Raw genomic sequence first — 104,655 nt, forward strand, 5'->3', positions numbered from 1 at the left:
TCCCCGACATCCACCTCCTCCCCAGGACCCCTCCCATCCCCGGCGCGATTTTCCGACACAACCTCCTCTCTCCTTGGCCGACAATGCGGGGAATCCCCTGAAAGAGCTATCATCCTCTTCTGAGGATTCAAAACCAGCCTCCCATCCACTGGGATCTCTTCCCGCTGGTTGAACTTCCCAGTCTGATTCTTCTCCCTCGGACACCTCCTCTCCCTCCTCTCCAGAGGCAGGAAAACCCACAAAGTCCCCTTCGTCGTCTGTGGGTCCAAATTCTTCCTCCCAAAATCTAGCTAATGGTTTGGGCTTATCCGGGAACAAACTGTGGAATTCTTCCACCAGATACTCTGCAGTGATTTATTCAGCAGGGACCCATGTGTTTTCCGACCTGGGTTTCCCCTCCCAGGCTACCAAGTACTCTACCTGGCGACCTCGCCACCTTGAATCGAGTATTTCCGTGGCTTCGTTACAGTGTTCCCTCTCCTCGACTCGGGGGTGGGTGGTAACCCCTCCCTCCCGTCCCGGGAATTCCCGCCCCTCCCTGTATGGTGAAAGTAGGGACCTGTGGAACACTGGATGTATCTTCATGCTGTCAGGCAACTTGAGTTTAAACGCCACTGGGTTCACCTGCTGCATGACCTCAAAAGGCCCTAGCCGCCTAGGCTGCAACTTCTTGCACCCTCCCTTTATGGGCAACCCTTGGGATGACAACCACACCCGGTCTCCCACCCGTATGGCCTCCCTCTCCCGATGGTGCCTGTCCACCTGCCTCTTGTAAACTTCCTTGGCCCGCTCTAAGTTCAGCCTGAGTTGCTGGTGTAAAGCCTCCATTTCCTCCACAAATTGCTCAGCCGCCGGTACGCTCCATCCTTCCTCCCCCCGCCCCGGGAATGCCCTGGGGTGACACCCGTAATTGGCCATGAAAGGGCTCATGCCCGTGGACACGTGTTCAGCGTTATTGTACGCAAATTCAGCCAAAGCTAATTTCTCTACCCAATCGTTCTGTCTCTCGCCGACATAGCAGTGCAGGTATTGCTGGAGTATGCCGTTCGCTCTTTCGGCTTGTCCGTTCGTTTCCGGGTGCCTCGCCGTCGAGAAGCTCACCTCGACCTGTAGCAAGCTCATGAGTTTCCGCCAGAACCGGAAAGTAAATTGTTTCCCGCGATCCTTGTCAGTTCCCTGACAAGGGTATTTTTAGTTATTCTCCCCCCCTCTCTTTTCTATACAATTGTGTTTTGTGAGGGTTGTTTAATAATTTTTGCTATATTATTTTTCTTTTTTGGTTTTCCTTCTGTATGAATTCTTTGATGGGAAGTGAGACTATCTTTCCGACTGAAGCTCTTCCCACATTTGAAGCACAGATAGGGTTTCTCCCCTGTATGAATTCTTTGATGGGAAGTGAGACTATGACTATGTTTGAATCTCTTTCCACATTCCAAGCAATGATATGGTTTCTCCCCTGTATGAATTCTTTGATGGGAAGTGAGATCACTACCCTGACGAAAGCTCTTCCCACATTCAAAGCACTGATAGGGTTTCTCCCCTGTATGAATTCTTTGATGGGAAGTGAGATCACTACCCTGACGAAAGCTCTTCCCACATTCAAAGCACTGATAGGGTTTCTCCCCTGTATGAATTTTTTGATGGAAAGTGAGACTCTGCCTGTGACTAAAGCACTTTCCACATTCCAAGCACTGAAAGGATTTCCCCCCTGTATGAATTCTTTGATGGGAAGTGAGATGGGCGCTTTGACTGAAGCTCTTTCCACATTCCACGCATTGATATGGTTTCCCCCCTGTATGAACTCTTTGATGGGAAGTGAGACCATCTTTCTGACTGAAGCTCTTCCCACATTCCAAGCACTGATAGGGTTTCTCCCCTGTATGAATTCTTTGATGGGCAGTGAGATGGGCGCCTTGACTGAAGCTCTTCCCACATTCCAAGCACAGATAGGGTTTTTCCCCTGTATGAATTCTTTGATGGAAAGTGAGATGGGCGCCTTGACTGAAGCTCTTCCCACATTCAAAGCACTGATAGGGTTTTTCCCCTGTATGAATTCTTTGATGGAAAGTGAGATGGGCGCCTTGACTGAAGCTCTTCCCACATTCAAAGCACTGATAGGGTTTTTCCCCTGTATGAATTCTTTGATGGAAAGTGAGACTCTGCCTGTGACTAAAGCGCTTTCCACATTCCAAGCACTGAAAGGATTTCTCCCCTGCATGAATTCTTTGATGGGAAGTGAGACTATCTTTCCGACTGAAGCTCTTCCCACATTGGAAGCACAGATAGGGTTTCTCCCCTGTATGAATTCTTTGATGGGAAGTGAGATGGGTGCTTTGACTGAAGCTCTTTCCACATTCCAAGCACTGAAAGTGTTTCTCACCTGTATGAACTCTTTGATGGCAAGTGAGACCACCTTTCCGACTGAAGCTCTTCCCACATTTGAAGCACAGATAGGGTTTCTCCCCTGTATGAATTCTTTGATGGGAAGTGAGATGGGTGCTTTGACTGAAGCTCTTTCCACATTCCACGCATTGATATGGTTTCCCCCCTGTATGAATTCTTTGATGGCAAGTGAGACTATATTTCCGACTGAAGCTCTTCCCACATTTGAAGCACAGATAGGGTTTCTCCCCTGTATGAATTCTTTGATGGGAAGTGAGATTCTGACTGTGTTTGAAGCTCTTTCCACATTCTCTGCACTGATACAATTTCTCTCCACTGTGAGTTCTTTCATGTGAAGTGAGGCTATTACTCTGAATGAAGCTGTTTCCTTGATGGGAGGTGGACTGGGAGCTCTGACAGACGTTCTTTCCACACTCTGAATATTTATTTGACTTCACCACTATGTGGATTCTGGTGTGGTCCCCCTTGTTCTTCCCTTCCAATTCATCAACATCTGCAATGAAGAGAGAAGCTAATTAGAGCCTCAGGAAGAAATGGAGCTCCACATTATTGAACAAAGTTAATGAATGTTTGTGATAGAGGAAAAACTGAAAAGAGTTTGATGTGAGGCCTTACTATAATTTTCACTGCCTTTGTTGGCTGGTATTTACTGACATATTGCTGGCTTTTATCTGGGATAAATTTTGAAGAGTCGGTGGAAGAAGATTGGAAGAAATTTAAAGACTATTTACAGAAATACTACAAAATGAATGAATGTTAGCATGATGTTGGATTGAAGTTAAGTGGTTTTCAGCAGTAATGTTATAAAGATGTGTAAAAATGGATTGTTAACAGGTGATAATCTCAAGTTATAATATATTAAGATTAAATATTAGGATAAAAACAAAGAGGGGAAGGATTTGCTGAACCAACTAATTGAACTGGATACAAAAAAGGGAGGTGTGAGGAGGTCTGGGGAACAAGCGAATGAAAGATAAGACGCGGAAAGATTGAACTGTTTTTAACTGTTTTTTACTTTGTATTTTTTCTTTTTCTTTTTTCTTTTTGTAATATTTTGAAAACTTTAATAAAAATCTTTTAAAAAAATAATATCTGGGATAAATTTTGTTTCGCTCAATCCTGGAATCCATTCCGTCTCCAAGGTCAGTCATCTCTTTGGTTAATCAAAGGCAAACAGAAGGAAAAACCACAAACCTGACAGAATTTAATTCAACTTCCCTTAAAGCTCTGAGACCGACATTTAAAAAGACCAGGGAGGTTCAGACAAGCCTGGTCATTGCTTTAAAAGGAATGACTAGACAAAGAAAATTCAGAGAAGAAAGAGTTGATATCCCTCCATTCAGGGCTCACGGCGGGGATGTTAGCATCTCAGATGCTGTTGGTCTCCATCCAAACAGTGGAGGCTCATCACAGAGGTATGTATGGAGTTTCAAAACTGATCTTATGATCCAATAGGGAGTTTTACCGAGAGAGTCCATGATCCCACAATTCTTCTCCTTGACTTCCTTATGCAGAACTCTTTGGTCAGGATCCAGCAACGTCCACACCTTGTCTGTAAAACAAACAGCAACATCTTCACCTGCACATGCCCCATCAGCAGTGTCCTCAATCTGGTTGGTCCAAATTTAAATTTATATGTAAATTACCTTCTTCACTTTGAACCCCCCCCCCGCATGTTCATGAGGAGACCAGGGAAAATGACTATTACTCACACTTAATCAAAGCACAACAGCCACAAGAGCTCCTGTCTAGGCATTCGGCTATGTGGTGTTCAATGTTCTCTGTTCTCTCCTGTTTCCCCTTTTTTGTTTCCGTTTAAACCATTTCATGAACCCAAAACTCATACACTGACTACTAATGATGAACCACATATTATAGATCAGGCATGTCCAACTTGAAGTAGGCTGTGATCTACGATCCAATATAAAAACTGGCAGTGATCTACCACCCAGGGATGGGTGTAAGGTAGGTGGGCACGCACCGGCTTCTTCTCCTGAGGGGGCGGGGGCACTCAGACTGCTTCCCCTGACATGCCAGGCATGCGCAGCGGCAAAACATCCCCTCCTGTGAGAGGAGCTTGGCGGTTGCTTCCCGGACTGGGCCCACACGTGGTGTTGCAACAGCCCCTCAGGCACCGCAATCTATGAACATTCATCCCATGACCAACGGATCGATCGCTATCGACGTGTTGGACATGCCTCTTATAGATATTCCTGCAAATTTATTCTGCTATTTTTGAGATATACAAATGACATGAGAAGACTCAGTCTACATATTTGTATCATTTATTATTGCTAGGATCCTTGCTTTTAAAAGCAATAAAAAGTTATTCCAAATATCCATAGAAACAACATGAAAGACAATTGGCTAACATATAGTGACTCAAGGAGGAGATAAATTATTGCCAGAAAGTGAAAAAATTTGAAGCACTTAAACAGTGGAGTGAATTGGCTAGAATATTACCAGCTAACAGCAACGTTCGAGAAGGATAAAAAGTCAAAGGGTTTTGATTAAAAAAAATTGGTATGGGAAATGGAAATATTATACAATAATCAAAAGACTATATCAAAAATCTACAAATTGTTACAGAATGGACAACCAGAAAAAGAAGAAAAGGGAAATGCCATCAAAAAGTCGGAACAAGATCTAGGCCATACAATAGAATGCAAAGAATGGGAAAAATTATGGACAAAAAACAAACTTCACAGCATGTTATTTAATAAGAGAAAATTATATGAAAATGTATCATAGGTGGTACTTGGCACCAGAAAGGCTGGCCAAAATGAACAAAACGCACAACAATAAGTGCTGGAGGTGTATGAAACAAAACGGAACCTTCTACCATATGTGTTGGACATGCCCGGAGATTAGGAAATTTGGGGGCATGATCCATGAAGAGATAAAGAAAATACTAAGAATAACTTATAGTAAAAGTCCAGAGGCATTCCTATTAGGAATATTAAATGATGACATTCCAAAAGATAAAGTTAAATTATTCTTATATGCGACGTCAGCGGCAAGAATTGTGATAGCTAAGTACTGGAAAGGGAAACAAATACCTACCAGGGAATACTTGGAGTTAGCCAAACTGACGGACATCATAAGACAAAAACCAAAAAGTTTAGTGAAGAAGGAATGGGATTGTTTGAATGAATACTTCAAAACTTGTTTGAATGAATACTTCAAAAGACCAGGTTCAAGGGTAAAAATCTGGTTGAGTTTAGAATGACATCGTGAATAGAAAGGAAAAGGAATATTGACACATATATACATGAATAAGTTAGGTTTGAGATAATAAGGAAATACAGAAAGATATAACAGGACTGAAATGAAGTGTTGTGAGGTCGGTGGAGATCTTTGTTTTAACAATTTTGGTTATGGAACAATTTTGGTTATGAATACGGTATTGGGAATATGTCTGTCTTTTTTCTTATCTTTTATCTACTTTTTATTTTTTATTTTTCTTTTATTTTCTTTCATTCTTTGTTTTGTGTTTTAATCTGTAAGACTTGATTTTTTTTGTTTTTGTTTTGGTGTATTGTTATATTTTGTTAATAAAATTTAGGTGTTTTTTTTTTTAAAAAGTTATTCCAAAAAAAGAAAAAGAAAAAGGCAACACATGGAGGCCCCATCTGCAATCAATCTTGAAATAAGGATCGGGTTACTTTAAAGAGTCGTGGCTTCTAGTGCGCAATGGATTTGTAAGTAGTCAGACATTGGTAGGGCATTCAGATCAAGGTACTGGTTTTATTTTTTAAAATAATAATAATTTCAATTTACCGTATTTTTCGTCCCATAGGATGCACCGGCCCATAGGACGCACCTAGTTTTTTTGGGGGGAAATAAAGGGAATTTCCCCCCCTTTATTTTCCCCCCAAAACCAGGTCGGGGAATCCAAAACAGGTCGGGGAACAGCGGGATGGCGGCGCTGCGCCTCCCCGCTGCCCCCCGAGCTTGTGGGGCTGCCCGAAGCGCTCCGTGCAGCAGGCTGCGGATGTTTTCCCGAAGCGCCGGGCGCTCTGCTTCCAGCACGCCCCGCACTCCAGGAAGCAGGCTGCTATCCGCAGCCTAGGGAGCCCTGCAGGAACTCCCGCAGGCTCCCCAGGCTTGCGGATAGCTTCCTGAAGCCTGGAGAGCGAGAGGTGTCGGTGCGCACTGACCCCTCTCGCTCCCCAAGCTTCAGCGAAAGCCTGCATTCACCCCAATGGATGCACACAGATTTCCCCTTCATTTTTGGATGGGAAGAAGTGCGTCCTATAGGGCGAAAAATACAGTATATACTCCCCTATATCCGGTGGTCTCAGAGCGGTTCACAAACAAGATCACAGCATACAAAATCAAAGAAAAAGCAATACCCCCCCCCCAAAGCCACATTTTAAAAGACTGTTGGTTTTGGATGTTTTAACCAAAGGCCTGGTTAAAGGGGAACGTTTTCCCCTGGTGCCTAAAGGTGTATAATGAAGGCGTCAGGCGATTTTCCCTCGGGAAAGCATTCCATAGACGGGGAGCCACTGCAGAGAAGGCCTGTTCTCATGTTGCCACCCTCTGGACCTCTTGAGGAGGAGGCACACAAAGAAGGGCCTCAGAAGATGATCTCAGGGTCCAGGTGGGTTCATATGGGAAGAGGCGGTTCTTGAGGTATCGCAGTCCTGAGCCATTTAAGGCTCTATAGGTCAAAACCAGCACTTTAAATTGGGTCTGGAGACTAATTGGTAGCCAGTGCAGTCGGACCAGGATCGGTGTAACATGCTCAAACCGTCTTGCAACCTGGCTGCTGAATTCTGCACCAGCTGAAGTTTCTGAACAGTCTTCAGAGGCAGTTCTATGTATAATGCATAGGTTTCCAGAGCATAGACAACAGTAGGTAGCCTATCCCTGTCCAGATAGGGGCACAGCTGGGCCACCAGCCGAAGCTGATGGAAGGCACTCCGGGCCACTGAGGCCACCCGAGCCTCAAGCGACAGCAAAGGATCCAGAAGGACCCCCAGGCTACAAACCTGCTCTTTCAGAGGAAGTGTAACCCCATCAGGAGCAGGTGACCTCCCAGCCATCTGGTCTTGTTGTTGTTTAGTCATGTCCGACTCTTCGTGGCCCCCTTGACCAGAGCATGCCAGGCACTCCTGTCTTCCACTGCCTCCCGCAGTTTGGTCAGACTCATGCTGGTAGCTTTGAGAACACTGTCCCACCATTTTGTCCTCTGTCATCCCTTTCTCCTTGTGCCCTCCATCTTTCCCAACATCAGGGTCTAGGGAACCCCTAACTAACAATGCCCCAGTCTTATCTGGACTGAGCTTCAGTTTGTTGGCTCTCATCCAGTCCATTACCAAGGCAGGACACTGGTCCAGCACTTCCACTGCCTCACCTGCAGGTGTCAAGGAGAACTAGAGCTGAGTGAAATCAGCATACTGCTGACAACCGCTGCCAATACATTCAGATCACGGTACTGGTTTTAGACATTTTGAGCTGCCAATACATTGTGGTGGCTGGAGAGCTGTGATGTATTCCTAGCCCAAATTGCCTGCAGATGACAAAGGCGCAGGCAGGTGGAGGAACCCAAAAAGGTGCTCCCCTTCTCCATCTCCATCCGGCTGCCTAGCTCCCCCCACCCCCAATCCGAGCAAGCCCCAATCCCTCTCTGGCTCCATCCATTCAGGTCCCCATCTCCCCTCCCCTGGGACTCACCAGATCTCTTGGAGGTCCCTGGGAGGGAGCGCTGAGAGGTTGTGGGGAGGGATGCAGGAGACAGCCGGACCAGGTCAACCGTCCATCTTCCCCCTTCCATCCTTGCTAGCTTTGCAGGATCCGTCTCTTTCATTCTTCCTGAGGAGTCAAGGAGCCAAAGCAAGCTGCAGGGTCCTGGAAGAGAGGAAGAAGCAAAGGCAGCCTCAGAGGCCCTGCAGGGATTTTCTGGCTGGAGGGGAAGCCTCCCAATATGTTGGGGGCCCCATCCACAGCTTCCACAGCAAAATCCCTGCTTTATCTCATTTCTGGCCAGAGAGCTTCCCCTCTTCCACTCTCCACCCATCCAGGTCCCCATCTCCCCTCCCCTGGGACTCACCAGATCTCTCGGAGTTCCCTGGGAGGGAACGCTCAGAGGTTGTGGGGAGGGATGCGGGAGACAACCTGACCAGGTCAACCGTCCATCTTCCCCCTTCCATCCTCACTAGCTTTGCAGGATCCGTCTCTTTCATCCTTCCTGAGGAGTCGAGGAGCGAAAACAAGCTGCAGGGTCCTGGGAGAGAGGAAGAAGCAAAGGGAGCCTCAGAGGCCCTGCAGGGGTTCTCCTGCCCTAGATATTCTCCTGCCCCTGGAGAAGCACAAATGGGGCGCCCCCTTCCCAACAGAAGCCCCATTTCTAAACCTCTCCAGTGGTTCTAATTACCTCCGGTTGCTCCTCACCCCACTTCCTAAGGCTGGCATGGCCTGCACAGTAGTGACCAGAGAGTAGATCCCCTTGAACTCAGTGGGGCTTTTGGACAGAACTTGGTGCCAAAACCACTCACCGTCCCAAGCCTGAAAGCTGCAACCCCAGAGCATGGGCAGAAAACAGACAAGTAGCTATTACATGTGGGTTCCCCCATGCTAGGTGCTTTGTATGGAGAGCCCTGTTGATGCTCTTTGAGCTCTCTCATTGCAAGCCAGGCACATGTGGCCATATTTGCCTCTTGCATGGGGACCAAATCTTCGGGGAAGCTTTTCATCTCCAAAAGGTAGGAAAGAGTAACCTGGGGGGGGGGGGAGCGTAGCTTTTGAGCCCATAAATTCAGCTCACAGTGGTCTATCTGGTGGGCTTGCATGAGCCTTTCTGTTCCTTCTTCCAACTTATCAGGCAGGAACGTCAGAGGTCCAATCTGGAGAGTATTTCATTCTGGGCTTCTTGTGGCAGAGCACAGGACTCTAATCAATTCTTTTCAGTTCTGTCAATAAGGTCATTCCCCAGATTCCTCAAGTGCAAGGACCCAGGGGTGTCTGAGTTAGGGGGTTCCTTGGGGTCCAGGTCAGCTGGCTAGTCAGGCGTGTCACCTGCAGAATCTTTGTCAACTAAAGCAGGATGGTCTGCCTTGGACTGAGGACTTTCTGGAGGTGTTGCTGTATATAGAAGCAGAGGAGCTGGTGATGCCACATTTCTGAATAATCTTGAGACTAATACACCACTCCTTCTTAGATATTGTCTGTGTTTATACACCATCTTCACAAGTCTCCAGTCTCAAAATGTGGTCCCCACCCTGGCATGGAAGCCATCAAAGTACAGATCTTCCACATGTCCTAAATCTGTTGGGTTCTTAAGAACACCAGGCATGTATACCCTTTAACAACTACAGAGATGAGCTTTACGCTCCTCCTGTGACAAGGTTTCCTTTTTTTTTATAAGATATTTATTAGAGTTTTCCATTTTATACAAACAAAGAAAAAAAACATAAAAGAAAGAAAAAATATTAAAAACACAGAAATTTCAAAACCTGTTTTCAATAACATACTTCCTTGACTTCCTCATACCTCCCCTTCTTGTTTTCTAGTTCAAATTATTTATCCAGCAAATCCTGATCTCTTAGCATTACAATTAACTAACACCTTGTTTTCTATTCAACTTCTTAAATTATTGTGACTTAAACATTACTTATACAAAACCATTTCGTCCATTTTCTTTTACCATAACAGCTAGAGACCACTTAATTTCAACCCAACCCCCTTCAACATTCATTAATATTACAATGTTTCTGTAAATAGTCCTTAAATTTCTTCCAATCTTCTTCTGCCGACTCTTCTCCCTGGTCGCGGATTCTGCCAGTCATTTCTGCCAATCCCATACAGTCAATCAACTTCATCTGCCATTCTTCCAGAGTGGGTAAATCTTGCGTCTTCCAGTGCTTTGCTATAAGTATTCTTGCTGCTGTTGTAGCATACATAAAGAAAGGTCTATCCTTCTTTGGCACCAATTGGCCGACTATGCCCAAGAAAAAGGCCTCTGGTTTCTTCAGGAAGGTATATTTAAATACCTTTTTCATTTCATTATAAATCATCTCCCAGAAAGCCTTAATCTTTGGGCACGTCCACCAAAGGTGAAAGAATGTACCTTCAGTCTCCTTACATTTCCAACATTTATTATCGGGCAAGTGGTAGATTTTAGCAAGCTTGACTGGTGTCATGTACCACCTATATATCATTTTCATAATATTCTCTCTTAAGGCATTACATGCCGTAAATTTCATACCGGTGGTCCACAACTGTTCCCAGTCAGCAAACATAATGTTATGACCAATATCTTGTGCCCATTTAATCATTGCAGATTTAACCGTTTCATCCTGCGTATTCCACTGCAACAGCAAGTTATACATTTTTGACAAAATCTTGGTTTTGGGTTCTAACACTTCTGTTTCTAATTTAGATTTTTCCACCTGGAAGCCAATTTTCTTGCCCAAATTGTAAGCCTCCATTATCTGATAATAATGAAGCCAGTCCTGCACTTTGTTTTTTAGTTTCTCAAAACTCTGTAATTTCAATCTGTCTCCTTCTTGTTCCAAAATTTCCCAATATTTTGGCCAATTGGCCTCCATATTGAGCTTTTTCTGAGCATTCGCTTCCATTGGCGACAACCACCTTGGAGTTTTATTTTCCAGTAAATCCTTATATCTAATCCAGACATTAAACAAAGATCTCCTAACAATATGATTTTTAAATGCTTTATGTGCTTTAACCTTGTCATACCACAAATATGCATGCCACCCAAAAAGATTGTTAAAACCTTCTAAGTCCAAAATGTCTGTGTTCTCAAGAAGCAGCCAGTCTTTCAGCCAGCAAAACGCTGCTGACTCATAATAGAGTTTAAGGTCTGGCAGGGCAAATCCACCCCTTTCTTTTGCATCAGTTAAAATCTTAAATTTTATCCTGGGCTTCTTGCCCTGCCAGACAAATTTAGAAATGTCTTTCTGCCACTTCTTGAAACAGTCCATCTTGTCCACAATTTGCAATGTTTGAAACAAAAACAACATTCTAGGCAATACATTCATCTTTATGGCTGCAATTCGACCCATCAAGGAAAGCTTCAAGTTAGACCAAATTTCTAAATCCTTTTTCACTTCCATCCAGCATTTTTCATAGTTATCCTTAAACAAATTCCCATTTTTAGCTGTCATATTAATCCCCAGGTATTTCACTTTCTTCACAACAGTTAAACCTGTTTCATTCTGAAACTTCTCTCTTTCAAACAATGTTAAGTTTTTCTCTAAAACCTTAGTTTTTGACTTATTCAGTTTAAATCCTGCCACCTGACCAAATTCTTGAATTAGTTCTAAAACTCTTTTGGTACTAGATTCTGGCTCCTGTAACGTCAAAACTAGGTCATCTGCAAATGCTCTCAATTTATACTGTTTGGCTCCGACCTGAATACCTTTAACCAGCCGGTCCCTTCTAATCATGTTCAGCAAAACCTCCAGGACCGATATAAAAAGTAAAGGGGAAATTGGGCACCCTTGTCGTGTCCCTTTTTCTATCTTAAATTGTTCCGTAACCACATTATTTACAATTAATTTAGCCTTTTGTTCAGAATATATTGCACCTATACCATTTTCAAAACCTTGGCCTACCCCCATACCCTGTAGATTCTTTTTCATAAAACTCCAAGAAATGTTGTCAAAGGCTTTCTCCGCGTCCACAAATATCAGGACAGCTTTAGTGTTTATGTTCACTTCTAGCTTTTCCAGAATGTCAATTACATTCCTCAAATTATCAGATAAGTGTCTTCCCGGTAAAAAGCCCGCTTGGTCCTTATGGATCTCTTCAATCAATACTCTTTTCAGTCTCTTAGCCAAAATATCAGCAAAAATTTTGTAATCCACATTTAATAAGTATATGGGACGGTAGTTCTTAAGTTGAGTCTTTTCAGTCTCTGTTTTCGGTATAAGTGTAATATAAGCCTCTTTCCACGTTTCTGGTGCCCTTTTCCCTTCCAAAATTTCATTGCAGACCTCCTTCAGAGGTTGAATTAGCCAGTCCTTCAAAGATCTATAATATCTGGAAGTCAGCCCATCCGGTCCCGGAGACTTGCCCAATTGCATGTTTAGGATGGCACCTTCTATCTCCTGGTCAGAAATTTTACCGTTCAACAATAATTTACTTTCTTGTGAAATTTTTTGTAATCCATTTGTTTTCAGAAATTCTTCAATATCCCTTTCATTCTGTGGCCCTTGTGCATATAGTTGTTTAAAATACTTCTGGAAGCAATTTCTAATCTCATTTGGATTATGTATGTCTTTTCCTTCTACTTCCAGGTTTGTAATGGTATTTAATTTTTGTCTTTTTGGCAATTGATTCAATTGGCAACTGTGACAAGGTTTCCAAAGGCTTAGGGTAGCTTGATAGAGATAGCACCAATTTCTAATTCTTGTTTATCAAATCCCACAGACTCTCTGCCAGATTTTCCCCAGAAGGTTTTACAAGTACCTTTCAGGATGGTAAGACTTTTATTACTGTCTGCCAAAAAGGATTTAATGCATTCCATGTCCTCTGTTAGTAGTACAAGGCACCCCATGACTGATAAGCCCTCCTCATTTGTCCCAGAAGGTTGGGAGAAGGAGTCTTTTATCCTTGTTTAGCATTTGCTTTCACATTAGTTCGTCTATTGTTTAGTCTGAATAGGGGAGAGACAGGAAGTGGTCCGGTTCTGCTGCCGCCGATGCAGAAGGGCTTTTCTTCTCCCTGTGCTCCCCCCCCATGTGCAAATGTCCCCGTCTGGCTGCAGCCTCTCTTCAGAAATGTGACTTATCCCTCCACCTGAAGGGGGTTTCTTTGCCTGCCCAGTTTTCCTTGACCCCAAGCCCCCTCCCCAAAATGAAGAGGACAAGGAAGGACCCTCTGCTCCCCGACTTGGGGTGGGGGTCTCCCCCCCAGGCATGCTCTGAAGAGGGACCCCACGCCCCCTCCCTGCCCCCCGGGACCCCCTTCTCCCCATGGCACCCTCAGGGGGAGGAGAGAGGAGACTCACCCGAGTCCAGGAGAGAGAAGCAAGCAGGAAGGGAGGGGGAGGGGGGAATTTAGCCAGGAGGACCTTCACTTCCCCTTCACTTCCTGTCCTCTCTAGGAATCCAGCTCTGCTCCTTTTAACCTTTGCAAAGCCGAGAGCCCCGAGCCCGCCCCTCCTTCTTCCTTCCTGCTTCTGCGCCTGCGCTCGAGGGGCTGCCCCCCTCTCTCCTCCCTCTGCCCCAAGGAGCCCCCACCTCATCCAGACTAACCGCAAGGAAGGCGGCGGTTCCCCACTAGTATTCTGCCACAGACCTTTGGAAACAGCTCCATCTTGTGAAACTTTAGACATTCCTAAGAAGTCGCCTTGTTGTATCACAATGGCATGGAGGACCCGGGGAAGTGGGGCTTCAGCGGAGGGGTCAGTGAGCCCCCCGGAATCCCCAGCTGTCTCTTGGACTTGACTCCGGGACCCGGGAGCTCGAGTTGATGGCCGGGGCCAAGCCTGGAGCTCAGGTTCTACCTGAGACCCCCCCTTTCTGGGACAGATCTCTGGTGCCTTGAGGATGCTTCTGGAAATGTCTTGTGGGAAACAGCAGGGAAGTCTTGGAGCCAGAGCGGGGTGAAGGGGAGAGGCTCCATGGGCGAGAGAGCGGAGGCGGCATCTCCCGTCTTGCAGGAGAGTCAGCAAGAGAGCAGAAGGGGGGGTCAGGCTGGGAGAGAACAAGGGCCATCTAGTCCCACCCCTGCAATGCAGGAAGGGGTGATGGCGCTGAGTCTGGTCTGCTCTGTCTGGCAGAAGCTTCTTTCCAGAGGGATTCTGGCAGCAGGGGACTTTCCCTGCCAGCCGAGAGACGCCCCCAGGGATGGGGTCCTGTCTTTGGAGAGCAAAGTGGGGGAGCAGACCCCGAGCTAGGAAGTACCCCCATGGCTCTGCTTGCCTGCGCAGCACCCACCCGCACTTGCTCCTTGGTCCCTGGAGACAGGGCACCCCTCCCGCTGCGTTGCCCTGGCCCTGAGCTGGAGAGGCTGGTCGGAGGGACTCCTTTTGGGTCTGGGCTGCGGGCAAATTTGCTCTGGAAGGAGGACAGCCCTGGGAGGAGCGTGGGGCTCTCCGAGAGGCCACTCTGATGCTCCGGCCTTCTCGGGTGGCGACATGGAAGCCATCCAAGTATAGCTCTTCCACATGTCCTAAATCTGTTGTGTTCTTAAGAACACCAGGCATGTATACCCTTTAACAACTCCAGCGGTGAGCTTTATGCTCCTCTTGTGACAAGATTTCCAAAGGCACTCCGGGTCAACACCATGTTGTTGTTGTTGTTTAGTCGTTTAGTCGTGTCCGACTCTTCGTGACCCCCTGGACCAGAGCACACCAGGCCCTCCTGTCTTCCGCTGCCTCCCACAGTTTGGTCAAACTCATGCTGGTAGCTTCCAGAACACTATCCAACCATCTCTTCCTCTGTCGTCCCCTTCTCCTTGTGCCCTCCATCTTTCCCAACATCAGGGTCTTTTCCAGGGAGTCTTCTCTTCTCAGGAGGTGGCCAAAGTCTTGGAGCCTCAGCTTCGCAATCTATCCTTCCAGTGAGCATTCAGGGCTGATTTCCTTCAGAATGGAGAGGTTTGATCTTCTTGCAGTCCATGGGACTCTCCAGAGTCTCCTCCAGCACCAGAATTCAAAAGCATCAATTATTCGGCGATCAGCCTTCTTTATGGTCCAGCTCTCACTTCCATACATCACTACTGGGAAAACCATGGCTTTAACTATACAGACCTTTGTTGGCAAAACCATGTACTCAACACCATGTACTCCCTTAATTCCTTATCAAGTTTCCTTATACCATTTGTAGCAATTAAAGCTTCTTCTAACTTTAGTCTACAGCAACTTCTGTGTTATTCATTTAGTTTTCTGCAGAATGCAGAGGCCAGACTGGTGACTGGGAGTGGCTGCTGGGACCATATAAAACCCCTCCTAAAGGATCTACATTGGTGCTCAGTATGTTTCTGAGCACAATTCAATGTGTTGGTGCTGACCTTGAAAGCCCTAAACAGTTTGGCCCTGTATTGCTGAAGGAGCGTCTCCACCCCCTTCATTCATCCCGGACAATGAGGTCCAGATCCGAGGGCCTTCTGGCGGTTCCCTCCCTGTGAAAAGCAAAGTTACAGGGAAGCAGACAGAGGGCCTTCTTGGTGGTGGCACACTCCCTGTGGAACGCCCTCCCATCAGGTGTCAAGAAAGAGCACCACAACTTTTCGGAGATATCTGAAGGGAGCCCTGTATCAGGAAGTTTTTAATGTTTGATGTTTCAGTGTGGTTTTATATGTGCTGGAAGCTGCCCTGAGTGGCAGGGGAACCCAGTCAGATGAGTGGCACATTATTATGATTATGATTATGATTTTTCACACTGGCTGCTGATGGCTTCACCCTGGTGCCTTGCCAGGGCAGGGAGGCAGGGGTCTTCCTAAAAATACTTAGCTGAGCAAGGCTGGATGCAGCGCCTGCTCCCGAGAGTGGCACATGCTGGAGCAGTATGTGGGCTTGCTCAGTTGGGAGGCGGCAGGGGATGTTTAGCTGCTGATCCATTACAAAGTTGGAAACCAGATCTCACCCAGCCCTAGTGGCTCCTCCAAAGGATCCCGGGAACCGGAATGAGAGGGGCTAGGAGACACGTCCAGTCCTGCCGCCCTGCATCCCCAAGGCTGCCATTCCCAGAGGGGTCAGCAATCCACACTTCTTGCCAGGGAACTCTGGGAATTGTCGTTTGGCAGATGGGGGGGTGGGAGAGGGTCTCCCATCCAGTCTCCCCACATAGGGGGCTGCCTCTCCCCACTCCGCAGGGCTCCTCCTGCCTCCAGCTCCTTGGATGCTTATCTCTGTTATTCAATGCGACTTTCCCCTCAATCCGAAGGGGCCTCATTTGCATGCCCTGTTCCTCTTGCCCCAAAGCCCCCTCCCCAAAAAGGAAGGCAGCATCTGGATCCCAAGGAAGAGCAGAGCTGCAGACCTCCTGCGAACTGGCCCCCACCCTGGCTTGGCAGAGAGGACAAGGGAGGACCCTCTGCTCCTTGACTTGGGGGTCTCCCCCCAGCATGCATGAACAGGGACCCCCATGCAGTATCCCTGCACCCCTGGGACCCCCTTCTCCCTATGGCACCCTCAGGGGGAAGAGAGAGGAGACTTGGCAGAGAGGAATTGGGGGCAGGACCCTCTGCTCCTTGCCTTGGGGGTCTCTCTCCAATGCAGAACTGAACTGAGGGTTCAGTCAGCCTGCTTATATAGAGCTGCTTATATAAAGTTGTTATGTAACTGTAACAACTTTCTGTAACTATCCAATCACTGAACATCACTTTCGATCCCTTATTTGCATATGTGGACCTGAGTAAAAACTATCTACAGTATCCCCCTGCTGGCCCAGGGTGAGAACTTCAGTACATAGCACAACCTTTTCAAAGTTTTGATAAATGCTAGTTACAGGTAGCTGTGTTGATCTGCCGTAGTCAAAACAAAATACTGTAAAAACTTCCTTCCAGTAGCACCTTAGAGACCAACTAAGTTTGTTATTGGTATGAGCTTTTGTGTGCATGCACTCTAAGGTGCTACTGGAAGGAATTCATTTATTTATTTATTTTGAGAAATGCTGTTCTGCTTGTCCCAAGGATCGCTGCTCAGGGGCCCCTTCTCACCCCACCTCCCTCCTTGAGGCAGTCCTGGTAGCACCTCACCTGCTTCCAGATGTCAGGGGCCTCCTGTTCCTTCTGCCAACTGGGCCCTGGCCTTTTGCCCCAAAGTCTTGCCCTGGCGGCACTCCTGTGCTGCCCCTCTGCCAAACTCTGCCTTCTGTCTTGCTGCCTCAATTGAGCTCCTCCCAGTTTGGATCTCACTTGTCTGCTGGCCAAGCTGTTGCCCCAGTTTCCTGCTTGCAGGGAGGTAATTTTGCTTCTCCTTCACATTGGAGAGAGGGCAGTAAAAAGATGCTGCTGCAGCTACAGTGAAACAGTCCTTTCTCCCCTTCTCTCATGTCGACATGGGAGCGGTTGTGGAATATAGATCTGAAGTCTACAGGAAGCTATGGTTTAAGGGAAAACTATATGAAAATGATGTGTAGATGTTATTTGATGACATTCATGTTGATAATACTTCATAAGCAAATACTTTTGATAATAACACAATACACAAATAAAATTTAATGGGGCAAATCATTTAAAGAGATGAGCCCATAATCACGATGCATCTGAACCTGGATTTCCCTAGGCTGTGATTGTACCTTTAACTCTAGGCCAGGGGTCTGCAACCTTTAAGACAAAAAGAGCCACTTGGACCCGTTTCCGAAGGAAAAAAAACTGGGAGCCGCAAAACTCGTCATTATAAAAATAACTTTTGTCACTTTTTTTTATTATCTCTTTGTTTGACCCCTCAGAATTACTCCTCCTCATAGAAATAAACATTAAATTAACAAGTTACCTTTGTGTGTGTGTGTATTCTTCACTCCCCTTCAAAAGAGTGACCAGCGTACATGCCCCCTTTCAATGCAGTGACCAGCGTACATGCCCCTTACAATGTAGCGGGCGGGCGGGAAGGTGACCTCGGGATGGTGCATGACTAACGCACGCACTGCCCCCATGCGACGTCACAGCCAGTACAGCGCCCGCCACAGTGGGGAGTGTCGGGGTGCACAATGCGCCTCCTCCCCTCGCTAGTATCCACCCCGGAGCCACAGCAAAGGTGTAAAAGAGCCACATGCGGCTCCGGAGCCGCGGGTTACAGACCCCTGCTCTAGGCCTTCACATTTTGGGGGAAAATGAAGGCTTTCTGGATTATGCCCAATATCAGGGATGTGTAGATGAATTTCCTCCAGTTCTGGGGAGGTGCAGCTTGGACCTACTGAGCTAAGTGCCACCTCCTGCTAATTACTCTTCAAAAGAAATAATAAGATTTGTAGGATTCCAAGTCGGGAGGATGACTCCTCACAGGTTGACCAGGCATGATGCAACTTCCAAAGCAAGGAACACCCCGGGGAACAGATAATCCAGAATTGCTGGTTTCCATCCTGAAAAACACAAAGTGCTTCCAGAGCTCTTCAGCTACATCAACAATCAACACCTGAAGTTATAAAGATCTCACATTATTTAGAACTAGATTTGGGTCTAGGCAGGACTCTATCATTCCTGTTATGATCATTTCCCCTCTGTCTGTTAGGGGTCTGTTGAGGTCAATCCTGATGAACGTGGTATGTGATGCTGCAGAGGCAAAGATGGGAGGCTGCGTTTCATGGCTCTGTTCTTCCAACAGAATCATGCTGGTTGCAATGCTTCTGCTTGTTCTGCTGTGTCATGTTGTGGGCCAGAAACATTCCATTAATTGTAGCATACAAGATGATCCCCTCCCGATCCCTCATGAATTTTACCATCCTGGAGACCTGGTCATTGGAGAGATTGTTTCTCAGGTCTTCTTCCTCCATAATCTCCTCTCGTTCCTGAAACAGCCAACACAGATTGTGATTAATGAGTCAATGTAAGACACCATCTCTCCACCTCACTCATGCCGCTTATGTATTAAGTTCCAAGTATAGTTACTGAGAATTTATATTTAAGGAGCAATTGTGTTTGATCATTTCTGGTGTGAGAAAAGAGGCATCTACAGCACATTGGTGGTATAAAGCATTCCTAGTTTTCTCTCAAAAGTGTTCTTGAAATGTATGGAAGTTGTGGTCTGTATTGGAATTAGGTTGGTGATGTTAGGATATTTCCGTTCCACCTTAAAAGGGAGCAGGATGTTTGTGTCACAGCCTGCGTATTTCCTGTCTCACAGGATGTTTATGTTTTCAGTTGCTTTCGCTTCTTGTTGCCTGAGCAGCCGAAGCAGACGGTCATGGATTTTTTGTTCTGACCAACGCTGAATAAACTGTAAATATGCTCTCCTGCTGTGCATCTTTTGCTGTGTGAATTCTGCTGATAGAGTGTGCACCAGTCCAAGAATGTGGCAATGTTTTCTTGAGGCTTCGTGTCGCTGATTGCTGATATTGCCTGTCTACGGGAGATCGATGGATCGTCCGGCAGGAGCTTGGGGGCTCAGATGGACTTTATCTCCCTGGCAGTATCCCAACAGGTGATTGTGTTGGGAACTTGAGGCACTCTGCTCAAGAGAAATGAGCAAAAGCTGAAATAATAGTGGGAACAAAGGGGCAGTGGAAATCCCCCCCAAAATGCATAATGAAGGCTCCTTATCAAAGGTTATGGTTAGCTACTACTCCATGTGGAGGCAATGAAAGGAAAAGAAAATCAAATGATTCCACATCATGTACAATTCAAGAGTAGAGTCCGATGGATGAAGCCCCCACCTGTGCCAGGTGTGGAGAACGCCCAGCTCTCCATGTGTTGCTGAATTGCAACTCAATCAATTGCGGCTTATAGAAGTTGTAGTTCAGCAACATCTGAGGGCCCAGAGGTTTCTGCACCTCTGACACCTGCTGTTTAAAAAACTCCTGCCTTTGTGCCTTTGTGAAATGGTTGTCCTTTTTTCTTGTTATCCTTCAATCCAGGTCCATCGTTTTCTACGGAGCATCGTTTTCAACAACATTGCTGGAGATCGTGTGCACTTCAATGAAAATGCAGAATTAGTTGTAGGTTTTGATGTTACAAACTGGAGGATTTACCCCAATGGTTCAGTGATTAGAGCCAAAGTTGGAAAACTGAACCCTCAGGCTCCTTTCGGCAAAGAGTTAACCATTCATGATGATCAGATTGAGTGGCATCAAAGCTTTAATCAGGTGAGACATAGCTGTGTGAGAGACCAGATATTGCCATGAAAATCAGCCTTGGGTCCCAAAGGTTGTTGGACTACAACTCCCATCATCACCAGGCAGGTTAGCCAATAATCAAGGAGGACGGGAGGTGTAATAAAATGCACCAGTATCTGGGAGCTGAAGCCTGAATGACAAGTTTTGAGACCAGCTTCAAAATTTTTGAAAATTCCTTATTGTGTTCCAGATTTAATTTTGGTAAAATCCCACATAATCTTTTTTTTTAATTGCTTGATTTCTGGTGTGGGGTATCCAGAGAGAATGTCCATTTGCTGGATATTTCCATATTCTGGGCATGATGCTAGTAATCCATTTTCCATATTCACTCATGGCCATGCTGAAGTCTATCTCCTTATTAATAAAGCCAATTAAACCAGGAGCTCAGAATCTTTTTCAGTCCTTTGCCCACATTCTCTTAGGGGACACCATCCAGGGATCATATGCCAGTGGTGGGTGGGAAAGAGGGAAGTGACTGCGCCCAAAGAGGGTGAAGTAGCAGGCATGACTCTGGCCTGTGTTGAATAGGCTACATTCCAGCCATTCCAAACACAGAGGCTTCTGGATACACCCCAATATTTCTCTCTATTCTCCACAGAGGCAAGCAAGATGGATGATCGCTGTTCAGGGCCACATTCTGGCCAAGCAGAAGAGCTCGAGGAGGTGGAGAGCAGGGCTGGTGGGAGGGGGTCATGGAAAGCATGACTTGGGATGAAACCTGAGGCATGAAGAGAAGCCCCCGCCCCCCATCCTGGCATTTCTCCCCAGGAATGATTATTACTATTTGTTACATTTCTATACTGCCCTTCATTGGTAATACCAAAGTAACAAGCAAAAACAATACCCTCCTGGCCCAACCCAACCAAAGTGAGTAAGATACAGAGGAAGTACCACCTTAATCTGCCCATCTTTAATTCTCATTAGGTGTCAATAAAATAACTTTGCTAAGCTTTGGGCCTTATCAATTCAGTTGAATTTGTTCTGTTTAAACCCTCTCTGGACAGAAGCAACAAAAAACAAAAAACCCACCCCTTTCCTCAGTTTCCCCTAGTATAGATGCAAAACGTGGACTGCTTTGGCAGGTAGAATTGCTCCTCTGCACCATCTCCATCAGATCAAGGGGCCTCTGGGTGCCAAAGTACCTGAGCCCCACAGAGCCACCAAGGGATTCTGTTCAGGGATACTGAGGGGTGGTGGGAAAGGCTATATCTGTCCAAAGCCCAGATGATGTGAGGGCCCATGACTTCCTGGTTGTCTCTCATGGTTCTGGGCTCACAGCTGCCAGGCTCCATGAGCATCTGCTATCTATAGGCCATTGACTCCTTAACCTGCTATGAAGACAAGGGCAGGAATACTGGAGAATAATGTGATGGAGAGAGGATGGCAGTCCTTTACATTTCACTCTGGGGTGGCATTTGTTCAGTGCACAGGTGGCAGCTGAGCTATGACATTGGAAAGAGGCAGAGAATATGATTCGCCTCCATAAACCTTTCTGCAATGCTTTATTCAGATCAGCCCAGGCTTCCTTCTGAAGCCAGCTAGGATTCCACCTCCTTGGGATTCAGCATGCCACTACCTTTCATTCTTAGGGCAGGCCAGCCCTCTTCAGGCGTTCGTTCCTGACACAAGTGGAGTGATCTGACAGGGGGAGCTGTTGACTGTCGCCTCTCCATCAGGACCATCCCTGTCTCCCTCCGGGTGTTGAGCTCTGAATGCAGGGTCCTAAAACTGTTCTGAAAATGGATTATTGTAGGGGACACTCCCTGCTACAGATATCCAGCCCTCAACATGTGGAGGAAAGCTGGAACAGCTGACTGCTCCATGCTCACTTTCCTCAGCACATAATCCTAATCATGTGACAGTCGAATGACAGATAATATGTTCTTGCTAATCTTCCTTTCTTGTTTTGGTGCAGATGCTGCCTCTTTCTGTGTGCAATGACAACTGCTATCCTGGCTACAGCAGGAAAAAGAAGGAGGGAGAGAAATTCTGCTGCTATGATTGTGTTCCATGTCCAGAAGGGACCATCTCTAACAAGAAGGGTAGGAGCAGTGCTTTTTTCTAGAAAAATAGGTGACAGCACTAAACATGAAGTTGTTGCAATAAATGCCACACTTTTTAACAATAGCTGAAAGAGGTGCTGACATTGCGTACCCTTCAGTACCCCCTGAAAAAAAAGTACTGGGTAGGAGGCAATATGTGCAGAGAAATAATGATGTGTATTTAATATGACTTGTTTGCTATTTCCTCCTTTGAAAATAGTGTATTCCTTTAAATATATTTTGCAATACAGTCATACCTCAGGTTGAATATGCTTCATGTTGAGCGCGTTCGAGTTGTGCTCCATGGCAACCTGGAAGTAACGGAGCGCATTACTTCCAGGTTTCACCGCTTGTGCATGCGCAAACGCTCAAAATGACGTCACACGCATGCGCAGAAGCGGCGAAAAGTGACATGCGTATGCACAGACGTGCCATCGCTAGTTACATTTGCTTCTGGATGCGAACCGGGCTCCAGAACGGATCCCGTTCGTATCCAGAGGTACCACTGTACATATTTTAAACAAGTAACATTCTTTTCTCCAATAGTTTCAAAAAGAGAGCACTGTAACCTTATGTCAGTTACTGTCTCTCAGTCTAAACACTTTAAATGGGTTTTGAGGATCAAATGAGGGAAATAATATATGCAGAATAAAATGTAACACTATATATATTTTACTTTAAAAAAATAAAACAATGGTATCTTTAGAAGCACACACATCAGCAATGTCATTTGTCAAATGACTGAGCATGTCCAAAAGGCCAACAGACTTCCAAGGCCAAGGAGCATTGGAGTCCTCAAGGCACAAACAGATTTGTGTGGCTAGAGGAGCCTATTCCTACTCTTGGTATTTCTAGATCTAGATGGGTGTGTTGCATCCAGACTAAGTTGGTTGTGCTTGGTTCCCAATGAGAACAATGGGAATAACTTTAATTCATCTGTAGATTTTCACATTAATTTCAACTCCACCTATCTTTATTGCACAATTTGTCCTGTCTTCTTTCTTTAATAAAATTCAAGAAAATGGACATGGGGCTGTTGTGTGGTCCATGCCTTAGGAATAAAATGTACCAGAACTGCAAAGAACACATTTAACAAATTATACTTGGCAATCGAAAATAATTTGTGAATGTTTACCCCAATTAATCATAGGAAAATCCTGGAAGAGAGTTTATGATGCTAGTTCCCACCTTCCATGGCCATTTGGTCTGGGGTGTGTAGGTTTTCTTTGAAGTCCATTAAATATTTCTACCGTTTCCTTCAGTCTCCCTGGTTGCTTTCAATTCCTTGTTTTGTCACAACATCTCCTCCTGGCTTTAACTGAAGTTTGAATACTAAGTGTGAAGCCTTAGTTTACAGGGGATTCATTTGCCCGCTTGCCCCAGGACTGAGGAGAGAACAAAAGCACCAGGGAAGCAACTTCTTCTTCGGAGAAAAGAGTTTTATTGAGATCTGCGCAGAGGCAGCCAGTGGAATACTTTCCAAAGACTGGTGGCGCCAATACACGTAAACAAGCATTCTTATACCTGAGAGCATACACTCACCTCCCCAATCCCCCCAATCAGCTGGCAAGGTTATAACTTATTACCTTATATGGCATATGGCTATATGGCTAGCTAAGCCCCCCTCCCTTTCTTCTCTTGCGTTACTGAAGCAAGAAGCATGAAACAAGAAGCAGCTTCTAGCTTGCAGAACTGAAGCAATTGCGGTTTTTGCTAGCTGCTTTACCACAACTGCAGAAGTTAGTTTGGGTGCAGATAATATTGAGTTTAACCCTTCCTTCTCCCTTCAAGTGCTTGAAAATGTTGAAAATGTTAACAGGCTGTATGCTAAAAACAAGTTCTTCCTTTTACCTTAAGAAATGTATTTCAGCTCTGGTTTCTTTGGAAGTAAAAATATTTGAGTCAAAATGAACAGCTGTCAGGTGAATGATAGGGTATCTGAAATAAAGCTCAGCTGAGGGTATAATAGGTATTCAGGAAGCATGGGTGTGTGGGAAGGGTTGTAGAATAAAGGAAAGTACATCTAAAAACCCCAGCAACCAGAAAAATAAATAAGTGCAACAAAAGCTCTGCACCACACCTACAGAAATTTCACCAAACTTTTCTTTTCCCCTTTGGAATACAGTTTAATTTATGGATACTTTCAACAACAGGAACAGCCACAAAATAATAATAATAATAATAATTGTCAGCGCTGCCCAAGGTCCCAGCTCACACAAGACCAACGCTGCTTCTTGCTCAAGTTTAAAAGTCTTTATTGAAGTTCAGTCTCATTTCCAGACGTGCAGCGCGCAACGCTACATCTATCCGTCAGACCGTAGAAGTCCCATCTGAATCTCCTCCCCCCTGACACCAGCTTAAGATTCTAGCTTTACTCCACCTCTTCCTCTGTTCCTTCTTTCTCTGGGTCCTTCTGCTAGTCGGAGTCTCTGCCCTCCGAGACTCTTCTGACGCTGATTCTCCCGACTCCTCCCCCCCCCCTCTTTCGGGCTTTAGGACCTGGCTCCCAATCCGGGTTTTCTGCTGTCCCGCGCTCCTCCACATTTGAACTTGGCGCGCGCGCGCAGCCTCCCACTTTCCTTCTGACCGTTACACTTGTGTCACTGCTCCCCCTTTCGGGGAGGCTAGCTGGACCTGGCCTTCCCTCCGTCTCCCCACTCCCCGATGGAGGAGAAGCTGGTCCTGACTCACGTGACTCTTCCCCCCCACTGTGCTCTGGTGGGGAAACTGGCCCTACTCCTCCGCTGCTCCTTTGGGACTCCCCTCTGGTTCCTTGTTTATGGATCGTCCCCTCTGGGATTCGCCTCGCCCTTACCATAGGCGCCCTCTCCTGGGAATCTTCTGATTCGCTGGAGAAGCTCATGGAATCTCTCGGTCCACTGTCATATTCCCCTACGCTCCCCTCTGATTCCTCTCCTCCGCTCTCTATCTGCTCTCTCCCCTGCTCTTCTGCTCCTGAGCCTCTGACAATGATAATAATAATAATAATAATAATAATAATAATAATAATAATAATAATAAAGTATTGGACTAGGACAACAGCCTAGCGTATTCATGGTTTTCAATTAGAGCAGAATTTACTATCTCACGGAAAAACAATCTAATAGACCAGTTCAGCATCATCCAAACTTTCTCACTGAAATCATGAGTGTCCTATGTGGTTCAGTTGGTCAAAGAAGGCTGCTCCTCTTCCCAGAGGCAGGCCTTGTGTACTCCCCGTGAACAGCGGGGGGCATGGCAAAGCTGCCCGCATCACTGGGAGTCCCAGCTGTGTCACACACCCCGGCCGACCAATCCAGTCGACCGGGGAGCATGGCTTACGCTATTTGAACTGCCATGCAGCCGGGGGACTCCCTCTCCTTACCTCCTCCTTTGTAGGATCTCCCGCCCTCCCGCCCTATTTTCATGCGTTCGCCATTTGGCCCTGCTTTGGACCACGGTTGGTCGCCTGTTGAGGGAGCCAGGTAGGAATTTTTCCACTTGGCGAATTGGCACCTGCCATGTGGTTTTTGCCTGCCTCATAGCAATTGTCACAACTTTGTAAGGTTTGGCAGTTAGGCATTGGTAAAACCTGCCTCTCCCATTTAAGGGTATTCTGTTAAAGGGATCTGGGGGTGTGGATCTTATCCGAAGCCCAGGTAAATGCTAGGGCCTTCCCTTGTCCCCAAACTGGAACCCTGGGGGAGCTCGTAGCGGATGTACATCAACAGGGCTCCCCCTACTGGTGGTTGACCCTTACAAGACTTCCTGCATGGCGGCCAGGAGTCAGGTATAGTCAGTTCCGTTCCAATGCCTACCAATACTGCTCACATCTGTAACCAATAAAGTTGTGGCCTTAATTATCCCATCAACCCAAAATATTGGTGTCCGTGTGTTTTATTCTACAAGAAATGGGGGAGGGCTTGGGGCCGTGACATGCAACTGCATGGACACAAAGAGCACTTTCATTTCTTTTTAAAATAAGATTTTATCAAAGCTTTTTCACAATACAATAATACAAAAGAAGCCGCTCTACATGAAAATGGAGAGCTAGAGATAGAATGCCGAGTCCTCCCTCCAAAGCTGCTCTTGACTCTGGTCTCACTCAGGAAGTGAGGGCCCTTCTAGCTCTCACCTGGGAGCTTTCGTTTTCCCAGTCCCTCATCCTGGGAGGTTTTCCCTTCCCTGCCTCTCACTCAGGGTCCTCCCACCATCCATCTGCCCCCCATGTGTGCACAATCCCCCAACAACAGCCCAGAGCAAAGGAAACCGAAAGGAAAGGAAAGGGGGAAAGGAGAGGAAGGAGAGGAATTTCACTGCCTGCCGTAACTGCTTCTTTCAGGAGATGTACATAGGTCATCATCTTGACATTTTTCATTGTTCCTCCACCCTCCAGATATGGATGCCTGTGTCAAGTGTGCAGAAGAAAACTACCCAAACCAGGACCAAACAGGGTGTGTTCCAAGGGGGCTGAGCTACCTCTCCTACCAAGAAAAGTTAGGGCTCAGCTTAGCTGTCTCTGCTCTGGCTTTCTCCCTGGTCACCACCTTTGTGCTGGCGACTTTTGTTAAGCACAAGGACACTCCCATCGTCAAAGCCAACAACCGGAGCCTCACCTACCTCCTCCTCCTCTCCCTCCTTCTCTGCTTCCTCTGCTCCTTGCTCTTCATTGGTCAGCCTGGAAAAGGGACCTGCCTCTTCCGACAAATGACTTTCAGCATCGTCTTCTTGGTGGCCCTTTCCAGTATTCTGGCCAAAACCATCACCGTGGTTCTAGCATTCATGGCAACCAAGCCAGGATCCAGAATGAGGAGATGGGTGGGGAAGGGGCTGGCCAATTGTGTGGTCTTTTCCTGCTCTTTCCTTCAAGCTGGCATTTGCACCCTTTGGCTAAGTGCTTCCCCTCCATTCCCAGATGCAGACATGCAGTCACGGAAGAGTGAGATCATCCTGGAATGCAATGAGGGTTCAGCTGCCGTGTTCTATTGTGCTTTGGGCTATATGGGTTTTCTGGCCGTTGTGAGTTTCCTTGTGGCTTTCCTGGCCAGAAAGTTACCTGACAGTTTTAATGAGGCCAAATTTATCACGTTTAGCATGTTGGTTTTCTGCAGTGTTTGGCTGACCTTTGTTCCAACCTACCTGAGCACCAAAGGGAAATACATGGTAGCCGTGGAGGTCTTCTCCATCTTGTCCTCCAGTGCTGGGTTACTGGGTTGCATCTTTTTCCCTAAATGCTACATCATTGCGCTGAGGTCTGACTTGAACAACAAGGAAAGCCTAATAAGGGGAAGAAAATAATGTTTGTTTTTTGTTTCTCTCTCTGTGTGTGTCCATATCTTAGAGCTTGAGTAGTCCTGGGCTATCATTCACTCTGACCTCTGATCTTGATCTTTGAATAAATTTGTGTCTCATCAGTTTCCTCTGTGTTGGTTTCTTATTCTTGACCACCTCCAGACTCGGGAACTATTTTCTGGATCATGATCATGATCTGGATGTGGATGCAGTGCAGGGCAAATCAGATTTGGGTCAGTTTGGACCCTATAGAGTCTGATCCAGATTTATAAATCAGGGCCAGAAACTATACATAACTGCCAAAAATATAGATTGATCAAAAAATATTTGAGGGATCCAGGCTCCCTCAGGTCAATGGGCATTGCCATTCAAATGGTGTTAGTGCACCACATCTTGTGATCAGTTATGTGGGGTGGGGCTTACCTGCCCCCCCCCCCATATTTTATTCAAGTTGGCACCTCTGGAATTTAGAGTGTGATGCAGGCAACAAATTTAGTAGTAACTGCAACCTCTCTCTAGGACAAAAGTGGCCTTCAACTTCCTCATCAAGTGCCACTGAGTACATATATCTCAAAGAAGAAAATTGTTGTAGGGTTCATAGAATCATAGAATAGAATCATAGAATCATAGAGTTGGAATAGACCACAAGGGCCATCGAATCCAACCCCCTGCCAAGCAGGAAACACCATCAGAGCACTCCTGACATATGGTTGTCAAGCCTCTGCTTAAAGACCTCCAAAGAAGGAGACTCCACCACACTTCTTTTATTGTTGTTAGCCGCCCTGAGCCCAGCTTCGGCTGGGGAGGGCGGGATATAAATAAAATTTATTATTTATTATTATTATTACTCCTTGGCAGCAAATTCCACTGTCGAACAGCTCTTACTGTCAGGAAGTTCTTCCTAACGTTTAGGTGGAATCTTCTTTCTTGTAGTTTCTTGTAGTTTGGATCCATTGCTCCGTGTCCGCTTCTCTGGAGCAGCAGAAAACAACCTTTCTCCCTCCTCTATATGACATCCTTTTATATATTTGAACATGGCTATCATATCACCCCTTAACCGCCTCTTCTCCAGGCTAAACATGCCCAGCTCCCTTAGCCGTTCCTCATAAGGCATCGTTTCCAGGCCTTTGACCATTTTGGTTGCCCTCCTCTGGACATGTTCCAGTTTGTCAGTGTCCTTCTTGAACTGTGGTGCCCAGAACTGGACACAGTACTCCAGGTGACGTCTGACCAGAGCAGAATACAGTGGCACTATTACTTCCCTTGATCTAGATGCTATACTCCTATTGATGCAGCCCATAATTGCATTGGCTTTTTTAGCTGCTGCCTCACACTGTTGGCTCATGTCAAGTTTGTGGTCAACCAAGACTCCTAGATCCTTTTCACATGTACTGCTCTCAAGCCAGGGTTCAAAAAGGAAAAGAAAAACTCTAGCCATTCATTATGCAACTTCAAATGACATCAGCACACAAGGGAAATTATAATAACACCTATCCATGCCAAAATGGCTAGTTTATATATTCTTGTGCATTTTGCAAACAAATGTCATAAACCATCAGAATTGGAAAAACAATATCCCTTATGGGCTCCATGGGAGGCACTGATGACACCCTGGGTGTCAACAGCCACCACTTGGGTGCCCATTGCTTTAAGCCCAGACTTTTGACAGTGTGTGTGTACAACTCACTTGGGAACTTTATGGAGAAGTCTGGGTAAAGATGATGATGAGGTAGGTGTATGCCAAGTGTGTGTGAGCCACGTGTGATAATTTATCTCTAATCAGGGACAAAGCAGCCTTCCTAACTAAGTGCAACCAAATGCATGTCATTCAAGGAAGAAAAAATAGTTGTAGAGTTCAGGTAGAAAAACCCCCTACTACTTCAATTGCTCATGATGCAGTTTCAAGGAACATCAACACTCAGGAGAAATTATCATCACTCCTCTCACTGTCAAAATTACTGGTTTCCATCCTCGTACACAATGTGTGTCATTGGCAAGACCATCAGTCAGAATCTGAACAAGAAAGAAAGATATAAAACCCTTGTGTTGTTGACCAGTGGATCTGGACACAGGTAGGGCTCTGTCATTCACCTGCATCATCATTTTCCCTGTGCAGGTTAGGGTCTGCTTCCCACCAGATGATTCTGCTGTGATTTTAACCCCCAAAGTATACGCTGTTCTTCTTCATTTTTTACATACCTGGCACTCAGCAGGTTTTTTGGGGGGGAGGGGGAGTGAAGGGAGAAATAGAACACCCTCTTCAGGAACACTGATGATCACAGAGCCATTACTAAATGCAAAGACCAGGCTATAGTTCATGCAGTCCCTAAAATGCCAGGCTCTGGTGTAAATCAGTGTAGCACCACCATTTGGCACCATTCAAGGGAGTTTGTAGCAAAACAGATAAGAAGATTGAGGCAAAACATGACAGTCTATGTTGGGAGGGAAAGTGTTTTCCATAGGATTGTGTTGGTTATGGTGTTTCTGCTGTTACTGCTTTGTCATACGGTGTGCAAGACACATTCTATTGACTGCAGCATCTTTGATGATCCTCTTCCTATTCCTCATAATTTTTACCAGCCAGGCGACCTGGTCATTGGGGGAATTGTTTCTCAGGTCTTTTTCCTCTACAGTAACCTCTCTTTCACAGAACAGCCTACACAGATAATGATTGATGAACATTAGGCATTATTTCATTTACCGGTAATCAGGAATTTCCTGGTGTACAGAGAATCAATCAGTCAGTCCAGTCTACCAGCTCAAGTTAAAAACATCAAGAAGTTTTTAAAGAGTATTTTTTTAAGACACTCTTTCATTAGCTGCTACAACAGATTCCATTTGATGGATGTTTGTCAATATCCTGAAGTATTAAAATTGTTTTTTCTCTTTTTCAGATGTGGATGTTTGTGCCAATTGTCCTGATGACAAGTATGCAAACAAGGGCCAAACTCAGTGCATTCCCAGGGTTCCAAGTTTCCTCTCTTACAAAGAAACTTTAGGATTCCTTTTAGCTATTTTTGCCATTTCTTTCTCTTTAATCACTCTTTTAGTACTTGGAATTTTTGTGAAGCACAAGGACACTCCCATCGTCAAAGCCAACAACCGGAGCCTCACCTACGTCCCCCTCCTCTCCCTCCTTCTCTGCTTCCTCTGCTCCGTGCTCTTCATTGGTCAGCCCAGAAAGGTGGTGTCAGGGGCTCAGGAGCAGAAGCACAGGGGAGAGAGGAAATGGAGAGCGAAGGGGAAGAATCCGAGGGCAGCGTAGGGGAGTATGGCAGTGACCCGAGAGATTCCATGAGCTTCTCCAGCGAATCAGAAGATTCCCAGAAGGGGGCGCCGATGGTCAGGGCAAGGGGGGTCCCAGGGGGGACGCACCAGAAACAAGGGGCCAGCGGAGACTCCCAAAGCAGCAGCGGGAGATCAGGACCAGCTTCCCCACCAGAGCATAGTGGGGGGGAAGAGTCCCATGTGTCAGGACCAGCGTCTCCTCCAGCGGGGAGAGAAGATGAGTCAGGGCTGACCACGCCTCCATCGGAGAGTGGGGGAACGGAGGGGAGGTCAGTTCCAGCTAGCCTCCCCGAAGGGGGAAGCAGTGACAGCAGCAGTGGAACGGTCAGGAGGAAGGTTGCCGGCTGGGCACGCGCGCCAAGTTCAAATGTACAGGCGCGCGGGACAGCAGAAAACCCGGATTGGGAACCAGGTCCTAAAGCCCGCCGGAGGCAGGGGGAAGACTCAGGGGACTCAGTGTCAGAAGAGTCTAGGAAGGGGGAGACCCCGACGGACAGGCGGAACCAGAGGAGGAAAGAGCAAAGGAAGAGGTGGAGCAAGGCTAGAGTCTTAAACTGGTGTCTGGGGGGAGGAGATTCAGACGGAGCTTTGGCGGTCTAGAGTTTGAGACGTAGAGCTGCACGCTGCGGCTGTGAAAGCGAAACTGAACTTCAATAAAGACTTTCGTACTTAACAACGAACCGGCGTTGGTCCTTTGTGAGCTGGGACCTCGGGCAGCTCTGACAGTAAGCTCCGTCTCCTTTATAGAATTGAACCCTCGCAGCGTGAGTTGGCGCAGTGAGGGGCAAAACTTGGTGTTTTGCGAGCTCACGAAGATAGGCAAAGATGACTACAGAGGAGAAGGTGACAGAACTGCAAGCAGCAGTCACGACGCTTTATGCAGAAGTAGAAGCATCCAGGAAGAGAGAAGAAGAAGCAGTAGTGCTCTGCCGGGATCTGCAGACCAGGTGGGAACGTTTGGGCAAGGAGGGGCTGCCAGGACCCAAGCCGGAGGGAGTTGGCCTCGGGAAGAGGGGGGGCGGCATAGTAGCCCACTTCGACGGAAACCTGCAGCAGTATCCTAACTTCAGAGCCGACATAGTTTTCGCGCTCAATTTGCTTCGGAAAGACTTTAGAGATGAGGAGGAGAAAGTAGGCTTCATAATAACTCATCTGCATGGGGAAGCTAAATCGTGGCTGCGCAATTTATTGTGTGAAAATGATCCCGCCTTCCAAGATTCAAACGCATTTATCAAGGCTATGGACGATTGTTTTATATCAACGGTAGATGTGGATGTGGCCAGGAGGGAAATGCATGGGCTGAAGCAGGGCAAAGCCACAGTGAGACAATATCACTCCCGCTTTTTTGCGTTAGTAAATGTGCTGGGCTGGGAGAAGGACTCCGCTGCCGTAAGAGATCTTTTCTGGGAGGGGCTAAATGGGGCCGTGAAAGATGAGCTGGCGAGGGGAGAGAGACCTAAAAGCACCACAGAAGTCGTCCAGAGAGCGCTGGCAATAGGGGTGCGCCTGGAAGACCGCCCTTGGAGCAGGGACGAGGGACGTATGGCACGCACACCAGCCAGAACAACTCCCTTCCTACCCAGAGAGACAGAGCGCGCGCAATCCACGCCTCCAGTGGGGGGAGAAGAAGAGCCGATGGAACTAGGTGGTGCCAGGGCTCAGACAGCGAGCAGAGCCCAAACACCGGGAGCAGTCAAGGCGAAGGCTCCTAGAGGGAGCAGGAAGTGTTATATCTGCGACAGTGCACAGCACATGGCCAAAGAGTGTCCCCAGAGGATCCAGAAGCTGCCCAATGGACTCACCCTGGAAGTACCTATTACCATTGACTCTGGTAGTAATGCAGACTTTGTAGGAGTGGACTTCATCAGGCAACATCGCATAGCACTCCTACCAGCCACGATGCCCCTAAACGTCGTCACGGTTGATGGCAGGAAGATACTGGGAGGAGAGGTGGTACAGCAAACACCGCCTATGGTAATGCAAATTGGAAATCACCGCGAGGTCATCAGCTTCAACGTCACCCACCTGTCGGACACGCCCATAGTGTTGGGCATGAGTTGGCTGGATAGGCACAGCCCGGCATTAGCATGGTACCAGCGGCAATTGACCTTCTGCTCTTCCTACTGCGCAGAACACTGCGTCTGGACCAGCCGGGAAGAAGAGGGGCAAGGGGATGAACCGCAGCTACACCTGGGCATGGTGCAAGCGGTACCCAACAAGTACAAGGTGTTTTTGGAGGTCTTCTGCGAAAAGGAAGCGGACAAGCTGCCTCCCCACAGGCCCTACGACTGCAAGATTGACTTCCTGCCGGGGGCGACGCTGCCGACTGGAAAACTGTATTCCATGTCTGAAGACGAACTGCAAGAACTCAGGGAGTTCATAGATCACAACTTGAAGTGGGGATTCATCCAAGAATCCAAAGCAGTGGGGGGCAGTCCCGTGTTTTTCGTGAAGAAGAAAGACACGCCCCAACGGAGGCTCGTAGTTGATTATAGAATCATCAACTCCAGGACAAAGCCCACAGCATTCCCCATGCCCAAGATCGACGACCTGCTCGCGATGGTGAGGAAGGGACGGATCTTCACCAAGTTGGATCTACGAGGGGCGTACAACCTTATACGCATGCGGAAGGGCGATGAGTGGAAGACGGCCATGTTTACGCCTTTAGGCACCTATGAATGTCGAGTTATGCCGTTTGGTCTGCAAAATGGCTCCCATTGTTTCCAAGCCTTCATGCACCACGTGTTAGCGGGACTCCTCTACAAGAAGTGCGTCTGCTTCCTGGACGACATCCTGATCTTCTCGGAATCGCAGGAGGCTCACGAGGGGGACGTCAAGGAGGTCCTGCAGAGACTACGGGAGCACAGACTTTACGCCAAACTGGAGAAGTGCCAGTTCGACATGACGGAGGTGGATTTCCTGGGCTACAAGCTGTCCGACAAGGGACTCGCCATGGACAGCGCCAAGGTCTGCTCGGTGTTGGACTGGAAGAGCCCGCGCAATCGGAAGGAGGTCCAGAAGTTCGTAGGCTTCGCCAACTTTTATCGCAAGTTCATCAAGGGGTTCGCGAAGGAGACGGCGGCCATCACGGACACCCTCAGCTCCAAGAAGAAGAAGTTCACCTGGACGGACCAGGCGGAGCAGTCCTTTCGGAGGCTCAAGCGTCTCTTCGCGTCCGAAGAACAGCTGCTACACGTAAACCCCAGCAAACCAATGAGGGTTGAAACGGACGCCTCGGACAGAGCGGTGGGGGCCGTCCTGTTGCAGCAAGATCCGCAAGGGGACTGGAGGCCACGCGCATTCTACTCCAGGAAACTCAGCAAGTCGGAACAGAACTACACCATCTGGGACAGGGAGTTGCTGGCCATTCATGCAGCCTTCAAGGCGTGGCGGCACTTCCTCATCGGAGCCAGACACACAGTGCAGGTCCGCACGGACCATAAGAACCTGGAGTACTGGCACACGGCGAGGTTCCTGAACCAGAGACACATCCGCTGGGTGGGGTTCTTTGCGGATTTTGATTTCCGGATAGAATACATCCCGGGAGACAACAACGTCATGGCGGATGCACTATCCAGGAAGCTGCAGTATCTCGAGGAAGCGGCACCGGTGGCGGCAAAACACATTTTCGCACCAAAAGCGTGGGCGTGCGCTTCAGCCACCCTGGACCTGGACGCGGTGCGTCGCGCGCTGCAGACGGATTCGTTCGCACAATCCAAGATGGAGGAGGTGCGAAGAGGCACAGCGAAGGACGACGAGTTCCAGATACGCGACGGACTGCTCATCCGCAAAGGGACTCTCTACGTACCGGGAGACGACCTCCGCGCGAAAGTCCTGCAGCAGTTACACGACGCGCCCAGCGCTGGGCACTTCGGCAAGGACAAGACGGCGGAATTAGTAACCAGAGACTTTTGGTGGCCCAAGGTGAGGGGAGAAGTCGTGGATTACGTCTCTAGGTGTGACACATGCCAAAGGGCCAAACCAGTACACAGGAAGCCGGCGGGACTGCTGGAACCGCTACAGACGCCGCTCGAACCGTGGGAGAAGGTGGCCCTGGAGTTTGTCACAGATCTGCCCAGCTCGCGAGGCAAAACAGCGGTACTCGTGGTCGTAGACCTGTTCACCAAGATGGCGCACTTCATTCCTTGCGCGAAGGTGGCCACAGCGGAACAGACCGCCAAGCTGTTCATAGACCACGTGTTCAAAGCTCACGGCTTTCCGCGGTCCATCCTGTCCGACCAGGGCCGCCAATTCATCTCGAGCTTCTGGCAGAAGCTGCTGGGCATCCTGAACGTCAAGATCAACTTAGCGTCGGCACGACATCCGCAGACCAACGGACAAGCGGAGAGGGTCAACGCCATCATGCAGCAGTACCTGCGATGCTACGCGAATCAACAGCCCTCGACCTGGGTGGACTACCTACCGCTGGCCGAGTTTGCCTACAACAATACGAAGCACGGGTCTAGAGGGGTGACACCGTTCTTCGCCAACAATGGGCGGCATCCCAGAACCTTCCCGGGGTTAGAGACGAAGGGGGAGGGGGAGCCATGGGGAGCAGAGCACTTAGCAGCAGAGTTACATGAGGTCCACGAGCAACTCCGAAGGCACTTGGAACTAGCAAAACACGCCTACAAAATGCAGGCAGACAGGCACAGGAGAGTCGGGGAAGACATCCAGGTGGGGGACTGGGTCTGGTTAGTAGCCCAGGCAGTGCCGGCCAGAACGTTAGCTAAGAAGAAGCTCAAACACAAGCAGCTGGGGCCTTACCAGGTCGCGGCACAAATCAATCCAGTGGCCTTCTGGTTGACACTCCTGGAGGGCTCCAGAATGCACCCAGTCTTTCATAGGTCAGTGCTCACACCCTACAAGGCACCCCACAGGTTTCAGGCACCCGGGAACGCACCAGACCCACTCAGCAAATCGCCAACAGGGGAGGGGTCACCGAGGGCGGCGCCACTCAACGAGGTCACGGAGATTTTGGACTCGAGATGGGGGGAAGAGGGAGTTGAATATCTCCTCGCCAGGGAAGGTACCCCGGCCAGCGCCAACAGGTGGGTACCGTGCTATGCCGTGGAGGAGCACTACCTCAAAGACGAGTTCCATGCACTCTTCCCACACAGACCTATGCCGGCAGAGTATTTCGACGACTGGCTTTTCACACCCACACTTTCAGCCAGTTCGTTCCAGGGGTTCTCATCAGCTGAGGAGACGACGCCACAAACAAGCTCCCCGGAGGGGTCACTCTCGGGGTTTGTCACAGACTGCTCTTATTGGTGGGACAATCAACCGGAGGTGGGGTGGAGCAGGGAACTGCTGAGGGGGCCCTTACACGCAGCATCACCCGAGGTAACAGGGGGAGGGAAGGACATGGACGTGTTGGGGGAGGATCCTGGATTCGAGCACAACAGCAGAGAGATGGAAGCAGAGGAAATCGACGTCAACGAGCCCATTGCGGGCTGGCCGGATCCCGCTGGCCGGCTGCACACCAGGGGGAAAGAACGGTATCCCGCACTCACACCCACAGCACTGGAGCACCCGGAACCCACACCCGAAGAGGGGGAGGGGGGAAGGGGGGCTTCGAGGGGGGATGGATGTCAGGGGCTCAGGAGCAGAAGCACAGGGGAGAGAGGAAATGGAGAGCGAAGGGGAAGAATCCGAGGGCAGCGTAGGGGAGTATGGCAGTGACCCGAGAGATTCCATGAGCTTCTCCAGCGAATCAGAAGATTCCCAGAAGGGGGCGCCGATGGTCAGGGCAAGAGGGGTCCCAGGAGGGACGCACCAGAAACAAGGGGCCAGCGGGGACTCCCAAAGCAGCAGCGGGAGATCAGGACCAGCTTCCCCACCAGAGCGTAGTGGGGGGGAAGAGTCCCATGTGTCAGGACCAGCGTCTCCTCCAGCAGGGAGAGAAGATGAGTCAGGGCTGACCACGCCTCCATCGGAGAGTGGGGGAATGGAGGGGAGGTCAGTTCCAGCTAGCCTCCCCGAAGGGGGAAGCAGTGACAGCAGCAGTGTAACGGTCAGGAGGAAAGTTGCCGGCTGGGCGCGCGCGCCAAGTTCAAATGTACAGGCGCGCGGGACAGCAGAAAACCCGGATTGGGAACCAGGTCCTAAAGCCCGCCGGAGGCAGGGGGAAGACTCAGGGGACTCAGCGTCAGAAGAGTCTAGGAAGGGGGAGACCCCGACGGACAGGCGGAACCAGAGGAGGAAAGAGCAAAGGAAGAGGTGGAGCAAGGCTAGAATCTTAAATTGGTGTCTGGGGGGAGGAGATTCAGACGGAGCTTCAGCGGTCTAGAGTTTGAGACGTAGAGCTGCACGCTGCGGCTGTGAAAGCGAAACTGAACTTCAATAAAGACTTTTGTACTTAACAACGAACCGGCGTTGGTCCTTTGTGAGCTGGGACCTCGGGCAGCTCTGACAGGTGGTCTGCCTTCTCCGACAAGCAGCCTTTGGCATCATTTTCTCGGTGGCCCTTTCCAGCATTTTGGCCAAAACCATCACTGTGGTTCTAGCATTCATGGCAACGGAAGCAGGATCCAGGGTGAGAAGATGGGTGGGGAAAGGGCCGGCCAATGCTCTGGTCCTTTCCTGCACCTCCATTCAAACCAGAATCTGTGCTCTGTGGTTAAGCACTTCCCCTCCATTCCCAGATAGGGACACACACTCACTGAAAGGGAAAACCATCCTGCAATGCAATGAGGGTTCAGTTACCATGTTTTACTGTGTCTTGGGCTCTATGAGCTGGCTAGCCTTTGTCAGCTTCTTTGTGGCTTTCCTAGCCAGGAGGTTGCCAGATAGTTTCAATGAAGCCAAGTTCATCACCTTCAGCATGTTGGCATTTTGCAGTGTTTGGTTATCATTCCTCCCAACTTACCTAAGCACCAAATGGAAATACATGGTGGCTGTGGAGATCTTCTCTATCTTATCATCCGGTGCTGGATTACTGAGTTGCATCTTTTCTCCGAAACGCTACATCGTTCTGCTGAGGCCTGAGCTGAACGACAGGGAGCAGCTCATAAGAAAAGCAAAATGAAAGAGTATGGCCATCTCTTCATTGTGCATCTAGACAAATGCTGATGATGGAGATCTCGAGAGGATTTGGCTATGCGTATTTGCTTAGGGAAACTCCTTTCAGCGTGGTTCTTGACTCAGTCAATGTGCCACAAATACCCCCATCCCTACTTCTATGTTGGCGGTTTCCAGAGAGATTGGAATAGGACCCAAAGCTGATTTTTTATTCAGGGTTTTCCTCAATTCATGTTGGGAATAAATTAGGAGTGAAAGGCATCTCAAATCCTGATGGCAGCGCCAGAGTCCAGGCCTGCATTCTGTTACTCTGGCTTTCTCATCTCAAACCAACCATGCATCCTGCCATAAAACTATAAAATCTTAAGACATAAAGACATAAAATCTCGGTTTCGTGAACATCAATTACATGCAGTAAAACCACAGTCACAGTGAAGTCATTAACTACACATATTCTGAATTGCCAGTTGAAGACAATTAGGTATTTTTGCCAGTTCAGCGGAAATCAGCCCGGATGCCATTTCGTTGCCCAATTCCTGGATGAGTTTGGGAAAACCCAGATATATGGCAGCCCTGAGTAGTAGCCATTGCTTCAGTTCACAGTGCAGGGTTCTAAATAAGTCAAATTGAGGTTGTAGCTGTGGTTGGCTAAATTGGGCAGTGGATCATGAGGTCAGAGAGACATTTCCAGGATCTGGAGTTCTTACAATTTTTATATATGGAGCAAGAGTCCCTTTGATTGATCAATGTAAAATGAAGTCAGCTGGTATAGAATACAACTTCCCTGGTCTCCAGATTTATCACTTTCTATGCTTTCCTGGACAAAATGGAGATTCAGAATCAAGGTATTTGGGCACCCTCAAAAAAAAAACACACACCCAAAAATAAATGTTAGAAAGGGACAAGATTAGATGCAGATGAATAAAGCATTTTCGTTATTAAAAAAATCAAGATTCCTTGTGCTCCCTTCTGCTCCCCTTCCCCTTTCTCCCCACCCAGGGGAGCCCTGCTCTCCGCCTGCCCCTCAAAGTCAGCGCGCCTTGCAGGGTTGGCCTGGGCAGAGACAGCCTCTCCTCCCCACCTGCTCCCCAGCAGCTGCTATGAGCTGCCCAAGGGAGGATGCCAGCAGCGGCAGCCATGGAGAGGCAAGAGGAGGCTTCCTGGCCACCTCCACTGTTGCCACCACTCAGGACAAGCCCTGGCTCATCCTCCTTCCGAGTTGGTGCTGACAGAACTGGCTTGGGAAATAGGGACAATGCAGGATCAAATCAGAAGCCATGATGGCTCTTTTGGAATTATGAAACTGTCCATGGAAAATCAGAAGACTTGGAGGGTATACTATTCCTCTTTTAACCTTCTTGCCAGATACTGCCCATTCTTTGCTTTCAAGGGTGATGGGAACTGATGCGCTAATGGAGCTTGGATTCACGTCATGTGAACCCCAGAAACAATTCCAGTGCTCAGGTGAAACGAGACTGTTTGAAGATATAACAAAAATCCAAGAAGCAGGAAATACGTGGGGGGGAAGTTTGGGTGTGCAGTCACTAAACAGGGTTTGGGCTGGGTGTTCATCAGTATGCAGATGACACCCAGCTCTACCTCTCCTTTAAATCAGAACCAGTGAAGGCGGTGAAGGTCCTGTGTGAGTGTCTGGAGGCGGTTGGAGGATGGATGGTGGCTAACAGATCAAGGTTGAATCCTGACAAGACAGAAGCACTGTTTTTGGCGGACAGGGGGTGGGTGGGTGTGGGGGATTCCCTGGTCCTGAATGGGGTAACTGTGCCTCTGAAGGACCAGGTGCGCAGCCTGAGAGTCATTTTGGACTCACAGCTGTCCATGGAGGTGCAGGTTAATTCTGTGTCCAGGGCGGCTGTCTACCAGCTCCATCTGGTACGCAGGCTAAGATCCTATCTGCCTGCGGACTGCCTTGCCAGAGTGGTGCATGCTCTAGTTATCTCCCGCTTGAACTACTGCAATGCGCTCTACGTGGGGCTACCTTTGAAGGTGACCCGGAAACTACAACTAATCCAGAATGTGGCAGCTAGACTGGTGACTGGGAGTGGCCACCGAGACCACATAACACCGGTCCTGAGAGATCTGCATTGGCTCCCAGTACATTTCCGAGCACAATTCAAAGTGTTGGTGCTGACCTTTAAAGCCCTAAATGGCCTCGGTCCTGTATACCTGAAGGAGCGTCTCCAGCCCCATCGTTCTGCCCGGACACTGAGGTCCAGCGCTGAGGGCCTTCTGGCGGTTCCCTTATTGCGGTTACAGGGAACCAAGCAGAGGGCCTTCTCGGTAGTGGCGCTTGCCCTGTGGAACGCCCTCCCATCAGATGTCAAGGAAATAAGCAGCTATCCTATCTTTAAAAGACACTTGAAGGCAGCCCTGTTTAGGGAAGTTTTTAATATTTAATGCTGTACTGTTTTTAACACTTGACTGGAAGCCGCCCAGAGTGGCAGGGGAAACTCAGCCAGATGGGCGAGGTAGAAATAATAAATTATATTATTATTATTATTATTATTATTATTATTATTATTATTATTAAATATACTGCAGGTTCAACTGCTTAATTTAGTGCATATTGGGCAATGAGGCCTTTCTCTTCATCATCGTCTTCTAAACACCTTTCCTAGCCAGGAAGTTATCAATGAAGTCAAATTTATTACAATAGCAGCACAGGGTTTTGCTTTTGTTTCCTTTTTGGAAACAGTTATTCTTTGCTCCAACCTACTTGAGCACCACTGGATAAAGTTGCTCATTATAAAATGTGTAGGATAAATCTAGTACTGTTAACTGGCCCTGCATTTGAAGCCTACAATCCCCAGAGCTACCCATAAAGAGAGTTTGATTGCTAAACCATCCTGGGAACTGAAGCTCTGGCAGAGGAATAGGGATCTCCTAACAATTCTGTTATGATTTGTGGGTGAACATAATTTCACTTCTTGGCAGAGCTAACCTGGACTTACTGGAATATACCCTCTAGCTATTTTATTATCCCTCAGAATTGTAGGAATTACATGTGTGTCTTGACTCTTAACAGTTTATTTCACGTGTGAGGCAAATTCAGAAGTCAAAAACACACTAGGAAAATTACAACCCCTATCATTATGAAAATTACTGGTTTTCATTCTCTTATACAGTGTACACCCAGAGCCTGTTAGTGCCATGAATTATCAGCATACGATTAAAAATATATAAAATCTTCATGATGTTGAGAACCCTATTTAGACATATACACTGCAGGCATTCTTTTGTGTGAATTTTTCTTTATAGAGTTAATTTTGCCACAATCTTTATCTAAAGAATGACTATCTCTCATTCTCAGTCTTTCTACTCGTGCAGTTAATCTTCTGCACCAAATATTCTTAATGTGAAAACTTAGAGCTGGCTGACCAGTGATTATTAACACACACCTGGACCCTGCCCTTTTGTGCCTGGTGTGCTTTTGGATAGGTGTTAGAGATCTCACAAGGTTGTGTCCCCCTCCCCTTTTCAGACAGAGAAAAAGTTAATACCCGTAGCTGAACAGCTTTGTGTGAAGATGTTAAGAATAATACATATATATTATTCTCCCTCGCTCTTTGAGATAAATCAAGAACAAGGAAATGGGCTGGTCAGAGCCACTTAGCAACACCATTAAATCAGTGTAGTAACTCCAATCAACAGAGGCAATAGAAAAACTGATAGCCAGAAATAATACTGTAGTTTGAAAGATGGGAAAGCAAAGTTTTGTCAACCGGGCCATCCATCTGCTGATGTTGCATCTCATACTGCTAGATCATGCTGCATGCAAGACACAATCCATTAATTGCAGCATATATGATGATCCCCTCCCGATCCCTCATCAATATTACCAGCCAGGAGACCTGGTCATTGGCGAGATTGTTTCTCAAGTTGTCTTCATGCACGATACACTCGATTTGAGGAAACAGCCGACACAGAACTTGATTGATGAGCCTGTGTAAGTAATTATTCTTTATACTCCTCTCATTCTAAATGATGTACAGTCCATAATTACTAAGGACACATCACTAAGAAATGCCATTCTTTATTTACTTTTTGGGAATGAAGAAACAAGCATTTTGGATTGATAATACATATAGTGTCTTCTCCATTACAATGTGGGCACAAACAACTACAAATTTCCCTTCACCAAAGCCCATTAAAATCCATGGATCCTGTGTATTTTTAGAACCTCCGCAGAATAACTGTAGAAGACTGCTTAGGGGGTTACTGCAACCATGGTGTGGGGGTGGGGAGCAGGTAAATAAATAAGTAAAGAAATAAATAGGTACTGCTGTGGTGGGAAGCTAAGCAGTGTTTCTGTGCGCTCTGGTTTCCGTCATGGTGTCCCATTGTGACAGAAGCAGTTGAGTTTTGCTGCCCACATGACCCGGAAAGCTGTCTGTGGACAAACGCTGATTCCCTTGGCCTGAAAAGCAAGATGAGCGCCACAACCCATAGTTGCCTTGACTGAACGTAACCTCCCAGGGGTCCTTTACTTTTACCCTTTTTTAAGGAGGGTATATGACAACATGGTGGATTTTGTCCTTTTTAACACCCCTCCCAATTGTTCTGTTCTTTCCACATTTTGGAATCCTTGTCCTCCTTCTCCCTCCTCCAAATTTTCTAGTTTTATTGTCTTTTCAATATTCCATTCCAAGTTATCACATACAGAGGATACTACCAATCTTTATAAGAAGAATGAATCAGAATAATTTGGATTTGAATAACCCTTGGCTTTTTTCCCCTACCAGAATTTTGGAGATCAGACAAAAGTTTAGGAAAAGTTGTGACAGATGCAATAATATATATTCCATTTTATATTTGGATTTTTTAAAAAAATTAAGTATTGTATATGTGATGGATTCCCGCATTCACTTTGAATATTGTGACTCACACAGGTACAATTTATGGTGATGAGTGGGAGATAAATGCTGCACACACATTTGCCAATACTAATCAAGTCCACACTCAACGCCCCCCCCCCCCCGCAAGAAAAATATATCACAGTTTGATCTTCTTCTTTTAAAAATGTATATAGGTCCTTGAGCACCAGGCACATCTCAGGAGAATGGCTTTCAAAGCAGGCAAGTTTGTGGGAACTTCTGAGCATCCCCTTTGCACTTCCTTAAATCTTCTCTAATTTCATGAACTTATGGAAGTTGTCTTTATATCTGTATTATGGTATCTCAGATTTCGGATATAAAAATGACTTTTTACCTGTAAAAGGTTTTAAATAAGAATGTACTGAGTAAAATGACAAGAATTTCCATCTGTTCATTTGGGTTCATTCGGCAAAGGTTAGGCAGATTTTGCCAGGGCCAACCAAGGGTGTTTGGCCAATTGAGGAAAACAAAATGCCACCCTCCTGCCACCCCCCACCCCCCAGTTGTGAAGGTTGTGGGGTAGGAAAAGGAGGCTGCGGCAGGTGGGCCTGGGCGAGACTGCAGCTGCCGCCTGATGCCACTGCCTCCTCCTACCACATGGGTGGGCCAGCCCATAGTTTTCTACTTGTTGTTGTTGTTTAATCGTTTAGCCGTGTCCGACTCTTCATGACCCCATGGACCAGAGCACGCCAGGCACTCCTGTCTTCAGTTTTCTACTTACCCTCATTTAATTCCATTGTTTAAGCCAAAGGTGGTAATTCCATTAACTGCTTGGAATAGTTTATGAAGCAACTGGAATGATCCAAAAAATGTTTCTTTCATGTATTACATTTATTGTAGTTCAGTCTATCATCTTACATAGTTTTAAGTTACTCCTCCAATTTGGAAGCTTCCAGGTAACTAAGGATGAAATCTACAAATATGTTTTTATTCATAATGATGATGATGATGATGTTGTTGCTGCTGCTCCTGCTGTTTCAGTAAAACAGGCTGTACCTTTTTCAGTTCAGTGCCAAAGAACTACCAGCATGTTCTGGCCTTAGCATTTGCTGTCAAAGAGATCAATGAGAATCCCAACATCTTATCAAATATCTCTCTTGGCTTCAAAATCCTCAACAGCTACTACACTGCCAGGATGACCTATAAGGCCACCCTCAGCCTCTTTTCTGCACAACGTCACTTTGTCCCCAACTTCAAGTGTCACAACCACAACAATCTGATAGCTCTCATTGGAGGATGCATCTCTGAAATCTCTGCCAATGTGGCCATCATTTCAGACATCTACAAGACTCCACAGGTAAGCTGTGTGCATGAGTGTGGAGATTTCACAATTGTGACACACAATCTAGATGCCTGCCCACAAAGCTTTGAAAATGTTCCCTGATATATTTTCTTTAATGAACAGTTTAAATGTGGACTAAGTGTTAGCTTATCTAGCGAATACATAGCTCTTTAGAAAACAGTACTCACTGAGTGTTCAGCGATGGCTTAACATCAAATGGAGGGAGGTTAAATGGAGTCCCCCTAAAAACTATATTCTGGGACTGAACTGAAATTTTGAATCAATGACTCAGATGAAAGATTGGAAAGAATCTATATCAATGTGCAGCTGGTAAAAAAAGTGGAAGGGTTATTAATATTTCTAATGAATTGGACACAGTATTTCAAGTATGGCCTGGCCAAGGCAGAATAGTGATTACTAAGGCCAAGCATGGGTTTCTCAAAAATAAGTCATGCCAGACGAATCTCTCTTTTTTTATGGAATTACAAGCTTAGTAGATCAGGAGAACACTGTAGACATAGTGTATCGTGATTTTGAAGCCTTAGTTTACAGGGGATTCATTTGCCCGCTTGCCCCAGGACCGAGGAGAGAACAAAAGCACCAGGGAAGCAACTTCTTCTTCGGAGAAAAGAGTTTTATTGAGATCTGCGCAGAGGCAGCCAGTGGAATACTTTCCAAAGACTGGCGGCGCCAATACACGTAAACAAGCATTCTTATACCTGAGAGCATACACTCACCTCCCCAATCCCCCCAATCAGCTGGCAAGGTTATAACTTATTACCTTATATGGCATATGGCTATATGGCTAGCTAAGCCCCCCTCCCTTTCTTCTCTTGCGTTACTGAAGCAAGAAGCATGAAACAAGAAGCAGCTTCTGGCTTGCAGAACTGAAGCAATAGCGGTTTTTGCTAGCTGCTTTACCACAACTGCAGAAGTTAGTTTGGGTGCAGATAATATTGAGTTTAACCCTTCCTTCTCCCTTCACTTTTAGCTAGACTTTTGACAAAGTCCCCAATGATATTCTTGCAAGGAAGCTTGTTAAAATGTGTGTGGAGCAAGATAACTGTTAAATAGATTTGTAGCTGGTTGACTGACCAAACCCAAAGAGGACTCATTAATGATTCCTTGTCATTCTGAAAGAAAGTGACAAGTGGGGTGTCACAGGGTTCTGCCCTGGGCCCGTTGTTGTTCAACATCTTCATAAATGATTTGGATGAAGGAATTGAGGGGATGCTCATCAAATTTGCAGGTGAACACCAAAATGGGAGGGGTAGCTAATGTTGCAGAAGACTGAACTGTGATTCAAAATGACTGTAACAGGTTGGAGACCTGGGACCAAGCTTAAAAATGAATTTCAATTGGGACAAATGTAAGGTTCTGCACTTAGGCAGGAAGAACCAGCTGCAGCGGTATAAGATGTGGGACACCAAGCTTACTAGCAGTACATGTGAAAAGGATCCAGGGGTCCCATCTCAAGGACTGTCACATGGAAGATGGAGCAAGCTTGTTTTCTGCTGCTCCAGAGCGTAGGACCTGAACGCTGCAATTCTATGAGTCTAAGCAGGATGTTAAACATGACAACCTGCTGGATTCTCTGGAACATTATAATTAAAATTATCTTGTAATGCTTCTCAAAAATGGCCCTGCAACTGTGATTCACAGGTGTAGCATGATCTTCTCCATCTGAAAAAATATTCATGCATTTTATTTCAGCTTACTTATGGATCATTTCTGCCAGTACAAGGTGCCAAAAGGCTGTTCCCGTTTTTGTACCAGATGGTCCCAAATGAAGCCCACCAGCACAAGGGAGTGGTGCTGTTACTTCAGCATTTCAAATGGACATGGATTGGGCTCTTGGCTGTGGATGATGACAAAGGGGACAAGTTTTTACAGACAATTGTACCAATGCTTTCGCAGAATCATATTTGTTATGACTTCATAGTCAGAATCCCAAAATGGAATTATGTGGATGAAATGCTAGAATTAGGCATTGAAAGTCTGAGAAACTATGTAAGTGCCTTTCAGAGAAAAGCCAATGTAGTATTTATTTATGGAGAACCTCCTTCCTTTATGATTTTGAGAATTATGCTGTTGGGAATACCATTATATTATTCATCACCACCTCTGGGTAAAGTCTGGCTTGTTACATCCCACTGGGATTTTGCATCACAATCTCTTCACAAACAGTTTGATATACAAACCTTTCATGGCTCCCTAACCTTCACTGTTCACTCAAACCAGCTGGTAGGATTCCAAGAGTTCCTTCAGATGATAAGACCTTCCTGGGCCCAAAGAGATGGTTTTATCCAGGACTTCTGGGAACAATCCTTCAGCTGTTCATTAAAACTGCCTAAAGGACAGGAGGAAGAGGAGAAGACAAGCTGCACTGGGGAGGAGAAATTGGAAAGCATTCCTGGAATTTTATTTGAAATGAAAATGACAGGCCACAGCTACAATGTCTACAATGCTGTCTATGCTCTGACACATGCTTTGAATGCTATATACAAATCCATCACCAAACACAGAAGACTGGGAGGAGACAGACTGGCATTTCAGAATGTGCAGTCTTGGCAGGTAATTACAACTCTTTTTAAAAGTTTTTATTAATATTTTTCAAATTGATGCATTTCATTAATTTTACAGTCATTTAAACATTACAAAACTTGAATTCCTTCCCCCACTTTCTGTGCTTCCTTAAATTTATTTTTTAATATCTTCTGCATATCCAAATTCATTTAATTATCTACTTTAAATATATACTCTTATGAAACTGCAGGTTATTACAATAATCCTGCCAATGTTTTATCTGTTTGCAATTTATCTGTAAATATTCAATAAACCATTTCCATTCTTTTATAAGAAGTTAGCTTGATTTATTCTTCTTCTGGTAAGTTTCACTATATCTGCATAGTCCATAAGTTTTTGTATCCATTCTTCCTTTGCTGGGACTTCTGCTTCTTTGAATTTTGGGGCGAGTAGCATTCTGGCAGCTGTAGTAACATACATAAATAAATTTCTATACAATTTAGGTAGTTCTATCCTATAATTCCCACAAGAAAAGCTTCTGGTTTCATGAACTTTCACCTTTTTGTATCATAAATAAGCGTGCCAGCCAAAAAATATTATCATGACCTTCTAAGTGTAAAATATGTGAATTCTCTAACCTCATCCTTTCCATCAACCAACAGAGACAGGTTGCCTCATAATATAATCTCATATCTGGTAGGGGGACACCTCCTCTTTCTTTTGCATCTATCAATATTTTATATTTTATTCTTGGGATTTTCTCTTGCCAAATATATTTAGAAATATCTTTTTGCCATGCATTGAAGCAATCTGTCCTGCCAATCTCCGGAATAATTTGAAACAGAAATAACATTCTTGGCAACACATTTGTCAGCGCTGCCCAAGGTCCCAGCTCACACAAGACCAACGCTGCTTCTTGCTCAAGTTAAAAAGTCTTTATTGAAGTTCAGTCTCATTTCCAGACGCGCAGCGCGCAACGCTACATCTATCCATCAGACCGTAGAAGTCCCATCTGAATCTCCTCCCCCCTGACACCAGCTTAAGATTCTAGCCTTACTCCACCTCTTCCTCTGTTCCTTCTTTCTCTGGGTCCTTCTGCTAGTCGGAGTCTCAGCCCTCCGAGATTCTTCTGACGCTGATTCTCCCGACTCTTCCCCCCCCCTCTTTCGGGCTTTAGGACCTGGCTCCCAATCCGGGTTTTCTGCTGTCCCGCGCTCCTCCACATTTGAACTTGGGGCGCGCGCGCAGCCTCCCACTTTCCTTCTGACCGTTACACTTGTGTCACTGCTCCCCCTTTCGGGGAGGCTAGCTGGACCTGGCCTTCCCTCCGTCTCCCCACTCCCCGATGGAGGAGAAGCTGGTCCTGACTCACGTGACTCTTCCCCCCCACTGTGCTCTGGTGGGGGAACTGGCCCTACTCCTCCGCTACTCCTTTGGGACTCCCCTCTGGTTCCTTGTTTATGGATCGTCCCCCCTGGGATTCGCCTCGCCCTTACCATAGGCGCCCCCTCCTGGGAATCTTCTGATTCGCTGGAGAAACTCATGGAATCTCTCGGTCCACTGTCATATTCCCCTATGCTCCCCTCTGATTCCTCTCCTCCGCTCTCTATTTGCTCTCTCCCCTGCTCTTCTGCTCCTGAGCCTCTGACATCCATCCCCCCCTCGAAGCCCCCCTTCCCCCCTCCCCCTCTTCGGGTGTGGGTTCCAGGTGCTCCAGCGCTGGGGGTGTGAGTGCTGGCTTCCGTTCTCTCCCCCTGGTGTGCAACCGGCCAGCGGGATCAGGCCCCCCCACGATGGGTTCGTCGACGTCGACTTCCTCTGCTTCCATTTCTCTGCTGTCGTGCTCAAAACCAAGATCCTCCCCCCACACGTCCATGTCCACTTCTCCACCCGGTCCCTCGGGTGAGGCTGTGTGCAAGGGCCCCCTCAGCAGTTCCCTGCTCCACCCCACTTCTGGTTGAGTGTCCCACCAATAGGAACGGTCCGTGGCAAACCCCGAGAGCGACCCCTCCGGGGAGCTCATCCCCCGCGTCGGCTCCTCATCTGAGGAGAAACCTTGGAACGTGCTGGCTGACAGTGTGGGTGTGAAAAGCCAGTCGTCGAAATACTCCGCCGGCATGGGTCTGTGTGGGAAGATCGAATGGAACTCGTCTTTGAGATAGTGCTCCTCCACGGCGTAGCACGGCACCCACTCGTTGGCGCTGGCCGGAGTACCCTCCCTGGCGAGGAGATATTCAACTCCCTCTTCCCCCCATCTGGAGTCCAAAATCTCTGTGACCTCGTTGAGTGGCGTCACCCTCTGTGGTCCCTCCCCTGTTGGCGATGGGCTACATGGAGCTGGTGCGGTCCCTGGTGCCTGAAACCTGTGGGGTGCCTTGTAAGGCGTGAGCACTGACCTGTGAAAGACTGGGTGCATTCTGGAGCCCTCCGGGAGTGTCAACCGGTAGGCCACTGGATTGATTTGTGCCGCGACCTGGTAAGGTCCCAGCTGCTTGTGTCCTAGCTTCCTCTTAGCTAGCGTTCTGGCCGGCACTGCCTGAGCTGCTAACCAGACCCAGTCCCCTACCTGTATGTCTTCCCCAACCCTCCTGTGCCTGTCTGCCTGCATCTTGTAGGCGTGTTTTGCGAGTTCCAAGTGCCTTCGGAGTTGCTCATGGACCTCCTGTAACTCTGCGGCTAAGTGCTCTGCCCCCCGTGGCTCCCCCTCTGCCTCGGTCTCCAACCCCGGGAAGGTTCTGGGGTGGCGCCCATTGTTGGCGAAGAACGGTGTCACCCCTGTAGACCCGTGCTTCGTGTTGTTGTAGGCAAACTCGGCTAGCGGTAGGTAGTCCACCCAGGTCGAGGGCTGTTGATTGGCGTAGCATCGCAGGTACTGCTGCATGATGGCGTTGACCCTCTCCGCTTGTCCGTTGGTCTGCGGGTGTCGTGCCGACGCTAAGTTGATCTTGACGTTCAGGATGCCCAGCAGCTTCTGCCAGAAGTTCGAGATGAATTGGCGGCCCCGGTCGGACAGGATGGACCGCGGCAGGCCGTGAGCTTTGAAAACGTGGTCTATGAACAGCTTGGCGGTCTGTTCCGCTGTGGCCACCTTCGCGCACGGAATGAAATGCGCCATCTTGGTGAAGAGGTCTACGACCACGAGTACCGCTGTTTTGCCGCGCGAACTGGGCAGATCTGTAACAAAGTCCAGGGCCACTTTCTCCCATGGTACGAGCGGCGTCTGCAGCGGTTCCAGCAGTCCCGCCGGCTTCCTGTGTACTGGCTTGGCCCTTTGGCAGGTGTCACACCTGGAAACGTAATCTGCAACTTCTCCCCGCACCTTGGGCCACCAAAAGTCCCTGGTGACTAATTCCGCCGTCTTGTCCTTGCCGAAGTGCCCAGCGCTGGGCGCGTCGTGTAACTGCTGCAGGACTTTCGCGCGGAGGTCGTCTCCCGGTACGTAGAGAGTCCCTTTGCGGATGAGCAGTCCGTCGCGTATCTGGAACTCGTCGTCCTTCGCTGTGCCTCTTCGCACCTCCTCCATCTTGGATTGTGCGAACGAATCCGTCTGCAGCGCGCGACGCACCGTGTCCAGGTCCAGGGTGGCTGAAGCGCACGCCCACGCTTTTGGTGCGAAAATGTGTTTTGCCGCCACCGGTGCCGCTTCCTCGAGATACTGCAGCTTCCTGGATAGTGCATCCGCCATGACGTTGTTGTCTCCCGGGATGTATTCTATCCGGAAATCAAAATCCGCAAAGAACTCCGCCCAGCGGATGTGTCTCTGGTTCAGGAACCTCGCCGTGTGCCAGTACTCCAGGTTCTTATGGTCCGTGCGGACCTGCACTGTGTGTCTGGCTCCAATGAGGAAGTGCCGCCACGCCTTGAAGGCTGCATGAATGGCCAGCAACTCCCTGTCCCAGATGGTGTAGTTCTGTTCCGCCTTGCTGAGTTTCCTGGAGTAGAATGCGCATGGCCTCCATTCCCCTTGCGGATCTTGCTGCAACAGGACGGCCCCCACCGCTCTGTCCGAGGCGTCCGTTTCAACCCTCATTGGTTTGCTGGGGTTTACGTGTAGCAGCTGTTCTTCGGACGCGAAGAGACGCTTGAGCCTCCGAAAGGACTGCTCCGCCTGGTCCGTCCAGGTGAACTTCTTCTTCTTGGAGCTGAGGGTGTCCGTGATGGCCGCCGTCTCCTTCGCGAACCCCTTGATGAACTTGCGATAAAAGTTGGCGAAACCGACGAACTTCTGGACCTCCTTCCGGTTGCGCGGGCTCTTCCAGTCCAACACTGAGCGGACCTTGGCGCTGTCCATGGCAAGTCCCTTGTCGGACAGCTTGTAGCCCAGGAAATCCACCTCTGTCGTGTCGAACTGGCACTTCTCCAGTTTGGCGTAAAGTCTGTGCTCCCGTAGTCTCTGCAGGACCTCCTTGACGTCCTCCTCGTGCGCCTCCTGCGAGTCCGAAAAGATCAGGATATCATCTAAGAAGCAGACGCACTTCTTGTAGAGGAGTCCCGCTAGCACGTGGTGCATGAAAGCTTGGAAACAATGGGAGCCATTTTGGAGACCAAACGGCATGACTCTGTATTCATAGGTTCCTAAAGGCGTAAACATGGCTGTCTTCCACTCGTCGCCCTCCCGCATGCGTATAAGGTTGTAGGCCCCTCGTAGATCCAACTTGGTGAAGATCCGTCCCTTCCTCACCGTCGCGAGCAGGTCTGACAACATTCATCTTTATAGTCAACATTTTACCTAATAATGAAAGATTCATTCTGTCCCAAATTTGCAAATTTCTTTTAATATCTTCCCAGGTTTTAAGATAATTGTCTTTATATAAATTTTCTATTATTTGCTGTTACCCATATACCTAAATATTTAACCTTTCTTTCAATTTTTAAACCAGATACATCTTGTAATTTGTTTTTACTCTCCTCCTTCATATTTTTAACCAAAAATTGATTTTTTCTTTATTAAGATTTATTATATTTATTATATTTATCTTAAGACCTGCTACCTCACCAAATGTTGTTATCTCTGGTAATACTTTGGGGGTTGACTCTATTGGTTCATCTACAGATATCACCACGTCGTCTGCAAATGCTTTTAATTTATATTGTCTCTGTTCCACTCTTACACCTTTAATATCTTGATTACAACTTATTATTTGTGCTAATACTTCTAAAACTATTATAAACAACAAAGGTTGTTTGTTTGTTTGTTTGTTTGTTGTTTATAATAGGTAATTACAACTCAAAACTTTTTTTTTAAAAACCATGCTAAATTTTGTTCCAAAGTCACTCTAGTTTTGCAGAATCCAATTCCATTTAAAATAAACAAATGTGTGGGGCTTTCTTTTATTTTCCGTTTTCGACTAAAGGAACCAAAATGATATCAAGGCATATCAAGTCACCATGTTTTTAAAATAAAAAATGAGTATGAGAGGCATTTGTGAACCTCACTTAAATCATTGCAATACCTTGATCCCCTTGTTCATATTTTCGTTCAATCTAGGTGCATCAGTTTCTAAAGAGTATGGTAATCAATAATAGTGCTGGAGACACAGTGCGCTTTGATGAAAATGGTGAACAAGTTACTGGATTTGATGTTACAAACTGGGTGATGTTCCCCAATGGCTCTGTGGTTCGAGTCAAAGTTGGAGGACTGGAACCTCAGGCTCCTCTGGGCAAAGAATTAACCATTCATGATGACCTGATTGTTTGGCATCCAAGATTTAATCAGGTGTGACACAGCTACAAATACTTGTGTATATAAAAGGGGGGAAACCCATTTTTTAAATCAGTTTATCATTTGACATGCTGTTCAGCTTCTGAATGATTCTAGTTAGCATTATATATATATAGCAGCTCCTTCCCTTCTAAGTAAAAGAATATAAATTGTTTGGCAGCTAAACAGGTGAGCCATAACTGCAAACACTTCCATATATGAAATGAAAAGGACCGCGTGCTGTTCTCTGAGCTGGGGACGAACCTCTGGCCTCAAGCGACTCTTGGGGGATGATTCTCTCTCCTCCTCCAGCCTCACGGGTTGCTGGGGGCTTAGTGCAAACATCTTGTAAGGTATTTCCAAATTCTGGACATGATGACAATAATGCATTTTTAATGCTCAGTCTCACCAAACCAATGAAACAAATTTGTGGAAGCTGATTCAGATCTGATCCTTGCTTACTCTTCATTTAACCTGCCCCTCTTGGGGCCGCCTGGTTCCTGTTGCTCCATTGGTGAAGCCAGCTCAGTTCTAAGTGAATGAGAGAGACTCAAGAAGTGCTCTTTTCAACCTCCCATTTTTTAAAAAAATGTGGTTAGGTTTCAAGAGGGCATAACTCTAACCATTGATTTTGAATGTTGTTACAGTTTTCCAATCATTTTTGGAAAAAAGAAAGTTGGTTCCATCAGAGAAAAATTAGCCACCGCCTCCATTTGTTTTCCCCTCCCAAAGCCCTTCTGGTTGAATAATATATGACATTAAAAACCAAGAGAAAATTAGGTAAACTTCATGCACAGGATTAAAAATAATTCAGTATCAAGCATAAAATAGCAGAGAATCAACTGAAAAAAATGTGATACATGATATGTAAAATAATATATTCGTTCTGAAGCAAGGTAGTCTATCTAATGTCTACTGAATGCAGTTTCAGCCCTGGTGAGGCTCATCCTCAAGCCTACCGAGTGGCAGAGAAGGCAGCCAAGAAGGCATCCTTGCTCCCAGGAGGTGGAGGTGGAGTAAACAGAACTGAGCCCTTGGCTTCTTCTTTAGTCTCCCTTTCATGTGATACAGAATAAGGCATCTCTCTTATTCCTAATCTCCCTGTTTCTGCACAGGTGCTGCCTGTTTCTCTGTGCAATGACTACTGCTATCCTGGCTACAGCAAGAAAAAGAAGGAGGGAGAGAAATTCTGCTGCTATAATTGTGTTCAGTGTCCAGAAGGGACGATCTCCAACCAGGAGGGTAGGAAGCTATATGTACATAGATACTAATAATTTTCGATAATGTAGCATAGTAATTATTTATTTGAAGAATATATCTTACACTGAATTGCTGTCCATTGTGCCTTACCATCACACAGAGAAACATTTAGCTATTACAAAGCATGAACTCAAACATGAACACGTGAACACAGAAAGATTCATTCTCATTACTGGGAATGCTTTTCTTGAAATAGTTAAAAGAATTTCAGGAAGGTAGAAAATGAATCTGACTCTTCTAATGTACTGTTCAGGTAATAATTGGTAAATGTCTAGAAATAACCAGCTTTTCATTCCTCCCCTCAGATATGGAAGCTTGTATCAATTGTCCAGAAGACCAGTATCCCAGCAAGGACCACAGTCAATGTATTCCCAAAGTTCTAAGCTACCTCTCTTACAAAGAAAATTTAGGGATTATCTTGGCTATCTTGGCCATTTCTTTCTCTTTCATCACAATTTTAGTGCTGGGAAGTTTTGTGAAACTCAGGAACACGCCCATCGTCAAGGCCAACAACCGGACCCTCACTTACACTCTCCTCATCTCCCTTCTTCTTTGCTTCCTCTGTGCTTTGCTCTTCATTGGGCAGCCAGGAAAAGGGATCTGCCTTCTGCGCCAAATGGTCTTTGGCATTGTCTTCTCTGTGGCTCTTTCCTGCGTATTGGCAAAAACCATCACCGTGGTTCTGGCATTCATGGCAACCAAGCCAGGATCTGGGATGAGGAAATGGGTGGGGAAAAGACTGACCATTTCAATTGTCCTCTCCTCCACCTTCATTCAAGCTGCCATTTGTGCTCTGTGGTTAAGTACTTCCCCTCCATTCCCAGATAGGGACATGCAATCCTTGAATGGGAAGATCATATTGGAATGCAATGAGGGTTCATCTACCATGTTTTACTGTGTCTTGGGCTATATGGGTTCCCTGGCCATAATCAGCTTCATTGTGGCTTTTCTGGCCAGGAAATTACCTGATAGTTTCAATGAAGCCAAATTTATCACTTTCAGCATGTTGGTGTTTTGTAGTGTTTGGTTGTCCTTTGTTCCAACCTACCTGAGCACCAAAGGGAAATACTTGGTGGCCGTGGAGATTTTCTCCATCTTATGCTCTAGCGCTGGCTTACTGGGCTGCATCTTTTCCCCCAAATGTTACATACTTTTGTTGAGGCCTGATCTGAACAACAGAGAGCAAATAATGGCCAGAAAAAGCGAGAAAATGTAAGTTCATCTCCATGTTATGCTCACTTAGAAAATTCACTGGAAGTCCATATCATGATATTTTAAAATATTAGTGCTTTAATAAAAAGAAGTCCTTTCTCAAATGTATCCTTCTGAGTATAGTTGTACTAGACACACATTAGGTCAATGCCCTATTTTGAATTGACTTACATATGCCAACATGCAGACAATTCCAACAAGAAAGAAAAGTGGGACTCGTCTAAAGAAACCAGTGGGGTTGCATAAGGAACTTACAGAAGAGCTGAGAGTTAAAGAAGGGCATGCATAAGAAATGGAAGAAAGGGGGAATTGCAAAGGAGGAGTATACATGAGTAGCCAATGGTTGCAGAGTGAAGGTCAGGCTGGCTAAAGCTCAGAATGAGCTCAGGCTTACAAGAGAGGTTAAAAATAATTTTAAAAATGTTTTTTTGTCCATGTCCGAAGTAAGAGGAAGAACAAGCAAGTGGTAGGAAGACAGAGAAATGCTGTTGGGTGACAAACACCTACTTTGTCTTTGCCCAAAAGGAAAGTGATGCCCGACCTGGTGATGACACAATAAGTGATGCAAGGAGGGAGCTGCAACCCAAGATAGGAAAAGGGGTGGTAAGGGAACACCTAGATACCTTAAATGAATTCAAATCTTCTAACCAATTGGTCCCTTCTAATCATATTCAGCAGGACCTCCAGATGCCCTCCTTCTTATCTATATGAAACCACTGGGAGACCTCAGCAGCGGGTTGGGGCTGAGTGTTCATCAATATTCAGATGATACTCAGCTCTACCTCTTGTTTAAATTGGAACCAGTAATGGCAGTGAAGGTCCTGCATGAATGTCTGGAAGCAGTTGGAGGGTGGGGGTGGTTAATGGATTGAAACTGAATCCCAACAAGACAGAAGTACTGTTTCTGAGAGACAGGGGACGAGCAGGTGTGGGGAACTGTGCCCCTAAAAGACCAGGCACACAGTGTGGGGGTCATTTTGGATTTACAGCTGTCCATGGAGGCGCAGGTCAACTCTGCGTCCAGGGTGACTGTCCACCAACTCCATCTGGTATGCCAGCTGAAACTCTACCTTCCTGGCCACTGTCTCGTCAGAGTATTACATGTTCTGGTTTTCTCACATTTGGGCTAAAAGATCTACAATGACTCCCAGTACATTTCCCAGGACAATTCAAAGTGTTGGGGTTGATATTTAAAGTCCCTCACAGCTTCGGCCCTGTGTACCTGAAGGAGTGTCCCCACCCCTTGGTCAGCCCATACACTGAGGCCCAGCTCTGAGAGCCTTCTGGTGCTTCCCTCACAGTGAGATTACAGGGAACCAGGCAGAAGGTTTGTGGAACTGTATAAATTTTCATCTGAAGGCAGCCGTATCCTGGGAAGCTTTTAATGTGTGAACACAGTCATAGTATTGTAAAGCTGGATGGGACACCAAGGAGCATCCAGTCTTACCCCCTACAATGCAGGAAACCTTCCCACAGCCATCCCTGGGTAGGGTTGAAGTAACAAATTTCTAGTTAACAGCCAGATGCACTGACGCATTTCATGTTGTTGTTGTTCCTGTTACGATATAGAAACAATGCTGCTGCGAGCTGCTTGCTTGAAAACATCACATGATGTTGGGACTGTCCGTGGAAAACAGAGGGCACCGGAATTAGCTCAGAGTGTAATATGAGCTGTACAGGAAGTGTTTGCTCTCTCGACTGCTGGAGTTTGAAGAGAGCAGTCATGTTTTTTTGTAACGCTGCAAAGACAGAAATAAAGGCATGTAAATACGTTTCTGTCTATCTCTTTCCCCTGCTGGGGGGGCAACAAAGAGGGGGGGTGTTCTTCTCACGCTGAGAAGCATCGCCTATTGCGACCTCTGCCTGGATCCTGCCGCGAAAGCAGACAGGGAGGTCAACAGGAGACCAAGCCGAGTGCCTGGGAGAGTTGCCAGTTTCTCCTGATAAAGGCTTGAATCTCGACAGTTCCCTGTATTTTTGCTGGAAGCCACCCAGAGTGGTTGGGTAGGGTATAAGAAACACACATGATGGACTTCCGGGTTGGCGCCATCGTCTAATGGCGGATTCCCTCCGAGCTCCGGAGGGAATCTGCTCAACAGGGGTCGGGTCCTGCCGCGGCGGCGATGCGGGGACCCTTAGAAACCACAGGCGCTGAAGCCTGTGGACCTGGTGACTCGGTGGGCACCATTTGCGCGCGCCCCCTGACCCGCAAAGAAGCCTTTTTAAAGGCTTCGGAACGGGGGACGGAGGGAGGCGTGGTGCTGAGAGTTCGACTGCTTCCCCTGCTGAGTGAAGCCGCATGCCATGGATGGAGAGCGCTAACTTCTTTCTTTGAACATTTGGATCAAAAGTAACGACCCGTGAGTAACACGGTAATTGGACTTAAAAGGGAAATTTATTTCTGGGAATTCGGCAAGATCGGGTAAGGTGCTAAAAAGGAAGTCAACCTACCCGCCTTGTAAAAATCGTAAAGCAAGGATTTTATTACTAAGGTTGTGTGAATGTCTTTCTTTTTGTGGAAAAGAGCAATTAACTTTATATTGGGCCAATTTAAGTGACTGTGCTGGAGGATAAGAGAATGGAATTCACCCCTCCCCCAAAACCCGGGAGCGATCTGGGAGAGAGCCTGTGGAAGAGGTTTATAGATTTTGACAGCTGTCAAACTAGCTGTCAAAGTTGGAAAAAAAAGGAGAACTGTGTCTTTGCTGTCTTTGCTGGTTACATCTGATACAATTTGGTAACAAATTGTCAAAAATAAAGAAGAAAAGGATAATTTGTTATTAAGTAACTAGAATCCCTCTAGAGGGGATTCAGGACATTACAAAAATGGCTGTAAGTGGAAAAATACTGGCTGAACTGGAAAAGACTTTTCGTCTCTTGGGAAATCTACAGGAGCAGACAAATGTTTTGACTATGAATGTAATAACAATGAAGGGAACAGTAAACAAAATTGCTGAACCTGGAAAGGATATGATTCAAGCTCCTGCAGATGAACAGGGAAGTGTTGTTGCTGATCCAAAAATCCTTATAGCCAAACAGGAGAAAGAGTCTGAGTCATTTGAGGTGCCGTTTAAAGAACATGAGAAAGAAGGAGGCTCTGGGATGTTGCAGATGACTAAAGAGAGCCAGAGGCCTGTTAAGTTGGTAATAATGAAAAATAAGAACATCACGATGAAAGTTTGGTTGGAAGTGAAGAATGGAAATTGGAGAGATCTCCTCTTATGGGGATCTGAAGACATACGGGATATAAATATGGCCAATGCAGAATTTGGAGCCTTTGGGACATTTGGACTTATGAGAAGTAAGAAACAAGATTTTGGCTCCATTGTTAAATATGGAGGTCTGGCTGGAAGAAATATGGACCTTACCGGAACAGAGCCTCTTCGAGATTCGGAATTTAAAATAAAGGACTATCAAGAAAACCGGCAGAGAGGAATTGAGAGAGGATTAAGTGCTTCGGATGTGAGATCGCCAGGCTGATTTTGGATGGACTGATGGACTTTGGTTGGGGATCGAAACCGGGAAGGGGGGTGGTAGGGCTTCGGGAATCCAAAGGGTGTAAAAATATAATTCTGTTTTAATTAAGTTGGTTTTTGCCACTAACATAAAAATGGGGAATTTGGGGAGAGATTTAGGGCCGACCTTAGCAAAAGATTGTCAAGAATAAGTGTTGGTGTATAAAGACTGAGATTTTTAAGTTTGAATAGGTTAATTAAATTGATGGAGGAATTTTGGAAAAGTATGTTAAGAATAAGTTTTGAAATATAAAGATAGAGGTTTAGAAGTTAAAATTTGATTAAGCTAATTGAATTCGAGGAAATAAGGTAAAGTGGGGGGGATAAAAATTGCTGAGCTAAAAATTGGAATTGGAATACAAGAAGGGTAGGTGTGGGGAAGTCAAGGAAATTGGGTATGGAATGTAATTAAGGTAAAATTTTTTAACTGTTGTTTTTTCTTCTTTTCTTTTCTCTTTCTTTTTTCTTTTCTTTTCTGTTTTTCCTTTGTATTCTCTTTTGAAAATTTTAATAAATATAATTCTTTTTTAAAAAAGAAACACACATGATGATGATGATTCTGTATTATTTTTGGTATTGACATTTCTATCCCCTGAAAGGTGTCCATGGCACCAAAACATAATGCAATTATGAAATAAAACAGTGAGAATATAGGAAGAGCATGGCTGTTGGATTAGGCCAATGACCCACATCCTGGACTCACAAGAACCAACCAAATGCCTCAGCTGAAAGCCCTGGCTGGACCGAAGCGCAGCAGCATTTCCCCCTGTGGAGGCAGAGCATGGGCCTCATGGCTAGCAGCATGTTGAAGATTTAAGCCCTCCCAGTCTCTTGAAAAAGCGGGATCAGCCCCATTGGGACCCTCCTGCCCTAACTGTGTGTTTTGCTGCTATGAGGTACAGGCTGTTAGACTAGTTGGGTCTTTGGTCTGATCCAGCTGCAGGGCTCTCATTAGCTCTGTGTGAGAAAAGTTCAGGCCAAACTCCCCCCCCCATAACACACACACACATTGAGTTATGCCACATATATGAGAAACATGTTTTTATCCAGCTCTGCACCTGCGTCTTCAGCCATTCAAAACTCCAGAAAGTTATTGAGGTGAAACTTCTTCCACTTGTAATTATCAAAATCACAGTGATTTCTTCTTTTAAAAGCTCCAGAGATATTTCTGGAGATTGCATAAGCATCAGAAACAACAACATTATATTAATGACACCGTGGCAGTGAAAGAAAACATTGCTGAAGAGGATATTTCCTGTGTCGGAGACAGTCTGAGCCATGATTTAGTGCAAGCAAAAGGCTGGGGAAAGAAGAATATATGTGTAAGATGCAGAGCCAGAATGAGATCCCTGCTGCTTCTGTTGCTGCTTCTGCTGCTAATGATGCACCATGTAGTCTGCAGGAACCAGAAGGCAAAATGCCCCTTGAATCTGGTCAGGGATCAAACTGGTGCTTGCAACTATTACCGGGCTGGCGACTTTCTCATTAGTGGCATTGTATCTTCAAAACATTTTGTTAATCAAGATGCATATATCTTTTCCAAGACACCCTTTACCAGCACTGAGAAGTATGTCATCCTGTACAGAGGGATGTCACGCTTACCGTACTTCTGCCGTGGTTCCTATTTATCAAGGAAATAGCCCTTATTTCAGAGTTGGGGGGGCTGGGGGCCCTACTGATGTCACTGGACTAGAACCCCCATCATCCCTGACCAGTAGCCTACTGGCTGGGCTTCATGGGATTTGGAAGCTGGGAAAAGAGTCTCCTCAAAACCTCTCCTATTTCCTTGTCCCCTGGGTCTTCCCTAGTAAAATATTCTACTCATGCTGCTGTGTTGCATTTTGAAGGTGGTAAAACAATAATGTAAATGAATCTGGTCTGGAATCAAAAGAATGCACTGAATTATCCCACCTGCGGGGTGGCACAAAACTCAGGCAGTCACCAAGCTTCAATGATTTTATTTATTATTATTCTATTTGGACAATTTAGAAACTATTTAATCAGAGTTGTCTTTTAGGAATGTAACGGTTTAAAACATTTTAAAACCCTCTGTGTGACATTTCATGCTGAAAAGCAGAAAAAATATGCTTTGAATTAAACAAATGAAATAATGCAGGTAATATGACTTAATTGTTAGTGGAGTCAGATCTCTAAAATGTGAACAAGAAATATTCATTTTTTTCACACACACATTTTCAACACCACAGGCTTCATCTGTAATTAAAGATGCATTTTCTGCTTCCTCTCTAGGACACAAATTGTTCCTAACCAACTGTCTTCTAACATTGTGGTCATTTTTGGCAAAACCCTCCTCCTCCTTGACCCCCATTTTTCCTTCTGAAGAACAACTGAGGAATTTACACAGCTCCTCCGGGAAGCAGCCAAGACCACTGAAGCAAAAGCAACCTTTGCGGCTTCACAGTATTTCACAAACTTCATTTTTTAATCAGTTTTATTACATGGAGACTCTGCGTCTGTTCTCCTGTAATGGAGCATGAATTGCCCAATCTTTATTGTATAATGGACAGGAAAAAATATTGGATATAAATGCAATAAGATAATTAAATAAATACTAATCTCTGTTGGTCAGATAATGTTTGTTTTCATTCAGCTGTGAATTGTAGCTTTATACTTCTTTATTCCTTTATTGTAGAGAGTCACCTTGGTTCTACTGGCGCATATCGTCCTTCTTGTTCACCATCCAGGAGATCAACCAGGATCTCAGGCTCTTACCCAACATCACCCTGGGCTACAGCCTCTATGAGAACTACGCAGATGCAAGGATGACTTCAGATGCCATGCTAGAGCTGCTTACAGGCAGTGGAAGCAATATTCCCAATTATCACTGTGGCGATCCAAATGACCTGCTAGTTGTTCTTGAAAGGGGAAATTCTGCCATCTCAAAAGAGATATCAGCCATGTCAAGCATCTACAAAATCCCACAGGTATGAAGGGGTAATGGAAGGTCAGAGAATTTGAAATGCATGCAGTAATCTTTTCATTTCCTCACTAGATCAGTTATGGCTTCACTGCCCAGGGTCTTGAAGATAAAACTCAGTTCCCTTTTGTCTACCGGATGCTCCCCAAAGAGAAAACTCAGCACCAAGGAATTGTCGAGTTGCTCCTGCATTTTGGATGGACGTGGATTGGCCTCTTGGCTCCGGACAATAACAGTGGAGAAATGTTTGTGAGCGCCTTGACACCTCTGCTGATCAGCAGGGGGATTTGCACTGCCTTATCAAAAATAATAAAGGAAAATGATCTAGCACTTAGGATCAGCCCAGGTGAACCTTTTTTCATCTGGAGACAAGTCAGTGTATTTGTTTGCTATGTATCTGACACAGTGGGAATCTTCAAAATTGTGTCGATACACGGAATGTATGAAAAGGAAATAGGGGCGAAAGTCTGGATCACAACATCTTTTCAGGAAATCAGTATTAGCTTGTCTATTCCCCCTATGTACTTCCAGTACATTCATGGGTCTCTCTCCTTCGTAATGAAGACCAGAATAAAGAGCACAAAACGTGATTACTATGCAGTACTTTCCAATCTTCTTCAGCATTTTCTGGGGAAAATGTTTCAATGTTCATATTCAAAGCCTGTGTTGTCTGTGAAAGGCCAGACAAGATGCAGAGAGGAGGAGAACCTGGAGGCTCTGCCGCAAGAGGAGCTGGAAAGAGCCCTGTCTCAAGACAGCTACAGCACTTACATCAACGCTCAGGCTGTGGCTCAGGCTGTCAATGCTGCATTTTCATCTAGATCAAAGCGGCTGCTGATGGTGGGGGAAGGAAACAAGGGGAAACATCAAAGGCTACAACCATGGCAGGTATTTTCTTCCCCGTTTTGCAAATTGAATTACACCGTCCTAACTACAATACAATTTAGAGGTCAGGCAAAAAATAACAACCCTCTTTTGGGATTCCAGTGCATATAAAAACCTGTACATATCATACCCTCCAACATTTCTCTGATGAAAATAGGGACGTCCCATTCCATAATAATAATTTTACTATTTATATCCCACACCTCTTACTGGGTTGCCCCAGCCACTCTGGGCAGCTTCCAACACATATAAAAACGTAATAAAACATTAAACATTAAAAAACAAAAACACTTTCCTATACAGGATTGTCTTCAGATGGCTCAGGAGTTGGATAACTCCATACCCTCCCAACATTTCTCCAATGAAAATAGGGACAGCCTAAGGAAAAGTGGGACATTTGGGGATCAAATCAGAAACTAGGATGGCTTCTCTAAATCAGGGACGTCCCTGAGAAATTAGGGACACTGGGAGTGTCTCTATTCCATGGTTTTATATACTAATTTTGTGTCAAGGCTCAGATCAGTAAGTCAGCAATAAAACATCAAATCACCAGAAACCAGTAAACTTAACTCTTTATTCAAAGTGAAACAGAAGCAGCTCTGCCCTCATTGTCCCAGTAACACTTCCCTGAAGGTCTGGCTGGATTGAGGCAGTTGCAAGAACTGAAGGCCCCCACTTTCCCTGCCCCCCCATGCTACTCCTGCCCAAGTCACTAACCAGACAAAAGGAAGGTAATGTAGACACCGAGAGAAATAAAAAGAGTCGCTCTGGCCACAGGTCTCAGCAGGGGAGGCTATCAGGGTAAACTGAGTCTGATGCCACAAAAGAAATCTGTGCTTTGGAATTCTAGGGGTTGTGGAAGTGGGAGAAAGGGGAGAAGTTTCTGCAAAGGCCAGTGGCGGGTTCAGGAGGGCTCTCTCTGCAATGCAAGGCCACTGTGTGGGGCTCTTTGCCACTGAGATGACCATGCTGTAAGATCTGGACTCACTCCAGCTCAACTTAAAGCTATGGCAGTCTCTACTTCTCTTGCTTCTCAAAGGAACCCTGACCCTGGGGGAGCACCTGGAAACGCCTTGGAATCTCACTACTGCTCTGAAGGGACTGGGAGTAGTGCATGGCTTGTGGCACCCTTCTAGTTGCTGTTGCTGTTGCTGTTAACTGTCCAAAGATCACAGGGCAGATCATAGCATAAAAATATAGAATGAGGGGGAAAACCTGTAACAATAAAATAAGAAAAGCAAATCAATAACCCTCCTCTCACAAACTCATTTAAAAGGCCATGGATTGTGATTTAAGATCTGGATACAGAGGAATGCTTTTGTCAGCACTTAAAAATATGTCATGAAGGCAAGCCTCCCTTCCGCAGAAAAGTGCCGCTCTCGTGTTGCCACCCTCTGAACCTCTTGCGAAGGAGGCACAGCACAGATGACAAGGGCAGGGTCTGTGCAGGCCTTCTCTGCAGTTACCCTCGTAATGTGCAATAATCTTCACTCGAGATAAAAGAGACTCCTGTGGAAATGCTGCTCTCTCAGCTCGTTCCAATGCACTTATTCCCAAGCACTGTTTTTTAGGATTGTGCCTGTTAGACATTTTGGATGTCTACGTTCTTTGTGGGTTTTACAATAGTATTGTCATTTGTATTAATCTCATTCTTCAAAGCTCCTTGTTATTTTATATGTAAATTATATAAATACTTTAATCCAGAGGTTTTCAGCCTTTTTTGAGTCCACAGCTCCCTTGACCAGCCACATTCTTTCTGTGGCTCACCAGCGGAGAAACAAGCTCCAGACCTCAGAAGCCCAGTTATTTCAACCTTTGCCTGCAGATCAGGCAGCCCCTCGCCCCTTTTCAAATACCATCCCTTGTGGAGTGTTCCCTCAGTCTCCTCTCCTCTTCTGTCCCTTCTCCTTGGGAGTCCTGCAGGCAGCCACCACAGCCGTCCCTGATCCCTGAGCCACCCCCCGCCTCAAAGAAAGATGACTCCTCATGCGGCCCCATGGGGGCCTGGAAAGAGGATGCCTCCAGCCTTAGTGGTCCCACAAGCACAAGAAAGGCCAGTGTGGTGCCTGCCTGCCTGGCCTCCCACTTGTTTGTCCCTTCCACAAAGCAAGGGCTGGTGGACTGGCTGGCTGGGCTGCCTCACCCACCTGCTTGCTTACTCCAAGGCACCTCAGCTCCTGGCACCCAACACCCCCTGGCCAGCCCCAGAGGCACCATTCGTCTGGGGAGCTTGTAGACAAGCTTGTAGCCGCTGCAACAAACAGCTGTGCAAGCCTTTGGGAGGCAGAGATGCAAGAGGGCATCAAAGGAGGGAGGGAAGGAAAGAGGGATGGAGACCAGTGTTGCCCACGGCACCCCTGACTATCATCTGACACCCCAGGGTGCCATGGCACACTGGCTGAAAACTCCTGCTTTAATCAATCAAATGAAATGCCTGAATAGGGCTTCTAGTCTAGATGAGTCTAGCCCCAGTTCATGTGAGTAGAACTAAGATATTCAACATGGTTTCTTAATACTGCCTTCCCTGTCGTTCCAGCTTCATCCTTTCTTAAATGAAATTCAGTGTTTCAATACTTCCAGGGGCAGACTTTGTTTGGATGAGAATTGGGAGCTGCCTTCTGACTTTGATATCATGAATTTGGTGATGTTTCCCAATGAGTCTCGTGCAATGGTGAACATTGGGGGCATCAGGAGAGAGGAATCGGGTGTAATAAAATTCACCATTAATCCAGAAGCTATCGAGTGGCCTAATAAATTTAACAAGGTAGGGGGTGTAAGAGACGGAGATGCTTAGGCTCTTCCTTGAGCAACTGCTGTAAAATGACATTTTGTGGCCAGCCAATGGTGCCTTAACTACCCAGTCACAGCTGCAACTCCTCATGTCATGAACCCCTGGAAAGTGTGGGTTCACTGCAGGCCATGGGAAAATCATGGGCCACTGGACCCAAACTTTCAGAAGGGTCCTCAGCAGCCTGGGCCAGTTCTCTTGCCATGAACATCCTCTGCCTTGCGACCCCTGCAGGGCTGTTCAGATATTAAATTAGATGGGAGAAAGCTGCAGAAATCACCTTGCGATCATTGGAGGAAAGGTCAGAGGATGATGATAGCAGTGATGATGATTATGATCGCCAGAGGGGGAACCTCTCTGTTATGTAGGAGCTTCCCACAAGAGGTTCATTTCTCCCCTTCTTTCCCAGGACTCAAAATTTATTTTAATAATGATCCAAGAGTCAGTTTTTCATTACTGTATTCAGGTGTCTGTATTTTCAATTGGTAATCTTCATCAGTTTGTTCTGTAGCTGCCCTTTTCTTAATGCTGTGGTTCTAGGATTGCTATTTGCTTTATGTATATTTTGTCCTCTGCCTTGAGCAGACCTTTGTATAGAAAAGTGTGATATAAATGTTAAAACAAGCAAGCAAACACACCCAAGTGGTCTCCCTGCCATGCAGTTCTGCATCAAAAACGATTCTCCGCCAGAGTAGATGGGGTGAGTGGGATGAGAGATCCTGTTTGGTGGGTCATTTCCAAATTCTATGAGGGAATTTTATCTGCACAAATACTCTGGACACTTTCCCCTCAATACATCTTCTTCTCTCTATGGTTAGACTGCACCTCGTTCCAGGTGTACTGAAAGATGTCGACCTGGATATGCCAAGGTGGTTCAAGAAGGAAAGCCTGTTTGCTGCTATGCTTGCGTTCCATGTGCAGGAGGGGCGTTCTCCACTCAGGCAGGTTGGTTGCTCTAAGGGAAAGGCTCCTTGGGAGAATAAATTCAGGGCGGAGATTCATTCAGGTGCATTTTTTGTGGGAATTCTGAAGACATTGCTGAATGTACATCCTTTCTCTTCTCTTCTTAATCACCTTCATTCCAGGAAGTGATTTGAAAGAAATGCCACAAGTCAGCAATCACTGGGGTTCAAAACGGGAATCATTGCTTTTTGCTATTTTATACTGAGCTTCCAATGATAAAGGAACTAAAACAGCACTAAAAAAGAAATGAATTTAGAAAGTGATTAAGTAGAACTAACAAATGATGAGAAGTGGCAGATTTTTAACACAGTAAAAGCGTAATACAAAATAAATGATACAGTATATGAAAATGATTACAATGCAATAGATGGACTATTCTGATCTCACTAGTATGAGAATTGCATGGAAGCAATAGAAAACTGTCTGCATTAACAAGGATAAGTTAAACAAATGTGTCTTCAGGATTATGCAGGAACCATATAATGCAGTAAACCAATGTGGAGGCCATTGCCTCTCAGTTAATCCGAGATCACAATGTTGCTTTGGTGATTAAAATGAGAATAAGATTGTGCACCCCCTCTATTTCCCTGGAGGAAAGGCAAAATAAAAAGGGTAAACATTTTTCTAAAACCAACAAACTATTTCCCCCTCTCTTTACCTATTTACACATTCTTATCTCCTGACCTATGCCACATCAGCATAGACTTTCAAAAAGCCACTCTGGGTGCCCATATGGAACAACTGCATATCCCTGCATGAGAGGATTCCTTTCCAACTCTACAGTTCTGTGATTCTATTATTCTCTTTCTCAGATACAGAACATTGCACCAAATGCCCAGAAGATCAGCATCCAAACAAGGACAGAGATCAATGTGTCCCCAAGACTGTGACCTTCCTGGCTTCTGAAGAACATTTGGGGATTATATTAGCTTGCATTGCATTCTTCTTGTCTTTAGCAACAGGCATCGTATTAGCAATCTTCATTAAATACAAAGAAACTCCACTAGTCAAAGCCAACAACCGGAACCTCTCCTACATCCTGCTTGTCTCCCTTCTGCTTTCCTGTTTGTCCTCCTTCCTCTTCATTGGGCAACCAAGAATAGCGACCTGCCTTCTCCGACAAACGGCCTTCAGCATCATCTTCTCCGTTGCAGTTTCTTCTGTCTTGGCCAAGACCATCACGGTGGTGCTGGCCTTCCTGGCCACAAGGCCAGGGAACAGGGTGAGGAGATGGCTAGGGAAGAGTCTGGCCAACTCCATTGTCATCTGCTGTTCTGGTGTGCAAGTTCTCATCTGCACCATCTGGCTGGTCTCTTCTCCCCCATTCCCAGAGCCCGACATGCACTCCCAGGCGGAAGAGATCATCTTGCAATGCAACGAAGGGTCTGTGGCCATGTTTTATGTTGCCCTCGGCTACCTGGGCTTCCTGGCTGCCATCTGCTTCATGGTGGCATTCCTAGCCAGGAAGCTGCCTGGCTCCTTCAATGAAGCCAAGCTGATCACATTCAGCATGTTGGTCTTCTGCAGTGTTTGGGTGTCTTTTGTGCCCACCTACCTGAGCACCAAGGGGAAGTACATGGTGGCTGTGCAGATCTTCTCTATGTTGGCCTCCAGTGCTGGGCTCCTGGGCTGCATCTTCCTTCCCAAGTGCTACATTATTCTGCTGAGGCCTGATCTGAATACAAAGGAGCACCTGACAACAAGAACTTAAGATGGCATCTGAGGCTTAAAACATTCAATGCTGTCGATGGCCAGCACAGTAGAAAGGAAGCACATGTAGTTGTCTTGGGATTGTAGCTTCACATAGTCCTCTTCATTTCACATGAATCCTGCAGATGAAAATGAATGTATATGTCATGCAATGCCCCCCAAGTAAACTGGGTTCAATGTTTAATGTCCTTTATTACTACCTGATTTCTCACTACATAACTGATCAGGCATGTTGGTCCAGCTTCTCCAGAGGATTGGGAGGACCCAACACAACATCACATGTGCAACATTACACAAGGCCCTGATGTTATTGTTATGAAAAAAGAGCAATGCAGAAGCGAGCTCCAGGTGGCTGGAATGGTAAACAGGAAGCTGATGTTTTGGGACTGGACCGTGGGAACCAGGGACGGTCTATTCAGTGCACTGAGCACCGGATGTTAGCTCCGAGTGGCGCATGACCCTGTACTGGAAGTACATGGGTGGAGTTATTCTCTCTCTGGTGTTGATGATGAGAGGGTACAGACATGATTTCTCTGTACTGCTGGAAAGACAGGAATAAAGACATGTAAATATATTTCTGTCTGTCTCTATCCCCTCCCTGGGAATGGAGGAGAGGGAGGAGTGGTGTGTTCTTTTCACGTTGGGAAGAATCGCCGATTGGAGACCTCCCTTGATCTTGCCGGGAGTCGCAGACAGGAGGTCAACAAGGATTCAAGCCAGGCACCTGGAGGGTGGCCAAATTCCTCTGAACTTCGCTGGCTCTGCTGGCTTGAATCAACATCTGGTAGCATTGTGCCGATGGTTTATCTGATCCATGAGAATCAGCCTGAGTGGTGAGAGGTCGATGAATCGTTGCCATCCTCTGCACCTAAGGAGATAAAGTAAGCGTCTGCCTGCAGCCAGAAGCTGAACAGACAGCTGGACACCGAGAGGCAACGGAGCCAAAAAGGTATGCTGCATTTCGGGCTAAAGAGAGTGAACGCAGAAAGTTTAATTCTCTGGTTCACAAAAAAGAGCTGCTGTCAGAGGCTCAGGAGCAGAAAAGCAGGGGAGAGAGCAAATAGAGAGCGGAGGAGAGGAATCAGAGGGGAGCGTAGGGGAATATGACAGTGACCCGAGAGATTCCATGAGCTTCTCCAGCGAATCAGAAGATTCCCAGAAGCGGGCGCCTATGGTAAGGGCAAGGGGGGTCCCAGGGGGGACGCTCCATAAACAAGGGGCAGAGGGGACTCCCAAGGGAGCAGCGGAGGATCAGGACCAGTTCCCCCACCAGAGCACAGTGGGGGGGAAGAGTCACATGAGTCAGGACCAGCTTCTCCTCCAGCGGGGAGAGAAGATGAGTCAGGGGTAACCACGCTCCCATCGGGAAGTGGGGAAACGGAGGGAAGGCCAGGTCCAGCTAGCCTCCCCGAAAGAGGGAGCAGTGACACAAGTGTAACGGTCAGAAGGAAAGTGGGAGGCTGCGCGTGCGCGCCAAGTTCAAATGTGGAGGAGCGCGGGACAGCAGAAAACCCGGATTGGGAGCCAGGTCCTAAAGCCCGAAGGAGGGAGGGGGAAGAGTCAGGGGACTCAGCGTCAGAGGAGTCTAGGAGGGCTGAGACTCCGACTAGCAGGAGGGCGCAGAGAAGGAAGGAACAGAGGAAGAGGTGGAGTAAGGCTAGAATCTTAAACTGGTGTCAGGGGGGAGGAGATTCAGATGGAACTTCGACGGTCTAAGGCATAGACGTAGCGTTGCGCGCTGCGCGTCTGGAAATGAAACTGAACTTCAATAAAGACTTTTTTACTTGAGGAAGAAGCAGTGTTGGTCTTGTGTGAGCTGGGACCTTGGGCAGCGCTGACAGCTGCGTTTAAGAAAAACAGCTCTGAAAGAAAGGCTTGCATACCAGGAATTCTTGTGGCTGATAAGGATTCCCGTCCCGAGCAGGTTGCTAGGCAACGACAGCCAGAAGGCTTGGAAAGTTACAAGCTCAGTGAGAGCGGGTGAAGTCAATGTTTGTTTTGACTACGTGGCTGTGAAACAGCGTAAAGTTTGCCTGCCTGTAAAAAGCAGTAAACAGCCCAGAAGAGAACTTTTGGATTTTACTGGCTTGAGAAAGTGAAAGCTAACACTTGGGTTCACAATGAATGCCAAGAAGGGGGAAGGCTTTCCCTATCCACCTCCCCTGAGTGCCGTGGTTCTGGATGAACACAACCAGCTTGCTGCACTGGAAGTAAAGGACAGGGGGAGGGAGGAACGGAGTTCTAATTCCCCCGCAGATGAGGCTACTGGAGAGAAAGCTCTAACCTTGAACGTTGTCCGATGTTACAATTGTGGACAGGCTGGGCATCTTCAGCGGAACTGTAAGAAGCCACGTCAGCCAAAAGGAGCGAAGGGCCGCTCAGCACAGCCTGAGGCGTCAGGCAAAGGTCATACCAAGCCTATGGTGAAACCTGCAAAGGCTTTGATGGCGAAAGGAACCACGCCAGATGTTGGCAACTCGTTTGTAATCGACACTGGAGCCACCGTTCATATGTCCCCACACAGAGGACTCTTTTCAACGTTTAAGAAGCAAAGCTTCGCTGTGAAACAGGCCAACGGTCAGGAGCTGGAAGCGACCGGGATAGGGACTGTCTATCTTAAGAGTCTGAACTTGACTATAAACAATGTTTATTTGGTTCCTGAATTGAAGTTCAATCTGCTGAGTGTTTCACAGATTGCAAAGAAAGGACTGAGACTGTCCTATGATGCTGAGAGCTGCAAGATCTACAAAGATGGAGAGTTATTTCTTTCTGCCAGAGAGAAAGATGGACTATATTTGTTGCGTTATGCACAAAGTGATTACATGGAATGTAATTCATCTGTATCTAACCTAGTTTCTCTTGCAGGTGTTACCAAGAAGGTGACCGGGGTCAACAGAGCATTTCAGCGGGTGTATGCTGATGTGATTGGTCCTCTAGAACCGTCTAGAGGCAATGCAAGATTTTATCTTGTGTGTGTGGATCATTTCTCTAACTTTGTCTGGATTTACGTGTTGAGAAAGCCACACGAAGCCTTGGAGAGGTTTCAGGAGTTTTGTGACAAGGTTAAGAATATGCATGATGCTAACATTGATTGTCTATTCACAGATGAGAAGCAGATTTTTCTTTTACAGGATTTCCAGAGGTTCCTGCAGAAGAAAGGGATAAGACACAAGATTGCTGTTTCAGAGGAAGCGTGGAACAGGGGTGTCTGTGTACGGGTGAACAAAGAATTGCTAAAGGGGATGAATGCGCAATTGCTTAGTTCACATCTGCCACATGAGTTCTGGGCTGAGTCGCTAATGTCGTTCTGTTATACGAAGATGAGAAAGGTTTCAAAAGAGTTGGGAAGTTCTCCTTTTGAGAAACTGTTCCATAGGAAACCTTCTGTTGCCCATTTCAAGGTTTTTGGGTCTCATGTGAGGACAGAAGCTCCAGGTGGAGTAAAGAATGCCAGAGGCATTTTTGTGGGGTATGAAAAGGGTCTCTACAGAGTAATTTTGTCTGAATCTGGTCAGGTGATTCTCACAAAATTTCTAGAGAGTGCTCCTGAACAGGAGAGAGTGATAGTACACACATTTCCCACAGAGGACGATTCAGATGATGATGTTGATTTTACTGATTACAGTGGTACTGAGAGTGACAGTGATAGCTCGGAGAGCTCAGTTGTCACAGTCATTGAGAGGAAATCTCACACAATGGATAGGCCTTCACAGGTGAAGGATGAACCACTGTTTACTATTGGAACTGGTTCGCCAAAGAGTCCAGTGAGTCCAGTGAGCAGAGAGGATCAGCACCTCATACGTAGGTCTGAGAGAGTTACAAAGGGTGAACCACCCAAGAGGTACTCAAAAGAGTTTGCTAACTTAGCTGTTGCATGTGTTGCTGTTGTACACAACCGAGGACAGGTTGGAGCTGTGTCTAAGTCAGAGACAAAGACACAACAGGGAGTTGCTAGCCAAGGTAATGCAGATGCACTCATTCCTTGGAAGCCAGACAACCAGAGAGGTTCACTGGGGAAACCAGTGGCGGGGAGTTCCAAGGGTGGAACTGAAACAACAGGGGAGTGTTATGTGTATAACAACTGTTTGTTTTCTTCTCTGGATCATGCTTTGCTTGCCGCAACATGCATTGATTCTTTTGGGGGAGGATGTTACGAAAAAAGAGCAATGCAGAAGCGAGCTCCAGGTGGCTGGAATGGTAAACAGAAAGCTGATGTTTTGGGACTGGACCGTGGGAACCAGGGACGGTCTATTCAGTGCACTGAGCACCGGATGTTAGCTCCGAGTGGCACATGACCCTGTACTGGAAGTACATGGGTGGAGTTATTCTCTCTCTGGTGTTGATGATGAGAGGGTACAGACATGATTTCTCTGTACTGCTGGAAAGACAGGAATAAAGACATGTAAATATATTTCTGTCTGTCTCTATCCCCTCCCTGGGAATGGAGGAGAGGGAGGAGTGGTGTGTTCTTTTCACGTTGGGAAGAATCGCCGATTGGAGACCTCCCTTGATCTTGCCGGGAGTCGCAGACAGGAGGTCAACAAGGATTCAAGCCGGGCACCTGGAGGGTGGCCAAATTCCTCTGAACTTCGCTGGCTCTGCTGGCTTGAATCAACAGTTATGAGGAGCTGGGAGTGGAGCCAAATGCCCTCTGAAAATTGGTGTGAGTTGGCCCTTTTAGGCCAAGTGAACCAGGAACAGGCTGCATGTCTCTATTTCTGCTGACTTTGCTCCAACATGTTTGGTTTTTGGTGCTGATGTGTTTCCATGTATTCCTCAGCTCTGCTCCCTGGCTATGTCTAGAGTCCTCCTTAGCAGTGGCAGGGCAAAAGGAAGCTCAGTGAGTGGCTACTGTTTGCCAGTGAACATAAATACAAAGAGATGGTGGTCCTACCTCACAGAGCTGTGCTCTCTGTATGCATATGCTAATTCTGTATGCATACGCTACAGAAGGGACACACTGGGCTCAACCTGGCTTAACTCTGCCCCTTGATAAAAGCAGGGTGATGACAGGAAGAATGCATTCCACTGCCTGCATTTCAGAAGAAAGGGCTGCACTTTCCTTCTCCTAAATGACATGTAGACCAATCAGCTTTATGAAGTGTGTGGGTTTTTCAAATATGGAAAGGGCAGTTGCTTACTTTTAAATACAACTTCCAAGCATGGCCGGTCTATAATAATAATAATAATAATAATAATAATAATAATAATAATAATAATGAAGGTACCCCTGCCTGTACGGGCCAGTCGTGTCCAACTCTAGGGTTGCGCGCTCATTTCGCTTAAGAGGCCGTGAGCCGGCGCCGTCCGAAGACACTTCCGGGTCACGTGGCCAGCGTGACGAAGCTGCAGCTGGCGAGCCAGCACCAGCGCAGCACACGGAAACGCCTTTTACCTTCCCGCTATAAAGCGGTACCTATTTATCTACTTGCACTTAAGGGTGCTTTCGAACTGCTAGGTGGGCAGGAGCTGGGACCGAACGACGGGAGCTCACCCTGCTGCGGAGATTCGAACCACCGACCATACGATCAGCAAGTCCTAGGCACTGAGGTTTTACCCACAGCGCCACCCGCGTCCATAATAATAATAATAATAATAATTGTCAGAGCTGCCCGAGGTCCCAGCTCACAAAGGACCAACGCCGTTTCATTGTTAAGTACAAAAGTCTTTATTGAAGTTCAGTTGCACTTTCACAGCCGCAGCGTGCAGCTCTACGTCTCAAACTCTAGACCGTTGAAGCTCCGTCTGAATCTCCTCCCCCCAGACACCAGTTTAAGACTCTAGCCTTGCTCCACCTCTTCCTTTGCTCTCTCCTCCTCTGGTTCCGCCTGTCCGTCGGGGTCTCGCCCTTCCTAGACTCTTCTGATGCTGAGTCCCCTGACAATAATAATAATTTTATTATTTATACCCCACCCATCTGACTGGGTTTCCCCAGCCACCCTGGGCAGCTCCCAGCAGAAGAGTGAAAACACCATAAAATATCAGACATTTAAAACTTCCCCATACAGGGCTGCCTTCAGATGCCTTTTAAAGTCATATAGTTGTTTATTTCCTTGACATCTGAAGGGAGGGCCTTCCACAGGGCGGGTGCCACTACCGAGAAAGCCCTCTGCCTGGTTCCCTGTAACCTCACTTCTCGCAGGGAGGGAACCGCCAGGAGGCCCTCGGAGCGGGACCTCTGTCCAGGCTGAATGAGATGCTCCTTCGGGTATCCTAGGCTGAGGCCATTTAGGGTGCCGCAAGCATCTATCTCTTTGACTGCACAGTTGCCTCTTGGAGGAAATGACTGTAAGGTCACAGTGACTTTCCGCAGATTTGCTTCCAGAACTCATTTTTACAGGTTTGCTGGTGTCTGTTCCCCTCTCCTTGAGCCCACCACCACCACCCTGCAAGTTCAACAGCAGATTTTGTGGGGTTTTGATCAAAAGATTAACAAAAGATCTTGCCATTTGTGTGGCCAACCCTCTTTCTCTTCCCTTCTCCTCTTACCAACAGGCTGCACAGACTCTAGGAGCTTGGTGAGCTGCTAGAAATGCCAGGAGCAGGAAGTAGGGTTCTTCCTCTTGCAAGCAATGATGTGATCTAGTTCCTTGGTGTAGTTCATCCGAAGTTCGTCAAAAGAACTTAAAGGCATATTTTGTTCTTAAGCAGTCTATACTGTAATAAGTTGGCTGGGCTGTAGTGCCCTTCAGTAATACTGAACTATTTAAAGGGGAACTTCAGGCTTGTGGTTCCTAATTAGTGCCTGGCAGGCGTGACCAGCATGCTCTAACTCAGTTGGGGACTAGATTTAATTTCTGTTGAGTAGTGGGATGGTTTCTAAGGGAAACCAGCAGGCTCTTTCTTCCAATTTAAGTGGGTCTGGCGCCCAAGACGGGTCGGGGAGGCCAGCTATGCCCTGCAACCCTCAGGCCTTATCACAGTTTTTCTCTGCCTTTGAAACCTTTTATCAGCAGTTTAGGCTCATGGTCACTGGGTCCTCTTCACAAATAGTTGCTTCTCAGGATTGCATACCTGAAACTTATCCCAGCAGTGAGGAGCACCCTGGCACTTCACCCTCCTTTTCCGGTACTTCACAGTCAGGCAGCATCGCATCTAACCGCCCCCACACGCAATCTCAGACTTCGCGTCCCCTCACGTCCAAGCCCAGTTCCTCAGGTGGCAGGGCTCCTTCTGGCAAGTCTAATCATTCTGCTTCTGTAGAGATGTTCCCAGTATTCTAAAGGAACCACGGAGAGGGTAGAGGCAAGTCAAACGATTGGAGAAATCCCACATTTTGGTATTGTATGGAATGTACACAGTGGCGTAGCGTGGGTTGTCAGCACCCGGGGCAAGGCAAGTAATTTGCGCCCCCTAACCCGTGGAGAGAGTGAGTGAGCCAGGTAGGGGCAGACAGCTGCGAGTGCGAGTGCCCCCCCAGAAGTTGCGCCCGGTGCGGCCAGCCCCCCCTGCATCCCCCACGCTACGCCACCGAATGTACAACAATATGTAAAATGATACAGTTGTTTAAAGAATTTTTATTTCTTAATGTTTATTGTTATTGTTATAAGATGTTTGTTGTATATTCAACACAAAACAACGACAATTTGTTGTTGACAAAGGACAGCTGGACATATAAAGGGCCCCATTGCCTTCGAAGGGCTAAGGGCCTACCATGATCTCAGGGCGATTCACAACATAAAACTATCAGGTCTTTGCTGGTTTTCTAACAGGATCTCAGGTGGCCTCGCCTCAAAGAGGATATTGTAGAGCTGGAAAAGGTTCAGGAGAGGGCAACCCAAATGATCAAGAGGGTGGAATGGCTCCCCTGTGAGGAAAGTTGCAGTGTTTGGACCTTTTGAGTTTAGGGAAAGGCAAGTAAGAGGAAGCATGATAGATGTTTATAAAATGATGCATAACATGGAGAAAGTGTCTGGGGGAAAGTTCTTCTCGTTCCCTCATAGCACTTACTCATTGAAGACCAAGTCTGGAGCGAAGTAGAGCACCTGAGAGTTCACGATGGTGAATGATCTCCATCCCATTGCAAAAATCATCAGGCCCATCCTGGAGTAATGAATGGTCGCCATTTGGTCATCCACATGTGTCAGGGAATCAGGAGCAGGAGCACTGGGGAGAGAGGATTGGGAGAGCGAAGGGGAAGAATCCGAGGGCAGCGTAGGGGAGTATGACAGTGGCCCGAGAGATTCCATGAGCTTCTCCAGCGAATCAGAAGATTCCCAGAAGGGGGCGCCGATGGTCAGGGCAAGGGGGGTCCCAGGGGGGACGCACCAGAAACAAGGAGCCAGAGGGGAACCCCAAAGCAGCAGTGGAGGATCAGGACCAGTTTCCCCACCAGAGCGTAGTGGGGGGGAGGAGTCACATGTGTCAGGAGCAGTGTCTCCTCCAGAGAGGGAGTCAGGGCTGACCACGCCTCCAACGGAGGGGAGGTCAGTTGCAGCTAGCCCCCCCGATGGGGGAAGCAGTGACAGCAGCAGTGGAACGGTCAGGAGGAAAGCTGCTGGCTGGGCGCGCGCGCCAAGTTCAAATGTGCAGGCGCGCGGAACAGCAGGAGACCCGGATGGGGAACCAGTTCCTAAAGCCCGCCGGAGGGAGGGAGAAGGCTCAGGGGAATCAGCGGGAGAAGAGGCTAGAAAGGGCGGAACCCCGGCGGGCAGGCGGACCCAGAGGAGGAAGGAGCAGCGGAGAAGGTGGAGCAAGGCTAGACTCTTAAATTGGTGTCAAGGGGGAGGAGACTCAGACGGAGCATCAGTGGTCTGAGACTTTGGACGTGGGGCTGCGCGCTGCGGCTCTGGAAGTGAAACTGAACTTCAATAAAGACTTTTATACTTAACAACGAAGCAGCGTTGGTCCTTTGTGAGCTGGGACCTAGGGTAGCTCTGACAGTATGCTCCGTCCCCTTTAAAAACCTCGCAGCGTGAGTTGGTGCAGCGAGGGGCAAGACTTGGTGTTTTGCAAGCTCACGAAGATAGGCAAAGATGGCTACAGAGAGCCAGGTGAAAGAACTGCAAGAAGCAGTGACGACGCTTTACGCAGAAGTAGCAGCATCCAGGAAAAGAGAAGAAGAAGCAGTAGCGCTCTGCCGGGATCTGCAGGCAAGGTGGGACCGTTGGGGGAAAGAGGGGCTGCCAGGACCCAAACCGGAGGGAGTTGGCCTCGGGAAGAGGGGGGGCAGCCTAGTAGCCCACTTCGATGGGAACCTGCAGCAATACCCTAACTTCAGAGCTGACGTGGTTTACGCGCTCAATTTGCTTCGGAAGGACTTTAGAGATGAGGAAGAGAAAGTGGGCTTCATAATCACTCATTTGCATGGGGAAGCAAAAGCGTGGCTGCGGAATTTGTGGCGCGAAGAAGACCCCGCCCTCAAAGATTCCGATGCATTTATCAAAGCTATGGACGCTTGCTTTAAATCTACGGTAGATGTAGATGTTGCTCGGAGGGAAATGCATGGGCTACAGCAAGGGAAAGCGACGGTGAGACAATATCACTCACGCTTTTTTGCCTTATTGAACGTGCTGGGCTGGGAGAAGGACTCTATTGCTGTCAGAGACCTGTTCTGGGAGGGGCTAAGTGGAGAGGTGAAAGATGAGCTGGCAAGAGGGGAACGACCGCAAAGTACCCAAGAAGTTGCCCAAAGAGCGTTGGCGATTGGTGTGCGCCTGGAAGGACGCCCTTGGAGCAGGGAGGAAGGACGTAAGGCAAGCAGCCCAGCCAGGACAACCCCTTTCTTTCCCAGAGAGGCGGGGCGGGCGCTGTCCATGCCTCCTTTGGGAAGGGGAGAAGAGCCGATGGAGATTGGTGGTGCCAGGGCTCAGACTGCCAGCAGAGCCCAAACACCGGGAGCAGTCAAGGCGAAGGCTCCTAGAGGGACCAGGAAGTGCTACATCTGCGACAGTGCTCAGCACATGGCCAAAGAGTGTCCCCAGAGGCTCCAGAAGCACACTGCAGCCTCAGCAACAGTAAAGGGAACAAGTCAGCAGCCGAAGCAGCCGCAGGGGGAAGAAGACGCCTGGTTGGAAACAGAGCCACTGGGGCCCAACCAGGCAAGTCAGTGAAGCAGTCCCCAGAGATTTTACAGCCCACAGACCCCCTCCCACCCAAACCAGTGGTGCAACTCACCGCATCGCTCCAGTTGCCCACTGGGCACACCATGCAAGTACCAATAACCATTGACTCTGGGAGCAACGCAGACTTTATAGGAGTGGACTTTATCAAGCAACATCGCATAGCACTCATGCCAGCCACGATGCCCCTAAACGTCGTCACGGTCGATGGCAGGAAGCTACTTGGAGGAGAGGTGGTACAGCAAACACCACCGATGGTGATGCATATTGGAAACCACCGCGAAGTCATCAGCTTCAACGTCACCCACCTGTCAGACACGCCCATAGTGTTGGGTATGAGTTGGCTGGATAGGCACAGCCCGGCATTAGCATGGTACCAGCGGCAATTGACCTTCTGCTCCTCCTACTGCGCAGAACACTGCATCCAGACCCGCCAGGAGGAGGAGGGGCAAGAGGATGAACCGCAGTTACACCTAGGCATGGTGCAAGCGGTACCCAACAAGTACAAGGAGTTTTTGGAGGTCTTCTGCGAGAGGGAAGCGGATAACCTGCCTCCCCACAGGCCTTACGACTGCAAGATTGACCTCCTGCCGGGAGCGACGCTGCCGACTGGGAAACTGTATTCCATGTCTGAAGACGAACTGCAAGAACTCAGGGAGTTCATAGATCACAACTTGAAGCGGGGGTTCATCCAAGAATCTAAAGCAGTGGGGGGCAGTCCCGTGTTTTTCGTGAAGAAGAAGGACACGCCCCAACGCAGGCTCATAGTTGATTATAGGCTCATAAATTCCAAAACAAAGCCCGCAGCATTCCCCATGCCCAAGATCGACGACCTGCTCGCGACGGTGAGGAAGGGACGGATCTTCACCAAGTTGGATCTACGAGGGGCGTACAACCTTATACGCATGCGGGAGGGCGATGAGTGGAAGACAGCCATGTTTACACCTTTAGGCACCTATGAATATCGCGTAATGCCTTTTGGTCTGCAAAATGGCTCCCATACCTTCCAAGCTTTCATGCATCACGTGTTAGCGGGACTCCTCTACAAGAAGTGCGTTTGCTTCCTGGACGACATCCTGGTCTTCTCGGAATCGCAGGAGGCTCACGAGAGGGACGTCAAGGAGGTCCTGCAGAGGCTACGGGAGCACAGACTTTACGCCAAATTAGAGAAGTGCCAGTTCGACATGACGGAGGTGGATTTCCTGGGCTACAAGCTGTCCGACAAGGGACTCGCCATGGACAGCACCAAGGTCCGCGCGGTGTTGGACTGGAAGAGCCCGCGCAATCGGAAGGAGGTCCAGAAGTTCGTCGGCTTCGCCAACTTTTATCGCAAGTTCATCAAAGGGTTCGCGAAGGAGACGGCGGCCATCACGGACACCCTCAGCTCCAAGAAGAAGAAGTTCACCTGGACGGACCAGGCGGAGCAGTCCTTTCGGAGACTCAAGCGTCTCTTCGCATCCGAAGAACAGCTGCTACATGTAAACCCCAGCAGACCAATGAGGGTTGAGACGGACGCCTCGGACAGAGCGGTGGGGGCCGTCCTGTTGCAGCAAGATCCGCAAGGGGAATGGAGGCCGTGCGCATTCTACTCCAGGAAACTCAGCAAGGCGGAACAGAACTACACCATCTGGGACAGGGAGTTGCTGGCCATTCATGCAGCTTTCAAGGCGTGGCGGCACTTGCTCGTCGGAGCCAGACACACAGTGCAAGTCTGCACGGACCATAAGAACCTGGAGTACTGGCGCACGGCGCGGTTCCTGAACCAGAGACACATTCGCTGGGCGGAGTTCTTTGCGGATTTCGATTTCCGGATAGAATACATCCCGGGAGACAACAACGTCATGGCGGATGCACTATCCAGGAAGCCGCAGTATCTCGAGGAAGCGGCGCCGGTGGCGGCCAAGCACATTTTCGCACCGAAAGCGTGGGCGTGCGCTTCAGCTGCCGTGGACCTGGACGCGGTGCGTCGAGCGCTGCAGACGGATTCGTTCGCACAATCCAAGATGGAGGAGGTGCGAAAAGGCACAGCGAAGGACGACGAGTTCCAGATACGAGACGGACTGCTCATCCGCAGAGGGGCTCTCTACGTGCCCGGAGACGACCTCCGCGCGAAAGTCTTGCAGCAGCTACACGACGTGCCCAGCGCTGGGCACTTCGGCAAGGACAAGACGGCGGAATTAGTAACCAGAGACTTTTGGTGGCCCAAGGTGAGGGGAGAAGTCGCGGATTACGTCTCCAGGTGTGACACCTGCCAAAGGGCCAAGCCAGTACACAGGAAGCCGGCGGGTCTACTAGAACCCCTGCGGACGCCGCTCGAACCGTGGGAGAAAGTGGCCCTGGACTTTGTCACAGATCTGCCCAGCTCGCGAGGCAAAACAGCGGTGCTCGTGGTCGTAGACATGTTCACCAAGATGGCGCACTTTATTCCGTGCGCGAAGGTGGCCACAGCGGAACAGACCGCCAAGCTGTTCATAGACCACGTGTTCAAAGCTCACGGCCTGCCGCGGTCCATCCTGTCCGACCGGGGTCGCCAATTCATCTCGAGCTTCTGGCAGAAGCTGCTGGGCATCCTGAACGTCAAAATCAACTTAGCGTCGGCACGACACCCGCAGACCAACGGACAAGCGGAGAGGGTCAACGCCATCATGCAGCAGTACCTGCGATGCTACGCCAATCAACAACCCTCGACCTGGGTGGACTACCTACCGCTGGCCGAGTTTGCCTACAACAACACGAAGCACGGGTCTACAGGAGTGACACCGTTCTTCGCCAATAATGGGCGGCATCCCAGAACTTTCCCGGGGTTAGAGACGAAGGGGGAGGGGGAGCCAAGGGGAGCAGAGCACTTAGCAGCAGAGTTACAGGAGGTCCACGAGCAACTCCGAAGGCAATTGGAACTGGCGAAACACGCCTACAAAATGCAGGCAGACAAGCACAGGAGGGTCGGGGAGGACATCCGGGTGGGGGACTGGGTCTGGTTAGCAGCCCAGGCAGTGCCGGCCAGGACGCTAGCTAAGAGGAAGCTCAAGCACAAGCAGCTGGGACCTTACCAGGTCGCGGCGCAAATCAATCCAGTGGCCTTCCGGTTGACACTCCCGGAGGGCTCCAGAATGCACCCAGTCTTTCATAGGTCAGTGCTCACACCCTACAGGGAACCCCACAGGTTTCAGGCGACAGGGAACGCGCCAGACCCACTTAACGAATCTCCGAAGAGGGAGGGGTCACGGAGGGCGACGCCACTCAACGAGGTCACGGAGATTTTGGACTCGAGGTGGGGGGAAGAGGGGGTGGAATACCTCCTCGCCAGGGAAGGTACCCCAGCCAGCGCTAACAGGTGGGTACCGTGCTATGCCGTGGAGGAGCACTATCTTAAAGACGAGTTCCATGCACTCTTCCCACACAGACCTATGCCGGCAGAGTATTTCGACGACTGGCTCTTCACACCCACTCTGTCAGCCAGTACGTTCCAGGGTTTTTCATCAGCTGAAGAGACGACGCCGGACACTAGCTCCTCGGAGGGGTCTCTCTCGGGGTTTGCCACAGACCGCTCCTATTGGTGGGACACTCAACCGGAGGTGGGGTGGCGCAGGGAGTTACTGCGGGGACCTTTGCAAGCAGTCTCACCAGAGGTACCCGGGGGAGGGGAGGACATGGACGTGTTGGGGGAGGATCCTGGATTCGAGCACATCAGCAGAGAGATGGAAGCAGAGGAAATCGACGTCGACGAGCCCGTTGCGGTTGGGCCGGATCCAGTGGACCGGCTACACACCAGGGGGGAAGAATGGTATCCCGCACTCACACCCACTGGACTGGAGCACCCGGAACCCACACCCGAAGAGGGGAAGGGGGGAAGGGGGGCTTCGAGGGGGGGATGGATGTCAGGGAATCAGGAGCAGGAGCACTGGGGAGAGAGGATTGGGAGAGCGAAGGGGAAGAATCCGAGGGCAGCGTAGGGGAGTATGACAGTGGCCCGAGAGATTCCATGAGCTTCTCCAGCGAATCAGAAGATTCCCAGAAGGGGGCGCCGATGGTCAGGGCAAGGGGGGTCCCAGGGGGGACGCACCAGAAACAAGGAGCCAGAGGGGAACCCCAAAGCAGCAGTGGAGGATCAGGACCAGTTTCCCCACCAGAGCGTAGTGGGGGGGAGGAGTCACATGTGTCAGGAGCAGTGTCTCCTCCAGAGAGGGAGTCAGGGCTGACCACGCCTCCAACGGAGGGGAGGTCAGTTGCAGCTAGCCCCCCCGATGGGGGAAGCAGTGACAGCAGCAGTGGAACGGTCAGGAGGAAAGCTGCTGGCTGGGCGCGCGCGCCAAGTTCAAATGTGCAGGCGCGCGGAACAGCAGGAGACCCGGATGGGGAACCAGTTCCTAAAGCCCGCCGGAGGGAGGGAGAAGGCTCAGGGGAATCAGCGGGAGAAGAGGCTAGAAAGGGCGGAACCCCGGCGGGCAGGCGGACCCAGAGGAGGAAGGAGCAGCGGAGAAGGTGGAGCAAGGCTAGACTCTTAAATTGGTGTCAAGGGGGAGGAGACTCAGACGGAGCATCAGTGGTCTGAGACTTTGGACGTGGGGCTGCGCGCTGCGGCTCTGGAAGTGAAACTGAACTTCAATAAAGACTTTTATACTTAACAACGAAGCAGCGTTGGTCCTTTGTGAGCTGGGACCTAGGGTAGCCCTGACAACATGCAAGTTGCAGAATCCTGTGGAAGAAAAGAGGCAGAGAAACGCAAAGTCAGGTTGATGCAAAGCTTGCTGCTCTTCTTTCCTAAGAAAGCACCAGATGAGAGTAACTTGTCAATGCTGCTAATAATTTAAACACCAGCAGCCCATGGGCAGGGTACACATAATAAATTATTATTATTATTATTATTATTTGTAAGATTATATTCCGATACATGCATACTGTCATGAAGTAGTGATCCTGTGAGCAGGTCTTGCTGGGTGGGGCCCCTCAGGCAGGTAGTATCAATGCGTCCCGCAAGTGGGAGCAGGTGATGGGGCTGGCTGGTTGCCAGCATTCCCCAGCTCCTAGAAATCTTCGAGTTAACCTGCCGGAGGAGGGAGAGAACATGCCATGTTGAGACTTGCTTCTGTAGCTGGTGCCAAAGAAGAAGCCAAGAAAGCCAGGTAACCCGTTCGGTGGCTGCGTGTGATTGATTAGTAGCTTGGAGGGAGGACTCAGGAAATTATTGGTTATGATTAAGAGAGTCTGTGTACTGGTCCAGTAAACGCTTCCGCTGCGCCACCAGCAACAGTTCTCTTTGCAGAGCTTTAATTAAGTCCAGCGCAGAGATTCTTGTTGCAGTACAAGCTTCAAAGTCTCAGCAGCAAATAAATAACGACACAGGGAAGCCTGCCTTTCCAAAGACAGGTTTATTGCAGAAAGATAACAGAAACACCTCCGGAGCTTTCAGACATTTTTGCTTCACGCCCCACAGGCAGAGAAAACAAACACTCTTTATATACTGAGCAACTTAACAACTTCAATTCAAAATCCTTTATTAGGCATATCACACCTCACATTAACAAACAAACATCATATACAGACTGTATAAAATACGGGCTCAGCGAACACAATTTATCCCAGTCCTATTCTTAACTCCAAAAAATAAATCAATGTACATAAATAATATAATACAACACAGCAACATCACCTACCATTAAAACCACTAAGTCTCTTTATCATGGCCCATTCTTTCTTCATGGACAGCACTTAAAAATTCAGCCACTATTAAAGTAATTTGATCATCGCTGTCCGCCAGCAGGTCCTGAACAGTTGGTTGTGTAAATAACTGTCTATTAAATTTTAGGGCCTCAAATAATTGTCTTCTGGCATAGCTGCCAAAATCACAGGAAAAGAATATATGCTCTAGAGTATCGGGTTCCTGTTTTCTGCATTTACAGAGACGCTCTGATTCTGGGATAGCTAAGTATCTTCCTCTCACTACCGCCGAGGGAAACATGTTAAATCTGGCCAACATAAACAGCCTACACGATTCATGTTTCTTCAGATTTGTCATGTATCCCTTTTGGAAATCTCTACACAAAGGGAGATTTAGGTGGATAGGAGAGCAGGTGCTGCGCTTTGCAACCTCAAGCTTGGCGAGAACACTTTTTTCTGTGAGGGTCTTCCTGATAATTTCCCATATATCTTTGGGATCAGAGGTTTCAAAATCAGTTAGAGTGAGCCCTATCGAATCCAGTTTTCTCCTACAAATCACTGATAGATTGTAGATTGCCCTATCACTTAAAAGATCGTAAAGTATAGTATTAGGGGATAGGGCTCTATAATGGAGGAAGATCCAATATTTCAAGGTCCTCAGCCATGCCCTTACTGATAAAGGCAGTATTCCCAGCTCACAACATATTGTTTCATATTTTACAGAGTTTGCAAGTCCTAATAATGACCTCAAAAGGGATGCGTGAAATTTATCCAACCTCTTGAGGTCACCTGAAATCCACACTGGTGTGCCGTATAGAAGTTGGGCACAGAGTTTCATGTCAATCACTTGCAATACAGCTGGAATAAATCTGTTTCCTACTGGAGAAAAAAAATAGGATTTAATATCGTGGGCTGTCACTTTGGCCTTAGCTATTGCAGCACATATATGTGTATTCCAATTCATATTATTTTTGAATGTGATTCCCAGATAATTGAAGTGCTTAACTTACTGTATTAGATGTCCATTAATTATACAGCCTTTTGGGTTCCCTCTCTTTCTGAATTGCATAATCTTTGTCTTATCATAATTAATTTTGAGATTATTGAGAGAGCAGTTGTCAGAGGCTCAGGAGCAGAAGAGCAGGGGAGAGAGCAAATAGAGAGCGGAGGAGAGGAATCAGAGGGGAGCGTAGGGGAATATGACAGTGGACCGAGAGATTCCATGAGCTTCTCCAGCGAATCAGAAGATTCCCAGGAGGGGGCGCCTATGGTAAGGGCGAGGCGAGTCCCAGAGGGGACGATCCATAAACAAGGAACCAGAGGGGAGTCCCAAGGGAGTAGCGGAGCTGTAGGGCCAGTTCCCCCACCAGAGCACAGTGGGGGGGAAGAGTCACGTGAGTCAGGACCAGCTTCTCCTCCATCGGGGAGTGGGGAGACGGAGGGAAGGCCAGGTCCAGCTAGCCTCCCCGAAAGGGGGAGCAGTGACACAAGTGTAACGGTCAGAAGGAAAGTGGGAGGCTGTGCGCGCGCGCCAAGTTCAAATGTGGAGGAGCGCGGGACAGCAGAAAACCCGGATTGGGAGCCAGGTCCTAAGGCCCGAAGGAGGGGGGGAGAAGAGTCGGCGGACTCAGCGTCAGAAGAATCGAGGAGGGCTGAGACTCCGACTAGCAGGAGGACCCAGAGAAAGAAGGAACAGAGGAAGAGGTGGAGTAAGGCTAGAATCTTAAGCTGGTGTCAGGGGGGAGGAGATTCAGATGGGACTTCTACGGTCTGAGGCATAGACGTAGCGTTGCGCGCTGCGCGTCTGGAAATGAAACTGAACTTCAATAAAGACTTTTTAACTTGAGGAAGAAGCAGCGTTGGTCTTGTGTGAGCTGGGACCTTGGGCAGCGCTGACAGCAGTAGTTTGAGAAACTCTTAAATAATTTTTTTAAACCCAAAACAGAGAGTGAAATAATTACAGCATCATCTGCATAAAGTAATAAAAAGAGTGGGCTATTGTTTAAATAAGGAGTATGAGTGGTTGCGTTTTGAAGAAATAATGGTAGGTCAGATAGAAATAAATTAAATAGGGTAGGGGCCAAGATACAGCCTTGCCTAACTCCTCGATTATTCAGAATAGGACCTGCAAGTCTACCATCTTTTGATACTTTAACATATATTTGGTTATTAGAATGTAAACTTTGAATCAGTGTAAGTAGATATGGGTCGATACCAAGGTGTTCTAGTTTAGTCCATAGTTTATTGCGGTCGACTGAATCAAAGGCACTTTTTAAATCCACAAATGCCACAAAGAGTTTTCGTTTATTTCTCATGACATATTTATCCACAAGATGACTTAACACTAGACACTGGTCAAGAGTTGACGAGCCTGCCTTAAAACCAGCCTGCTCTTTACCAGGTAGACCTTTTGTCAGCATCCATTCTTCCAATTTAATAAGCAGAGATTTGGCATAGATTTTACTTATGCATGGTAACAAACTTATAGGCCTGTAGTTCTCTTGGCAATTCCTATCACCTTTTTTAAAGATTGGTACCACTATTGAGTTGTTCCACGACTTAGGTACAAGAGCTGAGTGATAGATAGAATTAAAAAGCGGTACAAGTTTATTGGCCCACCATTCTACATCTAATCTCAACAGGTCTATTGGAATGCCATCCATACCAGGTGATTTCCCTTGCTTAAACGAAAAGATTATCCTTTTCATCTCCTCAACAGTAATTTGAAATTGTGTGGTTTTTGCCAGAGAAAATTTAAAATTTTCCTTTTTACAAACTTGGTGATCATAAAAAACGGCAGTAAAATGTGAAATCCAAGCCTCATCGCTTATATTAGGGAAATCAATGATATCTTTTATTGAGAGAAGTGACCAAAAAGTTTTGGTATCTTTAATTTCTAATGCAGTAACAATTTTAGACCATTTGGCTAGTGCGAACTCAGATTTTTTTTCCAGGAGCATGTTCTTAAAAGCTTTTTTCATTTCAAAATAAGTCTTCCAGAGACCTTGAGAGTTGGTAATATAGGCTTCTTTTAGACAAGTTCTAAGTTCTTTCTTATAGTTAATGCAATCTTTATCAAACCAGTTATACTTATTTGAAGGTTTGTTGCTGAACTGAGGGTCTAAAAAAGAAGAAAATAAATCCTGGATAGTCTTATAATAACAATCATTATCCTCCAGGGGCATCAAATTTTGGTTAGCCACAGGTTCAAGAATAACTGGGTTATTTTCAAATACTGCTAATAGATCCTCCCTATTTTTATCACTTATATAAACTCTTTTGGCATATATAGTCTTATCAATACTAATAAGAGGACTAATATCATTATTTCTAGGATTCATGTACATCTCTAAAACTATTGGGAAGTGGTCACTTTCTGAGCGAGGTACAACTGTAAAAGAGGCAACTTCATTTAACATTTCAACGGAAACTAGAGAATAGTCGATTACGCTCCTACCCCTTTTGGAGCTGAAGGTAAAATTTCCTGGAATATCCGGCCACATTGAGCCATTCAAAAATGAGAGGTTAAATTCTAAAACCAATTGTAAGAGTTTTCCTCCCGCTTTATTAATAATGATGTCCTTTGAATTCCTCCCTATTCTCAATGGAAGAGGGGCGTCTTCAGCTAGATTTGAGACATAGTGTTTATAGAGAGCTGTATTATCTGATCCAATTCGAGCATTGGTGTCTCCCATTACAATCAGGGGGATATTTGGGGATTTACTACGTATTAAATACAACTCTTCAGAGACTATATTCCAACCATAATCTGGTCTAATTTCTAGCTCTAAGGGAGGAAAATATATATTTAAAAGAAGAATTTCCCTGTAAACAATGGAAAATGATAATAGTTGTGCATACTGTCCAATATTTCTGATATAATTAATTTTAAGGTTAGAGGACTGTTTGATACCACAGATCAAACCAGCTTTAGGGCGACCTTTTGTTGACATTTTAGTAGCAGGTAAATTATAAGTAATAAAATTAGGAATATTTAAAGGTTTAAGAGACCAGGTTTCCTGCAGAAGTATTATATCATAAGACTCAAGAAAATTTATAAAATCAGAATCAGCTAATTTACATGAGAGTCCAGCTACATTCCAGGACATAATAGAAAGAGTTTGGAGAGATCTTTGATTTAAGGGTGCTAGTGAGGTATGCGTGGTGCATTCCGGATGTCACACCAAGTTCCTCTGATTCTTACTATTAGCCCTTTCATCGGGTTCAGATAGTTCAGATGCTAATTCGATGATGTTTAAAGATGTATTCAGTATGCTCACATTTGAGGAGGGTGGAATGCTAAGATTGCAACCTGGCGCACCCATGCTGGGGACTTTATTTGGGGAGCCCAATTCAGTCTCATTTAATTCTCTCATTTTATCCCATGCTAATGTAGTGACCAGGTTTGCCTCTGAGATGGGTTGCATGCGAGCTGGGTTATAGGAGGGGCGTTTCGATTCCAAGATCTGAGAGGATGGATTCATCTCCGCAACAACCAATTGGCGTGGGGTGACGGAGGGTTTCCCGACCCATAAATCCAGCTCGTGACGATAGAAGCCTGAAGCCTGATCTGGGACATAATCAGATATGTTTTGGTTGTGTGGTCCCAGTTGGTCCTTCGTCAGCTTTGTCAGACAAGAACGAAGGTTATTCAGTCTATAGAGTATTTTGTTCTGAGTTTCTTGGGGGAGAGCGCAGTAGGAGTTAATTAAGTTATTTTCATAACTATCGAACCCGTTACCTTGGCTCGCCTCATATAAAGTCCCAGGAGAGTCTGGTCTTAGAAGATCATTAGTAAGTAACTCTGGATGGTGATTAGGCGAGTCCTCATTGGCTTTTATATCAATTAAAGTGTGGTATTCAGCCTTTTGATGAGGTGCTGCGGTCGAGGATTCAGGACTGGGGAATAGTGGGATAGGAGAGGCCTCATTTTTAAAGTATCTTGATATTTTTACACCACTTGTCTTTAGGTGTTCTCTGTGTTTATATATCAGTTTTGCCAATCTCCGATCATGGAATGTAACCACCGCCCTGGCAAGCAAGCCATCAAAATATAGATATTCCACTTTGTCCAACTCCGAGGGATTACTCAAAGTACCTGGCATGTATGCCTTAAGGAAGTTCAGTAAATGGACTTTGCGATCCTCTTGTGCTATAAATCCTGGAGGCTTAGGATAGCTTGAAAAAACAAGCTTGTTTTGAAGCAACACCAGCTTCCAGTTCTTATTTGTTGGAATGCTCTCCTTATTGGATTTGGAGTTGTCTATGGTTAAAACGTAGGACCATGGGTCTTGGGGCAATAAATCTTGCTTAGGGCTTGGTGGTGGAGCATGCGCTGAAGGTTTTAGACAATCCAGAGCTTTATCAGCACAGACGTTTGGGGGCATTGTATTTTAATATTCTGTTGGAAGCCGCCCAGAGTGGCTGGGTATAAATAAATTATTATTATTATTATTATTATTATTATTATTATTATTATTACAGCATTACCTTTCAGGGGGTGTACTGAGAAAGGTGAGGAGGACTGATTTTGCAGTCGTTCAGGGGAGTTTCATTTCCGAGGGTGCTGGAGACTTGAAATCAAGCCACAATTCGACTCAGCAGCAAGCTACATCCCCACTGTACAGCATTATTTTTATTATTATTTTACTTTCCACAAAACAAGATTCCACAATTAACACTGAAAATACGTCCGTCCCCCCCACCTTCATATGTCTATCTTTATCCTTTCATCATTATCTCTACTGAGAGTCTTAAAATCTTCAAGCTTCCCCCCATTCCCACTTCTGGTTCCTTATATACACCAAATTCTTCTGCATATCCATATCTACTATTAATCCATTATTATATCCTAAATTATCCAAATTTCTGGTAATTGCAAGCATTTAGTCCAAAGCTGCTAATGTTTCAACTTGTTTAGTGTTCTTTGCACATATACAATAAATGTTTCCCACTCTTTTTTGAATTTCTCATTATCGTAGCCTCTGAGCTTTGTTGTTAGTTTCACCATCTCTGCATAGTCCATAAGTTTGACTCGCCATTCTTCAAAGTTTCTTCCTTCCATCTTTGAACTAACAGGATCCGGGCCGCTGTTGTAGCATACATGAATATCTTCTGTTCTTTGGGTAGTTCAGCATCTATTGAACCTATTAAGAAAGCTTCTGGTTTTTAAACAAAGGTCATTTTAAACATTTTTTTCTGTTCATTATAAATCCTTTCCCAGAAATTTTTAATAATTCTCCAACTGAAGAAGTGTGCATGCACACAAAATAACATACCCAGAGCAAACTTAGTTGGTCTCTAAGGTGCTACTGGACAATTTTTTATTTTTAAAAAATGAAACCAGCCTTTCAAAAATCCCTCCGATCAAAGTGTGCCTTGCCAAACTCAACTCACAAGTATTTCCAGGTACTCACTCCACTTAATGGGTGTTCTCCTGCAGACATCGGGTTTCTTGGATGCAAGGTCATGTTCACAATTATAAATCCAACAAGAAATGAGAATGGGTTTGGGTTGCTTTTAATCCAACTTTCCCATCAGCAAGCTGCTGTCCATTTATATCAAATAAGCTGGTAACTTTCCCACTTACAAATTTTCCCAATGCAGTGGCTATTACCTAGGAGATGGGGACGAACCTCCTTTTTATTTCTCTGTCTGGTGCCGAATTTAGTCGAATACAATCTTTTATAAAATCTTCTTTACCTTCCCATCGGCTGTAAGTAGTTTTGGGAAATCTCTGCTTCAGCCTAGAGTGGAGGCTTGTCTCCCACGGAGTTGCGCTGCTGCCAGGACCACTGGCTCCGTCACTGCTCCCCACACCCACTCCCCGTGCCTTTCAGCAGAGGAATCGAGGGCAGCTGGAGAAGCTTTTGCGGGCTGCTGGACCCTCCACACCTGGAGAACCCTCTCAGGGTTTTTTGCGCACTCTGCCTCAGTGCTTCTCCCTGTTGCTCCATGGGGCTCAAGTGTGTCAGAGCAATTAGACTCCACTCTGCAGAAACTCGCACTCCGACCACCATCTGCAGAAACCAGAAGTCTCCCACAGTACAGCATTTTAAATGTTTATGGGAGAGGTGGTGTTGCCGTGTTGTTTTTCTTTTACTGTCCCTGAATAAGTCTGGCCCAACCCATAGCTGCGGACATGCCTTGGACCTGGTGTTTACCTCTATGGATGTTGGTGATCTGACACTAAGTAAAAGCGAAACGAAAGAAGTGCCATGGTCAGATCACTTCCTGGTGCAACTGGACTTCTCTGCGACCCATCCCAGACACGCTACAATGCTCAGCTGCATTAAAAGTTCACAGCAGGTTTCCTTCAGCTATTAGCCTTCCTTATCACTTAAAACAATGATAAAACACTCAGTGTATCTTCTTAAAAAGTTACTTTTTTAAAAAAGTTAGTAGGGGGAAAGAAACAATGGCTGCTAGGGCAACTCACTTTCCTTTTTCCGCTCTGCATATAGCTTTGCGTCTGTGCTGATTTCGGCTGTCAGCTGAACTCCACGAAATTTTTCTCTCCGGGTTCTCCTTGTTGCTCCGAGACTTCACTTTATGCTCCAGATTTCTTTAACTTGAGAGCAAGGTGCTTTCTCTGCGAGCATGGGGCATCGCTATTCGGAGGTAGAAAGTGGCTTCCCTCGACCCACTGCTCCGCCCCGCCGTTCTCCAGTCAAACAATAAAACAATAAAACAATAAAACAATAAACTAAAAACAAAGCGAGGAGGTAATAAAACAGCTAGTAAAACGTTAAAACTGAGAGTTTAAAACCAGGAAGTGGTTAAAAACTACTTAAAAACTACTTAAAAGCTTAGTTAAAAGCAGAGGAGTCTGACTAGCCTGCTGTCTCCGTCGCCATCTTGGAACCTCTCCCCCAACTTAACAACTTAACGAGCTTGACTACTTAAAGTCACATGACATTGCTAACTTGCCAGCGTCTTAGGTTTCACACCCTAACACCCCCTCTCGCTGGCAATACAAAAACAAAATTACTTCAGACCCATTTCTTCACAAAAGTTTTCATGCCGCTGAAACCCAAGCGGTTTTGTAAAACCATCAGCTTGATTTTCATGACTGGGACAGTAATTTAATTTAACAATTCCTGCTTTTACCGTTTGACAAACATTTTGAAAGCGAAAAAGTGCATGCACACTTCTTCAGATACACTGAAACAGAAGTTGCCAGATCCTTCTATATAGTGAGAAGGTGGGGAGGGGTATTACTCAGAAGGGTGGTGGGAATGGGTGATTGGCAGATAGCTGTGATGAGCCTGTTGACGACTCTTAACGACTGCAATAGGTCATACAGGAAAAAGCAAGGGGTGAGAAGGTGAAAAATGGCTTTGTCATGTATAATGAGATAAGAATCCAATGTCTTTGTTCAGACCAGGTCTCTCCATGGTTTTAAGTTTGGTAATGAGTTGCAATTCAGCAGCTTCTCTTTCCAGTCTATTTCTGAAATTCCTTTGTAGTAAAACAGCTACTTTGAGATCTTGTATAGAATGTCCTGGGAGATTGAAGTGTTCTCCTACTGGTTTCTCTGTCTTGTGATTCTTGATGTCCGATTTATGTCCGTTTATTCTTTGGAGTAAGGTTTGGCCTGTTTGTCCAATATAGAGAGCTGAAAGACACTGTTGGCATTTGATGGCATATACAATGTTAGACGATGAGCAATTAAATAGTCCCGAGATGGCATGTGTGATGTTGTTGGGGCCAGTAATGGTGTTGTCCGGGTGTATGTGGCAGCAGATAAACTACCACCGCATAGAGACTTTGACTGCCAAATTAACCTGGTCCCTGGGGCCTAGCTCCCCGTGGGCAAGCTGTACGCCATGTCAGACAGGGAAATGCAGGAGTTAAGGGAGTTTATTGATAAAAACCTGAAGAGGGGCTTCATCAGAGAGTCCAGAGCGGTGGGGGGGGAGCCCAGTGTTTTTTGTGGACAAAAAAAACACGGATAAACCCAGGCTTGTAGTGGACTACCGGCGGCTAAATGCCGTGTCAGAACCAGTGACTTTCCCCATGCCCAGGATTGATGACATTTTGATCAGGGTGAGGAAGGGAAAGATATTCACGAAATTGGACCTGAGAGGGGCATACAACCTGATACGAATAAAGAAAGGGGATGAATGGAAAACCACCATGTTCACCCCTTTGGGGGCTTTTGAATATCTCGTTATGCCATTCGGATTGCAATCAGGCTCCGCCTGTTTTCAATCGCTCATGAACCATGTCCTGGGACCTTTGCTCTACAAGAATTGCATGGCCTTCCTCGATGACGTGCTGATATATTCAGAGAATGAGGAACAGCATGTAAAGGATGTCAGGGAAGTGCTGAGCCAGCTGCAAGCAAACCAGCTGTGGGTGAAATTGGAGAAGTGTCAGTTTCACACCAAGGAGGTGGAATTCCTGGGGTACCGCTTATCAGACAAGGGATTAGCCATGGATCCAGGCAAGGTCCAGGCGGTGCTGGAATGGAAGACACCGAAAACGAAAAAGGATGTGCAAAGGTTCTTAGGGTTTGGGAACTGTCAGAGGTTCAGGAGCAGAAGAGCAGGGGAGAGAGCAAATAGAGAGCGGAGGAGAGGAATCAGAGGGGAGCGTAGGGGAATATGACAGTGGCCCGAGAGATTCCATGAGCTTCTCCAGCGAATCAGAAGATTCCCAGGAGGGGGCGCCTATGGTAAGGGCGAGGCGAATCCCAGAGGGGACGATCCATAAACAAGGAACCAGAGGGGAGTCCCAAGGGAGTAGCGGAGCAGTAGGGCCACTTCCCCCACCAGAGCACAGTGGGGGGGAAGAGTCACATGAGTCAGGACCAGCTTCTTCTCCATCGGGGAGTGGGGAGACGGAGGGAAGGCCAGGTCCAGCTAGCCTCCCCGAAAGGGGGAGCAGTGACACAAGTGTAACGGTCAGAAGGAAAGTGGGAGGCTGCGCGCGCGCGCCAAGTTCAAATGTGGAGGAGCGCGGGACAGCAGAAAACCCGGATTGGGAGCCAGGTCCTAAAGCCCGAAAGAGGGGGGGGAGGAGTCGGGAGAATCAGCGTCAGAAGAATCTCGGAGGGCTGAGACTCCGACTAGCAGAAGGACCCAGAGAAAGAAGGAACAGAGGAAGAGGTGGAGTAAGGCTAGAATCTTAAGCTGGTGTCAGCGGGGAGGAGACTCAGATGGGAGTTCTACGGTCTGACGGATAGATGTAGCGTTGCGCGCTGCGCATCTAGAAATGAGACTGAACTTCAATAAAGACTTTTAAACTTGAGCAAGGAGCAGCGTTGGTCTTGTGTGAGCTGGGACCTTGGGCAGCGCTGACAGTAACTCCCATCCCAGTAAACTCTGCGAGCTCACGGAGATAGGCAAAGATGACGATTGAGGAAAAAGTCAAGCAATTGCAGGAAGCGGTGTCAACGCTCTACGCAGAATTGGCTGCGTCTAAGAAAAAAGAAGAAGACACAGCTGCGCTCTGCCAGGATCTGCAAGCCAGGTGGGACAAATGGGGAAAGGAGGGGCAGCTGGGAGCCAAGCCGGAGGGAGTTAGCCTCGGGAAAAGGGGGGCGAGCCTTGTGACCCATTTTGACGGGAACCTGCAGCAGTACCCTAACTTCAGAGCAGAAGTAGTCTTCGCGCTCAATTTGCTTCGGAAAGATTTTAGAGATGAGGAGGAGAAAGTGGGTTTCATAATCACTCATCTGCATGGGGAAGCTAAGTCGTGGCTGCGAACCTTGCTACGCGAAAATGACCCCGCCCTCAAAGATTCAAGCGCTTTTATTGGAGCCATGGACGCTTGCTTTAAATCAACGGTGGATGTGGATGTCGCTAGAAGGGAAATGCACGGATTGCGACAAGGAAGAGCGACGGTGCGCCAGTATCATTCCCGCTTTTTTGGGTTAGTAAATGTGCTGGGCTGGCAGAAGGACTCAGCTGCCGTCAGGGATCTGTTCTGGGAGGGGCTGAATGGAGCCGTGAAAGATGAGCTGGCCAGGGGAGAGAGACCCCAAAATACAGCAGAAGTAGTCCAAAGGGCGCTCGCAATTGGGGTGCGCCTGGAAGAACGCCCGTGGAGCAGGGAGGAGGGGCGAAGAGCAAACACGTCAGTTAGAACGACTCCCTTCCTACCCAGAGAGACAGAGCGCGCTCAGTCCACGCCTCCTCTGATGAGTGGAGAGGAGCCAATGGAAATCGGAGGTGCAAGGGCTCAGACAGCAAGCAGAGCCCAAGCACCAGGAGCAGTCAAGGCGAAGGCTCCTAGAGGGAGCAGGAAGTGTTACATCTGCGACAGTGCACAGCACATGGCGAAAGAGTGTCCCCAGAGGCTCCAGAAGCACACTGCAGCCTCAGCAACTGTTAAAGGAGGAATTCAGCAGGGAGTTGAGCAGCAGGGAAAAGGCGACGCCTGGTTGGAGATGAAGGCTCTGGGGCTCAACCAGGCGAGTCAGTGAAGCAGTCCCCAGAGATTTTGCAGCCCACAGACCCCCTCCCACCCAAACCAGTGGTGCAACTCACTGCATCGCTCCAGCTGCCCGATGGGCTCACCCTGGAGGTCCCTATTACCATTGACTCTGGTAGCAACGCAGACTTTGTAGGGTTGGACTTCGTCAAGCAGCATCGCATAGCACTCCTGCCAGCCACGATGCCCCTAAATGTTGTCACGGTAGATGGCAGGAAGATACTGGGAGGAGAGGTGGTACAGCAGACACCGCCTCTGGTGATGCGGATTGGGAACCACCGCGAAGTCATCAGTTTCAACGTCACCCACCTGTCGGACACGCCCATAGTGTTGGGCATGAGTTGGCTGGATAGGCATAGCCCGGCATTAGCGTGGTACCAGCGGCAATTGACCTTCTGCTCTTCCTACTGCGCAGCGCACTGCATCCAGACCTGCCAGGAAGAAGAGGGGCAAGAGGATGCACCGCAGCTACACCTAGGCATGGTGCAAGCGGTGCCCAACAAGTACAAGGCCTTTTTGGAAGTCTTCTGCGAGAAGGAAGCAGACAAGCTGCCTCCCCACAGACCCTACGACTGCAAGATTGACCTCCTGCCAGGGGCGACGCTGCCGACTGGGAGACTGTACTCCATGTCTGAAGACGAAATGCAAGAACTCAGGGAGTTCATAGATCGCAATTTGAAGCGGGGATTCATCCGGGAATCCAAAGCAGTGGGGGGCAGTCCCGTGTTTTTCGTGAAGAAGAGAGACACGCCCGAACGGAGGCTCATAGTGGATTATAGAATCATCAATTCCAGGACAAAGCCCACAGCATTCCCCATGCCCAAAATTGACGACCTGCTCGCGACGGTGAGGAAGGGACGGATCTTCACCAAGTTGGATCTACGAGGGGCCTACAACCTTATACGCATGCGGGAGGGCGACGAGTGGAAGACAGCCATGTTTACGCCTTTAGGAACCTATGAATACAGAGTCATGCCGTTTGGTCTCCAAAATGGCTCCCATTGTTTCCAAGCTTTCATGCACCACGTGCTAGCGGGACTCCTCTACAAGAAGTGCGTCTGCTTTTTAGATGATATCCTGATCTTTTCGGACTCGCAGGAGGCGCACGAGGAGGACGTCAAGGAGGTCCTGCAGAGACTACGGGAGCACAGACTTTATGCCAAACTGGAGAAGTGCCAGTTCGACACGACAGAGGTGGATTTCCTGGGCTACAAGCTGTCCGACAAGGGACTTGCCATGGACGGCGCCAAGGTCCGCTCAGTGTTGGACTGGAAGAGCCCGCGCAACCGGAAGGAGGTCCAGAAGTTCGTCGGTTTCGCCAACTTTTATCGCAAGTTCATCAAGGGGTTCGCGAAGGAGACGGCGGCCATCACGGACACCCTCAGCTCCAAGAAGAAGAAGTTCACCTGGACGGACCAGGCGGAGCAGTCCTTTCGGAGGCTCAAGCGTCTCTTCGCGTCCGAAGAACAGCTGCTACACGTAAACCCCAGCAAACCGATGAGGGTTGAAACGGACGCCTCGGACAGAGCGGTGGGGGCGGTCCTGTTGCAGCAAGATCCGCAAGGGGACTGGAGACCGTGCGCATTCTACTCCAGGAAGCTCAGCACGTCGGAGCAGAACTACACCATCTGGGACAGGGAGTTGCTGGCCATTCATGCAGCCTTCAAGGCGTGGCGGCACTTCCTCGTCGGAGCCAGACACACAGTGCAGGTCCGCACGGACCACAAGAACCTGGAGTACTGGAGCACGGCGAAGTTCCTGAACCAGAGACACATCCGCTGGGCGGAGTTCTTTGCAGATTTCGATTTCTGGATAGAATACATCCCGGGAGACAACAACATCATGGCGGATGCGCTATCCAGGAAGCCGCAGTATCTCGAGGAAGCGGCACCGGCAGCGGCCAAACACATTTTCGCACCAGAGGTGTGGGCGTGCGCTTCAGCCGCAGTGGACCTGGACGCAGTCCGTCGCGCGCTACAGGCGGATTCGTTTGCGCAATCCAAGATGGAGGAGGTGCGAAACGGCACAGCGAGGGACGACGAGTTCCAGATACGAGACGGACTACTCCTCCGCAAAGGGGCTCTCTACGTACCGGGAGACGACCTTCGCGCGAGAGTCTTGCAGCAGCTGCACGACGCGCCCAGCGCTGGGCACTTCGGCAAGGACAAGACGGCGGAATTAGTCACCAGGGACTTTTGGTGGCCCAAGGTGCGGGGAGAAGTTGCGGATTACGTTTCCAGGTGTGACACCTGCCAAAGGGCCAAGCCAGTACACAGGAAGCCGGCAGGTCTGCTGGAACCGCTGCAGACGCCGCTCGAACCATGGGAGAAAGTGGCCCTAGACTTTGTTACAGATCTGCCCAATTCGCGCGGCAAAACAGCGGTACTCGTGGTCGTAGACCTCTTCACCAAGATGGCGCATTTCATTCCGTGCGCGAAGGTGGCCACAGCGGAACAGACCGCCAGGTTGTTCATAGACCACGTGTTCAAAGCTCACGGCCTGCCGCGGTCCATCCTGTCCGACCGGGGCCGCCAATTCATCTCGAACTTCTGGCAGAAGCTGCTGGGCATCCTGAACGTCAAGATCAACTTAGCGTCGGCACGACACCCGCAGACCAACGGACAAGCGGAGAGGGTCAACGCCATCATGCAGCAGTACCTGCGATGCTACGCCAATCAACAGCCCTCGACCTGGGTGGACTACCTACCGCTAGCCGAGTTTGCCTACAACAACACGAAGCACGGGTCTACAGGGGTGACACCGTTCTTCGCCAACAATGGGCGCCACCCCAGAACCTTCCCGGGGTTGGAGACCGAGGCAGAGGGGGAGCCACGGGGGGCAGAGCACTTAGCCGCAGAGTTACAGGAGGTCCATGAGCAACTCCGAAGGCACTTGGAACTCGCGAAACACGCCTACAAGATGCAGGCAGACAGGCACAGGAGGGTTGGGGAAGACATACAGGTAGGGGACTGGGTCTGGTTAGCAGCTCAGGCAGTGCCGGCCAGAACGCTAGCTAAGAGGAAGCTAGGACACAAGCAGCTGGGACCTTACCAGGTCGCGGCACAAATCAATCCAGTGGCCTACCGGTTGACACTCCCGGAGGGCTCCAGAATGCACCCAGTCTTTCACAGGTCAGTGCTCACGCCTTACAAGGCGCCCCACAGGTTTCAGGCGCCAGGGACCGCACCAGCTCCACGCAGCCCATCGCCAACAGGGGAGGGACCACAGAGGGCGACCCCACTCAACGAGGTCACACAGATTTTGGACTCCAGATGGGGGGAAGAGGGAGTTGAATATCTCCTCGCCAGGGAGGGTACTCCGGCCAGCGCCAACGAGTGGGTGCCGTGCTACGCCGTGGAGGAGCACTACCTCAAAGACGAGTTCCATTCGATCTTCCCACACAGACCCATGCCGGAGGAGTATTTCGACGACTGGCTTTTCACACCCACACTGTCAGCCAGCACGTTCCAGGGTTTCTCCTCAGATGAGGAGCCGACGCCGGGGATGAGCTCCCCGGAGGGGTCGCTCTCGGGGTTTGCCACGGACCGCTCCTATTGGTGGGACACTCAACCAGAAGTGGGGTGGAGCAGGGAACTGCTGAGGGGGCCCTTGCACACAGCCTCACCCGAGGTACCGGGTGGAGAGGAGGACATGGACGTGTGGGGGGAGGATCTTGGTTTTGAGCACGACAGCAGAGAAATGGAAGCAGAGGAAGTCGACGTCGACGAACCCATCGTGGGGGGGCCTGATCCCGCTGGCCGGTTGCACACCAGGGGGAGAGAACGGAAGCCAGCACTCACACCCCCAGCGCTGGAGCACCTGGAACCCACACCCGAAGAGGGGGAGGGGGGAAGGGGGGGCTTCGAGGGGGGGATGGATGTCAGAGGTTCAGGAGCAGAAGAGCAGGGGAGAGAGCAAATAGAGAGCGGAGGAGAGGAATCAGAGGGGAGCGTAGGGGAATATGACAGTGGCCCGAGAGATTCCATGAGCTTCTCCAGCGAATCAGAAGATTCCCAGGAGGGGGCGCCTATGGTAAGGGCGAGGCGAATCCCAGAGGGGACGATCCATAAACAAGGAACCAGAGGGGAGTCCCAAGGGAGTAGCGGAGCAGTAGGGCCACTTCCCCCACCAGAGCACAGTGGGGGGGAAGAGTCACATGAGTCAGGACCAGCTTCTTCTCCATCGGGGAGTGGGGAGACAGAGGGAAGGCCAGGTCCAGCTAGCCTCCCCAAAAGGGGGAGCAGTGACACAAGTGTAACGGTCAGAAGGAAAGTGGGAGGCTGCGCGCGCGCGCCAAGTTCAAATGTGGAGGAGCGCGGGACAGCAGAAAACCCGGATTGGGAGCCAGGTCCTAAAGCCCGAAAGAGGGGGGGGGAGGAGTCGGGAGAATCAGCGTCAGAAGAATCTCGGAGGGCTGAGACTCCGACTAGCAGAAAGACGCAGAGAAAGAAGGAACAGAGGAAGAGGTGGAGTAAGGCTAGAATCTTAAGCTGGTGTCAGCGGGGAGGAGACTCAGATGGGAGTTCTACGGTCTGACGGATAGATGTAGCGTTGCGCGCTGCGCATCTAGAAATGAGACTGAACTTCAATAAAGACTTTTAAACTTGAGCAAGGAGCAGCGTTGGTCTTGTGTGAGCTGGGACCTTGGGCAGCGCTGACAGGAACTTTTACCGTAAATTCATCAAGAACTTTGCCCACTTAACGGCTCCCATCACGGACTGTCTAAGCAGCAAGAAGAAATTCGTTTGGACGGCGGAGGCGGAGCAAGCATTTGAGGAATTGAAAAGGGCATTCGCTTCGGAAGAACAGCTCCTGCATGTGGATTTACAAAAACCCATGAGAGTGGAAACTGATGCCTCAGACCGGGCGGTGGGGGCGGTGCTGCTTCAGCCAGGGAGCAATAAGTCGGAATGGAGACCGTGTGCCTTCTTTTCGCGTAGGCTGAACAAATCCGAGAGGAACTACACCGTATATGACCGAGAACTACTCGCCATTCACGAAGCGTTCCGGAGATGGAGACACTTACTAATTGGCGCACAGCATAAGGTGCAAGTGTGTATGGACCACAAGAATTTGGAGTATTGGAGAACGGCACGAGTGCTCAACCAACGACAAGTGAGATGGGCCCAGGAGTTCTCCAAATTCCATTTTGAAATCTGCTATGTGCCAGGTCCAGAAAACATCAGAGCGGACGCTCTCTCTCGCAAACCTGAATATTTGGAGGGGGAGGGAGCGCCTGAAGAGAGACATATTATCCCAGAGGACCACTGGGTGTGTGGGGCGGCCTGGGTGGGGCAAAGAGAACTGGTAGAGGGAACGGTAAATGATGAATACGCCCAGGATAAGCTCAGAGGTTTAAGGAGAGAGGGAGAAGACCCCGGAGGTTTTGAAGAAAGAAACGGGGCATTGTATTACAAAGGGGCTCTATATATACCTGAAGGGGAATTGAGGGGGAGAGTACTCAAACAGCTGCACGACAATCCCACAGCGGGGCATTTTGGGCAACACAAGACCATGTGGTTGGTGACCAGGGAGTTTTGGTGGCCCAAGGTGAGGGAGGATGTACGGGAGTATGTGAGAAGGTGTGACCAATGCCAGAGAGCCAAAGGAGAAAGGCGGGCACCAGCGGGGTTATTAGAACCGTTACCCACACCAAAACGACCGTGGGAGGCGGTATCGATAGATTTTATGACTGATCTGCCTAAATCCCAGGGGAAAACCGCCATACTAGTCGTAGTAGACCTGTTAACTAAGATGGGTCACTTTGTAGCTTGCTCACATGCAGTCACGGCGGAAGAGACAGCGAAATTGTTTGTAGAACATATTTTTAGGCTGCATGGCGCCCCCTTGAGGGTGGTCTCTGACAGAGGGAAACAGTTCACGTCCAGATTCTGGAGGAAACTTATGAGCTTGTTGCACGTAGAGGTCAACTTTTCGACTGCCAGGCACCCTGAGACCAATGGGCAGGCGGAGAGGGCAAACGGTATCCTCCAACAATACCTGAGGTGTTATGTCAATGACAGAGAGAACGATTGGGTCGAAAAGTTGGCGCTAGCGGAATTTGCTTACAATAATGCAGAGAATGTGTCCACCGGGATGAGCCCCTTTTTGGCTAATTATGGGTACCACCCCAGGGCGTTTCCAGGGAGAGATGGAGTGTCCCGGCCGCTGAACATTTTGTAGAAGAAATGGAAGCGATCCATCGTCAACTCCAACTCAACTTAGAAAGGGCCAAAGAAGAATATAAGAGGCAGGCAGACAAGAGCAGAAGGGAAGGTGAAACCATTAGGGTGGGGAGTCAGGTCTGGCTATCAACCCAAGGGTTGCCGTTCAAGGGGGGTTGCAAGAAATTGAGACCCAAAAGATTGGGACCATTTGAGGTCATCCAACAGGTCAACCCAGTGGCTTTCAGACTCCGGTTACCGAACCACATGAAACTGCACCCAGTATTCCACAGGTCATTACTGTCACCATATAGGGGGGAAGGTGAAGGGGTATCCACACGGGGGCCAGCCATAGAAGAAAGGGAAAGCCGCAACCATGTGGCGGAAATCATCGACTCCAGGTGGAAGGGTAATCAGGTGGAGTATTTGGTCGCGTGGGAAGGGGAACCGGAGTCGGAAAACACCTGGGTGACGGCAGAGGAGGTCCGTGACGAGATCTTGATCGAAACGTTCCACCAAAGGTTCCTCAGGAAACCTCAGCCAGTAGCGAGGTTCCGGAGGGAGTACTTTGGCACCACCGACGATGAGGAGGAACTGGAAGGATTCAGGGAATCGGAGTTGGAAGGAGGAACAGACTCCGATGAGGAGGAGTACTTGGAAACCGGAAACAGCAAGAGGTGGAGGGAAGTGTTCGAAACTTCGGAAGATGAGGGAGGTTCCTTCAGGGGTTTTGCTCCCTCGCCTACCGCAGAGGAGGGGAGGGAAGGGGGTGAAGGGGGCCCTGGAGGGGAGGTGGATGTCAGGGAACTGCCATCTGAGACGCAGGAGGTGAAAGGGCTCACGGAGGGTGAGAGAGACCATTCAGCTGAGGAGGGGACCAGCAGGGGGAGAAGTGGAGTTCCAAGGGAAAGTGAGTCGGAGGGAGGGCTCAGAGACACTTCAAGCGAAAACAGTGGGGAGGTTTCAAGACCTCCTGTAGGGACACCCACTCCTCGCCGGAAACTGTCACGCCGAGAGTCCAGAAGACGTGTTTCCGTTAAGGAGCTTTTATGCTGGAAGAAGTTCCGTAAACGCCCACTGTCCGATTCAACGAGCGACTGATGGAGCCATGCTTAAGGAGCTCCGTCAGAGACAGAGGTTTGTGGACTTAGCCAAACTCTGAGGGACTAGGATTTTACGCACAAGCAGCTCACCATCCCATCACAGCCACCTTGGCAAATGTTAACTACAAAACAAGGAGACAAAGAGTGAGGGAACGGTAAAGAAATGACTGAAGTGCACCTGATGCCTTAGGCTTAGATGCACTTTCTTCAAGAGATAGGTTTAGGATAAAATCCTTTATTCCTATATAAGTTGCACTTAAAGCCAATTTTAAAAAGTACTGTGTACAGTGATGTACATTTTTTTTTCATTCTTGCTATTCTGATAGTATCTAAGCAAGAAATTCAGTAAGGTGTTGAACTGTTGATGGAAGCATACCCAGAAGATGCTGACCCAAAATTTATTGATGAACTTTTGCACTTTCGCCTGAGAAACAAAGCCATAGGCTTACAGCAGAGCCTTCTCTGTCTCATACAGACCTTTATCAAATTCTATACAAGGGGGGGAAATCAGATGGCCTTTCCTAATGTGGAAACAATCTTGCAGCTATTTCTTAGCTTTATGGTCAGGGGAGAGGAGTTTTTCGAGACCCCAAAGAATTAAAAATGAATTAAGGGCCATGATATCTCAAGAGAGGTTGTCTGCACTGAGCATTCTGTACATTGAAAGTGACAAACTTAGATAAACAAATTTTGATGACGTTTTCTGATATCCTTTAGAGGAGAAAATGTGAACTACAGAATTTTAAAAAGCCATCATCATCCTTGGCTTCATTCAGTTTTGTTTATAACACTTTTCCATTTTCTACTAGTCATGAGGGTGGGTGATTGGGAGCTATTCACAAGTGGAGTAGCTGAGGGCCGCTCTTCATCTAAATCCGGCCCTGGGTAGCCACCTTCAAATATCTTAAGGGCTGTCACATGGAGGAGGGAGCATGCTTGTTTTCTTCTGCTTTGAAGGGTAGGACTCAAAACCAATGGCTTCAGGCTGCAAGAAAGGGAATTCTGACTAAACAGAAAAAAATCTGACAGTAAGCTGTTCAGCAGTGGAACAGACTCCCATGAGAGGTGGTGGACTGTCCTTGGAGGTTTTTTAGTGGGTCCCATTACTTACATCATAGGAGCCCACACAACATGAAACACTGTTGCTGTATGTAGCTTTTATTTTTTTTATCTTATAGTTTGGAAATGTACATCCAGTTTCCCCCCTTTAATTTTTTTTGGGGGCCCCCAAGAGAGTGGGGCCCTAAACTATAGCTTGTTTTGTTGTTGTTTAGTCGTGCCCGAGTCTTTGTGATCCCATGGATCAGAGCACGCCAGACACTACACTGTCTGACCATCTCCTTCTCTGTCATCCGTTTCTGCTTGTGCCCTCAATCTTTCCCAACATCAGGGTCTTTTCCAGGGAGTCTTCTCTTCTCATGAGGTGGCCAAAGTCTTGGAGCCTCAGCTTCTGGATCTGTCCTTCCAGTGAGCACTCAGGGCTGATTTCCTTCAGAATGGATAAGTAACCTGCTCCTCACTTTCACTGTGTATTCATAAGGGATTTTGTTTAGATTGTATCTTACTGGCTCAGTGGTTTTCCCTACTTTCTTCAGTTTAGGCTTGAATATTGCTATAAGATGCTGATGATCTGAGCCACAGTCAGCTCCAGATCTAGTTTTTTTGCCAAGTGTAAAGAGTTTCTCCATCTTTGGCTGCAGAGAATAGCTTGTTTAGCTTACGGTAAATCTAGCACTGCCAGCTGAGGGACAGGCTTTCGTCCGATCCAGGCTCTCTTGCTGTTCCCACGTGCAAAGGAAGGGGGGTCCTTCCAGCTTTGGCCTTTCTCCGGGATTTGCGGAGAGGCGTTTGGGGAGGAGTCGGGAGCCCCTCGCTTCTCCTGCTTGGCTAGCCGAGCGCCTTCCTCGGACCTAGAGGGGTCGGCTGGCAGGCGCTCGGCTGAGGCTGCTGTGGGACTGGTAGAGCCGGTGAGTGGCGGGGGGGGGGGCGTGACGGGGAGAAGGAGGCGGGTTAGGGTTAGGGTTAGGGTTAGGGTTAGGGTTAGGGTTAGGGTTAGGGTTAGGGTTAGGGTTAGGGTTAGGGTTAGGGTTAGGGTTAGGGTTAGGGGTTAGGGTTAGGGTTAGGGTTAGGGGTTAGGGTTAGGGTTAGGGTTAGGGTTAGGGTTAGGGTTAGGGTTTAGGGTTAGGGTTAGGGTTAGGGTTAGGGTTAGGGTTAGGGTTAGGGTTAGGGTTTTAGGGTTAGGGTTAGGGTTAGGGTTAGGGTTAGGGTTAGGGGTTAGGGTTAGGGTGTTAGGGTTAGGGTTAGGGTTAGGGTTAGGGTTAGGGTTAGGGTTAGGGTTAGGGTTAGGGTTAGGGTTAGGGTTAGGGTTAGGGGTTAGAGGGTTAGGGTTAGGGTTAGGGTTAGGGGTTAGGGTTAGGGTTTAGGGTTAGGGTTAGGGGTTAGGGTTAGGGTTTAGGGTTAGGGTTAGGGTTAGGGTTAGGGTTAGGGTTAGGGTTAGGGTTAGGGTTAGGGTTAGGGGTTAGGGTTAGGGTTAGGGTTAGGGTTAGGGTTAGGGTTAGGGTTAGGGTTAGGGTTAGGGTTAGGGTTAGGGTTAGGGTTAGGGGTTAGGGTTAGGGGTTAGGGTTTAGGGGTTAGGGTTAGGGGTTAGGGTTTAGGGTTAGGGGTTAGGGTTAGGGTTAGGGTTAGGGTTAGGGTTAGGGTAGGGGTTAGGGTTTAGGGTTAGGGTTTAGGGGTTAGGGTTAGGGTTAGGGTTAGGGTAGGGGTTAGGGGGTAGGGGCGAAG

At 47.8% G+C, this 104,655-nt stretch overlaps 4 protein-coding genes across 10 annotated transcripts; 3 read left to right on the forward strand and 1 right to left on the reverse strand.

Moving 5' to 3' along the window:
- Positions 1-1,192: 1,192 nt before the first annotated feature.
- Positions 1,193-80,650, reverse strand: LOC310746018 (uncharacterized protein). 6 transcript variants are annotated; one of them, XM_083579584.1, is made up of 5 exons: positions 80,561-80,650; positions 8,462-8,635; positions 8,086-8,259; positions 3,869-3,955; positions 1,193-2,896 (listed from the first exon to the last, which is right to left on the reverse strand). In XM_083579584.1, the coding sequence occupies exons 2-5, from the start codon at positions 8,592-8,594 to the stop codon at positions 1,218-1,220; spliced, it is 2,073 nt and encodes a 690-aa protein (XP_083435710.1). In that variant the 5' UTR covers positions 8,595-8,635; positions 80,561-80,650; the 3' UTR covers positions 1,193-1,217. The 6 variants fall into 6 exon arrangements, with proteins under 6 accessions (XP_083435710.1, XP_083435709.1, XP_083435707.1 ...); XM_083579583.1 differs by lacking the exon at positions 80,561-80,650 and adding an exon at positions 13,385-13,519; XM_083579581.1 differs by lacking the exon at positions 80,561-80,650 and adding an exon at positions 12,844-12,997.
- LOC310746131 (vomeronasal type-2 receptor 116-like) lies at positions 19,853-27,591 on the forward strand. Its single transcript, XM_083579910.1, has 3 exons — positions 19,853-20,123; positions 22,069-22,195; positions 26,571-27,591. The coding sequence occupies exons 1-3, from the start codon at positions 19,860-19,862 to the stop codon at positions 27,470-27,472; spliced, it is 1,293 nt and encodes a 430-aa protein (XP_083436036.1). The 5' UTR covers positions 19,853-19,859; the 3' UTR covers positions 27,473-27,591.
- LOC310746044 (vomeronasal type-2 receptor 26-like) lies at positions 41,205-56,238 on the forward strand. Of its 2 annotated transcripts, XM_083579670.1 has the most exons (7): positions 41,205-41,741; positions 43,675-43,966; positions 45,665-46,525; positions 51,966-52,193; positions 53,294-53,420; positions 53,539-53,691; positions 56,220-56,238. In XM_083579670.1, exons 1-6 carry the CDS (start codon positions 41,494-41,496, stop codon positions 53,655-53,657), a joined length of 1,875 nt encoding a protein of 624 aa, XP_083435796.1. In that variant the 5' UTR covers positions 41,205-41,493; the 3' UTR covers positions 53,658-53,691; positions 56,220-56,238. The 2 variants fall into 2 exon arrangements, with proteins under 2 accessions (XP_083435796.1, XP_083435795.1); XM_083579669.1 differs by lacking the exon at positions 56,220-56,238 and having other exon boundaries at positions 53,539-53,864.
- Positions 53,706-67,739, forward strand: LOC310745991 (vomeronasal type-2 receptor 26-like; the record flags this gene model as incomplete). Its single annotated transcript, XM_083579495.1, has 6 exons — positions 53,706-53,803; positions 60,819-61,110; positions 61,179-61,991; positions 64,525-64,752; positions 65,595-65,721; positions 66,552-67,739. 6 exons carry the CDS (start codon positions 53,706-53,708, stop codon positions 67,448-67,450), a joined length of 2,457 nt encoding a protein of 818 aa, XP_083435621.1. The 3' UTR covers positions 67,451-67,739.
- Positions 80,651-104,655: the final 24,005 nt, after the last annotated feature.

The sequence above is a fragment of the Podarcis filfolensis genome, assembly GCF_964270895.1.
Source record: "Podarcis filfolensis genome assembly, chromosome: 12".
NCBI lineage: Eukaryota > Metazoa > Chordata > Lepidosauria > Squamata > Lacertidae > Podarcis > Podarcis filfolensis.

Excerpts from the sequence above, each read along its gene's own strand:
- LOC310746044 (XM_083579670.1), top strand. The coding sequence starts at position 41,494 with ATGGGAAAGCAAAGTTTTGTCAACCGGGCCATCCATCTGCTGATGTTG. Across the intron at positions 43,967-45,664 it reads ACATCTACAAGACTCCACAG|CTTACTTATGGATCATTTCT; the intron begins GTAAGCTGTGTG and ends ATTTTATTTCAG. Across the intron at positions 52,194-53,293 it reads GGCATCCAAGATTTAATCAG|GTGCTGCCTGTTTCTCTGTG; the intron begins GTGTGACACAGC and ends GTTTCTGCACAG.
- LOC310746018 (XM_083579581.1), bottom strand. The coding sequence starts at position 12,931 with ATGGGGTGCCTTGTACTACTAACAGAGGACATGGAATGCATTAAATCC. Across the intron at positions 8,260-8,461 it reads AGGGAACTCCGAGAGATCTG|GACCCTGCAGCTTGCTTTGG; the intron begins GTGAGTCCCAGG and ends CCTCTCTTCCAG. Across the intron at positions 2,897-3,868 it reads TGGGATCATGGACTCTCTCG|ATGTTGATGAATTGGAAGGG; the intron begins GTAAAACTCCCT and ends TCTTCATTGCAG.
- LOC310746131 (XM_083579910.1), top strand. The coding sequence starts at position 19,860 with ATGGTTGTCCTTTTTTCTTGTTATCCTTCAATCCAGGTCCATCGTTTT. Across the intron at positions 20,124-22,068 it reads GGCATCAAAGCTTTAATCAG|ATGCTGCCTCTTTCTGTGTG; the intron begins GTGAGACATAGC and ends GTTTTGGTGCAG. Across the intron at positions 22,196-26,570 it reads GACCATCTCTAACAAGAAGG|ATATGGATGCCTGTGTCAAG; the intron begins GTAGGAGCAGTG and ends TCCACCCTCCAG.